Here is a 144,179-nt window from a genome sequence, read left to right on the forward strand (position 1 = left end):
ACGAAACGGAGTCGATTTTCATGCTTGAGGCAATTCGGCTCATTTTATGCCCTTTATTTTCATTTGACATTTACAATTAATTTCGAAATTATTGAATGCAGCAACTTTGACTACAGCTAGCTGTCACATAATTGATTTGTTGCTGCGTACGCATATAAGCCAATCCGATTAAAATTTTAATTAAGAATCGCATGCTCGTATAAGTAAATAAATCCAAGCTTTATGCGATGTTCATTGCAAAGCTGATTTTTACAGATACGTATTAACATTATTATAATTATTAACAATGAATGTGGCAAACAATCATCGCAAATTACAACTTGAAGGGTTAAGGGAAAGCACACTCATATATATAGTTAAACACACTTTTGTGAATCATTAGATCTATAAATTAAAATGTTTAAAAACTCCAACGACTTTTGCCCACACTCTTAGTCTACCTACTGTCTGCCTATCCATCTATATATTCATCTTGTTTTGCCTCTGAGCAACCCCAATCTCCTAGTCCCCGTGGACCATTCATAAGTTTTAGGCTTCCGGCTTACCGGTACTACTACTGATGCTGCTATTGGCAAGTCCCTTAGTTTCGGTTATGGTTGCCTCGGCCTTTGTGCTCAGGTACTTTGCTACTGGCCTTGGCCAACACTTTTCACGTTGCGCGAAATTTATCATGATTCCATTACATAATTAAATCCGTTTTAATAGAAACTTTGCACGTCTTTGTCTTGTTGTTGTCGCTCCTGCGATGTATTTGGTAAAGTTTCGCCGGGCGAAATTGAAAAACAAAACAGCGAAGCCAGCAACAGCAGCAACAGCAACAGCAGCAACAGCAACAGCAGCAACAGCAACAGCAGCAGCGTCGCCAGCAGCAGCAGCGACGGCAGCAGCACCACCAAAGTTGTCGACTGTCTGCGTCGACGTCGGCGTCGCTTTTGCTCCGTAAATGAAATTAAGAAAGTAACCAGAGAAGAGAGCTCGCCAAAGTTGCTAGCTCCAGCATCCCACTCCCTCCCCATCATTCTTCAATCTCCTCCCACCCATACCTATACGAGTGGTTGCTGAAATGCTTTGGTTTATCTGCTCCTGCCATCTCTTCACTGTCTGTATCCATGTGCACTTCATCTCTTCATCTCGCGCCGTCTCTCTGTCGGCTCTCCTCTTTCTCTCTCTCGCTCTTTCTCTGTCTCTCTCCGGTTTTTGTCTTGATAAATTACCCCGTCCTTGGCAGAGACGTTTGCGACTGGGTCGACATAGTAAAGTGATATTTTTATTTGGAAGGCGCCTTCTCTGCTCTCCTTGGCTACCCCCCGCAGCCAGCTCTAGACATTTTTAAATCTTGCCAAATTGTTAACGATGCGAAAGTTGCCACTGAAACGGTAGGCGGGTGTGTCTGGAGGATGGGGTAGCTTGGTCGACGGCAAAGTTTAGTAAATGAAAATAATTTTCACTTGGATAATTATTTAAAGTAGTTCATTAAGTGGCAGCATTTTTAGACAAGCTTAACAATTTGTCAACTATTTCGATTTTGAGTCTTTCTTCGGACTGTCTTTGCATTTTTCGCTCAATCTATGAAGTGAATGCCACAATAACAATCACTTACAAGTTGCACACTGGATGCTGCGACTTAACCCAAGAAAATAAGCTGCACAAAAGTACAAATATGTATGTTGGTTTTGTGGGCTTACGGTGATTAGGATAGGATGTAAACTAAATGAATAATATTGAGAGTCTTGGAATATGATTATTGCTGTGCAGACTGCTTCTACCCTAAAAGTGAGTTGTACTTCTCGATCCGCAGAGACCTCAGAGGTGGGCAATCATTCAGTCATCTTCACGCCAGAATCTGCACTCAACATCCTCCACAATTCTTAGCTTGAGTAGCTGTTTGAGCATCCTGTCGGAAAACCTGTTAATATCCAAAGCTAGTCTCTACTCATATTCATACAGTCAGCTGTGTGTTTCATACATTAGCTGTAGCCTAGTAATATTTTGCTATGTCTGGCTTTGTGAGTAGCTTGTCAGCACTTCTCACTCTTCAGGTGCGTTTTCTTTCGCATGCTGTTGGCGAAATGGTCCGGTTATGGTGCAGAGCACGGGTTAGGACCTCAGAAAGGTGAACTGGCTCCCCTAATGGCGAGCACGTCAGCTACTTCATTAGTGCTGGCGTGCCCTGAGACCCAGTAGACTGTTACCCTATTGGTACTGCCCAGCATTTTCAGGAATCCCGCAAATTGCCATAACATCTTTGAGACAATCTTGTAGGTTTTCAATGCCTCATTAGTAACTTGAATGTCTGAAAAGTAGGCTATGTTTTTATGAGTGTACCAATTATAATATAACAAACATTCATTACTTGCTTTATCTGGGTTTTTTTTATTGATTTGATCACGCATACACTCAGAAAAAAATCGCCCATAAGTAACTCACCTTATTATACAGCAGTATATTTTAGGTCTTTCTAAAAACCATTTTTCTTAAATTGACAAAATATACACATATATATATAAATAGCATGCATGCCCTAATAAATACATATACTAAGCATGTACTGTTTAATTAAAAGCTCTACATCCTAATCTCTTAAACTTTTTTCGTCTTTTGGCTGGCTGCACATTTGGTGTACTCATTAGCTATTAGAGACATTTTTTGTAGCTTAATTACGGTGCTGAGAGAGCAGGTTTAGTTTATGCATCTCTTGCTTATTGTGTGCTCCATTGTTCTCTAGTTGTTATAGTTACAATTGTTTTAATAATAAAAAAAAGGAGAAAAAAACACTTGTTTTGAATACTTATGCATATGCTTACTTATATGTTATCTCGACTATTTCCGGTTTCCTCGCAGCTGTATTCCTCATACACAACTGCAAAAGATATATGTTCGAATGCAAGCAAGTGCAGTTTTAGCTATTGTCATTACGGTTTGGCTTTCATTGTACTTATGTGCATATGTGCACATATCTATTGCTGGTGACTCTGGCCACCCAACTTATACCATAACTAAGTAGTTTCGAGCGTTTTTGCACAGCTCAGCTGCTTTCGCACATTGCATAATGCTGGCCGCTTAATAACATTTTAATTGTTGTTGTGGGCTTTGACCGTTGATAGAGACGAGGATGTGGAATGAGGCGGATGAGGTGGATGAGGATGAGGATGGGGATGGGGATGTGGATGACAATGAGGATGAGAGAACGAAAAATGTTCGTGCAACACTGCCCCCGCATTATTATTATCATAATGAGCGTGCGGTCGGGTTATCTGGCCAGCGCTATGGTCATGAGAGGAGGGAGGACGGGGCCAGTGGTGAATTGTGGAGACGACGTAGCGCTGTGTGTGTTGAAAGGAATGTTGCATAATTTGGCCGTGCCGGCGGTTCGCAAAGTATTCCAAATTATGCATGCTGCGGTATTTTTTCCACCATTGTTTTCGGCTCCTTGTTTTCCTTTTTTCTTGGATGTAGGTTGGTTTTTTTGCCGCATTTTTTTTTTTTTTTTTTTGTCTCATGGCAAAATAAATTCAAGTTGGCTCGGTGAGTCTATTTAGATTTAAAATAGCACCACGCCTCGGTGAGTTTATTACCGTAAGCGAGTTTAAAGCGGTTCCGGCATCTGAATTTAGAGGCTGAGCACTCAGTTTTTTCGTTTTTTTGCTTATTATTTGTTAGTATAGTACAGTTGGTCCTGCCTTGCTGCTGTTGGGCTTATCAACTTGCTATTAAATCTCTCGGCGCCCAACAAACTTTGCCTATGTTTACCTGCCACGCCTCGCTGATAAGCAGCTGAATTTCAGCGCAAATTTATTTCTTGTGTTTTATTGTGATGCTAAATTTCGCGTGGCGAACAAAATGCCACAAGCTGCCACAAACTGTGCCTAAAAACAAAAAAGAAAGAAAAATAACAATAACAGCCCCATGCCAAGGCATTGTTGTGTCATTCGGCTCGCTTAGCTCTATCAGCTGGACCGTTTATCATTTGAGAACACAGTGAGCACTTGCCTCATCAGTTTCCCAGTTCACCTGACCGACGACGACTGTCAGCGGAGATCATTAATGCCACACCCTCTAAAACTGCAAATGCAAATAATGTCTCAAAACGTAGAGGTTGTGACTATTTGAAGAAATGTCATCATTTTATGGCTCATTTACATTGGGCAATTCAAGCAGCAAAAGAATACAACAAAAGAAAGTCTTGCCAAGGACTTAATTCAAAAGTCTTACACAAGGCACTGAGCAATGCACAATTGGCTAATTTTAATTGCAAAAGTTTACCTGTAGTTAAGAGAAAGAAGAAAGTATAAATACTTTACTCGATTGAGCAGGACTACGAGAGCCTGAACTCAGCTATTAAATATAAAATTGTAGTTTTATTGCCAATTTTCGGTTTAGCAGTGTACACTCAAATGTAAGCAGATGTGGAAGGGCTCTCATTTCATGTGACTGCCGCAGGGAATGAAGAGAGAAAACAAAATAACGCAGTGTTTTTATGAAATAAACTTAATATTCTAAATTTGCAGTCAGTAGCTCTTATATTCTTTGAAATACACCTGTTCATACAGATGAAGAGACGAGTATTACTATATGGAATCGGCTGTTCATGCTGATCAAGAATAAATATGCTTCCTTCCTTCTGTTACATACCGTTGCACAACTCCATTAAACCCCTTTACCCATTTCTAATGGGTTCAATGGATAAAAACACCTGTTGGTTTCCGACTGCGATGTTAAATAATATTGTCTTTAAATGATTTTCATTCCGTTTAAAATGTGCTAAAAAGGGTATACTCTGCTCGTACATACACACTGAGCCGTAAACAAGCCATTATCGAGAGGCATACGAAACCAAAGAATGCAGCTGTCTTGGTCGGATTATCGCTTATAGCATTATTTTTATGCGATGAACGCGCGTCGATTAGAAACTAAAAATGTGTTTCGTATTTCGCCATTCACATTTCGCATTTTGTTTTTTGGCTTTCGAATTGGACTAAAAATGGCAGGAGGGGTAACGAGCTGCACAAGCAAATGGCAATCGCATTTGCCGCATTGCATTGCCAAGCAGCAGCAGCAGTAGCAACAGCCACAACAACAAGAAGGAAGGCAACATCAGCAATCGGCAGCAACTATCAGCAGTTAACAACAATATTGGCACCTTGACTGGCTTGGCTGCATGCTGCCAGGCAAACTGTGAAATTGTGGCTATAAAACGTGTGCACATTACAAGTGCAAAAAAGCGCCACATAGTATGCGGCAACAATGCTGCAACGGCAACGGCAAAGCCAAAGGCAGCGGGAACGGGAACGGGAACGGGAACGGGAATGGGAACTGCAACGGCAAAAGGCAACTGCTCGGCCATTTCTCAACAGACTAAAATCTTTGTCCGCCACATGGCGTATACGTGTTAATTTAGCGCAGCGATTAGACAGTCCCTGACAGACAGTCCAGAGAGTCCGGCACACACAGCTGACAGCACACAGCACACAGCACACTCCAGTTATCCCAGTTAGCCGACAAAACCGGACAATCCCGCAAACTGCAGCGGTCTCAAAGTAAATTGCCCGCTTGCTCGACTTCTTTGGCGGCGTACTCTATAAATTTTCGTGGCTGTCAGGCGGGCAGGCGAGTTTTGTTTCCCGCTTAGCGTTGGCTCGACTATCCATTAAGTTCATTTTCAGAGCCGTTTTCAATTTGGACTGGCTCAGAGTCTCTGTCTTTGGCTACCAGGCCCGCCAGCAGAAACACGAAAACACTATATTTTGTAGCGTATAAGTAATGATGTGACGATTTGGCAGCAAAACGAGCCAGAGACAAGCCAAACTGGCTACTAAACAGTCAGAAACTCATAGCGCTCCCCATTCAACCCCACCTCAATTGAAGCCTGCTTGCCATCAAAGTTTCTGCTTCTGTATTCAAGGTGTGGGTAAGAGAATTTTTGGGGTAAGTTTGTGTGGGCGTTGAGTACTGTGAGAAGGAGGACAGAGTTCATTGCACCAGGCGAGTGGCGGATTGTGTTGCATACACAGTTCAAGGCTCTTTTTGTTTGCTCTACCCTATACTACCGACTTTCAGGGCACATTTGCACTTGTGTTTAGTTGGAAAGTACTTTAGATGCTAATTAATTTGAACAGTATTAACAAACTCTGCATTATATCAAATTTTAAGTATTTTACTCTTATATTCCAAAAAGTTATTTAAATATGCAGAAATTCACTGCTAACTTTGTAGTTAATTGCTGATAGCTTGTCTGCTTTTCTGGGGCTTTGTCTTAATTACTAAATTCTCACAATATAATTAAGAGCAACATAATAAAATATAAATATAAAAGATGTCCAGCTTACATACAACTTTATAATAGCACAGAATAACACAGAATAAAACAGATAACACAGAAATGCCGCTTGAAAGTATATACAAGTTTCAGCAAATTGTTTGGCTGCTTTTGATTTTTGGCTTGTTTGCAGTTGCTGTTTAGCAAAATAAGCTTGGCATGCACTTAAGGCATACATTCAGATGCAGTGAGTGGGTATAAAAAGGGGGGTGTGGGTGGTGGAGGTGAAGGTGGGGGCTTGTATTTTGTAAGCTCTGCTGCTGCACTCGTAGTGGATACTTAGTTTAGTCATGTTGGCCAGCCTGATAAATTGTTTCCGCAGAGCGTTGCACGTAATTGTTGGCGGATCGATGAAAAGTGGCTTAACGGTTTCAGCCATGAGTTTAAGATGCCGTCAATTTGCTTTCTAGCTCTCCATTTGCGATTGCTGTTGTGCTTATATTGTTGCTGCGCTGCGGCAGCTGCTGCTGCTGCTGCTGCTGTTGATGTTTTTGCTGCTGTTTGTGACAAGGCCAACTAATTTGTACACTTCATTTCGGGGGTCTAGACAAAAACCCAACGACAGTTGCCAAACTAAGACAATTCAACGAATGCTAAAGCAAACTCATCCGTTAATTTTGTTTATGTGTCTCTTGTTGTTGCTCGTGTTATATCTGTTGTTGCTCTTAATGTTTTTTGTCTGCTTCTTTTGCTGACACTCGCTGTGTAAAATGTAATGCAATTTCATGTCAAAAACTAACAGAGCGACAGGCAGAGCACAAAACTTTAAAATGATATTTTTGTGTCGGTTAGTGTGGCGCACCTGTCGACTTGCTTTTGTTGTTGTTGCCTTTGCTGTCTTGGTTTTTGCTATCACTGCAGTAGCAGTACACTTCCAAAAATAGTCTGAAAATTGTAAAAAGCCAGCTTCTGAATTTGATGTTAGCTTAGTTAGGTCAGCTCTGCTGCCCGGGCGGACTTAACAACCTTCGACCCACTTAAGCCATATTGGGTCACTCTCCCCACTGAATCCCCATCAGTTTGACTACTCCTACATCCATCTCCATCCAGCCCGTAGACTGGATGAGCATTGCTAGTTACCTTGGCTTGATATCGGATAGTTCCAAAGACCAACAAATGGAATCTTAGCTAATTGTATCTGCATTATATACATTTATATTTATACGCAAATATAATATGCTGAATTTCCAAATTTAAAGTAGACCCTTGTACAAAAATTTGGTAAATAATTTTATTCTATAATTTTGAAAGTATTTTATTAGATATACAAAGTGCTACAATAAAAAATAATATATTTTATAATGCTAATATACCATTTCTCGTTATGCGATTTTCAAATTTATATAATTCAAACTCGATTTTTGAATTTATGTTTCCTGTATTTATTTATTTTTTTTGTTGAGTGTAGAGCTACCAGACACAAACGCCAGTCATGCGCCGCAGGAAAACAAACTTTTGTTGTTGGTGTTGCTGCTGCTGCCTTGCCATTTCTTGCTTTGGCTGTTTCTTCATTTTCCCAACCGCAGTAACACGACGCTTACTTCCGCTTCTAAGTGTTAAGCAACACACACACACACACACAGGCACACACACACACACACACACACACAAGAACGCACACACTCACAGTTGTTGTCGCTGTCCTTTGACATGCATGTCTCGTTCCTCGGTCCTATCTGTAGGAAAGTCCGCCACCCGCTTAGCGTTAGCCTTAACTCAGTTCTCAGTCCTGTCTCCTTTCAACTGTCTGCTGGCTGTGCAGTTTTGTCAATGCCTGCCTGCCTGCCTGCAAGGCAGCCACTGAAGTTATGACAAGACAGTATAGCACTGCCACATCCCCTGACAGTGGACGGCGGAGGATGGGGGCTCTGTGTCAGTAGCACTTGCTAACGCTTCGGCAAAAAGTGCAGAATGGAAGCATTAAAGGTGATTCACTTGTTTGTTGCTTGTTTGTTTGCAATTTGTTGTCATAATTTGTTATTGCTGCTTTTGTTGCGCTCAACTGTTTGGCTGTCTCGTATTTGGGTGTCGGATCGCTCTTGGAGTGCAAATCGTTATGGCAACAATGTGTCGCGCTCTACTCGGAAATGTTGTCCCCGGGCTAAGTTTGAGGTAGCAGGTGGTCTTCATATTTTTCAATTATTGTGGGGCGGCAAATGTACACATTGATTGACCAGTGGCTGTCATCAAGAGTGCTTTAGATTAAGCAACAGAGTGCATAAGCTGCTTAAAACTAAAGTATTCAGCACCGAATCTGTTCGACTAACAAATGACCCAATGCTCAGAGCTTTGGCATGTGCCATACTTGGAAAATTTGAAATGCTTCAATTATTTTCAATTATTATTTTATATACATTCCATACACGCATATGCATTTACAAAAACAGTATTGTGATCTCAAACTTTTTGATTTTTTTTAATAAATATGTAAATATATATTTATAATGTATATTTGTTAAATGCCTACGCTCTATAAGATATATTTAAATTGATGTCGACAGCTTTAAGACGGAAGCACAGACATGTTGTCCTTGTTTTAAGCAGTTTAACTTGAATAAAGACCCCAGCTAGTTAACCGCATTAATTGAATATCGATTCGCTTCCCAATTGTCTTGTTGCAACAGTTGTGAACTGAAGTAGGAAACAGTTGCAAACTTCATCATTATGAGCAGTTTCGTTTGTGTATGCGTATACGTGATATTTTGGTTTGTATTCAAATCCGGACAAATAGAGGAATGTAATTTGGCCATGTCCATATGTGTAGTGCGCTCGGCATTATACCCCCCGGCTCTGATGGCTGTATCAATTTTAGTTGACTCACATTATCGTTAAAATTGTATTGGATTGGGCCAACATGCTTTGCTGACTGTGGAACATTGTGGGCCCCGGTCCATCTTCAATTCCATGTATCCAATTCTCTGCAGTTTGCAGTCAGTTGTATGCACTTCAGTGTGTGTGTGTGTCGGTTTTATAGATTTTCCGTTATAGCCACACAAGCTTCTTCTTAAAATGCAATTTTCAAGATTTTTTTCTTAATTTTGTATGTTGTTGTTGACTCCTTTTGGCAAGCACCATTCGAGCCTTGAATGTAGTTTCTTTTTGCGCTGATTTTAAGTTGCCACTAGCATCGCCCTTTCCTCCATTCTCTCTGTCTCTCTCTCTCTCGCTTATTCTTCTCGCTGGTTTTTTCTCAACTGCCAGGACCACGCCTCCTGCCAGCCGCCTCTGCTTGCATGTGTCAAAAGGTATTTTTATGTTCAGTTTCGTGTTTTTCAACATTTTCTAAGCATTTTATTTTGCTTTCTTTACTCGCTTGCATGGTTCTCTGCAGAGCTATGTGGGTGGACGTGAGGTGGGTTTTTTTTTTTTTTTGAGTGTTGGGGGTCTTGAACCGAACCGCTTTGAGTTGAGTTGAGTCCCGTCTTGTGTGCAGGTAATGTGGCACTTGGCTAAAATGGTGTGTGAAATTTTATGCGAAATGGCTTAAGTTGTTGTTCTTGTTGTTACTGTTGTTATAGTTTGCGTTGTTGTTCTTGCTGTTGTCGTTGTTGCCGATGTTGTCGTTGTTATTGTTGTCGTGCTTGTTGTGCTGATATTTCTGGAACGGAACACAATCATTCTGCTATGTTGCACATAAAAAGTTACGTTGAGTGGCACTATACGACTGTACACATATATGTACATATATATATATATATATATATATGTGTGTGTATACATGTATGAGTGTGTGACCAAATTCAAAGAGCTGCAATGGATCGGTGGTTGGTGAAGGCAAAAAGCGAGGTGGGAAAGGGTTGGCATGAAAATGTTGTTGGGCAGCTTCTGGCTTATGGGCAAGCTGCTGATGATGACATTTTCGTTTTGGCCGCATGAATTGGCATTGGACAAAAAAGAGCGAAATGCGCAAAAAAGGATTAGTTAGTTTTGTGCTCGAGACTTGAGCCCAAGTCACTCAATGTTGTTAGTTCGATTTTTCTTTTCTTTTTTCATTCTATTTTTTTATTTTTGGGTGGGACCAAGGGACATTTGAACAAAATTCGATTTCGATTCGTTTTTGCTCACATGCTTTAAAGTGAAAATTGTGTGTATTTTATGCAAGGCTTAAAAAAGTATACCTTCTATAAGTCGACTTGGAAATAGAGTAATATTTTCTAGACTTAGTCGGGCACAAATTGAATCTGTTTGAAGTAGTTACTCGAAACATAAGATATCTGACTAATATAATACGATTACTCGAATGAATCCTTGAAATTTCACTAAAAGGAATTTTAAGCTAACAGAATAATATTGTCCAACAATCAATCAGTGGAAATATATACTTTATATGACAAACTGAAAGATATATATATTCTTGTTTTCTGATTCTATTACCCTTTCCATTAAAAATCTGTAGGTGGCCTAACTAACTTACTTAAGCTCAAAATAAAACACAAATGTCTTCCTTTTATTTAAATCTAGCTCAAGGCAGTTGTACTGCAATCGCAAATGGAAATGGGAATACGTTGTAGTGTCTGACAGCATTCATTGGGTAGTGGCAAGTGTGGACACATGTGTCAATATTCAATTAACAGAATAACAACAATGAGCAATGGCCAACAGCAGAAACAACAACAAATGGACAACTGCACGCTTGTCGCTCATTTAACAAAACACAGCAATTTCTCTGAATATAGAAAGCAAAAAAAACAGTCGTTGAAAATGATTTTTATTTAATTTCGCACCTGTTTTCAGGGCAAATAAGTTTCGAATTTTAGCTCTCATTTGAATTTTACATGCATTTCAATTTGTTTTGACATTTTACTCGACAACGTGTCGAGTAAAAAACTAGCTGAATTTTTTTTATATATCTATTTTTGTTTTGCTGCAATTTTCTTCGTATTTCCGTTGCTCTTTTTTCCATATTGTTCGCTTGCCACGCAGTGTTTTACATGTCAAAGGCATTTCGTGCTCCGGAAGCGTCCATCCACATTGAAAGTGCTCCGTTACAATCCAGCGGTTCTGTCCTCTGTCTGCCTATCTGTCTAACGGGACGGACTATATACACTGCCCGAAATGAACTGTAACACACTGTATGTATGTATTTATGTATGTATTTTTTGATGTTTCAATTGTGAGGTTGACAATTACAGCAACAATGCCAGAACGGCTTTCATTATCATGCTGGCTGAACATGTTATATATGTGAATTCGTATGTATATATTACGATGATGATCATGATCAACATTATTATCATGCAGCGTGTCTGACATCGTCATCGTCATCATATTTTGCAAATTGCTCGTAAAAATGGCTTTTAATTGCACGTGTAAAAAGGGTTCGCTTCAAATATGACAGAATTTTACTCAACACATCTCTCCTTCCTCTCTGCCACTAACCCGAAAGCTTTTGAATTTCCCTCTCATCTTTTTACTCCCAACTGTGAGAATTTAAACGCTGCCGAGATTAATTCAATTAACCTTCCCCAGTTGTAAAAGGTAAGAGGCAAAATCTGTCGGCAAATGAGTTTTATGAGTGAAAAACCATTTTAGAGTCGACTCCTGTTCCTGCACCCAGTCCAGGACCAGGAGTCTGGTTGCTGGGTTTTGTGCTCCTGCTTTTGACACTTTTAATTGGTAGGCGTATCAAATCATTAATTATATTTCGAGGCCAAAATGCATGTCACTCAGCAAAGAGCAACGATGAAAAGAGCTGGAGACAAAGCCAGAATAAGCGTAAGAGCTGTCTGAGCAGAGTCTCCAATTGGCTTTAAAGTCGGTTGTTGGCCAAAAATAAAATACAATACTAAAAACGTATCCACACAAAAATAGAAACATTGCCAAGCTGATAATTACTTAAGGGGAACCTAATTTGACAATTAAAATGGCCTTTGTTGAGATTGTTGAATAATATGTGAAGAACCTGTATTGACTTGCTGAATAACGCGAGATATTTATATTTATGTATATTTTTACTGGAGGGATTGGCATGTTCTTCTGCTTGAGGTAGCCCGTGTTTCAAGGGTTATAATTTTTTATCAAGCTATTCATTCATTTTTAAATATGGGTTCAAAACTCGTTTCTGTTTTTACGTACTTTCATTTACAAGATAGATTTACTGCGAGCTCTCATTAATTTAAAGCTCACTGATTTCACTTTTAAATTGGTTGGCTTCCAGTTATTCAATTAGATTTAATCTTTTAATTCATTACGTCACCCCGTCCAACAGTTTGGAGAAAGGCACTCTTGAATTAATCTGAAAATCATCGACATCTTTTACGTAGCCAGAAGCACTTTACCTTATTCCCACATTGCTTGTTTTCGCAAAGCTTTTGCCTGCAGCCACATTGATTTGGCATATGGCTGGCACAACTTTTTTTGTTCCCCTCCCAAAGCTCACTTACCCACTTCATTAACAAAACACTCGTCCCCACACCAATTTTGCTGAAAGCAGCGCAATGGGATGGAGGCAGAGATGCATTTTTGAACGAAACGAAACGAAACTCAAACGTAAGCCAAACCCAGGACAACGTTGGTCCAGGATTTACTTGACCCTGGACGCGTTCACTGTGTGATGTTGTCGTAAACCGCACATGGTAGCTTGTCTCTGATATTTGGAATGGTCCTCCTACTGTTGCTACTCTGGTACTGCTGCTGCCGCTCGTCCTGTTTCCTATTTCTATTTTGTTTGCTGCAATGCTGTCTTCAGCTTGGGCCATGAGCAGTTTGCCATTTGCTGTGTTGTGTTTTGCGGTTTTATTGGTTTGCATTTGCACATTCCATTTGCAAAATGATTGGAATTTATGCTTACAGATTAGATTCACTGCCCCTTCGCCAAGGCATCCCCTTTCCCCCCAAATTACATGCTGCGATTGCCCAGTGGCAAAATTTTTGCTTACTTTCACTGTCAGTGTGGCTCTTTCTCTCTATCCCTGCGGTTATTGCTCTTTATCCCCCTCCCTATCTCTTCATCTCTCTCATTCTATCTGTCTGTCCGTCAGTCTGGCAATGCTCAATCTGATACACATGCACATATCCACGCTGCCAGATTCCTGTTTGCTCCTGTTATTGTTTCATGTCCGTGGCCAGTTGTGCTTTGTGCGGTGTACGCTGGCATGTGTCCTTTGCATTTGCTGTTGCCGTAGCCCCTAGATTCTAGCCCCTAGCCTCTAGCCCCTAGTCCCTAGCACCTAACCCCTTCCCTTCACAACTAACTTTTGAATTTTTGATTCGACATTCGGTCAGTTTTTGCGTGACAAACAACCGCTTTAAGCCACCAGCTCTAGCTGCAGTCACATGATGAACCAAATCAGAATCAGAAATGGATTCAGTTTCGCTGGCATAGCCTTCCATCATATTGATTGCATGAACAGGGTAAACTGAAAGGCCTTCATGCTGGCATGTCAAAGTCGCATCGCCAAATGCGAGCAGTTTCCCCAGCCCAGCACCGAATTAAATAATAGCAACTAGGCAGCGAGCATTAAAATACAAAAAATAAAATACAATCCCGCCTATATGAACTTTATTTCACTTAAAGCCAAAAGCAATGCAAACACCAGCACTAACACCAACTTGGCCACAATGAAACTGTAGCCATTGCATTGGATTTGCATTGTAGTGGTGGCATCATGTATATATATATATATATGCACACACACTTACATGAGCTGACACACACACACACAAAGTTGTGCATGGCTGAAAAGCAGCACAATTTTCGAAGTTTATACGGGAGAAATGTTCTCGTTAAATGTTCAGAAATGCGATATTAATTGTGATTTAATTCGTGTATATTATATAAAAATATAATAATATAACAAATATTTTGGCTGGCTTACTATAACTTAAATCTTCAGAAAGGTTTTAGTGAGATGCTGCACTAAAATTCTCATGTAATTTGCTTCAAACTGTTTTTGAATAAAACTTTGAACGGAAAAGTCGAGTAATTTCAGGTGGTCTATAATATTTATGACTTATTTAAGCATGTCCTAAAAAGCTAACTATCTAAAGTATGCTTTTAATCAGAAATGTGTTAGTTACATAAAAGGTTAAGAGTCTACTTAATGTATCCATAAATATATTTAGTAGATTCTCAAATTGTATAGAGAAAATTGCGCATGAACAAAACAGCTAACACACACATACTGCACGAAGGGGGGAAAGGGAGGTAGAGAGAGAGAGAGAGACAGAGAGAGAAAGAAATAGAGAGAGAGAGTGAGAGAGAGAGATACTCGCATAAGGTTACATATTTTTTAAGCCAATTTTACAGGCCACTGCCTAACAAGGACATTAATTGGTAGCTGTGCTGCAGGCAGCTCCTGCTGCTGCTGCTGCTGCCGCAGCTAAGTAACGACTGCCGCCCTACGCCTGTGTGCTGACTATGGCTGTGACGCCCAGCCACGCCCAGTTCCACTCAGCGGCCAGCCATTTCGCCCATTTCACGCGACACGGCCAAAAGAGTAGTTAACTGTGTGCGTTGCCTTTCGCTTCTCATCGTAAATGTATATATGCATGTGCATGTGTGTGTGTGTGTGTGTGTGTGTGTGTGTGTCTGTGTGTGTGTGTCTGTGTGTGTGTGTGTCTGTGTGTGTATTATTTTTTTGCCAACTGGCTCCTTTTTCATGGTTTTTATTCACTTCAATATTTACTTAACCCTTTTTTTTGTTGCTCTCAGTTTTAGTAGCAAAGTTGCCCGTTGCCGTTGGCAAAGGCAGCAACAATTTTAGTGTTGTTTTTGCTCTTATGATTAAACATGGCTTTCGCTTTTGTTTAAGCTCCGGCAACTTGCCTTAAATATTTTATGAATGTATACGAGAGCAATGAGTACATGTATGTGTGTGTTTGACCTGAAGAATGAAGGGGAGGTGGGAGGGTCACTTTGTACCTGCGGCCTGTTAATTAGTTGGGGCTGCTGACTTTTGACGCTCGTTCAACATATTTCGTTTTAGGGTTCAAGTGTTTTGGTTCTGTGCCCCAGACGATTGTTTGGACACACTCAAAGTTCGAGTCCAGTAGACGGTGGAGTTGGTTTTCTCTACGACTGCTGCTGTTTCTGTTGCTGCTGCTGCTGCGGCTGGCATGTAAAAGTGCGATTATAGTCGCATAATTATCACGCTGACATGCCCACACACACACACACACACACAGAAAGAGCTTGGGAATGGTAAAATGTAATTACCCAGCAAACAAACCACAATTTCTCGGTATACACTCATACACACACACAAACACACAAACACACACAATTTCAGTGTGGAAGTGAAAGTGAACACGCAACAAGCAAAACTCGGAACATTGCCAAATGCCATCACCTGGCCAACAGTTACCATCCAACTGCCTCAAGCTGCCTTCCACCTGCTGCTGCTGCTGTTGGTGGTTTTTTGTCATTGAAAGGTTTGCGTGTTTGACATGCGGCTTGGTTAAAGTTGGGTCCTTATCGGGTTAGGTCGGCACTTTGAAGGCGATATCGTTAATGTTGCCGTTGATTGTGAGCTCCATCCCCCCCAACTACAGCATTCCCTCTGCTGGCTTTTAAGTTTAAGGCTGTAAACTTCGTTATTTATTTGGCAATTGGTAGGTGTTTTGGGACCTCCAAGCTCTCCACCATATAAATGCAACTTTTACTCGCCAGCTAAGCGTTTATTGGGATTTTGAACAACAACATGGCTAACAACATAATTCGAGCACTAACAACAAATAATAGACAGCAGACAGCCGCCGACAGCAAAAACAACAACACCAAAATCAACAGAATCAGCTAAATGGTCCAAAGGATGCAGCTGCAGGCATGAAATTTTGGGTGTTATAACTACCTGATGCGACCTGCAACGTACATACCATTTATATAGAATGGCCTCATAATTAAGGCAAGCACTTCATTATAATTATGCTAGACTTGGCAGGAGGTTAAACTTAGTAAGAGGACATTTTTGAATATTGCAGCTTGCAATTTTATCGATTGTTTGTTTACTCAGCTATGAGTGTTATTAGCATATTCGGTGTATATATGAAGTTAATTAAGCTTTGTCTATGCTCAAGGATGTTTATTATTTTATTGTTAATGAACAATCAATTTGTATCTATAGCATTACACTTGCACTTATTGCACAATTGTCAGACCATTAATTACCATAAATTATTTAAATAGCTAACTCAAAATACAAATTGATTTAATTTATTTTAATGAAGTATAAATTAATACACAATAATCAATCAATCAAGGCAATAAAATATTTTATTTCTGTGAATTGACAACATATTTGGATTCAATTTTGTACCAATATTTCAAATCGGACTCAAGTTTATTCAAACGTTCGAAAATTCAACTAATTGAAAGTTAAAATTGTAGAAATAGAAAAATAAATTGTTTGTTTTATACAACTAGTTAAAAATATATATATAGCTGCTGCATTTTTTGATACTATAGTAAAATTTCCTTTTTTAAGCTAGAGTATTTTCCGCATTTGTATTTTCAACTGATAGTTTTACACTCTGTTGCCTGTTATGAGAAATTTTCGGGCCTGTCGCGTTGCATTGCATGCAGTTATTTGGGCTGGGTCGTTGGTTTTATTGGCTGCATCATCAGTTGCCACAGCCCCGTTGACATCGCATATGCATGCTAGCCTTGACTGTCGCGGCTGCTATTTATATAGTTCGCAGCGTCGTCAACGTCGAGAGTCCATAACCAGGACCCAGAGTCTGCCCGGAGCGACGATGTCATTACCAGCCTGCGCCGCATGAATGTCCACTTCTCTGACGCTTTGCCCCTATCCCTTTCCCCCTTCCCCTTCCCCCTATCTCTCACTCTCTTTGTTGTACGTGGCCAGAACAACAGCTTTAGCTTCATTCCGATTGTTAACAATTTTGCGGTGCATGGCCGTTGTCGTTTATGATGTGTTACTGGACGGGTCGCAGCTGTTGTTGTTTTTTCTCTCTCTTGTTGTTGTTGTTGCTGTTGTTGCTGTTGACTCGCTGACTGGGTGTAGCGTGTGCTATCATTAAGTGTCGAAAATTTCATCAAACACTTCAAAGCGGACCACGTGCTGTTGCTGCTGCTGTTTCACAGTCTACCCTGGTTTCACATCGGTTCACCCTAGCCACGCCCCGTTTCAGTTTATGATTCTATTATTTTCACAGCAAATAAAAGAGAAACTGCGTATCATGGCCAAGTGCTAAATGGGCGCCAGGGAAAATTGCAAAAATGTTCTTTCTTCTTGGGGGTTTTTCGTTTCGTTTTTTTTTGCCCAGAAAGGTGCACGGTTTGAGGAGTCGCGGGCATGGCTAGGGGCAGGCGTGGCAGCTGAGCACGTAAAAAGCGTTGAACTGGAACGTTGTGGGCAACAGCTGCAAGCAAGTGTGGGTGTGTTGATGGTGTGTGTGTGTGGAAGTGTGTGCGTAAGGCCAAGGAAAACGAATTTTCAAGCGAACGGAAACTTTGCGCCATGAATCAAAGTTTAGTGTAGCATACTTTTTAGGTGCGATTTATATATTTCAAAATAAAATAAATGAAGGGCGTTCTCGTTTGCTGCCTCTGACTCCGCTTCTGCTGCTACTGCCAGCAAGCTCAAAAGACAAAGCAGCTATGCCTTGATTGGGGGAGAAAGAGGAGCTAAATTGCTACATTAAGGACTGTGTCTGGGATGTGGCGGGAGTAGGGAAGCTGTGGGAGTGTTTGATTTAACTTTGGGTTTTTGGTGCAAATTCAAATTCTCTGTTTTATTTCAGCGCTCAGGAAATGCAAAAATTTACACTTGGTTAGCTGATTGATGAATGCATAAATGAAGCGTACACATGCGTTTTAGCTGACAAGCGGATGGGTGGGGGAGTAGGGAGTAGGGCATATAATTTCGTTCCTTGCAAGTAGAGCAATTCGAAGCAACATCAGCATCAGGTAGAAAAATAACATGTGAGTTTCGCAACTCGATTCGATTTCGATTCTCCGCTCACGTTACACGTCATTGGTTCTCTTATTGTTATATGCGAAATATGTAAATTTGATTTTTAACTTGAAATCGTCGCTCCCATTCGTTGCGGTTGCTGGTTTGCTGGTTGCGCTGCGTTTAGTCCGATTTAACAAATTAACGTTATTTATTTGACAATGATTTGGGACCGTCTAATGCGTCGTATGAGTAATGCGAGTGCTTTGCCCTTTGACGGCGGGGGGTGCGCTTAATTAGGTAAAGAGAGAGTGAGATAGAGTGAGAGATGTTAGGAAGGAAGGGAACGTCTATCTGGCATGATTTGTAAACACAATTTGGTTAGCAAGCCATGAACATAAAGTCAAATTTATGGCGACTGAGATTTCCAGTTGAATATGCGCTAGAAAAATGGCCAACAACAACAACAACAACAACAATAGCAAAAACGAAAACGAAAACGACAACGACGACGACGATTGAAATGCTGAATAATCTGCGCGGGTTATGGTCCTGTGTCCTGTGTTCTGTGCTATGTTGTGTGTCCTGCCAGACAACGAAATATGCCAAAAATGAGGCAAAATTACTTTTAATATGCGAGCAAGCCAACAAGCCGATCCAGACCACAAGGCCAGTAGCCCTTTGAGGGCTGAGGTCTCTCAGGCCACGACTGACAGTCAGAGATAAATACAATATATGGAACGACAGCAAGGGGCAGTCATGGCAACGCCTCGTTAGATACTTGTACACTCTCCAAAAATAATTCAGTCTGCAATTCAAAGTGAATTGAAATTCAACCATTTTTATTATACATAAATTCTAAGCTTACAAAGTCAATTTCTGAAAACTCAAAATGCTTGAGTTAAATAAAAATTTTCAAAACTATTTCACGTATTTCTCCATATTCGAGAAAACAAATGTGTATTTGCATTTAATGGAAACATTATTCCGAAATGGGTAAGTTCAAATGTTGCTTGAAAGCTTTAAGAAGTTTTATGTTTGCTATAAGTTTTTACATGGAGATACAAGTTTCTCAAATTCAAAGCCATAGTTTTCTTGAAGTGTACATTCATGTGTTGTTATTTTATATAGTTGGTTGGGCGGCAGACGACAACATAATTTCGTAATTAATTTGCCAAAACACGAATGTAATTTAATAAAATTGCGCATACGCCGCGTCGCACGGACGAGCAGCAGCAGCTAAACTGCTACCCGTTCATTGTGGCACAGCATCTTCATTTCCTGGGAAAAACATTTAAGTAATTTATGCAGGGCCTTAGACAATTTGCTTCGTTGCCGAGGACGCTGCCTCCTCCTGCTGCATCGTCTTTATCGTCCTCAATGCGTACTGCTTTCTATATTATTCGCCTTGCCGAGCGAAGGCAAAAGTAAGCGACGATTATTTATGGTCTATTTTTGAGCACGCCACTAATTATGTTGGCATTTGAGCCACAGCATCCTTGGCAACGCTTCCAATTACTTGACGGAAATAAATCAGAGGCGCCAAATGGTGTGAGCCACAAATCCATTCGCAAATCAGACAGCCCTAGTTTCACGAATCGGAGCCAGCTCCGCAATATCGATTGCGCTTAAGCTATATTTGCCTGTCCGGATGGGAAATTATTAACCCGGTCTTTGAAGAATGGTAAAGCTTTCGCGTAATTCAAGGCCAAAAATTAACGGTGATTAAAACTGTCTTTTAGATTTTAAATGCGATACCAATAATATTTAAAGTAATTAAAATTATAGCTATATGCATTCCTTTTTTTGCGAATGAACAGATCTCGCTTAGTTGTAGAGGTGTTTTGCTTAAACTTATCCATTGTCCTTCTCTTTGCACTATTCCACATAGCAGATAGTACAATATCATATAGATACATAGTAACAATTGGTTGAAAACTAAGTTTTAAGTAGTGGGATCGAGACAAGCCTAAGCATACATTGCACCCTCTCTAACACAACTGCAAAATTGAGGAATATTCAGTTCATAGCCATTTCATAATAATATAAAACACTAGCAACTATTTAGTTATGTTATTTTATCCCTTATCCATTGTCAACAATGCGTATAATTCATATCTGCCACGCCTTGTGGGCGTTACGATGCCCGCTGGCATTTAAATCAATTGCCTCAATTTGATAATATTTCTGCAGGGAATTATTATGAGTGGGCAACAATCCCAACTGGCCCCTCAATAGTCGACCTCCCACTACCCACTGCCTTGCCATCCAAAGCGCGGCTGCCGTTTTGTTGACATTTCCGTCGCCGCTTCCGCTAAAAGTTTGTTTTTTTTTCGGGCTATCCTCCATCATCCCTCAATCTAAGAGTTGCCCCTCCAACCACATTTTCCGTTTTTGGCCATCTATTGCCACTTCACGGCCCATATGGCGTTTCTCGTTGTGTCCTTGGCAGCCACGTAAAAAGGATTTGGGGCAACGCATTTCGCTTGCCTAAATGCCAAAAGACGTCGCATAAACGTGGCAAGCCACGCCCTTCCCTCCATCCGCCCTCCCCGTCGTCCAGCCACCCTTCCGTCCAATAACGTCTTTGAATTACATTCCAGCAACAGAGCTGCAAAAAATATATATAAGAAAAAACCACGCAGGACAGCAAAAAAATATACTTTTTTTTTGTTGTTTGCCTGTTCCTCTGCGGTTTTCTTTTTCGCTTCGGGTTGTGTGCGCATTTGGCGGTTTTTATGAAAAATTACCATGTTTTCTTCGCACTCATTCGCAGCTCCCCCGCCGACTCAGACAAAGTGATGGTCTGGCATGGCATTTCTTTTTCTTCTACTTATTTTTCCTTTCCTTTTTTTTTTTTGTTGCTGCTTTTCTGTTGCTGCCTGGCAATTTCGGCATTTGACTTTTTTACGTCAGGCACTTGAGACGCGTTGGGGGAGGGGTGTCTGTGCTGGCTTGGGTGGCAGTCAACCAGTGCGCCACACACTTCCTCTAATGATGCCACTTATGTCGTGACGAAATTATTTATATATATATACATTTTTTCCAATACCCTACAATCACGTATCGAGTTGTGTACTTGTGTAAGTTTTAAATATGTATAGTAACTAATTATTATACAGAATAGTTTCTTATCTATTCATTAGATTTCAGTGCTTGGGAATTCGTTGTAATTTTTAAATTATACAAATATTTTTGAAAATTGTAGAGAAGTCAATAAAAGTATCTGTAAATAATTATGTAATTCTAAGTGTTCAAGTGACTTTAGAGGGTATGGCAAAGCCGAGTCATTTTCATCTTGCTTGACAGATTTTTGCATGTTTTTCATTGCTTTGCTTTTGTTGCTCTGTTTTGTGTGAGTTGCTGTCGTTTCAGCTACCAATCCACGCCTACTCTCTGGCGCACTTATTTTTTTCTACTTCGTTTGAAGAAGGAATTGCGTGCAAAAATTGAGAACTGCTAATTGGCAACACATAATTTACGTGCTTATGCCAATTTTCGTTTCCTCTTTCAATTCTTTGGTGCTATTTCTGGTCGATTTTTGTGGCTAAGTGTGTCGGCCGACTTTAAATATGATCGGGCGGGACACAACTGGAAGGTGTCATGTGTGAGCCAGTAAATGCAATTACGTGTATGGACTGCAGCACCACTCAAATAGCCAGGAGGCACTTACAAATTTGATTTACTGCTTCCGTGCGTCATCGAGTTGGGTTTTTGCGCCCGAGGTGCCCAGTGCTCAGGTCATCTCATCTACAACGTGGGTTAGAGTTAAGGGCTGGGCACGGGTTTCGTACCCGTGCCAGCAACTGCTGCAACTACTCAATAAAACTCATTAGTAGCGTATCGTCCCTGACGCCGTCCCGACTGCTGGTGCTGCTGTTCCTGATGCTCTCCATGCGCTATCCACAGCCTGGCTGGCAATTATCACCAGCATGGTCCCTATTGACTTTGGCAATTGATTGCACCCGTTGTAGCCGCGAGCGTCGCCAGTGTCGCTAACGTCGAGTGCTGCCAGCGACAGCATCAAAAGTGCCGATAAAAATTTATAGCAAACTGATTTGAAAGTCAATTATCCTGTGCTCCCAACTAGGAAGGAGCTGGCGTCAACTATTCCGCGCAGACGACGCTCAACGGCGTGCAAATGGGTTTTTCATGCAAACTACGACGAAGCATCCTCCCCTTCCTGCGCAAACCCTGCCCCCACCAACCAATCCACTTCAGAGCGCACCTTTTTTATGTTTTAGATATTTACGTTTAGTTTTTGCTTTCAGCTGCAGGCAGGCCCAGTCGCAAGTAACCGGAGATGACGCCACGTAAAAACAGTTGCCAGTTTGTGTTCAGAGACCCTCTACTGGTAAAGGACTTTCGTCCACCTGGCGCTGCTAATGAAGACAGTTCTTCATTTGTCGATCGTTGGCTGCAGTCATTAAGGGTGCACCCTTCCATTTCTGTTCCGGCTGCTTATTGCGCCTGCCTTATGCCTTCACCCCCATATCTGTCTAACTGTTTATGTAGTTTTTCCGAGTCGGTTGCTTTTCGAGTGTTGTCGTCTGGGGATGTCCTGGGGATGTGACGACACTAATGCCGAATGAGGATTCCGTGCTCTCTTTCTCGTGCCTCTGCATTTGTGTGCAGTTAATGAGTTTAATGGCGGACATCAAATTTGAATTGCTAATGCAGGGCGCTCATGAAAACGGAAATGGAAATACGAATGTAAAAGCAATAGACAGTCTGTCTTTAGCAGGAGGCCAGTAGGGGTGTCCAAATACTCATTACTTTTGTCATGTTGTCTATGAAATGTTTTTCATTTAAAGAGGATATTACACATGAAAATTGTGTTTACTAATTACGATTAAGCCAGCTGGCAGAAAATTTAATAATCACATGTTTTTTAAAGCGTAGTCTAACAATTTTTATTAAATATAGTTATGATAACAATATGCTGGTTACTGCATTGGCTAAGTTGTCCATACTTTGAAAAAAAACTTGGCATACTTTTAGGGAGCGAGGAAAAGGCACTATAACGGCTCCATCATCCTATTATAATAAACACGAAGCTGTTAAATTATTAATAGCTTACAGAGATATAAATATGGACTTCATGTTGAAGAAAACATATAAAATACATAATGTTTACCTTCTTGAATAATTTTGGGAATAATTACATTCAGAAATGATGAAAATTTTTGGTAAGCGAATTACGCTCATAACTTATTTTAAAGGACATGGTGCGTTGGAATCGCAAACTACAATCAAGGAATATATGATCATCTAAGAATCTAATCTAACGAAGTCGCCCTGATGGAGCGTCCTTGGGATGTCCTGAACAAACCAAGCTGTCCGTGAGGAAAGGGCTTCCTTCAAGCAGCTTTATGGTTTCACCTGGACGAATCTCTACCGATTTGACAGCTGTCATAAAAGTTATCAATTTCATGCCTGCTATATTCAATGCATATAAAAAAGAGTTAAATAGTTCTCCATGCGGATGAGTCAGTCAAGCAGTCAATTGAAATAACCGTTTAGTTAAAGCTAGTAAAATCAAGATATTTATAAATCAATTTTGGCTGTGGCATTAGCTCGGATTTGGTCGACCCCAAACTGAAAACCCACAATTTCAGTTCGTTGAGCCTTGATGGGACCTGATTTGATCTAAAGCGCGAACTGCCCATTTGCTCCCCTTTGCATGAGCTTCATGATAGCTTTGTGGCCATTGTTGTTACAATCTCATACCCTTAAGTGACCACACATATGTTTTTGTTGCGGCTAATGGCAGGCAGTGGACAAATATTGCAGGTAATTTTTGCGATACGCATCTCACAATTGTTGTCAAATGACAACGGGGGGCACGAATTGCGGAGGATTGGATATTGTGAAGGGGCAATGGAGAGAACTGTCTGCTGAGCGGGCAAATAATTTAAATTAAATTTGAAGTAATGTTATTGTTAGCATTACTGGCAATGTTATTGTTATTGTTATCTTTTTTTGCTTGCAAGCAACAACAAAGGCCAAGCAGGAACTTTGCGTTATTGTTTTTCCATTTTCTGTCATTGCCATCGCTATATTTGGGTCCTTGCTGTCCATTGCTGCGACTGTTGCCCAGCAGACCATGGCCAGCTTCTTGCTACAAATACGGTTTAAGTGCTCTATCTCACTCTCGTTCTTTTCCTTATCTTTCTTTCCGGCGCTGTCGCTATTGATGGTAATTTATGCGCTTGATTTATGATCTGTTGCATAGTTTTAGGCGCATTCATCAAGCGCAAGAGGCGAGTTTTAAACGTTCGCCGCGAATGTGTCATTGTTGTTGCTGATGTCTTTGGGGCATCATAAAATTAAATTAAATACACAAATTATTTTCATTTTAATTTTCATTAAATGTTTATGGCCCCCGCACATTTTTGTTGCTCTTGCTGTTGCTGTTGGGTCTCGGTTGTTGTTATCTCTCTGGGCTTGTGTTGTCGTTTTTTTCGTGTCGCCGCAATTACGACAAACAAATAACAAGCAACAACAACAACAACAACAACAGCAACGACATCAGCAGCAGCAGCACCAGCAACAGCAGCAGTGGCAGCAATAATAATGTCACAGGTAAAATGGCTGCGCGACAACAAAATTTATGGTTCCATTTTGCTTGGGTCACTGAGCAGAATAAAAAAAACTGCGCAAATATTTAACGATTTGTGTAATTTTCTTGTTGCTACAAATAGCCGACATATGTTTTAAATACAGCAACAATAACAACAGCAACAAATATACACATAACAATAACAATTTAATGGGCTTTAACGAGTTAATCCTCAGCACGGCAAATGATGTGGTCCCAAATCTCGAGCTGCATTCCAAGCTGCAATTCAACGTTTTATATTTATATACACATATACACTACAGTATATAAGTATGTGTAGTTATATATATATATATGTAACTGATTCAGCTTAATTAAGCCACTAGCATTCGCCAGGCATCATTTCCATGTCCATGTCCATTTGGTATGAACATGTGTTGGCCATAATCGGCTCATCCATGGCTGCCTCATGCTGTGGCACTGTTTCGCACGGCCCTTCGATTCGGTGCTCTGTTTCATGGCCATGTGCCATGTTAAGTATTATTGCATTTTGTTTATGTTTGCTGCGTCTGCTACTGCTGCTGCTGTTGGTGCTGCTGCCACTCGTGGTTTTGGTTGTTGTTGCACTTAACTGCCTGGCTAATTGAGCACCCAATTGCAATTGCATTCCATCCGCTCTCTCTCTATCTCTCTCTTTCTATCTTTCTCTAGAGCAACTTGTCTGTTTCCTAGGGTGAAATATGCCAGTTGATATGTGTCATTATACAAATAACATGTTATCGATTATTTTATGATTTGTTTTCATTATACCACATTAATATTAATCTATGCTAACAAAACCGATATTATTTATTATAAAATAGCAATTTGAGGTGATGAAGTTTTAGTGGATGCTGCTTGTTTAATTCTAATAATTATTATGTCCGTTGCCGGGAAATTTACCCAACTGCAACTATGAAGCTCGCCAAAAGCAATTAAGACTTAATTATACTATCATCATTTTCAAAGTAAGAAAAACCAAAGACACTGTGGAATACAGAAATGCCCGAAAATTTCTACCGGCCTCCACTTGAATGCAGCGCCAAATTACAAATGCCTTTTCAGAGCGGATGCTCACATACAAAAATGCCAAAAATACGCAAGTGGCAACAAAAACTGAACACTCACATAAACATGCATGGCTATATATATATATATAGACAGACATACGTACAGAAGTAGAATTGCATTCTGGCCATGAAGTGGCAGAAAATTTGCACTAGCACTTAAGTTATACAACATTCAAAGATGTTCTTTGTCCGCGACAGACAACGGCCATAAATTTTGCGACCTAAAGCCAACTATAGAAATGCCATAGGCCTTCTGGGCATTGAGGAGGGGGTGTGAATTGAGGCAGATATTTGCCCTGCTTCACTTAGTTGGCGGATGGCAACGTCTTCAGCAATGTTTTTGGCACATGCTCAACTAATAATTTGCCGTGTGCTAGAAGCTAGAAGGAGCAGAGCCAAACCAGGACACATTCAGCAGCCGAGTCTCCGGCAATTCAACTATAACAAGCGCATTCTTATGCCATCTTGGCCATGTGAAATGGGTGAAATGAGCATATTAACTTGCCATAAATCTGTGACTCGCTAAATGCGAGAATGACAGACACAAAAAGGCGAATTGTGTGGGCTGCCCTTTCAGAAATTATAAAGTGAATATTGAGGATGCAATTGAAATGTAGATTTTAGAGTCATATAATCGAATGTCACCAATTTGTGTGGAAATAAGTTCGAGAGTAGGTATTAGGAGGTCAGAAGCAGTCAATATTTTTTGAATATTTTACCAAGGCTATACCTATGTTGAAACAGAACCAATATTCAAAAGCAATGTACGTTTGATCATGCTTTCATGTCTGCAAGATTAAAGTTGCATTTAACCCTAGTTTTTCTTTGAAACATGTTGAAATATTTGCCGTGCTTACAGCAAATACGTGAGTTGCGTATATCACATGAAAGCTTATGCAATATTGATGAATATTCAGATGGTCTTTAATACAGCAGCAAGTTATTTTCACCTTTTTTTTTTGGGGGTATTATTTTACTGCCAAATAAAGGCAGCTCCATTTATTGTGATACATTGGTGGGCTTGTGTAGCACGTTCGTGCTACACTTTTTGTTGGCCTTGGCTTGTCGTGCCCCGCTTTATTTTTTTGTGGGTGTTGCGTGGCATCTGTTTGGCATCGCGACTAGCGAAAACAACAATTGCATATTGGTTAGAAGCGAAAAGTGCTGCCCTCAATGGGCATTTGGCTGACAGGCCGCAAAACATTTCACTTGTAAATGTAAAACGGTTGCTAGTTGCCAAGATCCAACTTGGGTTGCAGTTGTTGTGTGTGTGGTTCAAATTCATTGAAAAAATAGGCAAAAAATAAAAAAACATGTTGTAAAAGAAAACAGAAACGAAGCTGCCAAAAAGAAAAAAATAAGCGTAATGGCCGCCAAGATTTATGGCAAGTTTTGCACGCTCTTCATGTGTGAAAATCATTTGGCGGCAGGCGCAAAGAATGGCAGAAATATAGATCGGGTTGGGGGTTAAGTGCCAGCTGCCTAAGGCAGCCACAGAGTCGAGTTTATTTGAAAATAATACTGCATTATTTATGGTTGAGGCGGCTCAGCCTCGACTCCAGGACCACCACACAAAGGGAATCTCTGGGCGGACGACGCGACAGACAAACCACACCAAGATGCAGGCAGCGTCCTGGTGGTCCCGGCCAGCATTGTCTGTGGCGGTCGCGGCAACGTCGGCAGCTGGATATATTCAATTTTTGTTTCGTGCATTTTCTCATTTTCACTGTTTGTGGTACGGCAGCCGCACGAAAACAATCAACTGCAACAAACTGAGCCCAACACGGCAGAGAAGACCAGAGAGTACACCAACCGTGGATAGGACAGACCTCCATGAGCAGCACGATGCAATAAATGGAGAGACAATACCATCAATGGAAGAGTTTGCTCTGCTATCGTCTCGATGGTTGCATGTAAATGCGGCATGTGTCGCTCTTGACGCCAGCAACATTGTGGCAACAAGTCAGCTGAGTAAGCAATGCTTTACACGCAATCGCCATTGTCCGCACTAATACACTGAGCGAAATGCTCATTAATAAACGAAATACTGCACAACATAAATGTTATTATCATTGTTGAAATTACGAAAGTGTTTCATTCAAAGAATATAAGTCTTGCATATCAGGCCGAGCTTATAATTGGGCTCTAGAAGTCCAGTTAACCAAGAACAAATTATTGCATTTCTTTATTTAAAATACAATACAGTAATACAACATACCAGATTTCATTTTTTGGAATCAATGAATTGGTATTCTAAAAGTCGAGTATTTAAATGAAGTAGTTGGGCTTATAAATATTTTTTAAAATTCATTTTCTACATGAGTTTGATATCTCTTAACAACATTAATTGATCAATCAATCTTGTAATGAATTTTATATTTTACTACTTTTATCTTACAACCTTTTCTATTGACTTAATAATCAGAATCTGTTCCAAAAAAAAAAAAAATATATATATATATATAAGTAAACCATTTATTGAAAAACTCGATTTTTCTCAAATTAATCAACACTTATACCTTGAATATGTTAAAAAAAAAATTGGGTTGAAATGAATTTGGTGTTGCTAAATTTTTGCTAGAATTCACAAACAAGTATTCTTTTGCAATTAATTGATGTCGGGATATATCGCAGTGTATGCAATTTTCATTGCAATTTAATGAGTTGACAATGAGCAAATGTGCAAAGACTGGTCTCGCTGGATAAATTGTGCAGTTAAATCGATACGGGAAACAAAGAAACCAAACACACGCGGCGTATAAGCAATAGCAAGCGAGCCAAAGGCCAACAGCTGACGCTCCTTCTTCTCGCCAATCTTATTAATGCGTGCCACGAAACCGACAACAACAACAACAACAATAATAACAATAACAACAACCGACAGACAAAGGACACAAGCAGCTGGCACTGTGTTTCAATGGTGGAAACAGTAGCTGGGAGTTATAATCGTAGCCACTGCAAATTCATTTCCGCCTATTGTTTTATTTGTATGCGTATGTGTGTAAGCGGAGCTAGAGCTTAACAGAACAGCAGGTGTTTATGTTTGTGCTTTTAATTAAAAGCAATTTACAATTTTCCTTCATTTGCCTCATGCCCATGGAAATCACTGCAACACACAAAGCACTAACACTCTGGAGTGGAGCTATAGATGTTGCCAAGTCTTGGCTCGTAGCCCGAAGCCTGCTTCGGAATGCGAGGCCAGACCGGGCCAGAGCAGGCCAGGCCAGCAGCTGTCGTGGTCTATCTATCGTCCTATTATCTGGCTGCCTGGGTGCGTACCTGATGAATGCGCTGCAATTAGTGGCCTCAGATTGCACATTTAGCATGCGAGTTCATTCGTGCGTTTGTTTGTGTCTCTAACTATGCCCAGATATTGGTGGGCAGATGAGCTACCATTTGCAATAATGACTAACGTAATGGTGTAAGAAAGTGAAGGAGCTCTGAACATCAATAAGTAACCTGGGCAACGAAAGCAGTAGGCAGACGACCTAAATAAATGGCATAGATAATGCGAGCTGAGTTATGCTTTGTTCACTTAAAATAAGTATATTTTCAATAAAAGGAAAATAAGTAAGTTCTTAGAATGGAAGTGCTAACGTATTTGTATGAAATGATTGCCAAAAAAATAAACATATCGGATATTTTTCAAAACTTCTCACATCAATACAAACTACTTATTATTGATTATAAAAATTTATATTTTATGTGTGGAGTTTTCTTTTAATCGACCTTTCACCTGGATTATAAAACTATTAATGTATATAAGTCGGAGCTCATAGCATGAAATTTATAAAAAAAATCTGCTAAAATCATTAACTTAAAAGAATATTTACTCAAAAATAATGCATACAAATACAACAATAGTGACCAAGCAGAAAATCGTTGAAAAGACGGTGAAGTTTGTGACTGCTACAGAAGCACATTTCCTACGTAGAGAAACCAATTATATAAGCTATACAACTAAGATAAAATAAGATGTTACAAACAAAAAAAAATCCAGATGCAATCAAAGATTTTGAATCATATGGTACAAAACATCTGAACCAAAACAAAATTTAAAAAAATACACAATAGTTTCTGTCTCTGTAGAAACCATACGAAAGAAGAACATTAATTAACTGGGCAACATATAAGCACGCCTGTAATTATTGGCTGTCAAGAAGGATTTTGCTTCGTTTCGAATGATTCGATGAGAAATTTGACCAGCTTTTTGCCTTATGAAACAAGAAGCAAGTCAAGTTTCTAATCTAAGGCAACTGCAGTTTTGAGGCAGGAAACTACGACCGCTTTTATTTAGCTTACCTGCCTCTACAGCTGGCCCAACTCCTGCCTCTGCACCTGTCTCTTTTGTTTTACGCTCATTTTCCAGCTCTCACATACCAATACCTTGGGTAAATCTCTAGCTGTGATTTTATGTGCTGTTTTCGGTTTCGGTATCCGCAAATTTATTTGCCTGCAGTGCAGAAGCGAAGCAAAAACTTTTCCTGTGGCCAGCCATTTGGCACCGAGGCAAGGTGCTTGGGTGTGTGTGTGTTTGTGTTTGTGTGCGTGTGTGTGTGTGTGTGTATGCCAATCTGACAGCCTCAAGTCCATGCTAGGCGCCTCCTGTCCTTGTGCCACCCCTTTTGCTCGTTTGGCGCGTTCGTTCGCCTTTGCCACACACATACACACTCAAACACGCAGCATTTATGCGACGTGCAACAAATTTTAATGCGTTTCTCGCCAAAATGTTAAAAAATGTGCGGCACAAGTTGGAATGCCAAGAACAAAAACAACAACAGCAACAACAGCAACAACAGCAACAACAACAACAACAGCAGCAAAACTGACTGTCATTTGCCAGGCTGCTTGTATGAATGTATGTGAGTGCCTGAGTTCTGCGCGGAATCCAGGCGCTGGTTATGATGCCCCAGCATTGGCAACTGTTGCCCAGAATTCACAGCCAACAAAAGCGTCACGTAGCTGGTAAATCGCACGTTTTACTTGTGTGTGTGGCGCTATGTGTGTTATGCGGTATGTGTGTATGTGTCTAGTGTGGATATTTTGCAATGTGTGGCAGCGTCAAGATTTTAGACTCTAACAACAGCCGGCATCATTCGATTTGTCTCACACAGTACAGTTCCGAATCGTTTAGCCTAAGTTTGATTGAACTAATCTTCAAAACAGAACAATTTGATACTAAGTAAATCCAAATGTGTCAAATGCTCAAATTTATAAACCAAAATATTAAAAACAAAAATTTAATGAAACTATTGAATTAAAACGTCCAATTCTGAAGCATACAGCCTCATTTTCACTTTGATTAGACATGTGAACTGTGTTGCAGGACGTTGGCAGCCAATTGGCGACTGCTAAGCGTCGCTTAAGCTTTCTTTAGTTCTGGTGAGCAATTGTTTACTGTTGTGTGCTCCTTGATTGCAGTTTCGATTCGTGACGCAAGACGCGCGCAGTTAGATTATGTAATATGAATAAGCTGCCGCTGCAAACATGCATAAAACAACAAGCAAACAGATACGGTGATGACTACAACTCAACTGACTGCAATTGCATAACAAACAGTTGGCTGTTGTTACGACAAATATGCAACGCATGGAAATGACTGACTTACGGTCAGAAAGAGATAGCAACTGTTGTAGAGCAAGACGACGGATACAAATAGGGCTGCGACTGGTGCTTCTCGTTGCAAAAAATCGCAGTGCACACTGGTCTTCAAATAGTCGATCCCATATTTGTATAGTTTAAATAAAATATAGATCATTTGTCAGTCATAAAATCATGAAAATATTACATATTTGCGCTTTTTGTAATCTTCTGTTGTAGTAAAACTTGGATACAAAAATATTAGATAATCGAATGCCAATGAAATAATAAAAATCGACTACGAAATAGGCTGCGTGCTTTGGTAATATATCCGTCCATGTTTTTTAATCGAGCTTTATAAAATTGACTGTTAATCAAGCGTATATTATTAATCGGAAGAAATTAAGGTCCAAGAAAATATGTGTATATTAACTGAATTATTTATTAATTTTTTTTCGGAATTTTATATGGAAAGTTTTGATTTAAAGTAAAAATTTGGAATTGTCACAACTTGAATCAATGTGCAGTGGCTGCTGCAGGTTTCAGCAGCGTCGTCGCCACATTCCGATAAAATGCAAATCCGGGATTACTTTGTCGTTTTGCTTCGAGAGCTGCCCTAGTCGCAGCACAACTGCCCTGACTCTGCCCCTGCCCCTGCCCCTGCCCCATCACCATGCCCTCGATCTCTTCCGTCTCTGCTGCACATACACGGCAGCGCATTCGTATGCAATTCGTTTTGCCACAATTGATCCTTTTCATGTCGCTAGGATATAAGTACATATGCGAAATTGCATATCTTTGTCGCTGCTGCTTCTGCTGCTGCTGCTGCTGCTGCTACTGCTGCTACTGCTGCTGTTGCTCCTTTAGTCAAGTCCGCGCCCTTGGTCCCCTGTGGAGGGGGGCAGCAGCACGCTAGGGGAATCGCGTGCATTGTGGAGCAAAGCAAACGATGCGACGTAGTTGGCGTTTCTCTTCTTTTTTTTTTGCAGGTTGGCGGCAGCTTCGTTTGCATTGTTTGGCCCAAATATTAAAATGCTTGACTTACAAATTTAATGGTGCAATAATGGCGCGCACGCCGCATATCCGGCGCTGGCTCTCCATGGCCACGCCCGCTACCTACGACCCAGGGGCACGTATAAGAGCGGCATGTAAAAACATGCACATGGAAAACGATTGGAAAATGTGTGGGAGAGCAGAGCAGGGTATCACAGTTGATTTAAAATTTAATAATATGTTTTCTGGCTCGCCGGCGATTTAATTTCTTAGATGCCCAAACTAGACTCGACATTATTGCTTTATGGGCACAATAACTTAACATATTTTTCATAAAAGCGTTCACGACTCTCATTTATAAATCGAATGTCCTGCTGTGCTCAAGCAGGCTTAACCAGCCGCTTGACTGGCCTCTGTTGTTGCCAACACGCCCCACATTTGCAGCTGCCAATGCCCTTGGCCATAAATTTCCTAACTGCTTAGGCGATCCTATATGTGTGTGTGAGTGTGTGTGTGTGTGTGTGTGTGTGTGTGAGTGAATGTGTGTGCGTGTGTGTGTGAGTGTTGTGTGCGTTGGGTATGTCGCCTGGCAAATAGCGAGGCGATTATTGTCATTAGTCTGCCATTATGTGCTGGCCATCAACTTCAGATGCTGTCAATGAGAACGACAACGACAGCGACGTGAATGAGGCTCCAGGATGCGCCGTTGGCTAAATAGAGCTACGGTCCAGAGATTGTATAGACATTGATTGTGCTCTGCCAGAGTCAAATTATTGTTGGAATTTGGGGCAACACACACACGTACCCACAACGCACTAAGAGCACCAAATGCGACAATGGCAAGTGGCTTGTCGTAGTGCCACTGAAAGTGAGCTGCATCATCCCACAATTGGACTACAGTAATTGTAAAAGCTACCACACGGCGCAGAAATGCGACAAATTCAACCACTCCTCGACACGGCCTTTAAGTGAATCGGTTGTGCTACTCGAGAGGTGTAGGTATTGCTATGGGTTATATATTGAAGTTTCATAGTCGGGTCGGATTTGCATTCGTAATGTGTATGCAGATAACCGATAGTTGCTCAGCGACAAGATTAAATATGAACAGAAACACGGGTTAAAATAATATAGACATGAATTAAGCAGAAGACGCAAGAGCTGCAAAAGGACGAGGAAGACGTTCTCTGACACACGCACTAATGACCTACAATGAACTTGCTTATTTGACTGTTATTATGTTTTAATTTGTAATTTTAGGATAAATAAACAAATAAAATACATAAATTGTCCTCACGAATGTTGTGATAATCTCAAAATAGTCGTAGACTTTTTCAATTGCATACTTTTGGGAGTGTTTCTCTTGCGCAATTTTTCTGCAAACACAGCAAGGCACCCTCCTTCTCTCAGTCTCTCTCTCTCTCTCTCTCTCTCTCTCTCTCTCTCTCTCTCCTCTCTCTCTGAAATGTTTCAACCTAATAGAAAACAAATATAATTTACGGAATTTCTGTTAATAATGGATCGATTATTTATATAACTGTGCAATTTTGGATTAAACAAAATCCCATTGACAAGCAACCAATGCCGTTTCCATTGAGAACAAGCAGCCGTAATGAGAAATATGATTAATGCGCATCACACACACACACGCACGCACACACACGCACACGCACACAAATAGATTGTATGTGTACAATATGTATGGTATATGAAGTTAACCACCACTAAATCCTGGTTAAGTGCTATGCTAACTGACATCGCTTAATGCCAGCTGCAAGTAATTGCGCTTTAATTCGGCTCATTGCCATTTTTACAATCAATTATGCCACGCGAAGAGTCAGGCTGGTCTCGTCTTAGACGACGCTGCCTGACAAACATTTATATAAATTAGCATATGTCAATATTTGTGAAATTGAATTAACGCCACGTATGTGAGCGTGTGTCTGTGTGTGTGTGTGTGTGTGTGTGTGTGTTTGTGGGTGTGTGTGTGTATACCATTACTGCATACGTTGTATTTGTAACTGAAACGACATACAGAAGAGGCGCTGCTTTGGTTTTGGCTCCACCACATTTGTTATCATTAATTAAACGACAAGGCATTGAAATTTATTACACGCGTAGTTGAATATGGTACACACCTACCCATATTTGTGCGTGTGTGTGTGTGTGTTTGTGTGTGTGTGAGTGCGCGTATAGACAATGCCAGCAGAAGTTGTGCCTTAAAACTTTGAGACATAAATTGAGGCAATTGTTAAAACTAAATCCCGCAACGAATGAAAATTTGCGTCCTTTTGCCTCATGGCGAGTAGAGCACAAGTTGAACTGAGTTGAGTTGAGTTGTGAATTGTTGTAGGAAAAACTCTGGGAAAGTAGTCGTGTGTGTGCGTGTGTGTGTGTTAGTTTGCGTATGCTGGTGTGCGTACTCATGCGTGATTCCCACAATCAAAAACTTAACTGTCTTACCATAATTGCGTGCACTTGTCTGTGAGTATGTTGCTGTATTTAATGAAATTTTATTCAAGCATTTCAACTATGCCCAGCCACTTGCTCCTGAGCGTCCTCTAGCCTTTGGCAACGGTCCCTGCCAGTTTCTGCTTTCATTTGCTGTGGTTTGGCCCCGCTCCTTCCCCTTTCCAACTCGTTCTCCCCTCTTTTTTCCATTTACACTCAGACAGAAATTTGCCATCAAGAAAAATACATTTCTTAAAAGTATAAACACTTGAGCTTAGTAGTCATTGCCCTGAAAAACTATTGTATTTCTACTTTAGAATTACTTTTTTCACATAAGTGTAAATGAGAACCATTAAATGATATTCGAGTAACTTTTTTAAATGATTTTTGCAATGGAAAAATATCCTTGAATCAGAAATGTTAGAAATTCACTTTCTAAGAAATTGGACAAGCTGGATTTGGGGACTTTCTAAATTTGAGGGAATATGTATATTTTTCTGAGTGTAACCACTTGCACCGTTTTGTGGAGGAACTTTTGTGTACACGCCACACACATTTCCATACGTCGCTCCTGAATCCGACCTGCGGCGTGTGCCTGCCTCTTTTCCAACTGGCCGAGGTGTGGGTGTGAGTGTGAGTGTGAGTGTGCCCAGGTCGAGTTTTGTGTCTAGGTTAGGGGTAAGGGTTGCGCTTACGTTTACGGTTATGTGGCGCGTTCGGGCGCAACTTTTGCAGCTCAATTAATAAAGCAAGTCGAGAGGAAGCTGCTAATTGTGTGTGCCAACCAACTTCAGAAAAACTTGCCAGCCAAAATCTCGACGCTGTCAACAGGCGACAATTCTCCAGATTTGTTGTATTTGTTGTTGTTTTTGTCGTTGTTTTTGTTGTTGTTAGGAGCGTTACTGCGGAGGCAGCTGTTTATTTTTGCGACCGCTCCGTCGATTGCGGGTCACGTTGCCTCGATTTTCGGTACAGTTTATCGCGTTTACTGTCAAATAATGAAATTGTCTGCTGATTTATTTGTTGACAGCGCAGATGTTGCTTTTATTTTCAATTTTGATGCCCCACGCCACTGTCCAGATCCCTTCTGCAGCACCAATCTCCCCAAATCCGAACACTGAGCTATTCATTCATCTGCCCACAACAATGCGATAACAACAAATCAATTCAACGCAAGCTGCCTCAACTAATAAAAGGGCCAGACATTGGCCAAAATAGTAGCCATCTAGTTTGCTCATGTATCTGTGCCTGAAAGTCTATGTGTCCTCTATCTGTATTTGTATCTGTGTGTGTATCTGTGTGCGACTGCTCGTGCCGCATAAAAACAGAGAGCTCTGCAAAAATATTGCCATTGAAAACAAATAAAGCTGTTGACGATTTCATAAAAACATTTCGCAGCAGTGTTTGGCCAAATAAATGGGATAAAGCCATGGCGAAAAAAATAAGAAGTTCTTCAAACATTTTATAGTCAGCGTTTGATTAGATTTCAATTTACAGCCGGCTGTCAGTTGATGTGAGTGCATTGTGTATATGCAATAAATGTGATCGGATCGATAATAAAGTGAATACCTTGAAGCTGCTGCTTTGTTGTGAGTTATTTTAATTATGCCCAGTTAATGAAGTTCATCAACTGCTGCCGCTTAACTGTTTCTTTCTGCAGCCCTTTGTGCTCGGATATACAGAGAATTTTCAGCCAACTGCACGGCACAGCCTTTATGAAGAAAAAAAATCAATAAATTTGTTTGCAAGATTTGCAATTAATTAATTCCTCAATATCTGCTATGTACATTCATTTTCTGAATCTCATTGACTACATTTTTTTTATGTTTAAATATTTGTTTAACTATTTGTTAATTTCTGAATGTTATGCACAGACTTGTATATTGTTTTTGTTTCAAGGGTTTGCCGCACAAAATGGATAAATACCGAAAATAAATATTCAAATATGAGTTGATGCCAGAGAAAAACAGATTTGCAAGCAAGTTTGTTGTATTTAAGCAATAACGCAACGAATAAATTTTATTAAAACCTAGAGATTTCTTCACGTAGATAATTTCGTATGCAAATTTGAATTTAAATGGGTATTAAATCGCACAGAAAATGCAATAAGAGGAACACGCACACAAACTTCGTTTGCAGCGCGAGAGAGTGAGACAGAGAGAGAGAGAGAGAGGGAGAGAGAGAGAGAGACAGTCTTATTTGCAGAAGAGAGACAGAAAGAGACTCTGAACTCTGCCATATGCATGAATATGTATGTATATTTATGCATTTACTTGTGCATGTGTGCGTGTTTAAAAGTATATATAATATATATACATATATATATATATAAATATATATATATTTAATGCATGTGTGTGTGGGGCAGAGGATTAAACGCATGCTTTGCTGTGCATAATTGTTGCATAATGAAGTGAAGGATATGAAAGATATGCTGCCATGCACATACGCCTCACTGGATATTTATATGCTTTTTGAGTCTGACCGAGGTCCGCAACAACAATAGCAGCAGTACCAGCAGCAGCAACAACAGCAGCAATAGCAACAGTCGACGAAGGTGACTGGGTGTGGTGCATGGGTGGGGCTGGCGCTGTAAACAAAAAACCCCAGTGACGTTAATTAAATTGCATTGCATATGCAAGTTGGTTGCATTTTAATTGAATCGGATTTAAGAATAATGCCCAAAGTCAGCAGAGTAGCATTCGCAGCAGGATAATGTTGAGCTCCTTGTTTGTTGTTGTTGTAGTTGTTGCTGTTATTGCTTATGTGGCAGAGTGTTTGTCCCGTGGGCAGCTGCTACCATCCTCAACTTCGGCAGCGAACTCACGCATAATGCAGCTGAGCTGATTCAGAGCACTCTGCCTGGCATTAAGTTCATGAGCAAAGTTTTCTCGGATCGAGACCTAAGGAGACAATGGGCCAAGGCTGATTCTGCTTCTGCTTCTGCTTTTGCCGTTGCCTTGGCTAAAGTTGAGTCCAGCCAAAGTTTTTGGCTTGCTTCATCATTGCGCCGCTGAGAGTTTACCGTTGGGATCTTTGGCTAGCATCTCGACAAAACCAATAATAATTTCCGCATTTTTTTCGATATTTTTTTTTTTTTTTTAACAAGCAGCAGCAAATGCAACTGGGGAATAGTCAAAGATTTAGTTAAACCAAGCAAAGCAACCAAGGGCTGATAGTGAGACAAACAAATTGAATTGGCCACGCTGCTTTGGCTCTTGGGTTTGTTGACTATTGGCTTTGGCCCAGCACTTGGGCTAATGTGGTTATGTAAGCAGCCGCAAGGCAGTGGTCCTCGCACGAGACTTGATTGCAAATGTAAATACGATTGTGGCCAAAGGATATCGCTGAATGTTAATGCCACTTATGTGTATGGAAGAGCATTTGATAGCGCATCGACTGCTTTAATGCAATTCAATGTGCACTTTAAAAGTATTCAACAACGTTATTTATTTACCATAGTCTGCACGCACACACAATGGACCCAACTTATTTGTACAGTGTATTAACTGTGGAGGGGGCCTTAAATCGCAGTCAATTGTGTGGCCCATGGCCTATGCGAAATTTGCATTTTCAACTTTGTAAACAAATCGAAAAGCAATTAAATTATTTAAATATAAACAACATACAGGTAGCCATTCGCACAATCAGCGTGAGGCTCAACATAATGAGAATTCTGAATTAATAATTGCGATTGCTCCACGCTGCTTCAACAATAATTGCCAGTCCAAACTAGAGATGGACCTGCGCTTCGGTATTTCGCAATTAATTTTAATCGCAGATTTTGCGAAAAGCCTAAAAAAAATGCCAGTTTTACTTTTATAAATAATAATATATATATCAATAAATTATAAGAAATGTATTATCATTTCACATATAATAAAATAATATATCTCTAAGTCGAATGAGATTTGATTTTTTTCTTATCGAATTCTTGATTTATATTTAATATAACAACATTGTTAAGCAATTGATGTATATACATATAGTTAACATTATCCAACGTCTGTCACCCTGTTTGTGGAATTCATTCGCGTAATTTTAGCTTTTCATTTATATAAGAGTTTAAAGCTAAACATGAAACTATGCCACATAAAACTAAATAGTAAACTAAACGTCACTTCGTCGTTTTTAATGTGTATACAAGTCAAATACTTAACTATTACACTTTACAACCGTAAATGCTTTGAGAACATAAATTTTCCTGTGTGCAATTAGCTCACAGTGAGTCCATATCTAAAGTGAATGCAGCACGCTGTTGGGGGAGAGGGAAATGCCCCATGTCATTGCATTTTGTTTGCTAATGTGGGCAGATGTGGTGTGTGCAACCATTCCATTCCACTTGTCAATTATACATCGCCTTAAGCAGACCTCAATTTCACTCATACGCCCAGTTGGACAATCAATGTCGCTGGATTGGCCAACAAGCAGCTCACCCACACACAAAGACATATATATATATATATATATATAGGCGATATACACATACGTAGTGGAGACATACATAATCCTTATCAATTGTATTACTTCCGGTCAATACTAAACACTGACATATCCTATTAATTTCATAAGCAATTGAGTGCAAAACTGTAAAGCGTAGAATGGAGCGTGCTGAATGCCAGGACGCATGAGGCATGAGGCATGAGGCAAGACACGGCTTGTGGCAGGCTGAGCTCAGTTGGCTGCTGGCTGCCACGTACGTGACTCTTTTAGCTACGTTTGAGCGCATTCACAGGACATTGGCTGCTGCCAACGCCGGACGGCCAAGGACACTGCTTGAAATAGAAAGCTAAGCACTGCCACTGAAATACTTGCAACAAAAAAAACAGAAGAAACCAATCCAGCAAAATCGAAAATGGCACATTGTTCACGAGCCAGGCAATTTGGACACCTCCCATCCTCACCTGCCCTCCCTCGCCGTGTCCTTCTTCGTCTGATTGTACATTTCGCGAGATTACTGCAAACTCTCATTATTACAAACGGAAGCCCGGAAATGAAGTGGCTTACAGGATGGCAAGGATTTTGGTGTGTGTCCGCCGCCCCCTGCAACAGCTCTCCGCCAGCAGACACTCACCCACCCATTCTCATATCAATAACTAAACAAATTGTTTGGCCAACGCGCGTACAGACACATACTTTAAATTCCGCTGCTCGTTTTGCCCGGTTCGCTGCTAATGTTGTTTTAGGAGAACTTTTTTAATCTGCCCGGGCGACGCTGCTGCGACTGCTGCTGCTTCTGCTACTGCTACTGCTTCTGCTTCTGCTTCTGCTGCTGACAGAACCAATTAAGCGCAACCAAATACACCCAACAACAAGGTTGAAATTCCAACAATTTCGTTTCACATCGCTTGGCCAAGCATTTCATTTTGCTTTCCAATGCTCCCCAGCATTGGGGGTATCTCTCTTGCGCGCTCCGGTTTCCCAGTTTTCGGGTTGCTCCGCAATCAGCGTTGCCCATGGAATCTAACTGGGCTGTCCCCACCTCATATCCCTTCCGCAATATTGGTCGAGGTGTGTGTGTGTATGTCTGTGTATGTGTGGATGTGTATTTGTGCTGGTCAGGCCATGTTGTAAAACGTCAAAAGCGTTAAACGTAATTGAGCTGCGCGCTCAAATACAAATAAATAAATACCGTCATCGTCATCATCGATGTTGTTGCTGCTTTTGCTGTTGTTGTAGCTGCTGCCATATTGTCTGCTTTATTGAGAGTTGAAATGTTATTTGAAATGTTGCAACGCCAGCAACTGCCACTACAGTAGCAACAGCAGCTGTGTACCGAAAAACAATATATAGCAGACGCGGCAGCTGGCAGCCAAAAATTTGTATTTAATTTTCAACCCAACTCGCTGTCCACTGGGAAACGAATCAACAGCACAACGCAACGAAACATTTGCCATTTTCAGGGAAGCTGATTCTCTAGCTCCGATTGCTACTAGTGCTTGCCAGCAATTGCCATGTTCCACGAACTACTACATATATTTTATTCATTAATACACACATATAGTTAGCCTTGGCCAAGGCCAATAATGCACAGTACAACAGTTTTTTTTTTCATTTTGGATAGAAAATTATATTTCAATACAAATCTGGCCAATTTGTAATTTTCTTTAAGAAATTCTTAATATGTTAATTTTCTTTAAATTTTGATTCAACTCCATTTTTCAATTATAATTCCAATCTCTCCTGCTTATATTAGAGTTACAAATTGGTTTCGAAGCCGAACCAGGTTCAAGAAACACTCTTCTCAAGAGTTTTCAATTTTCACTCTGTTAAATATAAAATAAAATGTGCTTTGTAGAACCAATAGATTCTTTAAACCGAAAATTTTCATATTTTGCACTATGATTATTTTTATTTCTAATTCTAGTTGCAATTTCACAGACTTGTTATAAAAAAAAAAAAACATAATATTTCAATTTTTACAGTGTAAGCGAACAGTACGATGAAAGCAAAATATGATGATTGGAGCGCGTACTTGCGTTCTCTGTGTCAGTAGTCATTGCGAGGTGTTGGCAAATTTCCACAGCACACATTATAATTCGAATTGTCTATTTGGATTCAACTTGTGTTTCATTTAATTTGCCGATGTTTTGGTTTTGCTCTTTGGATGCGTATGAACAACGAGCTGTTCGTGTATTTGTCCCGATCCCTGCACTAATCAACTATGCAAATAACTCATACATTTTCGATTAGACAGCACTTATTAAAGCTTCGAAAATATGTTAGCTAGGTCTTGGCCTTCACATCCACTCAATGGCAAATGCAATTTTGCAGCTTCGCCTGAATTTTGTGGCTAGCAATAACAATAAAGTAAGCCACAGCAGCAACAGCAATAGAACCAGTTACAACATTGCATATCTGAGAACATCTCTATTTGCTGGGCGTATTTAAGTGAAAATAATGCATAAATTACGCCACAAGGCACTTGAACGTTTGCAGTCTCTGAGTTTAGCATAACTTATCGCATATCCTATTTATATAACAACACATTTAAGCACACCAATGCACACACGCACACACATCACATCGACGCACACATGAATATAGACGCTTATTTAATTAAATATAAATCGCTGAGCTGCTGAACATAAATTTAAACTCAACTGCGCATTGAAAAATACTCAAGTCAAACATATGATACACTAAGAAATCACTTAAATTAAATGCGATTATAGTTCCGAATTAAAGAATAGTTCTGTTTGAGCATTTCTTGTGCATATTCGTGAATAAAATGAATTAATTTCTAAATGAAAGCATTTCGCTTTTAGCCATTGATTATACAAATCAGTTGTTAGCAAATAATTACAAATTATTGGCTTTTATACCTAATTAAATTTTATTTACATTTGCGAAAATTGGTTTATAGCTGATAAAAATTAGTTTTAAATTAATATTAGCACAAAGTACAGAGAACTTGCATACAATGTTGATAATTATGCTCTAAACCATATTAGCATTTTAAACTTTATTTAACCAAATTGTTGAACATACTTGAACTTACAACATTCCATTTATTGTGATAAAACTGTTATCTGTATCATAATGAATACCAAAGTCAGTGTAGCCTGCTGGAAGATCAAACAGAAGCTCCAACGATGCCTTTTGTTGTGAGGCATTCGAATTCATTGCGCTGCAAATAAATAAAAGACGAGCCCAACCACTTTACCATTCGGCTTACTCCAATGCTATATACACACATACACGTACACACACACACGTACACACACACACACACACACACACAAAGAAGCACACACGCACACTCGCAATGCAGCAATTAATCATTGCGTTAAGGCAGCTGGAAATCAGATTGTTCGCTTGCATTACGCTCGCATGGCGTATGCGTAATGTCAAATAAATTACAATTTAGAGGCTGGTGAGTGGCGCTTTAAGAGAACCAAGCTAAAGTTGTGATGCTGCTTTAAAAACACCTGTAGCCCCAGCCAGAGCTCGTTCTGTAATCCTTTGTTAACTCCCTCTTGTTTAATTCCAAAGTTGCGAGCAATATATATATATATATATATATATATTATATATATTATATATATATAAATACAATATACTTATATAAATTCATTATTTATGCTGCATAATCAATCAATATGCTGCTTGATTTTATTATTTCTTTATTTTCATTTGTTCACCATGATTGCTGACGTTTCGTTCGCATTTTTGGGCTCCCTTCAATGGCGCATCGTCGCAGGTCCTTTGGACGTTCCCTCCAACACACCCAATCGCACGTCCCCCCGCCCACAATTTTGTCCTTCTGAGCTGCTCGCGCTGTAATTCGCGTTAGTCGCTCCAGCAATTTATATCAATACAGATCCAATCGCGTGTCCTTCGTGTTGCCCCCCTTGCATGCCCCCACTATTCTCTAAGTGTACGTGAGTGTGTAGGGGGGCTGTATCCAACTGTGTGTGTGTGTGTGTGTGTGCTGATTTGATGCTTCTTTTTTCCTTTTTGTCTTTGATTGAGCTTGTTATGTAGCCACCCGCACCACCACCACCACCACCTACACCACCACCATTACAATCCAGCAACAAATTTACCAGCCCCATTGTATTTGTCTATCTAACTGCAGTGATGCCGTCGCTGTCACCATTAGTCATGGTCGCACCACGCCCTCCATCTCAACTACCTCTCCTCTCCTCTCCTCTCTCTCTCTCTCTCTCTCTCCCTCCCTTTCTGTTTCTCTTAGATACATTTACTTTCTCTCCATCATACTTTCTCTCCATCATCTTTATTGAAGTCGTTCAAATGATTCTCTATATAGATTCGGTTTGGCGGAATTTGTATTTTTTTTTTTTTTTGGTTGCCTTTGATTCGTTGACTCTAACTGGTGCGGCGATATACATTTAAATGTCGCACGTTTCCTGCCCCTAGGTGGCGCTTTAAAGACCTAACAACATTGTGACAACTGAAGCTTCAGTTCGCTTTGACAGTCAATATTTGTTATTGATTTTGTCATAACAACATTCCCAGTGCGTCGATAAATTTGAAATAACGCATTTACCTTCCGGCCAGCTAGCACAAGCGGTGGAGGGTTTGCATCTGGGGGCGCGTTAGGATTACGGCTTTATAAATCTTGTCCAAAAAGTTTGTGCCTGCGGGAGTCGTGAGATGTCACAAGTCAACAATAGTAAGTAGTACGTAAGTGCACATTAGTTGTATAATAATTACAGTTATTCTAATGCCCGTTGTCGAGTGGTCGGAGCAAGATAAGTGACGGGGGTCCCTTAGCGTGTGTAGCTATATTTTCAATGTGGGTGTGTGTGTGCTGTGTACATATGTGTCAGCTTTCAGCAGGGTTGTCAACTCGCCACAAAACTGAACCAACTCAACAGCAGAATTCACTGGGCAACATCGTTTGAACTTGATCTACTCATTGAATAGTAATCATTCGGGTTAATTCGACTGCATTCTCCTCTCATCAGCCAAGGACTGTTAGGCTAATGACTCGAAAGCTCGACTTGTTCGATCTTTGCTGAAGATCATAAATAGTCTGGAAATCATTTTGATTGACTTGACTAAAAACTGTAGGCTTTTCTTAATCTTTTATTTAGCTCTACTTAAAGTACAAGCTGAATCTTACATTTTTGCACCCATAAATCTGAATTAAGTTGGAGGAAATCCAATAAAATAATACCCACAAACGGAAAATATGAGATATCCTATATACTTGAGGAAGCCTGTGTACTTAAATGCATTGTTAAATTATGCATCAGCTAAAATGATTTAATTTCAAAACTAGTTCGCCTAGCATTGCCCTTCTTCCATCACCACATGAGTATGGAAAGCTAAAAGTGTTTCCGGATCTCTGTGAAAGTGTGTGTGTGTGTGTGCGGAGGCGTATGTGTTGCCATGTGATGTGATGCGATGTGATGTGATGTCCTGGGGTGGGATGGGATGTTGTCGTGGTAACTTTTAATCGGCTCTGCGTCACACAGTTACTCATGAGAGTCAGATTTGGAGGCTGACAGTGGAGCAGTAGAGTGTTTTAGAGGCATTTCGCGAGAATGCTTGCACAGTCTTCGTTTTCGCCTGTCGTCAGACTATGTCAAACAGAACTTTACATTTGCATACGCCCATCAGTCAGGAGTTGCCTGCACATGTGCCCTGCACTTATCAGAGGCTTCCTCCTGTTCCAGTTGCTGATGTTGCCTCAAACTGCTGCTGCTCATTCGTCTTGTAAACATGAAGTTAAGAGCCATTAATTTAGCCGCCCAGAGCCACCCACGCACATTTGCATTGCGTTAAAATCACTTTGGTCGTAGGTATTAGTGACTCGCACGTGAGAAAGCAGCTGCCTCATCTGCCGCACCTGCCTGCCCTAGCTGCCTCAGATATCGTTCTTCCTACCGACACGTTCGTTGCAAATTTTTTAGCTACCTTGAATGCGCAAGGGAAAAGTTTCCTTCCCTTTGATTTCTGTGCCTAGGCGAAAAATGCTTAAGTGAATTTCATCATGTGCCGCTTACGAACAAGATCTTTCACACCCCTCATCTTAGCTCCCCTACCCGACCACCCCGCCACACCACCACACCAATGGCAGCCCTCGTTGTATGGTCGTGATTTACGCAAGGCTGCGAAACTTTTAATTTAATTTACTTTGATGCGATTATTTCTCGCTTACCCAATAATTGCTAGACACGGCGTATACGCAATATATCCAATTGAACCTGCCATAATATCAATGCTTATTAGGGCGCTGCCCCAAGGACTCGACTGGGGCCAGTTGTTTACAAGAACTAAAGGACACTCACCTGCCAGTTTGCCAATCGTCTGTCATTTTGTGCTGTGCTGTGCTGTACTGTGCTGTGCTGTGCTGTGTGTGTGTGTCGTTGTGTCTATGTTTTCTTTTTGTTGCCGTCTCAAGAGGCTGCCCAATGTTGATCCCTATTAGTAGCACAAACAAGTTGCCTCGGCTATCCTGGCCCCAATCCTTGGCGCAATCCAAGGATATGTGCCGATGTTATCTGCCTAGCCTGTAAGTCCTGTGGCTCAGTCCGGGGAATCGAGGGTGAGCGGTATGCAACCAGTGCGAGACAGTGTGTGCTTCCAATTGTCCATTCGGCTTAACCGCAAATCCTTTTTAACATATAAAAAGTAACGTTTTGTGGCCATTCCAGCGTTCCGCCTGCCTCTCCTATGTGTAAGTGTGTATCTGTCGGCATACATATGTATGTGGTGTATATCTGATTGTGTGTGTGTGTATGTGTGTGTTTGTTTGTGTATATTCCCATTGTTGTTGTCAACACCATTTTATACTTGCCATTGCGTAGGATGTCGTCGTCGCCGACCACATTGCCTTGGCTTAACTGCAATGTCCTCCGTCCCTGTGTCCTTGTGCGTTACGTTCAATTGAATTTGCGATATGTGAATATTTAAGCACTGTGCAGGGACAGCAGCTACCCAGAAGCAGACTCCTGTTTTTCATTGTTACAGTTGCTGCTGCTGCTTCTGCTCCTTCGACTGCGTCTGCTCTGCTGCTGCTGCTCGTAGCTTGTTGTATCCACACAACTATCATTGCTTTTGTGGCGCAACATGAGGCAGAGGGGCAGCGTGTGCGATTGAATTTTTATTGCATGATAACAGCAAACGCCAGGTAAGCTAAGCAGCGACAGGACACAGTAAAGAAGGAAGGACACATGAGCCACAGCTGACTGTAGCAAACATTGTAAATATTGCAAAATATTTGCCTCTAGAAGATTTGTGCTAACCACCGAGCAAGTTTATTGATTCGTCGCCTCGCTTTACATATTACTCAATGCCGGACGCCTAAACTGACAGCATTTGCAAAGTGACTCACGTAACGAGGAGTCTGAGGAAATAGTCATGATTGACCCAGAGACAATGACAGAGATGAGCATGAGCCAAAGCAGCAAAGATTTACGGTTATTTGTGCAGAAAATCCGCAATGCTCAAAGTACATAAATTTCTTTTGGGACATAGTAAATGTATTTAACATTTGCTGCTGTTCTCACCAGCTTAGCATTTACTATGAAAAATTAATATAATTTACAAAACACTTTATAAAATATAAATGAATTTCCTATAATTACAAATGTGTTGGGGTTTGGCTTAGATTAGATAAGCGTCATTAAAAGCAATATCTCACATATACTTTTATTGAGATTCAATTCCAATGAGCTTTAAGCCAAGATAACTCTAAATCAAAGTTGCTTTTTATTTAACTCAGCAAACCAAAGTAATCTATACTAATTATAAAAGTTAGCTTTACAGTATTATTTTGCAAGCTTTAAGATCAGAATTAATTTGAAACTTGCGTTTTATTATGCTGCACGAAGCGCTTTTTTTTCTGTGGAACCAAAAAGACGACGGCGCAGCCAGATCAATTTCGGGAAAAACTTTTTAGAAAATTGAACCGAATTTACGGCGTATTGACTAAAACTGTGGACTTAGAACAGGGGGAAGGGAAGTGATAGGCGAGACCACCCGCATGTCCAAAAGGACATTTGCCGAGATGCCTTGCGCTGCGCCTGTTTATGTTTACGTTTATGTTTATGTTTATGCGCGTATGCTGACGGAGTACGTGTGTCTGGGTGTGTTTGGGGTTTTACTGTCTGTGATTTGATGTTTACAAAAGCAAAGGATGCGGCACTGGCAGTCGCAAGGCGATGGCTTTTAGAGTGCAAAGGATGAAGGACGACGACGCAGACGACGACGACGCGTTGAGGCAGCATCAGCAGCGGCAACAGCAGGAGCAGCAGCAAGTGATTTCAATAAATTTGATGGCTTTCCATTTGCAACCCAAACTCAATCGTCTATTCGCAGTAAAAAATTTCGAATTACGCTCTGAGAAAAGAGAGGGCGCGTATGAGAGTGACACAGAGAGAGAGAGAGTGAGAGAGAGAGAGAGAGAGCAAACTGTTTTGTGGAGCACCAGAAGATGCGAGCGGGAATCCTGCCTTACTCATGACTAATACAAGCAAAGTTATTGACATGGCAGTGGGTTTAGATTTCGCCCACAACAAGGGTAACATAGCGTGCAAGTATATATACATATGTACATAGTTCCCTCATACACGCACACACCCACACACATTTAGACATACATATATATACAAGAAGTATGTCCCAATTCGAGGCTGCGTATAACTTCAAAATGACTGCTTTATGTAAATCCCACGGATAACGTTTTGCAAATTGAATTTTTAGCATTCTATTTTATTTATTTTTCACTTCTTTTTTTCGATGGTTGTGATGGTGGTTCTGCTGTCATCCTCGCTTCCACTAATATAACCCAGCAGAGAAGCTCTCAGGCCCCACCGCCATCTCCCCTGCCCCTTCCTTAGTTCCAACAGCATCCGCATTCGCATTTACTTCTATCGCTTGTGCCCTCTATCGCTCAACATTTAACAGCCCAGCTCATAGATACTTGCCCCTCCCCCTTAACTTTAGTTGCATGACAGTTAAGCCGGGCCCGGATAAGCAGCGGCAGTGGCAGTGGCAGTGGTAGTGGCAGCGACAGCAGCGCCGACATCAACGACAGCCCCGATAGCGCAATACGAACTGAACTGAAAGCCAACTGTCAGACATTGATATTAGCATTTAGGCATAGATATGTATATATGTATGTATGTTGCGTTCTGCAAACAACACACCCCTTCATCCTAACCGATGCCTAAGAGTGGCAACGAATGGACATACTAAGGATAGAGGCAAGTGATGTAGGATACTAAATTGATTAACATCATGCTCTACGCAAATCTGTTGGACACGGGACACTGTTTTTGCTTCCAAAATAAACTAATCTAAATTAAATTAATGTTAAGGACAACTGTTAATAATATATGGAGTTCACAAATACCAAAATGGAAATATTTTGAATATTCATGACACACAAGCACATTAAAAAATAAAATATATATATATATATATTTAAATACTTAAACAACTCATTTTTCTTCGTATATATTTTTGTTTTCAATTTTCGATTCATATATTCGAAATCATGCTTATAGTCAGAGTTTTTGCTGTTTAAAAACGAATGGCAATTCTGTTTACTTAATTAATTATTATATTTTGCCATTTTTTATCACGCGAACTATTTATTATCAGTTAAAGTTTTTTTTCGCTATTGGGTAAAAAAATAGTTGTAAGAAAGCGCAAATCGACAGTGGTCGACTAGAATACAAATAATTCAGTGGAATAACATTTTTACCATTTCATTTTTCATCAGTCAAATAAAAAGCTTGCTACGAGAACATACTTTATATATATATATTTTTTTAGCATCGATGGTTTCTTCTGTTATCTGAAATAATTTTGCTATTCTGCTGGGTACGTTCCATGCAACAATGCATTCAACTAAATTGAATAAACGCTGACCGTTTTTCATTTAGTATTGAAATCATCTCAATAAATGCCATAGTTAATTATATGAAAACATAATTTATATCAATTAAAGCTTCTGCAGTGACACTGTGAATTGCATTGTGTGAGATCGAAATTTATATTTATGACTTCATTATTTTGTATAATGACAAATAAGAAAATACTAGTTAAGATGCGTTTAAATAGTATTTTGTAATAGTTTTTTTGATATATTGAACAGTATGCAATCCTTTCATTTTCCAATACCTTTTTCTTGTTATGAAATAAAAAATGTCTAACAATAACTATGAATTAAGTCGGATACCCATAACGCTATCATTATTATTGTTGCTCTTATTGCGGGTCATTTGATTTCGTTACTCATTATTATTGTTATTGTCGGTGCTTCAATTGTTGTAGTTGTTGATTTTATTGCTGCCTTGTCATTTCGCATTCGACTAATGAGTTTTGTGATTTCTCATTTATTCATTGAATTTTTTAATTAGTCTCGCATTGCTTTTTATGTCCACCAAACTGATGTAGCTCTGTTGTTCTTGCTTTTATTGTTGTTATTGTCGGCACTGCTGTCAGTATCGATGTGTTTTTTTGTTTTTTTTTTTTCGTTTTTTGTTGTAGTTGTTTTAATGTTTTACTGTTGCTGTTGGTGCTGACGGGATAAATGTTGTAATTGAAAAATAAATGAGGCAATCAACTTTCCGACCTGTCATGTAGCGAATATTTTAGCTATTGACCTCGGCACACTGCTGAAACTGTCCACATTCCCCTCCTTTTCCCCCGTTCGTCCCCTGTATCACGTCTGTGGCCAACACATCAAAATTACAATGTTGTGGCAGCCGCTATCGCCGGGCCCCCGAAAGGTAATTATGGGTCTGGGCCTGGGCCGATTGGTCGGGTAGTCGGCGGCTCGACTGGTTGACTGGGCTGGCCTGACCGGGTTGGTCTGGTCTGGTCTGGCATGGTCGAGGGGACCTCGTTGTCCGTGCAGTGCCTTCATTTTGCATATTGTTGCGCTGAGCTTTTTTGATTGTAATTGTTGTCGATTGTCATTACAGTTGCCGCCTGCTCGCTTCTCCGCCTGATTGTTGTGGTGGATTTTTGCTGTTCTCCGCTCTCCCTACTTTATCCGCCCTGTCGCTGTCGCCATCCCACTGTCAATCGCAGTCGCCATTGTTCCGCCTGTTTTGTTGCGGCCTTGTTGCGCGGTTTGTTTGTTGGTTGCAACGCATTCCCGCTGCTGTCAACACAATCGTTGTTAGCAAATACACCCTGCAACCCCCCTCAGGCTTCACTGTCGACCGCAGCCAGTGTCCAGCATCAAAACTTTTGCTGCCAGATTTTGTAAAATTCACGTAAAATCTGTTGTAAACTTAGTTCAAATTCCGATTTATTTTTTAAAATGATAAATAGATAATTAGATAAAATTAGTGAATTACACGAATTTGTAATATTTGTTGAATTTAGCATTTTTCCCACGAAGATTTGGTTTTCCTGATTTTTCCTGATTTATGCTGCGTTTCACTATACGGTTTTAATGTATATTTAGTTATAGCATCTATCTAAACTGTCCTCTTCTCAGAATTGTTTTAATGAAATGAGGTGGTGAGGTGGTCAAGGAGTAAGAGAGGTGTCACACCTTGCTGCTCCAGCTGTTTCAGCTGGTCTTTTCTAATGGGCTCGCTTATGGCTCTTGCCCGCATTGAAATGCAAAAATAAATGCTCTGCGATAAAATGCAAAAACAATAAGAAACACTCGCTGGCGGTGGGGTTGGGGTGTGTTGTAATTGGGAAAGCCGGGGAGACTTGCAAACGGCAAGTGGCAAGTAAAGTAACACAAGTAAGTGCGCCACACAGCGACAACTTCATTACGCGTGATTTAAGGACAATTGTAGCCGACACCTAACAGAGGCAACATTTTGGCCAGAGTTAAGGTTGGCTTGTTTTGGTGGTGGGTGGGTGGAGGTGGGGGAGGAGGGGGTAAGGTGTCGCCCGGATGTTTGCCGCTGACAAAATGTGCGTCAGAAGCCGCACGCAAAAGAGACACGCCCCCACTTCCCAGCTTGTCGCTTTCTGGTGCGTTTTATTTATTTAAACGCATTTGTGTAAATTATCATTTTAAATTGCTGCCAGAGAGCAATGCGGCCGACTCTGTCTGCAAGTGAGGTGTAGTTAGGAAAAGTAAAGAGAGAGAGAGGGAGAGTAGGTGGCAGTCAAAGTAATATATAAATAAATGGATGTTGCTTATACGAACAGAAAAGAGCACAGCAGCACAGCAGAGCAGAGCAGAGCAGAACCTGTCCGACATCCTGCCAGCCAAGCCTCCAGACTCATTTTACTTACTTTACAATGACATTTGCAATGTAATTTAATGAGTCACAATCTTGTTCTCAAACTGCCTGACACTTCCTACAGACTTGTGTAGGGGAAGGTTGCTGCCAAAGATTGATGTTTGGGTTTGCGAACTTTAAATGGAATTCAAAAAAAGGTTACAAATAACTCGGTCATAATGATAATACGAACACCCAGGGGCTCACTGCGTCAGTTTCTCTGTCCACTCTCTCTCTCTCTCTCTTTTTCTGGCAATCTCTCTTTATACTTGGCCTGTTCATTTTTTCTGCTGACCATGTCTTTATTATGATTTCTTCTGCTTTTTTTTTTTTTGTATGCAAGTTAATTTGTGGGCGCACGCCACTTGGCTACACTGGGAGCTGCTTTTTCATTTCACATGTGCTGCGAAAAGTGCTGTGCAAATTTTTGCGCACGAGCGAAACTCAAACTGTAGCTAAAAACAGCGCAGCAATTTCACTTCGTCCCACAAAGTGATGGAGCAAAAGTTAAAGTGCCCAACGGTAGGGAGGGTGGATGGGCGGAGTGAGTAGTTTGGGATGGTGTGGGGACTGTTCGTCGCTGTCACTGCCTTAGCTCGTGGTCCTGAATGCCAAGTAAGGCAAGGCGGCTGAAGGAGTCGTCGGCAAGTAAATCACTTGAACAGCAGCAGCAGTCAAAGGACGAGAGCGGGTAGGGGGTGGTGGGGAGGCGCACGTTGCGCTGCCATTTTGATTTAGCAACGACTCAAAAGGTAACTAACAAAGGCAGCTCAAGCCCAGCCAAGACATGGCCTCATCCAGACGCAGCAGCAAGTGAAAAATATTTTCTGTTTTCTTTTTTTCTTTTTGCTTGGACCGCACAATTTTTCTTACTTTACCTACGGTATGGAAGCATTTTTTGAAAAATTGGCTGCTACTTTTCGGGTTGCTGTCACGTCAGGGCGCCAAGGTGAGCCCTTCACGAAAGTTTTGCCCCAGCGCCATAATGATGATGTCACCACACAGACTGCCCCAACTTAACCTGCCCCTTACATAATTGTAATGGAATGGATTTATTTAAGTATCTGCGCTCCCAGAGATTGACGCATCGTCAGCGCAGAACGCAGAACGCATAACGCATAACGCAAAAGGCAACTGCAGAGATTTAGCCTGGCATAAGCTGAGGCTATAAGCATATATTAACAATCTCTGTGATAAGCGGGCGAAACTTTGACGCTGGCCTAATGAGCTTTAATAAAAGTCAAGCTGCAACTTGGACAGCATCCTTACACACAAACGCAACGGAAGCGAGTCCAAGAAAAGAAAAGTGGCCACGCACGCTTTCAAAGCAAACCAGAGAGGGATGCGGCGCAAGCGAGGGAAAAGGGGGAAAAACGGCAACGCAGGCTGCTGTGCATTTGAGCGCAAAACTTATTTCTGTCACGGAAATTAAATTTGCTCGCTCCGGGGCCAAAATGAGTGAAGGCCTCGACGCTCAGGCAGTGAAGCTCTTTGCCTAAATCATGCCCGACAGCCTCATGGAGAGGGCCGTGGCCAAAATACAAAAACGCCCATTGCACACCACCCGCCCCTCCCCTCGGAAAACTTCGCACAGCTTCACAATGTTTCCTTCGCCCTTGGTCTTCACTGCTAAGGCGACAATTATACGCTTTTAATCTCTTTTGAACGTCGCAAACGTGCTCAAAATTCTCAAAATCTTTTCGCCCACCGTCTGAAAAACAAGTGAGAACTTTGCTACTGATTGCTTGTATTTTTTTTTCGTTTTGTGAGGGTGGTGCTGGTTTGTACATAGATGAAACACGCCTAAAATCTATTGGGAAAATCTGTTAAAAGCTACGTTGAACACGGTTGACGTTTGTTCAATTACTTATAAGCAAAACACAACTGAGGATTGTAGAAATCCTACATTTTCTAAAGCCATCCTGAACATCATTCAATTGCTGAAGTTTGAAATTGAATACTATTCGGAGAGGTTCACTATTCAAACATAACTTTTAATCTTTAATGCCTTAAGTCAAATTTGTTGAGAGATTAAGTTAGAAAAAATACTGTCTGTTTTTTTTTTCTACTCAAATCAGTTATAAAACATTAGCATATTTCAATTTCCCACACAGTCAGCTTGCTCACGTGGTCGACCCTGGTGTGAATTTCCCTACTCCCGCTTTCGGATAGCCGCCATTAGGTGTCATATAAACGAATGTCCAAGTGCTCCTGTTTAGGTGACCATATCCATATCCAACACACACACACATACACTCGAACCTACACATATACACATGCGTGCATTATGTGCCGCAACAAACGCCAGCAGCAGCAGCAGCAGCAGCACTGACAGCAGCAGCATTTTATGCCACAAGCCCCCAGTCATTCTCCCTGCTCCAGCTCTTAACCACGCTTTTGTGCAGCTGTTGAAAATTATATGTTTACGGGGAGCAAAGCCAAATGTAAACGTAAACACACATTAACTTTGGTCGCATACAATATTTTTCACTCAAGGTTGTACGCGAAGGGGCGGGGGAAAGCAGCGAGGAGGCGTAACCATGTCCATATGAAACGGCCGCCAGTAGCTGTGTCTCGACCTAAGCCGCCTGAGTATGACATGCCACATTTGACAGCAAGCGCAAGCGAGCCCCTTGCATATATTAAAAAGGCAAATTGGTCTACTTTTATTTTGGCTCACAACAAGCACGTGTTTTGTTTTGGCAGCTGGCAAACTAAACAATATGACAACCACCAATAGTTTTGTTGGTTGCAACGGTATTTATAACAATATTTCTTTTTTTTCTCTGGGTAAAAAAAGGCACACAGATAATTAGTAAAATTTTGCGATTGCAGAAAATGAACAGCAGAAACATAAAACTATTAAATTTACTTACACATTTTAAATATAGTTTAGAAAACCATTCTAATGATTTGTATAAGCATAGATAATTTAGCTAAATGTATAGAAAAGCCTTTTCAGCGCATTTTTAAAAGCTCAAATTAATGTATTTATTCTTATAATGATCGTTCGAAATGTAGAACAGCATTTTATTGTGCAGATTGCAAGGAGGGTTGCACAAGCTATAGATTTTCGCAGAGCATCAGTTACATCTTCGCTAAATATGAAAGATGTCGATAGTTCGCCAGCGCTGTTGTCATTGTTGACATATTTGAACAACTATCTGAAGGTGAGAGAGCCAAACATTGATTTCGTATTCGAGGAACCACCTACCAACAAAAACAACAACAAGTGTAGATGGCTTAAGTGTCCTGGCTGGTATTTTATCCAGCACTCTCAGATAGGGTCTGGCATCTCGCCTCGCTTCGATTGCTTTTTCTACGCCTGTCGCATATTTTAAATCCCCAGTTGAGTGGCAATCAAACAAGCAGCCAGCCAGTCAGCCAGCCAACCCACCCGGGCATTGCCAGCTTGGCCACCCCTTGACATCTACTCAGTTGTACGCCTCAGAATTTGCCACCCTAAGGCCAGGCAGCAGACTAGCTTAATTAAACAAGCGCAGCGGCACCTTAACGACCAACAGGAGGTAAAACAGCCGGGGCTGCTTAGCTAAGATGAGGTTGAAGATGCGGATGAGGATGGGGATGAGACTGAGCTCTGGACAACTTTTAAAAATGATAATAATTTGCTCTCGGCAAGCGCTGAGCTAACGCATTTGACATGGCTATCGTCCCGTGTCCCTTTTGCGTTTGCTGCACAGTAAAAAAAGAATTAGTTTCAATTAAATTCCTTGTATTATTTCTATTTAGTTTTACATTTGTCGTGTACTAATTGAAAACTTGATTTGTTCGCTCCACTTTTTTCTTAAATTAAATTTTTATAATTGTTTACCTATAAAATTGTTAACTGTGTGCTCAGCCTAGCTCATTGCCCGACCACGCAATGGATGCCGCTAACAATGTCTCCATTTTGTTATGGCCATAATTATATTTGACTGCCGTTACCGTTACCGTTAACGTTGTCATTGCTTTTCGCAGTTGCCTTTTGCCATTCGCCTCGCCGTCAACGGCTTTGTTCTATGGGCTAATCCAGGTGGCCATAGTCCTGGCCTTTGTCGCTGTTTTATTTAATTTCTATTTTCATTTCAATTGGCAATGTCAGGGGAACATAGCCATAGCAATGTCAGCAATGGCAATGTGAATGTCAATGGGAATCGGAATTGGAATGGCAACGGGAATGGAAATGGAAATGGGGAATGTTGGTGGCAACGATGGCAGAAGGCGTCGTCCTTTCAAGTCAGCCTACAATTGCTTTATAAGTAGCTAGGAATCGTCACTTTCTCAAGTGTCAAATCATTGCGTTTTCATGGCGATTGTTGTTGTTGTCGTCGTTGTTGTTGTTGCTGCAGCACTTGTTACATGACCAATTGCACATTCAAGTGCCAGAGCCACCTGAGCCGACACAATGGCAATCCGTGGAGTGGCCTTTGCAAAGCGAAGCACTTTACGACTGTGAATCAGCTCATGCTGCAAATCAGCACGTCGACACTATTGCAATAGTTGCGCTTTTGTGCAGCAGCAACACAAGAGAAAATGTAACCGTTTCGTCGCCTGGACGACGGCTCTGCGATTCGCTTCACTTGATTTCTATGTAATTTTCAAAATGGCGCCAGGATAGTGTGTATTAGATCTGAAAGGACTTATAATCTCTCGAGTGAATCAATGAAATGTGAAGTAGGTAGATTGGCAACAAATTTGGTGTTGCTCAACAGTCAGTTGATCAATATTATATCATATATCATATCATATATTCTCAACAAATAAGAAGGTTATATCTTAAAAATTGTAGCTGTCATAGCCATTCGAAATCGATTTAAATCGATGCAAGGGAAATGGAGGGAGTTGTCAATAAACTGAATCAAACAAACTAATACGAATGGATTCGAACAGGCTGCTGCCTGTTACATTCTTTTGCACAACTTCCATAATTTAAACTATAAACTAATTGGTTTATATTTCAACTCATTAAGATTGTATCTACTTAAGAATCCTTTTCTCTGGATCATATAATAAAGCATTAGTTATGCATGTGAAAATTAAAATCCAAGTGCACGCAGCGTGAATAATTCTTTAAAAATATCAAAATTAAATATAGATGCACTCACAATCAGACAAATGTACTCAGAGCCAGACAACTGGGTAGGAGCCGTGAGTCTGCTCCAAAGGGTGGGCGCATCCCCATCATTTAGCTCGCTTTTTTGCACACAACCCAACGAATTTAATTTATTCGTGCAACTTTTTTATGCCGAATTTACGAGCACTGCACGAAAACTGGTAGCTGTTGCTGTTGTTTTTACTTATATTTTTTTTTCTCTCTAGCTGTTACTGTGGCTATGGCTGTGGATGAGGATGGGACTGAATCTGAGCTCTGCTTGTGGCGGGCATCAGCTACCAGGCAGCTAGGTTCGCATCTGATGACTGTGTCCTTGCTGCTGTTGCTGCTGCTGCTGCTGTTGCAACGTCCTGCAATGGTGCGCGCTATTCTGTGTTGCGTGTTGCCTGAGTCCCCTGCATGTAAACGTCATAGCCACACCAATTTATTTATTCCTGGATTTCAGTTTTTAGTTTGCCGTACGTTTTCCCAGTACTTGCTGCGCAACAAAGCCAAACGAAAAGCGCATAACAGTGATACATGCATGAGACTGCAGAGATAAAGATACCCTGTACAAAATAATCTTTAAGATATCAAACATATCTTATCTTATGTTATTCAGTTTAACTAAAGTATATACACTTTCTATCTGCTTGGAACTATTTAAATTTTATAAATACAAAAATGCAGTTCAAATGTAGCACAACATCAACAAATTCTAAAAGCAAGTCGTTATTTTTACTTTTTCGACTATTATTTAAATGCAACAGGAATTATTCGCCTGACAGACCGTGCTTCATGCTGTCCGCATGTGGTATAAAAATCACTTGATGCGTTGAAATGGCGTTGCCAGACTGTCGAGAGGCGAGTCGGTCGCAGTGCGCGTTAAAATTTCGTTATTATGTTGACAGCATTTTTGCTATTTTTACTTGAAAGCTTAACCAAGCACACAATCACACACTCAAACGCATACACACACACACGGAGAGAGAGAGAGAGAGAGAGATAGAGAGAGAGGGGGAGAGAGAAACACACATGACGTCCCTTGGTGTTATTTTGGTGTTTCCCCAAGCTTGTTTTTTGGTTCGCTGGCCCTGGTCCTGGTCGAGGTCTCAACCGTCGTCGCTTGTCAGTGATATATGTAAAATATTTTACCAAGTGCAGCCACCAACTGCAGGCAACTGAGCTATTTTGTGGCAATAAGCATGAAATTTAAATGAGTGTCGGCCCCCACCCGGCCCACAGACGCACCCGACCACTTATTCAATCCCCAAAACCCCAATTCCCTCCTCTCTCCCCTCTCACATATGTGGTTGCATATCCAGGCAGAAAAAGCTGCTCTTGTGAATATCGCTAGCAATTAGTGAGCTCGTCGTTCCAAAACACACGGAGATATTAAAGAACACATTCAATATACATATACAGATTTACAGGTATGCACATTTTTGTATATACAGCAACTCAATCAAATAATTGTTCAAGTGGCGAGCGCAAAAACTAAACTAGCAATATGCACAACACCAAAAATAGATCAAATTATTGTATTGCACTGCGAGGTGGCATAGTTGGCAAGGCATTGCTCTATAAATGAATAATCAAGATGTTAAAGGCCAACATATAAATATATAGGTAGTCAACACTTAAACTTGAGACTTTTAAAGTCATTAAACAAAATTATAAAACACAAATTAGGTTGCTTGAGAAATATATGATTATATTGACACTGAATTTCTTAGATATTGAAAAAAATACATTTATTCTGCATTTACATTTTAGTAATTCGATTTTTCTTAATACACATATCAAAGAAGCATTAGCTACAGAGATTTTACTTAGTTACAGTCATATTTTTGTTAATTTTGTATTTGAGTTGTGTTTATTACCACAAATTGAATATTTATTCCGGATAGACCGGATATCAATTACATAGAGTAACCTAACAAAAATTGCTTGTTAATGAATCAAATCGAACTACTAAAATTCCAACAAAAGCGCATCTATGCTTGTTGAAAAATGTATTTTGAAATTCCATTCCGCAGAGATTAAACCCACAACAAAATGTTAATGCAACTGGCAAAAGCTATAAATAATACAAATTCAGACCAATTTATATGGTGGGTCGTATCAATGTCCTACGCCTGACCAAAACTATGCAATATTTCTAAAAGCATTTTGCTACCCTAATCGATGTTCAGAAAAAGACCGAGAGAAAACGATATAAAGAGAGAGAGAGAGAGAGAGAGAGAGAGAGAGAGAGAGAGAGAGAGAGAGAGAGATTGGTCTAAGTACAGGAAGAAATTAAAGGCAACATTTGTTCAGTTACTTTATTTATTAAAAATGTTTGAAGCTAATGTTAGTTAACTGTTTATGCAGAAGGATGTGAGAGGCATGATCAGAAGCAGGATACTGAGAATCCTGCAAGGCAAAAGCTACAATGCAACACAACCTGCGAATCCTGACAGTTGTTTATGTGTGTGTATGAGTCTCTATGTGTGTGTGTGTGGGTGGGTTATGTAAGGTGCAGAGTAAATGCGCTTGGGGTTGCCCTTGCTGCATACATATTTTCTCTGAATGGGGATGCGCTTACACAAATTTCTGGTATTATGTTGCATACTATTCCTTTTCGAGTGGGACGGAGGTAATTTATGATTTCGACGCACATTTGTGTGGCCAAGAACACAGTCGAGAGTGGGAAACACAATGAAAATTTGGAATGAGGGTGAAATAGAGCGACAGGGATTCCCCCTCGAGGCCAAGCAGCAGCTACCGGTAAAACAAAACCGACAAAAAGCAAAACAAATGATGTTAAGTGACGCGCAACTTTTGTGGAAATGAAAGCCAAGCGTTCGATTCTCAAGATGCATGATAAGATAAATAGAACAAAAGTCCTGCAGACACACACCAATACACACCCAACTACGGTTTGTGGGGATGTTTTCTAAGAAATGGTACGGGCACGTGCAGTCAATCAAGGGCGCTGTCAGGAATGTATGTATATACATATATAAAAATGTACATTTATAGTGAGAGCAGCAAGCAAGGTGACTAACACATTGCAATACTGGATTTGAACTTTTCAAGTACGTTCTTAACCTGCTCATATAGCATTTCAAAAGACAACAGACAAAAACTACGCTTAAATTGTATTTATCTGTGTGCTTGTAATTTGGTAAGAGCGATCAACATAAGTTAATTTGAGTTTCCCATTACTTTTAATGCACATTTAAAATTGTATTATTTGAGTAGATATTTTTTAATGTAATATCAATTCAAATTTGATTATATTTTGTAACTTTTCAGACCTCTTATCGTTGTAAGATTAAACATCATACTGGCCTCTGTTGAAAGGCTGGTCTTTCAAGGATAGTTTGCCATCATTTTAAATAAATCGACCGGAGAATTTATCTCATCTCTGCACCAATAATATTTTAAAGATGTTGTGTCTCCCATTGCCACAAATGGAATTCCTTTTGAGCTGATGTATTCGTTTCCATTTAAGATTTATGTGGTTGTTAAAGCATTTAACTAGTCAGCGTTTAGTTGCCTTGTGCATAATGGGTAAGCTTAGACGCATTGAACTCTTAAGCCAAGTCAAAGTGTCTTGCACTCTTTGCACGACACTGCACCACAGGACAATCCTTTGGCGACGGCGAAAATCCTTACGGTTTCCATTTCAATCAGTGCTAAAGCACACAAGCGGCCTTCGAATGGCTTCCAACTGTGATGAACTTGGCGTTTTTCAAGCCCGCCCTTGCATTATTTATCGCCGTAATTTGAGAACTGAGACAGAGACAGAGACAGAGAGTTAGAATGAGAGAAGTGTGTTGAGTCAAAATACATAATGTGTTTGGGATCGTTGTGGAGGAGTAGACCAATTAATGCGACTTCTTTGGCTTCACACAGCTGACGACGACGACGAGGCTTCATTAAAAAATCTCATCAAATCCGAATAAGACTAAGTTAGTTCATCGATTTTTTTGTGCACTCTCTCTGTCTGTGTGCATATTTATGATGACTGGCAAATCAAAAATGCAAATAAATTTCAATTTTCTAACTGTAACTCGGCACTGAGGCGGCAACATGACAGTTACAATTACAGTTGCAAACAGCACAGCAGCAGTAGGAGAAGGCAGTGTCACAAATCAAGCCAACTCAGTGTGGAGAGATAGGGCGACACAGAAGAGCTGGAGGGTGCCATGGGTACACAATAAAAAATTTGAATTCCATTTGAATTCCTTGTGTTGTTTGTTTTTATTTAATATTTTTTAAGAATTAAATATTCTTTAAAGTATTAAATATTCTTGTCTTTCAGTTAAACTAATTTAATTTGCTAAATTGGGCAAGAAATATTTTTAGTTGTATTGTGATATTATTTTCAATCCAATCTGTGTGTTAAAATAAAAACAAATAAATAAAAATCGATTTGGATTCAATTATTTTAAGAGATTAATTTATTTTATGAAAGAATTTTGCACTGTGTAGTCTCCATCTCATATGCATATTTATGAAAATTGCAGTGGCATCTTGTCAAGCCTGGTTGCCTTCTAGACTGCCTGTCTGTCCATGAGTATTGTTATTAAATAATCATTTTGTTGCAATAAATTTCACTTTGTATCTATGTCAAGTGAGTGGCAGCTTAATTTGCCAAACAAGTTGAGGCTTTCGCAAACGCACTTTGAAATGTATAAATGCTGAATGCCAAAACAGTTGCAAATATGTTTTGACCATTTACATATAGGTGAATACATATATATATATATATATATATATATATATATTATGTATACATAAGTAAGCCAAAAGGCCGGAACTGTGTGTTAAAAATGTACGCTGCAAAGTGAATTAGCTTTATTTTCAGGATACCTACGAGCCTGAAACTACTTTGCAAGCTCAATGAAATTGTAATTAGGTTTGCATGCCAAATGAATCGAGTGGTTTCCACCCAAAAAAAAAAAAAGATTAGCTCAAATTTGTTTAAATATTGACGGAAATTTACCAGCTCTACGTATATATTTTTTGATGGGGCTATATATCACAGCCAAAAGGCGAAAATGGGCGCATTGAAATTGGCTAAACGGAAACAAAAACGAAAAAAATAAAAGTGCAAACGAATTTTTACCATCTACTCCTACTACAGTCAAATCGAACTAAAAGTTAAATTTTAAGCCAATTGTAGCCGTCTGTAAGGGGACCCAATAGAGAGTCGCCATGCCGCTATGGCTGCTGTCCCCCCCACTGTCCGACAGTGTCACTGTGAGCAGACCTGTGAAATGTGCATAGCATCGAGTCCAGGGACCACAGTCCAGTTGAGTTGAGGCATTCGAATTACATGCCAAAGAGGGATGCCTCTTCGATTCTGGACTTTGATAGAAATGTTTAAAAATTCTGCTTCTTGCCACATTCATATGCTGCAACAGCAACCTGGCTGCCTCACTTTTTTCCACGGACTGGGGTGGCACCTGAAATTCTGCAGCTCCTGACAAAGACAGAGACAGCCAGGCAACATGTAAAGTCGGTCCTTGGTATTTCGTTTTGGGGCAATCGCATTGATCATTCGGATTGCTCATTCTCCACAAATGCACAGATTTGTGCACAGATGCCACTTTTATGGAATGATTCCAATATGATTCATAGCGTGAGACAAAAAGAAACCCAACGAAAAATCCATTCATTCACGTCACAAAGCTGACATCTCAGCAAGGACACGATGAAAATTGATACAATTTAATTGAAGACACTCTGAATTTTTTTTCATTTAGTAACTCCATATTCATAGCTATTAACTTGGTTTGTAATTTAGACGCATGTACATTATACTTCAATAGTACCCATATAGATAATTTCAGTTTGACTTATTTGCGCTATAAAAAATATAAATTGCAAGGAAATCATTTGAAAAGGACACTTTGCTTGTGTGGCAGCTGGAGTATCTAAAGTAGCTGTGTAGCATATAAATCCATTCATCTCATTTGGGTGATTCAAATAAGCTCATGTCATCGCCCCATTGATCGCATTTGACAAAGTAAACACAATTATTTTTTAAAGACACATACATACGCTTGTGTGTGTATTTATATTTATATTTATATGTGTGTGTGTGTATGTGTCTGCATCCAAGCCACAAAGTATGCAAGCCAAAAATTTCCCTAACGCTCTTATCTCACACACACGCACACACACGCACACACACGCACACACACTCGCAGCATTATGTTTGTTTTTATGCCAAATATTTTTCAGTTTTTGTTAACGAGATACAACAAAAAAAAAAAATGAAGAAAATACAGAAAACAAGGGGGAAACCGAAGAAGATGAAGATGGGTATTCCACAGGAGATGGGGCAAGCGGCCGTTGCTGTGAAAATTATGCAAATGATTGAACAAATTATGTCCAAAAATATTCGTAGCCAGCTAACCTATGACACTTCACTCCCCCTCCTCCTTCCCATCCTATCCCATACCAGCTTATGCAAACCTCATCAACAACATCATTATTATCATAAAAGCGCTTCTCCCTCCCACTACTAGAGCATCTCAAGTTGTCGTCGTCCAAGGCAACAAATCCCGTCAATTGAAATGTTCATGAAACAAAATGTTAAAAAATAATAAATAAAAGTAATATAATTTTTGGTCGACAATTTATAAAACAATATTTTGCTTGATTTTTTTTGTCAGCTTTTATTTTTCTTTGTTTTTGAAGTCGATGAAATTTCCCCTAATTTATTTGTCCAGCAATTCGAATGCGTGTGGTATGAAACAGCAGTCAGTAAATTGCGTCGTAAGGTCAATAAACTTTCGCATAGATATTAAAATAATTCTTATTCGGATTTACAAAAATACGACAAAATAATGGCGATTTATCCATGTAAGTAATGGAATGTCTAATTATCGGCAAGGGCGGCAAACTGATCTTTGTAATCAGCTTTATAAAAGTTAAATAAATGATAATAATATCACAAGTAGACGATTACAATCTAAAAATAGTATCAATCGTTTTCTTATGTTATACTTAATATTAGATATGATTAATTATATATTATTAGTTTATTTTAATTTAGTTTAATTTTGCTACTATTATAATTTATGTATATCCGATTAAAAGTGATTTAGTATAATTTGAAATTGTGTGACAGCAATGTGATTTTTATAGTGTATATATTAATCATTTGTTGATTTTTGCTACTTTAGCATAGAATTAGTCAATAAACAAAAATAACTGCTTTAAATGTAAATAGCAATTAGTCAAAAACACGTCAATCTTTTGGCTGATTTTCGATACTACTCTAATTAAATAAACTACTGAAAAATCGATTTTTTATTCAACTGCCAATTTGTTGCGAGCATCATGCATTTTTGCATTTGAACATTTTGTCGCATGTCATTTCGGATAGTAATTAGAAAATAATATAATTTAATTAGGGCACGCTGGCAACAAGCACAGCAACCAAATGCAGATTTGGCTGTTATTCTGCATTAATCCACAAATGAAAATATATTTGATTAAAAACAGCAGTAAATATTTATATTTGGATTTTGCATTAAATTTCTTCATTATTTTCTTGTTTTCTGTTATTTGTGTTTTTCTGTTTTATTTTTATGTTTGCTTATTTATATTTGTGTAATGCGTTGCGCAACTTTTGTTGCAAATTAATTTGGCACGAAAGTTGACTTTACGAAAATTATAGCAGTAGTCGCAACGTAACAGTGGCAGCTATGTTGGCAGATCCGCAGCAGCAGTGGCAGGCCACGTTGCAGTTGCATACGCACGTGTACAATTCTGCTACCTCTATCGTAATAACCGCAACTTAGTTAACTAAACAAGCTAACAGGGTAGCGGGAGCGGAGGAAGAAGAGCTTACAACTGTTATTATTGTTGTTGTTGTTGCTGCTGCAGATGCGTCTGAGCATCATGTTCACCACCACCCCCTACCCAGTTTTGGCAAATGTGCACTGAAGGAAATTGCAAACAAAATTGCAACTTCCTGTCAGCGACAAAAACTTTTGCTGTGGCGCCAACGTTGCCACTTCCGTTTAGAGCACACACACACACAGACAGACACACACATATGTATGTATACACATTCGAATGTGTATGTGTGTGTCTGTGTGTGCTAAGTGCTGTCGGTTATTCATATGCAAACGCCAGTGCAGAAGCCACAGCCAGGCTGGCAGCAACAGCGTCATGTTTGGCAATCAAAATATTTCACTAAATTGCTGAGGCAAAGTGAACAAAAGCCAAGCAACAACAACAACAACAACAACAACAGCAATAACAACAACAACAAGTTAACTGCAACGGCCGCACCACAGGAAGAATAAAATATTAAATAAATTTTTGCAAAATTTTACAAACGTGACCAGAGCCACAGAATACCCCAGAGTGTAAGGCATAGATAGAGAGCGAGAGAGAAAGAGAGCGAGAGAAAGAGAGAGAGAGAGAGAGGGAGAGAGAGAGAGAGAGAGAGAAATGGGGGTGAGAGAGTGAGAGTGAGTGAGAAAGAGTCAGCTACACTGGGCATACAAAAATAAATATTGCATCCGAATTACAACACACATTTTTAATAGTTATTGAATATTTGAATTGTTGGCTAAAACTGCCCGAGGCTTTGAAATTAAATACAATTTAGAATATTATTTTATGAGTATTCCCAACAACCGCACAAAATTTCAAAACTGTCGCATTTTCAGTGAAATTATCAAACAAAATCAAAAAATTGTGTAGCCAACATCCATTAGACGAGAATTGCTAGCAATATTTGAATATTTTACAATAACTTGCAATACTTTTAAAATGTAACGCTTTAAAAACTAATGTGTTTGTCAGCAAACAACATATATAAATTTAAAAAAAAAGATGTCAGCAAACAGCAAATACAATTTAGCATATGGGTATATTAACCGCTTGAAAAATGTTTGTTCACAAAATCGAATAGCCAATTTCTACTACAACAAAATTTCTAAGAACAAGAAAATGTTTGTATATTTAACATTAATTCATAATCAGTGTTGAAAATGCAACTACAAGTTAATTTATATATATTAACACGTTTCACCTGCCGTTTTTAAAATGTAATTTTGCTTAGTGTACAAATCCATGTTGTACTCTCGTGGTTCAAAAGTCTCACAGCATATGTAAAGCGTTTATCGAGGCTGTATAGGCCTCTGGCTCCGACACGGTGAGTCCTTGCAGAGAGTGAGAGATAGAGAGAGCGAGAGAGTGAGAGAGACGGTATGTGCTTCGAGAGAAAGTGTAAAATTAAATAAGAAATATAAGCCAACTGACCGCAGGCAGAGTTAACCACTTCCCTTCCTGCTGCTCGCTGGCTTCCCCTAACAGCTAACAGTTTACGACTTTTTTATTTGCACTACGCAACTTGGATTGAGGGTGGATGAGGGGTGTGCGGGGGAGCAGATGCCATGCAGCGGTTCCGTTTTTTGACTCGCCGACTTGGCCGATTGAGCAGGAGATAAGGGCATAAGGAGATGTTCCTTGGGCTGAGCAAAGAATGGAAATTGAGTGGCGGCATTGCTGCCACTTCAAAGTTGCCGAGCTGCACAAATAAACTGGTCATTTCCCTCGAAAATTCAAAATAATTACATAAAAAATAAAACAGTAACCATTACAGTTACATTTACGGTTCGAGTTTCAGCTTGAGTTGGAGTTGGAGTTGGGTTCGGAGTTTTATTCTGTTTGCTGTTTGCTGTCGCTGTATTTGCTGTATTTGCTCAGCTTGTTGTTCTTTTCTAGACTCAAATAATGGAATATAAAACGTAATTTGTTTTCCACATTTCTTTGTTGCTCTTTATTTTTGTTTAGCGAGTGGCTTCTTAATAAGTATTTAATACTGTGCGTTAGCAAACAACAGAAACAAACACCATTAAAAAGGCAGATGTTAACAGCTTTCCCTCTCTCTCTCTCTCTCTATCTCTCTTTCTATTTATATATTGCTCGTTATAAAACACTCAATAAAACTTTTCTACTACTGCAATCAGTTAAAGTTTATTAACTCGATAAAATCCTGAAAAGGCTGGCTAACTTTCAGTATGTTTGTTATAAAGACATGAATTAACCAAAAACAAAAAAAAAAAAAAAAAACAATAAATATTCCAAGTGAGAATAAATTAATAAAGTATTTTTGCAACTTATACTAATAATAATGGACAAAACTTTCATTGAAAAATTATCAAATTTAATCAATCACTTCATTGAAATTATAAAAAATGCATAGCTCCATTTAATTAATTATCGCCCACACACCTGCATATTGAATAACAAAATTAAAAACAAAAAAGTAAACGAAAATCGACGGCTTGATTTAAAAAGAACAAAATTTGAACATTTTACGCACGAGACGGAAAACCACGCATTAAATTTGATGATTAAATATTTAAGAATGCGTGCGGGAAACCGCACGTAAATGAAACACCGTCAAAAAAAAAGAAAATGCCAAGGATGATGAGAACAAAAGCAAGGTGAGGACTAAGCCAGCAATGGTTTCGCCTCAGAACCAGTCACAGTATACGCATATGTGTGCGTGCCTGTGCGTGTGTGTATGTGGGTGTGTGTGCGTGTGTGAATGCGTGTGTGTGTGAGTGAGTGAGTATTAACGGCCAAATTATGATGAAGCGCACTTGACAGACGCCATCGTCTGTGGCTGTTTAATGCTAAAGATGCCAAACACCCTGTTGTGCCTCTGTCCTTTGTCCTCTGTCCTCTGTCCTCGTCCTCGTCGTCGTTTCAATTCGTTTCGTTTCTATGTATACTGAGAGAGAGAGAGAGAGAGAGAGAGAGAGAGAGAGAGAGAGACGAGAGAGAGAGCCCATAAAGCAACAGCGAGAGCCTGTTTTGCTGAATAAGCGCGTGCTCTCTCAGCGCATGTTGCAAATGCGAAACGGTTAAGCCACACTTTTGCCATGTTGCCAACTCGCGAGCAACACACGGTAAAAATAAAAAAATACAAATGCAAAAATAAAAGAAAAAACTAAGAAAATGTTATAGCTGCTACTTTGGGGCATTTGGCGCACGAATTCTCCTGCTTCATTATTTTGTTCCGAAAAACAAATCTTTGATTAATTGTGCCGCTTTTGACATGACAAACCATTTGCAACAATGGGCCACGTGCTCTTTAAATATTTATGCCACAAATACACACATATACATATATATGTACATATATATATATAAATATATATATATATATTGGATGCTGTATAAATCATTGCAACAACAACAATAATCGCAAGCAACTTGTTACAATTGGTCAGAAAGTGCGGCTACTGTCCGCACGAGGGCGCCACTTTCGCCACTTTTTTTTATTTTAGTTGAGCCTCTTTTTGGCTCTTTTTACCGCTGCTCCTTCAGCAGCTGACACACACACACACACACGCACACATTAAATTTGATTTGGTCACGTTTACAAGCTTTGTTCCACTTATGGCTCATTTTGATGGGCGTCCGTCTCCCAAACAATAAAGCTGCCAAAAACAACAACAAGCACAACAAGCACTGATTTCATTTCATTCCATTCCATTCCATTGCGTTCCAAATGCAATCACAGTCAATGACTGGCCTGGTAGCCGGCAGCGTGGTGCTGGGAGCGGGGAGCGGGGAGGGCAGGCAGAGCTCCTAATAGACGCATTCCTTTCGTTTTATTATGGCAAAATGTCATCAAATAAACGACGAGGACTCCCTCACTCTCGTCTCCCCATTCCGTTTATACCTCGATTCGTCCTTGCTATCAATCTATGAAAGTTGCTGACAGGTAAGAAAAACTACTTTGGAGCATTTTCATAGCTTTTAGTTTGAAATGTATGTTTTATTTTTATAGTGGAGATGTATTAACAAATTTGCAATTTTAATTAACCCTTTCTTATTATTTTTAGAAAGAAAGCTAGATAGCTACATATCTATATCCATATATATAAATATATATCCACATCTATATCTAAATATATATCTATATCTAAATCTATATGACAAACAATTCAAAAATTGTCAAATATTTGAAATTATGACGAGATTTCAATATTTTTTCAATTCCATTTCTAGTGTGCCGTCTCCAAATAAAGTTACACAATTAAGAAAAGAAAAGCCAAATGTGTTGATTCTGAATTATTCAAATTTGCTTTTGCGTGGATACCTACAGCAAGTAACTTGTGCCTCGCGACATGTACAACAACAACAACAACTATAATCGCCGAGGGGCAGGTGAATGTTGCAACAAACTGAATGCGGAGCAGCTGGGTGGCAAACATCAGGCAAGGACGACACAAGCGAATCACACTCAACACGTACCCAAGCAGCTGATGCAGAAATCAACGCAGACTTGCCTTCATCGCACTCAGCCAGAGCCGCCCAAGCAGCGAATACATCCTCCCAAGCAGAAGCAGCAAAATCAGCAGCACATCCCTGCGGCAGGAAGTCCTTCTGCTGCTTATATGTTATGTGGCCGGTGTCGTTGTCAGCTGAACTCCCTGGATTACGTACCAAGTGGCCACCAGATGCATCCACTGCCACCACGGTCATATGCCACAATGCCGCAGCCACAGCCCAATAGCGCTGGCGGAGATTCTATGTTGTATCTGAACTCCAACGGCAATAATGAGACCAGCGAGACGCTGATGCCATGTGGTAAGGAGACAGTTCGTAGAAAGGAATCACTATCTCCGCTGGAATCGGCACGGGAAAATTGCCAGCAGACGAGTGCCCGCTTCAGTGCCAAATATGACGAGAATAACTCTCCAAGGATAGAGCCAGAGTCGACGGGCAGTGAATCGGCAAACACGGTAAACACGGTGAAAACGGTAACCTCAATAACTGTCAAGAGTGCGGACCATTTGCGCAGCGTGGTCCGTTCCCAGATCCAGATGCAAGAGTTGCTGCGTCAGTCCATCGGCCAGGTGACAGAGATAACCGAAAAGCTGGTCATGACCACTGATCCCCTGTTGCTCGTCTCCAGCAAGGGCCGCTCAGTTTCGTCCACGACCTTTGACATGCCCCACAAAACGTATCCCCCACTGGCCGGGGAAAACAACAAACAGGCATTAATTCTAACGGCAAGGGATATAATGGACACCAAGGTAATGGCGCCAATGAAGCGTCGTGTTCAGCGCTTCTATTTGAGCAATCTCCGCGAGGAAATGAAGATCCTCGACGACATGGAACGTGCCCCGGATCTCATCGATGAAGTCTACGAATCCTTTAAGGAACTGCTGGGCCCCTCACTTTAGCAATCGTGTACATATATTTGTTGAATATTTATTTAATCGAATGTTTTATTTATATTTTTTAAGGCATTCCGCATATTAAACACTAAAACCAGCTTTATGTGAGATTTATTAATAAGAGATGAGCGATGTGTGGAAGAATTCTCTGCTCAAGCGAGCTAAACTTGAAGATACCCTGTAAAGAGATGATTTCCGATTATATATACTATATATAAATATGAAATTAGGTAAAAGTTCAGATCTGCCTTCTACTGTTTTCTTTATACACGGTAGGCAAAGACAACCTAAGTAAGTTTTACCACGAAGGACACAATTTGATAACGCTTTTCGTTATTCATAAATGCGCAGAGAGTAATCAAAGTGGAATTGTTTCTTGCTGCTGGCCTTAAGCTGTCAGCTGCCAGCTGCTGTTGGCCATAAAAACCTGGGGGCTAAATAAAACAATTTCCGACTCGTTTTGCGGTTGGACTGTGCTGTAGTGCAGCAGGCAAACCAGTTAAGGGAGCAATTTCTGTCCAGCGCATTCCTGCATATACAATTTTTACACTCGGCAGGCTGCAATGATCTCCAAGCAGGAGATAGATTGAGCCAAAGGGTGAGAGAGAAGGAGAGAGATCCCTCGAGAGGTAGAGATGACAAAAGAGTTGCCGACAGAGCTGTCTGCAAAGAGACAAAAGAATTTATAAGCAGTTCCAGTTTATCGGCGGATTGAGACAATTGTTGCCCAGCTGCCGCCAGTTATCCTCTCGACTTGACTTAATGGCTGCCTAAACTTCAACATTGACAATTTTTTGGTCTTAAATCAATGTTCAACTGCTGCTGTCAACGGCTTTTGATGCCACTTTAATGACGTTCTCCCTCCTCTCGCCCCTTCTCTCTTTGTTGAAGGCCCGGCCCCTAAACCTACTTGAATATGTAATTATTCTGCAACAAGCATATTGAATTTAACCAATGTCATTTGCAATTTTAACAAAGCTATAACAAACTTGATTTTCCTATGAAATCAAATCATTTAAATCTCTTTAGCATAGTTTTGTTCAAATGCTGTAATTCTCACGAAATACTTCCGAAAATTGTTTGCCTTTTACTTCAGGTTGTCTGTACAGCAGTTTCTTTGATTACCTTAAAAAATCTTATTTAGTTCAATTTGGCATATGACATATGTTTATCAATTTATTATGAAACAAGTATGTAATAAGTAAGGACTGTGCAATACTCTGTCTTCAATGAAAACAGATGAAAAGTGCTCAACTGACTTGGATGTTATTTTACCCTTTTATAACTGATAACCGTATATATGGAGTAATTATTAGTCTACCTTTATCTAACTGAAAGCTTTATTGACAGATGCAGATTATTATCAAGTCTCATATATATTTCATAGTTACAGAGTATTTTGTAGTCAAGTAACGTCAAGAGATTTTACTATTCCATATGTAAATGATCGAGTTGTGTAAGGGCTTTTACTAAGCATCTTTTAGTGCTGCTGAATGATGACTTTTGCCAACTTATTTTCAATTTCCGCTTTATTTCAAATGCACGTCGCAAGAAGCAGAATTGAATTTTAATTCCTCGACATTTCTATGCAAGTAAGCAAACTAAGGGCTGCCTTGCAATTGACACATGACAAGTCAGCAAACATCACATGACAGTCGGGGACGATTGAATGACAGCGAATCTTTGTCTCTCAATTGGAACGCACGAAAGTAAAATAAACTATATAGCTGCAGAAGAATACAAATTGATCAAATAACAAAAAAAAAATAATGAAACGGCAACATCATCATAAAACTGAACAGATAATAAATATGGTAGGGTGAGGAAGGAGTAGAGTGGAAAGCCCAAAAGCACTCAACTAACACAAGCGACCAAAGAACTCCCAGTTGCCAGTCTCGACTAGAAATAGTTGTGAGTTGAACGTTCGAGTTCGAATCTGTGAGCTATCATTGGGAATTCGAAAAGAGCCGTCGTGCAATTTATTTCATGTGTCGATACGTGTCGTCATATTCGTCTAGTTCCCGTTCCCGTTCCCGTTCCCTTTCCCTTTCCTATCGTTGCGTAGCGTTCCACAAACTGTGATGCAGCCCTGACAAAATCTGCAAATCAAATTACAAAAATCATAGTGCTCGATTTTCGCACGGCAAATACAATGGGGAGTTCGCACTCCGTTAATCCCCCGCTTCCCGCCTCCCCACCACTCCACCCTCTGCGACCAACCGGCCTGCAAATTGTCAGACGTCAAATGATGAAATTAAATCAAACAGAAGCTGTAACAGCACAGCCCCAAAGTATTGAATAGTTTCATACACAGTGCTAAATTCAACTAAATTGAACATTTATCGCAATTCAACTGAACTCCGAATTCTTCACTTAATTGACAAAAGAAACTGATTTAGTTGTTTCAGACATTATTTTGGATTAAAACTAAACTCGTGTAATTGAAACCAGAATTCATATTCGTCGTAATTCGAAACACTTGTGTGAGTTTAATTATTAATTCCAATTTAATTAAATTGATGGAAAAGTTATTTCCTTCTACTATGAAAGTTGTTTAAATTTTTGTTCTCTGTATGAATTTGAGCGTCTGCTCGGTTGCCCATAAAGTGGCAGTGGCAAGCAATGTATGTAAGTATGTGTGAGCCCCGGACATGTTCATGTTTGACGAGCAACTAACTAGTGGAGTAGCTCATTCAGTAACAGAACCAGACCCGAACCCAGTTCCAGTCCTAGTCCCAGTCCCAGTCGGCTGTCCGTCCGCTTGGCAGCAGTCGTCTGGGGACTACGCCAATCTGCGAAAATCTGAATTTGAAATTTTTATTTATTTACACACACGAGCAGATAGCGAATGGGAACCCGCAAAAATGTGACAGCCAGGGAAAAGTGTGTTGCCAGCGAAAGAGAGAGAGAGAGACGGGGATGGGCAGAGGAAAAAGGATCAACCTACTGTTTAAACAAATGAAGTGCGGGATTTTGGTTGGAGTCGGGCTGTCTAGTTGTCAGCAGCTCAAAATGACTGCGCAGTTCGGGAAAAGTATCTATAATTGATATTGATATTGAATATTTTTGTACATCATCAATACCCAGATATCCAAACCTTATAATTGATATTGACATTTACAACAACGGCTAATTAAAGTTATTGTAAAAAGTTCGATACACATTCTGTTGTGTAAGAAAAGTTGTCGTTATCCATTAAAATTTCTATGTCGCTTCAAGTTGAAATAGAATCAATGTAAAATGCCTCAGTCGAGTGAGCTCGACTAGAAGATACCCAAAGCTCAGCTGCTAAAAACATTTGTACAACTTCAGTATACCCTTTTTAACAACTTCCAATGGCTATAAAATGGGTGTGAGTATTAAAATAATTAGATGAAATTAAATTCATAAGTCAAAATATGAACTTTGGCTTCATTTTGCTAATTGAAAGAGGTAATCGCCTTGTCAGGCAAGTAAAGCAACTACAATTATGTTGTAAGAAGCAAGCTCGCTCTCTCTCTCTCTCTCTACTCTCTCTCTCCTTCTCTTCTCTTCCTTTGTCAAATTCTGCAATAATTAATTAATTATTTCTTTGACAAGCGCCAGAATTCGCATAATTGTAGTTTATATATGGTTTCGTGATGAAATATCAACTTAATAGACTAGACTATAGTGTCTGCCATAAGAATCACAAACACACACACACACACACCTGCATATAACCACACACACACACACACAAATTCATCAATTATAGCCGCACAAATAATTGCTGTTGGATGGACAAATGCCAGCGCAGACTACAGAACATCTGCTCTCTGCTCAGCACCTGGCCATTAACTATCGCATTGGTGACGTTGCAATTGGCCGAGTACTTTGTGTGTGTGCGTGTGTGTGTGACGTCATGCTGTGCAACTTAAACGCTAATTAAAATTCCCATTTAATTGGCATTGACTGGTGTTTGTCTTCGGGTTGATTGCAGCCGTAAATATTTTTTTATAAATTTTTTTTTTTTTTGGTACATTTTCTGAAGCATTCTCTTGCTCTTTGCCGGAATGTTGATTTAATAAAAAATACACATGATGACAGAAGAGGAAAAATGTGATCAGAGTTGGACAAATGGACAAATGGACAGATGAACAGTTGACAGTGTTCCAATTGCGAATGCTGTAGAAAGAAATACGTTCGAACTGTCGTCGTTGAATGAGCCACCAAAATCAATTTAAATGGCATCATTCAACGCCTTCAACCACAAGCTCTCTCACTCTCTCACACACACACGCACGCACGCACACGCACACGGGCAGAGGCACACACATACACTGACAGTCAATGACACCAGCACATTGACAGTTTATTAACTGACCGACCAAGCACGAAATATTCCTGACAGACCACCCACGTATCAGGTCGGAGATATCGCCCATTACATCGGCACATTAATTAGTTGGGCATTGAGTTGCTGTTGCTGTGGCAGTTGCTGTTACTGTTGATGTAGCAGATGCAGTTGCAATTGCTGACAACGACAACAGAATTCCCCTATCCTCCCAAGGGACCCCAGCAGCAGCAGCAGCAGCAGGAGCATCAGCCCGTGACGGCAACAACCTCAATTGGATCTGAAGGACTCAATAACATTACAACTGCATCCCCAAGATACAAGTAATTCAGTGTACTCGTTCTCCTTTTGTCTCTTTGCCCTCGTAATTTAAACTATGTTTAAGTTGAACACAAAGTGCTCTTCAATATGGAGTCGTGTTAATTTTTAATTTCACTCACCCAATTTTAATCACAGCAGCAATTTAATATTAAAGATATTGCTTTCCATATGCGTTTCACATGTGCACGTCTCAATTTTTGAAATTTGAACTGAAATTTAATTATTATTATGGTTTTTGAGATTACAAAGCCAGCCAAATGCATAATAAAACAATAAAAGATAGCAAATGCTAATAATAATAATAATAATATTAATGATTGTAATACATATGCTGAATTTAATGCCTACAGTAAATTAAATTTGGCAGTTTTACAAATGTTTTCAAAAAACGAAATAAGCCCCAATTACAAAGATGTACATAAATAATTGCTGCTTTTTACACATGGAAATTAAATGAGATGTCAAAAACAAATGAGTCGCACAGGCATCTACACAACGGGTTTAATTTAACCAATAATCTGCATTAAGTAGAATATGGTTGATTATGTTGTCCTTCTTATTCATTAGGCCAATATGGAGAAGGTAGTTTTGACTTTAAAAGAACGCAAATTTAATTGGAATTAAAGAATGTGAATTTCGCCATTTAAAAGCTTAAGCTGCACACTCAGTGCTTGACGTGGGTCTTATGTAAAAATATAGCGTCGCAATAGAAACCGAATTTCTTTTGGAAAATTCCCTAAGCAGCTTGACGCCTTATTTGTTTGTTCTGCGAATTTTGTGTCTGGTGCGCGCTTCGCTAAACTTTGGCGAATCGAAAACAAATCGCATTTAATTTAGTGGAAACCAAAACGAGGCTCTATTTATATGACGATGAAATTTCAACTCAGGCGCAGTGCAATAAAAAGTAACGACAACAAGCAGGCTGGCAGACGGGCGGCCGAAGGACCTGCAAGGTGTTGAGATGGAGGGGAAGAACTGGGGTCACACCTGTTGTTTAGGTGGCGTCGTCTGCTGTGATCGACAGCTAGAGACTTTTAGCAGCAAAGCCGCAAACAATGCCAGGGCACGACGTAAACACACCCATAACCAATAACATCTCTGCCCCCTGACCCCACAAGAGGAATGCGCGACGAGGCACAAAAAAAAAACCAGCAAAAAAAAAACATCAGACAGGTGCTAATCGAAATATAATGTTCCAGCAGCGGTCGCACATAAAAAATGATACGCCAATAAAATTTAATAATTTAAAAATGAAACGGCAACAACAACAAAAGCCACACAAAAGCAGAAAGCAGAAAGAGAAAGCGGCGTGCTGCAAAGCCGGAAAAACATAATAAAAAATTCATGAGCTTTACGAGAAACGCGAATGCGAGCAGAGAAGCTGAAACAAAAAGTGCAAATAATGAATGACGAACGGCCAAAATAGGGTGAGACATGAGAGAGGGGGTGTGGAGCGGAGGACGAGAGGGCGACGACAGCAGAATGACATAAAAATGAATCGTTTTGCCTACTTAAAGGCGCATAAAAAGCAATTTCCGTCTTTAAAGCCGTAAAGTATGCACAGATATTGCTCAGCTCAGGACAGCAACAGCAGCTCCAAAAACAAAGGTAACTAAGCCCAAAGCCATATCCTGCTTATTGATTCGCTTGCCTAGGCTCTGACTATGCTGGATAACTGACAGCCAGCCAGGCGGCCAAGCAAAGCACTTAAACAAACAACAAATATTTAGTGTCGCAATGATAATTACAACGCCAACACAGGCGAAGTACAGCAGGCAGCAGGTGGAGTAGGAAATCGGCACATTTCACACGTATATATACATATATAAATATATATTTATATATATAATATATATATATTATATATATATATATTTGATACATGCCTTTGTATTTACACATCCTGTATTTACCTTTGCATGACCAGTCCGCCACTTTGACAATCATAATGAGGCAGCAAAGACTGGGCCAAAAACACCAACAACAATAGCAATGACAGTAATAGCAACAATAGTAACAACAACACACAAACACACACTTAAATGGCTGACAGCAGCAACTCTGACTGTAGAACGCCACAACAATCAAAAAGCTAGAGATGGGAAATTTGGGGCAGTTGTTGCAACTGCAACTTATTTAAATACAAATTTTCTTATTATTTTATTATATTTTCAAATTCATACGTATTAATTGAATGATATAAAATTTGTTTAAATTTTACCAAACATTATGATACATTCAAGGTTTAGTCGGTAATGCTGTTACTTAATTCAATATTTGTTTGTATACTCATTTATTATAGAATATAATGCATATTAAAATATGAAATAATGATTTATATGACTTAAACAATTTTTATTATTTCTGCTTTGTTAATTGTCTAATGGACTTAAGCGTTATGATTATTCAATTATGATAAATATTATTATATGTTATGCAATTATCCACACGTAAATTTCAAATAAAATATTCAAGTTTGCAGCTCGTTAATTATGATTGAGTAGCTGCTGGCATGTGTATGTTATTAAATAATTAATTGGCAAAATAAAATTCCACCTGGCTATAGATATTGATATTGAGTGAATAACTCACGCGCCCATCTGCAGAAGCTAAAGAGGTCCTCGGTTGAGGTCCAGTTAAGGTGGCCGTGTGTCTCTTTAGGTCTGTTGTCCGTTACAACGATGATGACTTACAGGTTGTACTCATAGTGTTGACGTTGTTGTTGTTGCTGTTGTTGTTGCTGCCACTGCTTGTTGTATGTATTGTTGTTTACCTTGCCAGAAAGCGCAGGCAGGCGGGCAAATCTATGTTCCTTGTTGACTTTTGCTTTTATTTAATTTTGTGGCAAGGCGGACCCACTATAAATACACAAATGTCATGTTTACGTCGCACTGACTGACTGTCTGTCTCTCTGTCTGTCTATCTGTCTGTCGCAATAAGTGCGTGTGTTTGTTTGCCAGTGTGTGTGTGTGTGTGTGGGCGCATCAAATAAACTTTAATTGTTGCAACCATAGCGTGTCCTTGCCCACACGTGTTCTCCTTGTGCGACTCTGTGAATTGTTGGCGTTGCTGTAATGCTTAACTTAATGCGCTGTTATCCTTTAACTGCTTGGGCGAAACACACACACACACACACACACATTCACACATACACACACAGTGACAACTGCAGTGCTGTCACACCAATACATATTCATGTTAATGTCAGCACATAAATCTTGCAAAGTCTTCTAACACCTGTCAGCCATTTTACAAGGTGTTTCCACTTAATACATCGACATCACACACACGGCTAGAAAGAGACAGGAACAGACAACTTTAGACACCAAGAGAATATGTTGCTGTGTCTTTCTAAGTGAGTGTGTGTGTCTATATGTGTGTGTGTGTGTCTTTACCTTTGTACGCCATGTGTCAATGGGTCTGTCATGTGTCCAGAGCTGCGTGTGATATTGACAGTTGAGGGGCGGGGGAAGAGCTGGCGAGCACAAGGATGTCGAGGAGAAAATAGCACAGTAATCGCTGAATGAACGGCAATTGCTCGGCTCGTGCAACACTTGCCACGAAGCCTAAAAAGGGGGAAAAAAGGTAGCTGGAACTAAGACCAGAAATCGCCGCAACTGCTGAGAGAATAACTGTCGCCAAAACTGGACTCAAAATTATGGTAGGTAAATGTCAAGACAGTTTTGGCCAGGCCAGCATCGGCAAACAACAGCGAGCGAGCGAGAGAGAGAGAGAGAGAGAGGGGTAAGAGCAACAGGATCAGGCAGCAGGATGACAACTACGTTGACATTGATTGAACGTTGTCCACAGCAAACACGGCAAACACAACACACACCACACACACACGCAATGAGCGATGGCCAATTGCGTGAAATGCGGGCAGCGGAGTACGGCTTGTTGGTTGTTGGTCACACGGTGTTGATTGTTATACCCTGGGCGTAAGAGGAACATGGCCAACAACATCGATAATGCCATCCTAATTAGCTCAACAATATGGGCTCTATGTGTTGTGTCCCCATCACACGATGGGGTAGGCTGAAGATTTGAATTGAAATGAAATGGGCCTATTCTATTTATGGTAATGATACACCTCTAAAGTATATATTTATAGCACTCTTCGTTATTATTTTTATCGTTATTAAACAGTAGTTTATTTATTTGTGTGTGCATTAATCTATGCATTGTATACAAATAATTCACAGCTGCCACATCAGGCCATTTATTTGATTGATAGTGTAGCAAAACTTCGACTGCTTTAAGCACTAACCACAAAATTCATTTCCTGTTCCTTTTTAGCTTGTTGTTGTTTTGTTGTTGCTTTGTTGTTGTTGTTCTTGTTTTGCTGTTGTGTAGTTTGAGGTGCGGTGACGCTTTGGGTGTTTGGTTTATTTTAATTGCCTGGACTCTTTAATTGCTGAAATATTTAAATTAGTTTGCTGAGAGCTGTCGTCGACGATTTGAGTGAGCAGGTGATTTAGCCTCGGCCTGTGTGTGTGTGAGAGAGCTTAACTTTCTGACTTAATATATATACATATATATATATGTGCGTGTGTGTGTGTATAAATATAAATGCGTGTGTGTGTGTCCTGACCGTTGCCAGCCATTAAATTACATTGAACCGCACCCGAAAACAGGATACTTTGTAGCATACAACAAGTCAGAGGCAACAACAATGGTGAACACAACGGCAAAGGACGTCGAGCAGGTTTTCGTATTTAAGACGAAATAAATTGGATTAGAAACCGCAAAAATCCAATTGTCTATTGTGGTGCGGGCTGAAGATGCGGCAAATGCCACCTTACCTCACCTTACCTCACCTCACCTCAGCTCAGCTCAGCTCAGCTCAGTACAGCTCTCGCCATTTGCCGGGCTCAAACCTTGCCTTGCCGGCTTTAGATGTTTTGTAACCTGGGCCAAATCCGAATCGGGATCCGAATGCCGAATGTAGGTCTTAAAATATTTAGCAAGAAATGCTGCGACTTTACTCTCTGTTTGATTTGTCGCTTTCGTAGTGGTTGTTGCTGTTGGTGACTCTTTGTGTATGTTTGTATGCAAATCAAAGACTAATTGGATTTTTAAGCTCAAACTGTCAATGCCGCTACATGCTGCTCAGCTTCCGAACTCTGGTTCTCTATCCCTCGCTCCCTTTCTGTACCGATGTCTCTTTCGTGCTTCGTGCACCTGACTAAATGGCAAAAAAGCGTTGACAAAGGCAAATGAAATGTCGACGACCGTCGTCCGTCCATCCGTGTCTATGTGTATTTTGGATTTATGTTTTCGGTAAGCGATTTAAGCTGCACGGCAAACAATTCCTCGTGCAACTCACAATCACTCTTTGCGTACATTGAACTACCACTGAACTGAACTGAACCGTCACCAACGCACCACCCTTCCACCCACCCAGTGGTTCCGATCCAAATGAGCGGAGCTCGTTGCTCGCTGCTCGCCAGTAAATGCAAATGGTACACTAATTTGATTCTATTTAAATCTCGGTGCGGACATCAGGCGACTTTGGCTTAAACGCCGCCCACTGACGACTGTTTTGTTCGTGTGTGTAAAAGTAGAATGCTGCCTTCAACTGTTTTCCTGATTTGCTCTCTGTGCATGTGTGTGTGTGTATGTGTATGTGGTTTCCGTGGTTCTTCACTGGCCCGCATGACGCGGCACTCATCACGTAACAGTTTCGTGCGTGTGCTTCGTCGTCATCGTCTCGTTCAAATGAGTGCCTTGAGTATCTTTTCTATTTGCGTGAACGCAGCTGCCAGCAGCAGCTTCTGTTGCTGTTGCTGCGTACAAAGCAAAAACAACAGCGAACAGTAAAAGCGACGGATAACAAACACTTGACTAGTGGGCCTCAAAACCAGGCCATATCTCTACATCTCTCTCTCTCTCTATCCCTCTCTCTCTCTCTCTCTTACACAATCTCGCCTGTGTTTGACTAGCAGTTGTTGTGTCCATAATCGGATCGGGGTATGATGGGTATGCGATGAGGCAAACAGCTGCGAACTATCTGCTACGTTTGTTGGGTGCTAGCTATGCGGATTCGTTGGCGCCAGATTAGCCAGATCCGTGTACATGTGATGCAGACCGACCCCAAGCAAAGTTTGGCAAACTATTCAAACACTCGTGTAGTTGTTGAAATGCACTTGCAACTTATAGAGCACAACATTTGTAACTCGATGTGTGTAACTACTTGTCTACTAAGCTCCATAATTCTGAAATGTAACTAAATACGTAAACATTGTTTGCCATCCAAATAATTTAAAATAATTATTTTGCTGTGAATGTGAATAGTTTCCGCTCTGTGCTTCTCTGAGAAAATATCTACAACTAATTTCTTAAGTAATTTTAATTGTGCATATACAAAATGCAAATAAATATATCAAAGCTGCAGAACGAAAAGAAATTTAAGCTTATTCATCAACTGAAAATCTCTCTAAAATGAAAATCACCCAGAAAATTGGAAAATTGTTCTAGTTTTAAGAAATAATTTCTAACTATACGAAAGAAAATTTGTTAATATAAGTAAGACATTTTTCTAACATTTAGAAAGTATCAATATTTTTTTCAATAATGTTTAACAATAATATAAATAACAAAAAAGTTATTTTATGAATATGATGTGTACACTGATAAAAAATCCTTCTTCTTTTTATCCAAATTTAAAGAAAATATACTTGGGAAATAAGGGAAAAAACACTATAGTTTTGTGAACGACCGAAGTTTGTGATTTAGATGTATATTTTTAAAGCACAAGGTTGGTATTTTTAGGTAATAAGGTGAGCTGTCCTTGGAGCCAAAAGTATGAGGATTTCATAAATTTCGTGGCGATTTGTTTCCCGAGTGTATAAAGGGTATACAAAGTTAACTATACAGTTCATTATTATTTTTATAGCTGGTTGGTTGTTGCTGTTGCCATTCCAAAATCGTCGAGTGTGACAGTGACACACTTGTGGAGAGAAGGGCTGAATAGAAAAGAGAGAGAACCTTGCCAGGCTATTTTTGGCTGGGGGCCAAGTCGAAAACCGCACAAGGACATGTGTCGCGCTTGGGAGCGATGCGAGGCGTGCCGAGCAGATGAGGTGTTGGAGGTGTAAGTCACCTATATTATAGTGCACGGCTCTGTACGGCTTTGAGTATTGAATGGGCGCACGAACCCTGTTAAATAATATAATAGACACCTTGGTTTCCAAAACTTTGGCGCTGCCTTACGATATCGCATTCATCATCAGCCGTGAGGCCAGGCGTCCCAAGCGGTCCAAAAATAAAATAAACTCTGTATGTATATAGATCCTGATAACATGCAGTGGTATGAGTGTCGGGCCATGGTCTCGAGTCTATTAATTACACATGTTGTGTCAATGTGAAATCGTTTTCCATTTATTTTTATGCGTTTTGCTGGACAGTTTGTCAAAGTCGTATAAGTGTTAGAAAATATCCCTAACATTTGTTAACCTTCGGCAGTTTTCGACAACAATTTTTCAAGTAAGTTATGGCCAATGCTGAGCCTATAAAAATAGCCAGTCCAAGAATTTACACTTGGCCTTACTGCCAGCCAAGTCAATGCCTTTTGTACAGTAAAATACATATAAAAAAATACAACAACAACAAAAAGACAAGCAGTCAAAGCCTCCTTAATAACGTCGTAGTGCGTCAGTTGTGCTCAAAGAGGCACAATATACACAGTTCAAAATTTCATTTCAATGTAAAATATACTTTATTTATGTTCAAACATGCTTGCAATCTATTTTCAATATGATTTATATATACAATGTGGAATTAATTAATATGTATTCAGCTTTGCCTACGCCTATGCCAAAATAAATTAGCAAAATTCGAACCGACATTTTTGCGTCTATTCGATTTTTAAGTTGTTATTGTTGTTATTAAATAGTTTGCCTCAAGCAAAAAAAAAAAGGTTTACTGTGTATAAGGCAGCCATATGTGCAGGCCAACGGACTGGCTGAGCTGTCAGAGCGTCAGCCGCTCGGTCAATTCATCGCATTAGGAGACTTCGACTTGAACCTGAGTCGAGGACAAGTGGCACAACTGGCGCCGAAAGTCACATAATCGCCTATACAAAAAAATACATATTTATATATATATATATACATTTTTTTGTTGTCAGACTTTTGATCACGTGCCGTGCGCCAGTTGTTGCCAATGGCAGATGCATTAGCAGGACCTAGCAGGGAAAAAGGCTAACAGGCTGGCTCGTTAATTGCAAGTAAATTTCATTCATAATGCCTCGCCAGACTCAAATTGAAATTCCATTGAAATGGACTCTATGGGGGAACATGAAGCACACTAACCGAGCGCTTAAGGCCACAAAATTAACTTTGGCGAACGCAACCAGGCAGATTCTGAACGCTTGAATGCCCCACACCGCAACAGCAGAACCAACAACAACAACAACAACAACATCAGCAGGAGGAATACCATCTTCGATTTTGACAGGAAATTAAATTCGATGTATTGCTACAGAGCAGTCTGCCTCGTCCAAAAGAGTCACTTTGGCTTCGCTTTTGTTTTATGTACCTTTTGGCTCAATTCTGTGCTCGCTGGGCAGGCGGCTTACAATTGGAAATTCATGCGGCTTCAGTTTTTATTTCGCTGCTGTTGGTCTCATCTTCGCTTCTGCTTTTGCTTGTGCTTTTGCTTTATTTCTGCAAGCCAGTAAATAAACCGGAGATGACTTTGCGGTTTTCATTGTGCGCTACTGCGAAATAGAAGCTACTGAGTCTGAGACAGAGGCAGAGACAGAGGCAGATGCAGAGGCAGAGACTGACACTGAGAATGAGAATGCGAGAGTGAAAAGTAAGTTTGAGATTGGGTTTTGTGTTCATTTGCCTGGTTGCTTGGTTGCTTGGTTGGTTGGTTATTATAATTACTGCTCCCTGGGACACACTTAAATGGTTGCAGCGTCATGAATACGAGACAGCAGGATGTGCATTTGCCATTGCCCACAGGAAGCTGAGGCTGCGACTCTAAATTGCCAAAAATTCTTGGGGTTGTTTTGTCTCAAGTGCCCTTCGCTTGACTTTTCGTTTGCAAACGAACCCCATCAGCTAGTTCAACTTCAGTTTAAACTCAACTTCAACATGAACGAAATAAATTGATTTACATACATCCGACAGTGGCCCACATGAATACTGGCAACAGCAACAGCAGCAACAGCAACAGCAACAGCAGCAGCAGCAGCCAGTCAGCCCACGCTACATGGGCAACAACAACAACAAGAAAAGGCTACTTTGCCAAAAGAATTGCCAATGAACTAAGATGAGCTGAATGCTGACTTGTTTGCCCTGTCCTGGCCCTGTCCTGGCCCTGCTCTGGCCCTTCTCTGGCCCTGCTCTGGCCCTGTTCTGGCCCTGCTCTGGCCCTGCTCTGGCCCTGCCCTGCCCTGTCCTGTCCTGTCTTGGCTTTCTTCTCTCTTCAGATGGCCAGGCTTGGCTCTGTTTTGCTCCAGCCTTGAAGCTGGTTTCGTCTTGTTGTCGAGCTGCGACAATAAGTCATTGTCAAGGTGCTGAAACAACGACGACGACGACGACGACGACGACGACGACTGCGACAGGCAACAACAGCCGGAGCTTGTATGTGGCTTCAAAAGGAGCTTTTGCATGTGGGCAGAACCTCAACTGGTGACAAAGAGTGCACGGGAGAGTGAGGCACTTCCAAAGATCAGGGCAGGTTGCCTGCCTGTCTGACTGGCTGCCAGTGCCTGGCAATGCAATGAAGTTAATTAAATAAAAATAAAGCGACAGCAAACTGAATTGCCACAGCACACGACGATGGCGAGTTCTATAGGTAAAAGAAAGAAATGTTTTTCTCGCCATGCCGAGGAGTAAATGCCCTTGAAAACTGCAAACATACATGTCTTTTAATATTCATTTAAATTAAGATTGATGAAGACGATAGCTTAATCGCTCTTGGAAACAATAATATGTTGAAAATCGATTTTTTAGTTATTAATATATATCAGTTTCATTCATCTTTCGCTAGATAGTTGTAATATAGGATATATGATATAGTGCTCAGATAAAGCCACAATCTCCTATCTCCCAACTGATAAGATTGCCTAGAAAGACTTTTATAAATGTTGGTTGAATATTCGCACATTTGAAGAAACCATTGCGCTTTTCGTGGCATTACTAGAATACCCTTTACAAGAGTACTACAAGGTGCGCCCAGGTAGTGACAACAGCGCAATGTGGAGTGGAGAGTGAAGGGTGAAGAGATGAGAATGGAACTCATGAAAAACGCCCACGTTGGATGGGCAGCTAGTTTAGTTGGAGCTGATGGGACGAAGTACTATATAGATGCATCTCTGGAATCCATTGCCAAGTAGATCACACAGTCGGTATGAGAGAATACCACTCCTACAGACCAGACGCCCACAGTTTCTTTGCTTGGAGTCAAGATGACGACGATGCTGCTGCTGATGATGATGAACAGAATATGGATGACGATGAGGATGAAGATGATAATGCTGTTGGAATGTGAAGGGAGAGTACAGCTGGCAAAATAATCAAATGACTAGCAACGCCCACTCATGCAGCAGACAAGAAAAGCTCATGAGTTCATATTCTCAAAGGTAGAAAACAAAATAAATCGTTACTAATATGAAGAAAACCCTCAAAAGGACTACGTACTCAGAAATGAATGTAATTACCTTAGTATACATACATATATATTTGTTTGCATTTATTAATAAGTACCCACTTGGGTCTACATGTACAAAAAATCATATGTAAATAACATCTCATTTGAGTTGTCACTTTTTAGAATTTACTGGGCTTGGCAAAGTTTTAATCGCGTTGAAATATTGGGCTTAAGCTGCAATAACTGGTAAGTGTGTTGGCAATTACTTAAACAATATACAATAAATTAAAGTAATTTATTTAGTTTAATTCACTTGCAATGCTTTTAAATGTCAAATGTTCTTCTTACTTCGATTTCAGTTATCGACCTACGCTTGCCTCCTTAGCAATGCTGCTTAATTTATGCGAAATCTTCAACAATCGATAACTAATTTTAAGACGCCCACAAACTTAAGACCACCATAACTGATTTTCAATACAAATATACATGTGCTTATGGCAACCACAAGTAAACAGAAACAACATTTGCACACCTGAACTTTTGGCATAGTACTCGTATGTGTCACCTCAGGCTAATCAACTGTGCGATACTATTAGCACATTGGACGTGCAACAAACAACATGTATGCAACACCGAGCATGATAATATCATTTATTTGCGTATTGCACTCAAGTGATTTATTGTATTTAGATTTAATGAAATTCTATTTGGGAGTGATAAAAATTAAGACGTTAATTGTTTGTTGAGAGGAATCACTTTTTTAAGATTAAATTTAACTCCATTCCTGAGAGTTGTTTGCTTTGATTGATTGGTTATCAATGGTCTTGTTTTGGCATTTGCTGCCATCGCCGACACCTTGAAATAGCTATTAATGTCATTTCAATCGTGTGTCCAATCAACAAGGGAATCCGCTTAAAAAGATGACAACATTTTTGCGTTTTCCGCAGAATATGCTATGAACCATCATCCCACAAAAGAAAAAAAAAAAATAAAAGGTTTCTCGACGGCAAACTTTTGACAACGGTGACAATGACAATGACTCCCCAATCTCTCTTCGAGCAGCAGCAGCAGCAGCAGCAGCAGCAGCAGCAGGAACCAGCGAGGCATCATACGGCAATAAGGCAATAATGGCAACCCTAATCAGCGCTTTCGGCGCACTTGTGTTCGACGTAGACGTCAATTAAGTGTCGTTCGGTACCCCTTCAAAATCCCAACAAAAACACCGAAAACCGAATAAAAAAGCGTAAGCGTGAGGAAAATTTGCATCAATAAATGACAAAACCATACGCAGATGCCAATGTAATAAGTGCCAAGCGAGTATGCTCCATCAAATTGGGGCTGTCGATCCCGAGAATTGGAGAGCCTTTTACATTTGCATGTCAACTACAGATGTTGACAATTAAAGCTGGCAATAGGTGGGTTTTGAGCGTTTTGGGTTCGTTGTTCGTTGTTCGTTGTTCGCCCCTCGGTATCGAAGTATTGAAACAACATTTTGACAAAGTGGCTGCTTAATTTTTCAATTGCACGACCTATGTTTGTTGTGCAGCTGCCGAAAGCTGAAGGACTCCACGTCTGGCATCGTATGTGAGAGTGTCTTCCAGTGGATAGAGTTGTGGCTAGGTGTAGGACGCGTCGAGTGGCAACTGCTACCGCAAAAAGCTGTCACAATGTATGTGTATGTGTATGTGTGGGTTTATTTCTGGGTATGAGCTTAAGTGCTCACTTGACTTTCACACGCTCTCCAAAAACTGCACACTCGATCTGGTGTCACAAACAGAAGGTACAGAAAACTGAAATAATCCATGTAGAGAAATATAATCAAACATATTCGCAATTTAATCACTCTGTAAACCATAAAAACATTTTGGCATACTTAGGTTAAAGTTCAATTCAGAAAACAATAATTAAAAAAATCATTTTCAATTGCATTTTATTTCATAATTAGTTACCTCCTTCCAAACTAGGCAAGAAATTCAAATTCTTTCCACTTCAAATCGCTTCTATCTTTTCTTTCTTATTAATTAACTGATCTAAAGAAAAGATAGATATATTTGCTTTCTTAAAGATAAGATAGAAGCGATTTGAATATAAATTTTGAGAGTTGTTTCAAATATTTTGGACTATTTTTGGGTACAATAAGCTATAGCTGCACCCCAAAATAATAAGAGAAACTAAGTATAAAAGTTTTTGTGGCCACAATTTAAATATCAAAGGTCTGTTCCGTTAACCAACTTCAGCATCATAAATGATTATACGGCTTTGAGTATCTGTTCATCTTGTAACCTGCCTTTTTGGTTCAGCTACTTTTCGCTAATAACCATTGCATTAGGGTATACACATAACCATTTCAAAAGCATTGTGGAGAATAAACAGAAAAACCCAATTGAAAAGCACACAAATTGTAGTCAATGGCAGTAACAACTTTATAACTGGTCGGGCCTTAGGATGGGGTATGGGTCTCTACTCTGGGTTCTAAGTCCCCTTTATCCATGTCCGAGTGTCGTTTTGCCCATCTTAAAGCTCATTATGTTAATCTGTGTGTAGACTGTGGGTGTCAGAGCCAGAGAAAGAGAAAGAGAAAGATTGTGGGCTCGATTTCGAGTTCGACAATCGCCGCACGCTGATCAAATTAAGCGCATTTTAAAGTGACTTGTATATGGGCAAAAGTTTTTCGATTAGAGTTTAAGTGTCCATTTCGTTCACGAGGTGCCGACGAGTTGGCAGTTCCGACGCGACGCCTCCATAAAAAAAAGAGAAAAAAATTAAATAACAAAACTTGTAAAAAAAAAAGTTGATTTTTGCATTTGGCCGCACAATTAACTTGAACGACGGTACCCAAAACTGAACCAAACAGCTGTCCGCTTTCCCAAAATAAAGTTGCTGCGAACCAAGACCTGAGACCAGAGAACTGAGAACTACACACTATGCGAACTGGTAACCCAAACGAAGGTTGGCCCCCTCCATCAGCGCTTGTCTTTTGGCCGTGATGTGGAAATGCTTTGTATAGCCTAGAACAGGGTTTCATACTATTTTGGTTAGCAAGCTGCTGTCGTTGCTCATAGTTTTGCTTATCTTTGCATAACTTTTGCATAATAAACCAGACTGGAACGAGGCACAGAAATGCCGAATGGGAATGGTATAGTGAAAATGGTGAAAGGTGAGGAGGACAGAGAAGTGTGGGCGGGTAGGAGTGGAGACTACACAAAATGCGTTCTTTTGTCATTGTTGTGTGCGCGCTTGTGCCATGGTTTTCGGTCTTCGTGTTGTTGCCATTGTTTATGTATGCGCCAACACATATGCACACCCATTCCACACTCATATGAGGAACGGGAGTAGCACTCCACGAAAGACCGGGATACATTCATATGCGTCGCCGAGTCAACAGCACAAAAATTGCGCAAGTGCATACACAAAAAAAAAATGGCAACAAAAAAAATATATATAAATAAAGCAAAAAATAAATAAATAAAAAACTAAAGATAACCTTAGAGTTGCAAAAGAACAAACATTTTGAATACTCTAGATTCGTGAAATCTTATACAAAAAATAATATTAAAGAGGTACACAATCTTTGGATCTCATATATATTTCCGACCATAGACTATCAGTGATATTAAAAAACAAACAAAAATATAATGATAAAACTTCTTTTTGTCTGAGTTCAGGGCATCTGCAAATCGAACGCGTTTGACTTCAATACTCATATTTGTTTTCTGTTTTTTGTTTGTTTAGTTGTGTTGTTGGCCGGGGTCGAGGGATTTGGCAGCATGGGTTTTACGGTTTTGGTGCTTGGCTTTAATTTGGCATCCCCGGTGACTTTTCGCTCTCTCCATCTTTCCTCATCGGTTCCATCCTTCTCGTTCATTTCGGGGAGCTGCAGTTTGCGGTCGCTGTTTATGTAAATTATTTTGCCTGGCGCTGATGGAGCACTGCACCAAAGGCAATGGCAAAGCCAAAGGCAAAGGCGCGGAAAAGGAGATGAGGTTGAGGTTGACACAATAGTAGAGTGGCAATGGTTGTAGTCAACAGCAGACTGATGATTTAATGCGACCCGCAGACTTTTGCCGAGCTAAGCATTTAATTGTTCCGAAGCGCACAATTAGAAGCCAGCTTAGTTGATGCCGAAAAGGGTCGAGAGTTTTAACCGAACTTGACATAATATATTTGCTAAGCCCTTTAGTCAATGCTTAGCATGGATGTACTCCATTTTTTGATGATGTGAGCGTAATATATCAATTGCAAATAGGAATAGTGAAACACAGATTAATTTTTATAATATAGAAATTGTTATATTTTTACTATATGTAAAAAAATGTATTTATTGGTAAAGTATTATTATTACTCAAATAATTAAAGAATTAAATTATCCAGTAATGATTAGATATGTTCGCCATTAATCAGATAATTATTAGATTGTAATCATTCTGACTCCCCAGAGCCCGCTTATTTTAAAGCTACACTCAGAGATTCACATAGGTCAACCAAACACACACAGAGACTCACATATACACAATCGCACACCCACTTTAGCTGATCGTAAGGATGGTCAAAGTAACATCAAACAAACTATTCATCATCACTTTTAGACGCGAGAAGCTTACGGCAAACATCACACAGTGTATGTTCATGATGAGTGAGTGAGTATATATGGTATGTGTGTGTGTGTGTCTTAGTTGATGTGCTTTTAAGTGGGTGTGAGTTTTCGGGCATCATGCATCCTGGCAAAGGAACACGCATGCTGTGGGCAAGGGACAAGTGAAACGGGAGCAGAGGCAGAAGCAGGCTAGGCTGGGGCAACACTAATGGAAAATTGGCATGAAAGACGAGCTGCTATGGAAATTTAATCACATTCACATCTCACACAATACATCATCATCATTGTGTCTAAGTGTGTGTGTGTGTGTGTCTATTTGTGTGTGTGTGTGTGTGTGTGTGTATGTGAACAGCACTTAAGACTCCTTCACGCATATTTCTATGTGTGCACGTTTTGTATGTTTGTATGCGATGTATTTCCGCAAGTTTGTTAACTGCATTAGTGTGCGCTGCTGTATTTGATTATGCCTTCAGGGGGGTCGCACACACACACACACATACATCCATATACTTATGTGTGTGAATATATAGTGCATATGTCTGGGGTTCCATGACGTTTACTGTTTGGTCTCACACGTAAATAAATGGGGATAAAGTTTTTAGATTTTGATTGCTTGATTGTGTGTGTCAACACAGCACAGCATACTCCATACTCCATTCGCTATGGCTTAGACTCCTTCCCACTTTATGTAGTACATATTTTGGCATTTATGTACAAAGATTTTGGTTACATAAGCATAGATTTAAAACTTGCTTTGTCATTGCCTGCAATTCGACTGACTTTACGGGCCCTGATTTGAAGGCCATTGGCAGACCCCTTACGTAGTATGGGGGTAAGTTTCTCCAACCAATCGTAAATGGACCCAAACTTTATTTGTTTGCTTGACATAAAATTGAGTCATATTTCCCGCCTGCCTGACTGCCTGCCTGACTGCCAACTGGCTTTTGTTTGGAGACCAGGCCTCATTTGCGTTAGGGGTCCAGGTCATAATTATGTTGTATCATTTTCAGCAATCAGAGCGACTTTTATGTAAACTAATTCCAAAACTCAAAGGCAGCGATTTGGCAACGAAGCGAAACAGAGCGCAAAAAAGAAGAAAGCATGCGACAATCGAGTTAGGTATCGGTATGGATGAATTAATATAACAGCTACACTCATAAAAACTAAATACACAACAATATTAAATGTCAAAGTATTTTGAGAAAATTATTACCAATTGCTGATAACCGAATTAGTCATTAAGAACTGTAAAAGTTTCGTTTTTCTCCATGCTGTGACATAGTTTTTCTTCTTCTTTTAGAGTGTACCATGTACTATGTAATCACAGTCGTAGACGATGTCGTTCCGCTTCCATGCACTGTGGCAAACATTTTACGCTAAATTTGCCATGCATTGCAAGATTGTAAAAGAGCCACGCAAACTAGACAGAGAGAAGGAGAGAGAGACAGAGAGAGAGTGAGAGAGAGTGAGAGAGAGAAAGAGAGAGAAAGAGAGAGAAAGAGAGAGAAAGAGAGATCCAGTAGCATGACAATTTATCAACGGTACAATGACGCCTCGTAATGGTTGACCTGTGGGTTGTCTTGCAGCGACTCTTTAATTTCAGCAGACGCGCCTTGAATTAAACATGTTAGATAACAACGGAAAACTGCTACAACAGCAAAAAAAAAAAAAAAAAATGAAAAAAAGAAGAAGAATAAGAATAACAAAACTGCAGCAAACGAAGCTAAAGCTAAAAAATAATAAAAAAAACTGAATTAAAAACGCCGTTGGCCTTCAAAAAGAGTACGAGCCGCGGCTGAAGAGCGTCTGCATCGTTTGCCCGGGCTAAATGACTATGTAAAGCGGCAACAACAACGGCAACATGTATAACAACAACAATAAGAACAGCATCCGCCACAAGAGCAATCACAAGAACAACAAGCGGCAAGCATAAAAACGTCGCCTTTATTCTAATGCCAGTTCATGCTCTGACTCAGCCGTAATGAAAAAAATAAAAACCGGAAAGGATGAAGAAAACAACAACAACAAAAAAAAAGCACAACCAACAATGAAAACTATCTTTGCAAATTGCTGTGAGTCCGCTCACACCCTCTATTCGAGTCAAGCTTCCCAAATAAATAATTAGCCAAGCCACGAAAAATTGCATGATATAAGAAACGAATCGTTGTGCTTTGTTTTAATTAAATATTTCACATACAGCAACTTGTTATATATGAATATTTGTTACCAATAGTTGATTATTGTAATACTTTCTTTTAATTTGCTTTTTTTGCCAAGCTATGTTTGTTGAGTAATTTTATTCGATAGAGCATAGAGTTGCGTACTTAATGATCGACATGATATACCCTGATATACGTTGTTGGACTCTATAAACATGTTGAGCAAAAACCGCTAAAAACAGTCATCCAGTGTCCCTTGCCGGCTGCAGCTTCAGTGTCCTGTTTTCCACTTCCACTTACCACCCAGAGTGCCACAAAGTGCGCAACATAGGGACAGCAACAACAACAATAGGAAAAGCATGAACAACAGCGACAACAGTGAAAGTCTAGCCTGCTCTAGTTGTAGGCGAACCGAGCCAAGTCCAGTGCGACTTTTGCAATTTTTAGTGCAACTAATTCTTTCTGAAGTATCTCATTGTTGCACTGCAAAGCCGCAATTCTGTGTGGCGTGTGGATATCGCAGTCTCCCAAATCCCATAGCTTTGCTATCCTGTTGATCCCCCGCAGCGCAGCCTATGTGTGTGTGTGTGTGTGTGTTTGTGTGTAGAAAGTCAGAAGTATCCCGGCAGCTTAAGCACAGAACATAGCCTGGTCAGACACTCAAATAAGAAGTGTGTGGGTATAGTCGGTGTGGGCTTTCGACGGTGCGGGGGTTTGTGGTTGCTGCCCAGCGGAGTGTATTTCCCAGTTGATTGTCACACTTTGCCGGCCAAGAGCGTGGCAGTAACTGTAACAGTTGTTGCACTTTTTTGTCCAACTGAAAACAAATGGTCATAATAAGTTTGTTATGCAGTTTCAAGTTGCACAAAATAGCGCCAACTTACAGCCCTTTATGACTAAGCTAGTTACTCACAGCCTTTGAAGCACATGAGGTTCGCTATAAGTTTTCAAAAATAAGTACTTGATTGGCATCATTTTTGTATTTATTTCTTTTTAAAGAAGATATTATCAAAAAAAAAGGCGATCATTTAAGTGGAATTCAGGTTGAGTGCAATAAATAAATTCTTAAGTAAGGAAATAAAATGAATCGCAGTGGAAAATGTTGTGACGGATATAAAATGCATGTTTGTTGCACAACAAATGTGTCAATTTCACAAGCTGTTGCACTTACTTATCGTGATCAGTCAAGGGAACTTGCCCAATAAGGGGTATTACATAAGGCATTCACCGAGCACATAGTTGACGTAAATTTTGATCACATAATGTTCTGTAAATATTGCATTAACACACATAAATAACGATTTACTAGAATCAAAGCATTAAACAGTTCCAGATGTTTGTGTTCATCTTTAAATGTATTTAAAGCATTCCACTAATACGCCCACAGGCTGAATATGGCCATAATCATTTGATGACTGTTGTATTGTATGTCAAACTAATTGGCCTTTCACTATTTCATCTATGCACTTTGAGCATTCCATACTAATAGTAAACTCTCCGAAAGCGTTTCACGCTTGACTTGCATTTGGCAGTTCGTTGGAATCGAATTTTCTTACAATTCCAAAAATAGCAAGCGGAAATGAGCAATTGGAGCGTTAAAATACATAATTACAACTAATTTCAAAGGCAGACGTCAAGCAGACTTAACTTAAGCATATGAATATTGTTGTTCTTGTTTCTGGTGTTGTTGTTGTTGTTGTTATTGTTGTTATTGTTGTGGTTGGCAATGGTTCTAATGAGCGGAGCAGTTTAATTAAAAGTTCTCGCAATTGTTTCTAATGTGAGTCGTTAAAGCGTTCAACTGCGGCGTGTAAATCACGGGGCAACGCCTCATAGGTGATACATACGCACAGATACATAAACAGAAGATGGATACTTAGATGCTTAAGTATATGTATCAGTAGCTCCATCTGTAGCTGAATCTGTATCTGCAGCAATGTGGCCACTTCCGTTTGCCAAACACGTAGCCATAAAGGCTACCGCACACACACACACACACACACATACACACACACACACACACGTGGCCAACTTATGTGTTGAGCAGTTAGCAGATTGGGGGCCCTGAATGTTATCGGTCTCTAACCCGCAAAGATTTAGCAGTCCGACACGTGAAAACGTGGCAAGCTTATGGCCACATCTTGGTGTTCTTGTTGTTTCTATTTCTGGTTTGGTATTTTTTGTATTTTATTTTATTTATTTTGTTGTGGTTCTCGTTGTTGTTGTTGTTGTTCTTATTCCTCCGGTAGCTACTTTGCTGCCTATTGCCTCTTAATGCTAATGAAAAATATTTCCAACTGTGCGCGGATTAGGACGCTGCGTTTATTACCAGACAAGTGTTGAAGTCAAAGCCTTGCAACACGCCCCACCAAAACAATAAGTGGCATAAAACTGAAGCCCGACGCTTTTATTATGTCGATGGGACAGAGAGAGTGAGAGTGAGGCGACGTTTAATATTTAGTTGAAGATTTAACGGCCCCAAGCTACAACAACACGAGCAAAACCAGCAAAAACAACTACATGGAGAACAACAACAGCAACTATGATAAGCCTCATCGCTGCCTGAATTACGTAATGAGTTCCCAGCAGTCGGCTTGGAGTTTTACGTTGCGGCTCTTGAGAAATTATGGCCAGCGTTTTAGGGGCACGTTGTGTGCCTGGACTGCTGTTGTACATTTTAATTAACAGCGAACTGAAGTTGAGGTCCACAACACCCACACCCACACACCCACACACACACACACACACACGTGCAGATATTTCAATAAATTCTATAAATATATAAAAAAAAATTATGTTTGAATGCGTTACAAATTAAATTCTTATGCTTTGCCCAACTCCCTGGGGCAAGGTGGTAAGCAAAAAAGGAAGAAAAAAAAGCAAGCAAGAGAGAGATTTATATTTGGCAATTGAAATTTAAATGAAACTACGTGCGCCAGTAAACATCAAATGCTCAAATGGGCCAAAAGGTAAAAACCAGAACGAAAACCAAAACGAAAACGCGAGCAACGAACATCATCTACTGTGCTCAGACGAACGGGGGAATGGGGTGCGGTGGTAGGGTTCTGAAAACCTCGACTATGCCCCTGAGGAGTCACACAACTCATTCATGCAGAAATCCATTGACATTTAATAGCCCCAGCCACTTGGACAGAGCCCTCTAAATACTTTTGGGCGCTACTTCAGCATGCCCTGCTGCAAAATTCAGCGCTTGCTTCTCAGGTGTTTCCCTAGCGACTCAGACCCTCAGAGTCACTCCCCGACAATCTTCTCCCCTCCCCCATGTTCAACCGCTGCCATCACTGTCCAATGACCGCACTTCGCTGCCACACTCAAGTCTGTGTGGCAAGCTAAAGTCTAGTTAAACCTGAATTTTGGTATCTGTATCTTTTGCGCAAAGCTCGAGCGAGTCTCTGTGTGTGTGTTGATTTTTTTTAGTTTTTTTTTTTTGCTTAATTCCTTTTAAGTTGCACATTTTGCACAGGATGTGCTGGGTACAGGTGTACATGTCCAGTTCACAAGCTGGACAGGTAGCATTGGAAGTTACTTAAGCGAACTGTTGCCTGCAAGCATAAATCATAGAAAATTAAAGGCCTGGCATGAAGAGCGGCTGGAATGCAACTTCCGCTTGAAATAAACTCATTTAACGGCTGCCAACTGCATCATGTTAATATATATTTTATTTATTGTGAACATATATACACACTCATCGATTTACCAAATGACCAAAGGGCAAATGAAAATTGTTTTGCATCATTAAAAGTGCACAAATCGTTTTAGTGTATTCTATGCACAAATATATCAAAAATCAATACATCATTTAACTTACATAAATCTAGTACTAATTTGACTATGCTATTTAATTGTTATGGTATTTGTTTAGTATTCATTTGCTGAACTCTGTTTATATGTTTATATGTTAAGCATATTTAGTGGCTGCTGAGAAAAATGTATATATTATTTATATGTGGAGTAAGTTTGGTCTACAAAGGAATGTTATTTTTTTATTTATCCATAAAAATACATTTATATATTTATTTAGTTAACTGTATTATTGCCTTTAATTTTTCTCACAATTGTGCACTAATTAAATCAGGCATTGTACTTGGGCCATATACTAAAGCGCTGCTGTTTGACCTAATGCCCTATTAACTTACTCTTGAACTATATGCCGCCGCTTGTTGCGGTCAGCTGCCAACTGTCGGTCTCTGTCGCCGTTTGCGTCGTGACGTTGCTGCATGCAATGATCTGATTAGACAAACAATTAATTTCGCCAAGTTGCGAATGACGCCCAAGGGCTGAAAACTGAAAACCACTTAAACTCGATTTGATTGAAAAGCTTAAGAGCGGCTCACACGCGTCCCCCCTCCCAAGCGTCCCCCCTCCCAAGCGTCCCCCGCGCATTCCCGCAGACCCTCGCTGCAAACTACGGTCCGACAATTTGACATAAATCTAAACAAAACAAGTCAAGTCAAAAAGGAGGCTGGTGGGGTTGGTGGAGCGAGCGGGAGGGAGTAGTTTGGCGAGAGTCGCCCTCGTAGTCGAGGCACGCCTGTTGACTCATATTGTTATTGTTGTTGTTCTGTTTTGGTGGTCGAGGAGGCGGCCGCAGGATGACTTCATTAATCAAGGCCGCAAACAAGCGGACACAGCCCGAGTTCAGAACCTGGGCCCTGGGACAGCGATGGCAACGCAGCCGAAATGCAATGAAAAGCAACTATAAATGAGGAAAGGGTGTGTGGAATGGTTGAGTGGCAGACAGGCAGGGAGCCCAATCGCAATTCGCTCGCACACATAAACATAAATAATTAGCATGATTCTTTAAAGGGCAATTACCTAATTTAGACGCTTTGAATAATTGCCCCGAACTGGGAGGCAAACGGCCAAAGACAAACGTTGGCAACGTTGTTGGCAACAGCGACCAAATCAGTTTAAATGCAAACAGAGCGAGTAAGCAGCGGCGAGACGAGAAGTCTATCTGAGCGCTTGTAGACCAACAAAAACAAAAACACACACACACACACAAAACACGCACCGAACACTACCCAGACAACAACAACAACAACAATAACAACAACAATAACTACAACAAAACTGCACTAAGCGGCTTAATGTCCAAACGAAGATAAAGCGCTTTCAGTAGCTGATTCCACGGCTTCTACGGTTTCTGCTGCTGCTGTTGCTGGTGCCACTGCTGCTGCTGTTGCTGTTGCTGCTGTTGCTGTTGCTGCTTCTATTCAAACTGTAGCTGCATCGTCTGGGAGAGACATTTAAATCTCAACAGTTGGAAAATAATTAGAGCGTTTAGTGAACTGCAGCTCAAGACCTGAGTCCGAGTTAAGATTATTTTATTCCCTTTGCTGCAAATAATTTAATTCGTCCGTATAAATTGTAAATGAAAAACCAGCTTTACCAAATATTAAAAATATAAAAGTATCTAACTATATTAACTATAATTACTATATTAACTATATGAAAAGTATTCCAGCGAACTACTTATTTTATTGATCGTACTTTAACTATTTCAGCACCGAATTAAATTAGGTTGTGCTGAATAGTGTTTGAGCTGATATTACTCTTAATATGACTACAAGCAATAATAAAAGTAATAATAAAATGATTAAATAATGTAATATTATGCTTAATATGACTACAAATAAATAATTCAAACAAGTAATATTCTTAAGATGGCTACAAAGAAACAAGACAAGTAAATATAAAAAATGTAAAACATTTCAAGTAATATTATTATTATAACAATTACCAAATTCAATTACATAATAAAATAAACATAAAACAATACAATTGGTGTTATGGGCGACAAAGGTCAACTAAAAACCAGCCACTAATTTAATAAAATATGTTCCCGCAAATTTCAACTTACATGCGATAATTTCCATTTAAAATTTATGGCCATTTGTATCCAATTGTATGCATTCCAAGTACACATATTGGCGGTCAGTTTTGTTTACATTTATTGCTTTCTATGTTTCTAGTTGGGCCAACGACACAAATTATAATGCTTGAGGAGGGGGCAAGCGCATAACAACTAGGGTGGTCCAACTGTCTCTTTTGGTTTTACACGCTGCCGACTGTCACCAGACAGTCGTTAAAATCGGAATAGCTATAGAATGTAGATAGAGGCGGAGAAGCCAGCCACGTTTCAATGACAGACCCAAAGGGCACGCGGAGACGGAGACGACTCCAAAGCGAACCCTTGACACTGTGCGTGGCCGGCTACTGGAGGAGTGGACTGGTCGGGGTCAGGGGATGGACTGAGATGGACTGGGATGGGCTCATCGGCTCGCCGGCGCACAGCTTGAAGTTAAATAAATTAGGGGCAATTAGGCGCAGCATTACAAGCACAAAGGTCACTGGCAACAGCGGCATCCTGCTGCTGCCCAATTGCTCCCCAGCGCTATTCCCCAGCGTCTGCAGGTGATTTTTGCCTATCTAAAATTTATGATGGTAAATATTTGTTTCGAGCATTTCGCATAGACGAAGCGTGCAGCGATGCTTGTGATTTTTAGATGTTGTTGTTTTTGTTGTTTTTTGTTCAATTACAAGATGTACCACTGTAAATTTTACTGTTACTTCCTCTGTGCGGAAGCTGTTGAAAGTTGGAAATCGCCAAGATTAGTAGCGGTAAGTTGATTCAGCTGCCAGCCAGAGTGCAGAAAGCGTGGCGCAACAGCACTTTGGCCAATTAGCTGCGGCTAATTGTTGCGTACAAAGAAATATAAAAATACTATAACGATATGTACCGGAGTAGTACAGGTAAAATGTGAAAGTCAACAAATGCTACAAGTGGCAAGCAGCGGCAACGCTATCTAAATCTCTTGCCTCATGTGTGACCGCCTGCGAGTGCGAGTGGGAGGCACAGTGTGTGTGTGTGTGTAAAGCGTACTGGGAATGCTGAGTGAAGTAAAGCAAAAAAAAAATAAAAATAAAATAAAAATGAAGCGATCATAAAGCACTCACAGCGATTTCTCGCCAACTTCCGCTGCGAATAGATTTGCAAGCTGTCGAGTTCTACTTTCGCCAAGGCAAGCGAAAATATATATTTAAATATTGCCTTAACTCAGCTCAAACCAAAATTGTGTGTGATTTCCGACTGCTGATGCTGAAAAAAATGGACTGGAAAAATGTTGTTAGCTGTTCAAGTCTTCCAAGTATGCAATATACATGCAAACATATTTATATTGATTGTTATGGCAAGCTTGGTTTAATTTTTACCGAAATTATTTTCGTAGTACTGGATTTCAGTTCACATTTGAGTCTTGCTCTCTGCGTACTTTTATTATTTTATGTATATCTTAAATTTGCTTAACAACATAACTGTAAGTATGATCTTTAAACCTAGTTGAAAATGCACACATCAGAAGAACATGAGGGAATTGAAGAAAAAGTTCATACAAAAATGAAACAAGGCAACTCGTCTACAAAGATATATACATATGTGTGTATGTAGATACTTTATACATATTATTTTCTGCTTGGCTGGCTCGAAATCTACAAGACGTAGACCAAAAACTGTGAAGAGTAACACGCAAGAGAAGATTTCACTTTTCGGCAAATAATAACTGACCTTAATCAATGCCCATGATGTTGAGTGGGTGGAAATTGTACTGTGTCTTAAAGCTAGGCACGCAAAGCACATTTATGTATATATGGGTGGCTTTGTGTATGTATGTGTGTAGTGTGTCTATAGCATATGCATATGCAATCAAAAGCGACTTCAACAAACAAAAAAAAAAAAACTGTGTAAAGCTGAATAAGTTTTTGAGCAAACAAGTTTGCTTGTGAAAACTTCTCAAGCTGTATCTGTATCTGAATCTGACTAAAGGCGACGGCAGCTGGAAGACGCGGCTCTGCTTGCAAACGATGCAATTTCATTCATATGCAATAATCACAAAAGAGAGCAGAGGGAATGGTGAAGGGGGCAACATACTATGGCAGCTACACAGTCGCGTTTCCTGTCTGGCCAACATCATGAGATATCATGTGCTGCTGTGTGTCCGTCCACCCATTCCCAAAGCAGCTGCTGCTGTTGCAACAACAACAACAACAAAAACAACATCAACAATAGCAACAACAACCACTACACGTTCAACTACCTGCCCCGAAGTGGCTCGCAGGTGAAGTAACTTATACACCGATGATGCCTCGAGGTAATTAGTTTAGCGCTCACATTGCCACACTGAAGAAAATTTTAAAGTAACGTCAAAAATTACAAATCAAATTTCTTTATATTAAACAAAAACAAGTTTCTTTTAAATTGACTGCTACTTGATTTTCTCGAATTTTTTAATTTAAATATAAAAAGCTTCAACTTATATTTAACAGAAACTAAAAAATATATTTTTGGAAATCTCAAACACATTATTAAACAAAATACAAAACACCAAACTATATATCAATATTTGACAAACATTTTAAATGATATTTTTTAAATCCATTGACAAAACTACATGAAAATAGTTGTAGGTAAATCTAAGACTAAATTCATTACCCTGTTTTTTTCTGTCTGTGTAACAAGTCAGTGGATCTGCCTCAGTTCCAATCTGCGTCTTAGTCTCATGGTCTGCGTATGCTTTCCCGCTAGTCGGCGGCAATCATAGAGTGGAGAAGTGTGTGGGTCTCTTCTCAGTCACCGTCTTGCTGCGTCTTGTTGTCATCATCATTAAAAGCCGTGTATGCGTGTCTTTCTGTATCTGTATCTTTATTTCTTTGCTGCCTCGTTTACTTTGCTACTCTTTGCCAGCGATCAGCAGCGCTGTACATCTAACAACTTTTTTCTTTGTTTTTTTTTTTTTTGTCTTTATTCAACAGAACTTGCCAAGGCGATCTCTATTCCAGATAGAAGTGTCCCATGCGCAAGTACAATGTACAAGTACAATATATATACAGATATATATATATATATATATATATATATATATAGTTTGAAAGCTGATCTTGAACGTTGCCTCTTGCCTCCGTCTGTATTGTATTAAATTGCGAAATTCTGCACACGTTGCACACAATGCATCAATTCATTCACATTTCGATTCGTTTCGACTCTGCAATCTGGCGGATGTGACTCATTGTCAGTCGTCGTCGCATTCTGTTAAAAGGCGAATTACGTCTTCTCCAGAGGCCTCAACGTTTTCGTCTTCGTCGCCCCGAAAGAGCGGACTTCAAAGAACTTTTCGTGTTTGTTTATTTGTCTGTTTTCATGCCTGAGTAGGTCGGTCGGTTGGGTTTGGTCTGTGTCTGGGTCTGGCAATGAGCGACTGTCGACGGAACGAATGGAGAGAGAGAGAGAGAGAGAGAGAGAGACTGACTTGCCGAAACAACAAATGTTGATTACTTTGTTGCTTGTACACATTCATATTTCACAAGATCATTCAATTCCTTATATGAATGGATGGGTATGTGTATATTTATGCCACAAGCTAAACCACTTAATAGACCAGCGAAAAAACACTCTTAACTGAATTTATAAACCCCTTCAGTAAATAATTAATGCAACTAATGATCGTACTTAGAATACTGAAAATATATAAAATAAAATTCTTAAGTGTGAACAGTTTTTAAAAATTGAATTCTTTGCTGAAACTGTGAAACTTACAATTTAGACAGCTTTCTTAGAATCTAATTGATAAGATTCTCATAGATATACAAATATGCTTCTTCTTTTGTTAAATTATAATTTATAATTTAACTTCCAACAAATAGAAGAAAAAATGTATGTTTAAAGAAAATACAAATTCAATTTAATATATGATAAATGATGTTTTACAATTTTAATTCAAATTCGTTTGTGGTTAATGAAAAGTGTATTCACTGGGGACATGTTGAGTGCCACATGTTGCCCAGCACGCATGTTGCAAACGGTTAAGGCAACATAGCTGCAACAGAGCAGTTCGTTGTCCAAAAAGGAACGCGAGAGAGACAAACTTAGCCACCGCTCTCTTCAGCACACAACACCCCCTGGTCGACCCATGTTCGTGTTGGCAGCGCAGACACGACACGAGCGTAACATAAATCCAAGCAGACACGAACACGAACGCTGACCGTAGCCGAGGAGCGCGCACACATCGAGTGCCGAATGAAACAAGTAGTTGAGTTTCTGCTCTGGGCTTTGTTTGGCTTTCGCTTTTGGTAGTGGAGCTCTTCGACTCGCAGCTCAGTTCAAGTCGATGATTGCTGCCGAACGGTTGGGTTCTCTACGCGACCTACGTGCCGTGATTTCGTTCGCCTCAAAATCCAGTTACAAGTGTGAAACCAAATGTTCAAATGCAATGCAATGCACTGATCAAGTTTCGATTGAAGATGATGATGGTGTGTGTGAAATACATATAGTGAAACTGTTGCATATCAGTTGCATATGAAATTCTGAATGAATTTGCTGAATAAAACTCTTCGCGCGCACCTCGCATAAGCCGACAACAACAACAACAACAGCAACAGCAACAACAACAACAACAACCCATACGCATACGCACACACAACCACCCCCAACCCCCCGATTTTTACAACCACCAGAGTCGAATTTAACATCGTTCTACTTTATTTTTTTTTTGGACTCGTGACTCGGTTGCGAGTCTATGCCTCTGTGTGTGTGCGTATGTGTGTGTGTGTGCGCGCGCGTGTGTGTGTGAGTGCGTAACATTGACTTGGAAGCAGGCAGGCAGGTTCGTCCATCGCTGCTGCTGTCGGCTCTAACGGTGTGTTGTGATTGCAGGCCAGGACGAGGCCGAAAAGCGGCGCAGAAGACGTAACGACGAAAAGCGAAAACGAAAACGCGATGAAAATTAAAGCTTTGCGTGGCAAAAATCGCTAACCAAAAAAATACAAAACAAAAAAAGAAAAGAAACGAAATAAAAGAAAAATAAGAAATACATATATATTTAATACACATATATATACATATATACATATATATATATATGTACACATATATATAACAACCCAAACAAGTGTATGAAAAATAAAGAAAAACGAGAAATTGTAGTTGCGTAAAGGAAAACACACACACAATTTTAGGCTATTCGGACTAGTCGGGCGCAAAGGAAAAACGATTATCATCTAAGGTCTAGAGTTCTAGAGTCGCAGCTATAAATAACGTCGCGCCCGCTAATTTCGCCAAAACATGAGAATATTCACAACAATAATACCAACAACAAAAACAGCAACAACAGCAACAGCAACAACAACAAGAGCAACAACGTCGGTGCGAAAAACTCGGCAATTAATCAATTTTCCGCTTGACCAATCCATAATAAATTCATGCGACTTGAAACCCCACATGGAAAGTTTGCACTATTATCATAATTAAAAAAAAAGAAAAGATAAAAGAAAAGAAGAGAAGAGAAAAAGGAACTTGGGCACATATCAGAGCAAACATATGAATCGCCTAATTGGCATGGCCTAAACTAGTTGACAAACACTTGAACACATATCACACAGACACACACACACACACACACACATACACACACATATCCACAAGATGCATATCAGGCTGCTGTGTGTGCTGTTCCTGCTACCAGGATCTCTGCTTGCCACGCGATACAACTCGGGCAAGCAACAACTGTATGCAAATGCGGGCAGTACCAGCTCCAGCTCCAGCTCCAGTTCCAGTTCTAGCTCCAGTTCGAGTTCGATCTACAAGCACTCGCAACAGAATGAGGTATACTCGGTGGCAGACAGCCAACCCATGACAGACGATGGCTATGTGGCACCCTCGCCACCACCCTATTATCCGCCAAGCGATCTGGACAATCCCGTTCAACAGCTTAGCAGCTGCCAGACAGTGTGCGCCTGCAAATGGAAGGGTGGCAAACAGACAGTGGAGTGCATCGATCGACTGCTCATCCAGATACCCGAGCATATTGATCCCAGTACCCAAGTGCTCGACATGTCCGGCAATAAGTTACAAACGCTCGCCAACGAGCAGTTCGTGCGTGCGAATCTCCTCAATCTGCAGAAGCTCTATTTGCGCAACTGCAAGATCGGTGAAATTGAGCGTGAAACCTTTAAGGGATTGACGAACCTCGTCGAATTGGATCTGTCGCATAATCTGCTCGTGACCGTACCGAGTCTGGCCTTGAGCTATATTTCATCGCTGCGCGAACTGACGCTCGCCTCGAATCACATCCACAAGATCGAGGCGCAGGCCTTTGGAAGTACGCCATCGTTGCATAAATTGGATTTATCCCATTGCGATATCCAGACGATATCGGCCCAGGCGTTTAGTGGACTGCAGGGTCTCACCCTGCTCCGTCTGAATGGCAACAAGCTGAGCGAACTGCTGCCCAAGACCATCGAGACGTTGAGTCGCCTCCATGGCATTGAGTTGCACGATAATCCTTGGCTCTGCGATTGTCGGATGCGCGAGGCCAAGCTGTGGCTGATGCAACGCAATATACCGTATCCGGTGGCGCCGATTTGTGCTGGTGGACCGGAACGCATAATCGATCGCAGCTTTGCCGAGCTGCATGTGGATGACTTTGCCTGTCGGCCAGAAATGTTGCCCATTTCGCATTACGTTGAGACGGCCATGGGCGAGAATGCATCGATTACGTGTCGCGCTCGTGCCGTGCCAGCTGCAATAATCCACTGGTACTGGAACGGGCGACAGCTGGCCAACAATAGCGCCTTCAGCGCCTATCAGCGGGTGCACATGTTCGAGCAGCTCGAGGCCGGTTTCGAGAAGCGCTCGCGGCTGCTGCTGACCAATGCCCAGGAGACGGACTCCAGTGAATTCTATTGCGTGGCGGAGAATCGTGCGGGCAGCGCCGAGGCAAACTTTACACTCCATGTTAGCATGCGTGCTGCGGGCATGGCCTCCCTGGGCAGTGGACAGATTGTGGGTCTGAGTGCCGCACTCGTTGCGCTGATTGTGTTTGCCCTGGCGGCCATTATGTGCCTGCTGTTGCGGGTGAAGCGACAGCCGTATGTGGACAGCAAGACGCCCAATCACATGGAGGTCATCACATCGGTCAATCATCAGAATTCCATTACAAACAAAACCCAGCCGGCCACGGGTAACGGCAGCATTGGTGGCGTCGTCATAGCCAACGGCGCTGTGGCCAATTGTATTGATGGTGGGCTCGCTGGCCCTGGTGGCACTCTCGAGCGCAAAACCAGCGGTGGCGGAGGCGGCGTTGGGGGCGGCGGTGTCTGCGGAGTAGGTGGTGGCAGACGGTCGAGTTGCTCGCCACACGAAAGAGAGCGCAGTGCGAATCCGGTGCAGAAACCACCTCGACTCACAGATCTGCCGTACTCGACGCAGGGCTACGACAATGCTGGCAGCGTCTTGTCCACGGCAACGTGCTTTATCTCACCGAGTGCTTCGACGGGTCATGGCAACAATCCGGATCTGATCAACGATACGAAACGCTTTGGCAGCGATGAGTTTGGCGAACTGAAACTGCCGGGAGCAGAGCTGACAGCCGGCAGTGGCGAGTACAGTCGAGCCAATGGCTGTGATTCACTCTACCCATCTGGGCTGTGGGAGCACACGACGGCGGCGACTTCGGCGGATGATCTGTTTATGAAACGCTACACGGACAAGACGCCTATCATGGACACCAGTCAATTGTACGATCTGCACGAGCGCAGCGACTACTTCAGCAAGACCTTTCCACGCAGTCATTGCAATGCAGCGCTGCAACAGAGCAACACAGGCTCAGCAGGTGCGGGGGCAGGTGCAGCTGCAGTAGCAGCATCGACAACTTCAACGGCGACGACAAATCTGTCGATGTGTGGCTCCTCGGGCTATCCGCAGGATTATGGCTTGCCTCTGGTGCCCGGCGCCGAGCATCAGCATAATCATCAGTTGCAGATGCATCCGTTGCAGCAGCTGCAGCAACAGTTGACCTCCACGCTCAATCACAGCACCAGTCACAGCTCGACGCACAGTGGCAGTCCGCATTTTAGCAGTCGCACCCTGCCACGCCTACACGATGGAGGCGGCGGAGGAGGTGGGGGTGGCAGCAGCACGGCCTCAGCCAGCTCCTCACCAACGCCAGCGGCCAGCTCCAGTTCCTGCTCGATTCTGCCAAATGGGCAGCCCGTAAACGCCAAGACGATACGGGTGTGGCAAAAGGGGGGCGTGCCCGTGCTGCCGCCCGTAACGGCACTGAAGCGTGCGCTCATCAGCAGCAGTCGCAATTCACCGGACGAGGGCTATCAGGAGGGATGTGGCACAGATGTCTAAGCTTGAGCCACCAGCCACAAAACACACACACAATCCCCAGCAGAACTGACTAAACTTAAACTTTAACTCAACAAAAAATATATTTAAAAATATATATATATACACATATATATATATATGTATAACATACACATATTTTATATGGCTCATCGACTAGCGAAAAAGAAAAAAAAAAAGAAAAAAACGGGGGGACAATATAAAAAACAAAAACCGTGGCGTAAAATTTGTGCAAGCAAACTGTTTGTGATAGTGTCTGATTAAAAAAGATATTTGCGAATGAAGATAATAAGAAGTTGCAAGAGCTAAAACAAGAGAACGAGCAGCAAGAAATGCAAACAAATAAAGTAAATGTATACTCTTAGGCATAAAATAAAGCAAAACTAACAAGTAAATACAACTAACATATACCACTAACTATACAAAAATACAACTAACTAGCGATCCCTAAGATGAAGAAGGAGTAAGAAACCTGTATATAACATTGTATCAACTCTCGCAAATCCCCGCATTACAAATAATAATAAGTATCAACAATACTAATTGCAATGAAATAAAAAAAATAAAAATAAAACAAAAAAATATGAAACTACAATCACACACACAGACACACACACACACACACGTAAAATATTTAAAAGACACACACAACTATATCCATGTAAATGTTATTAAATTGTAACTGTAATTGTAACACTAACTGTAACTTCTAACTGTAACTCTTCTTCTGTGTGTGTGTGTGTGTGTGCGAGTGTGTGTGTGTGTGTGTGTGTGTGTGTGGTGTGTGAGAGAGTAAAGCATACCCACTGTGTAAGGCTAATGCAAGTGGTAGGCAGTCACTAATTAAAACAAAACATTTATCTCATTCTCGTGCTCAGCCCAAAACAACTCTTAAAATGTCTGATAAAACAGAGACAAACCAAGAGAGAGGAAGAGAAACAAATTAGTGAGCGAGACTACATTTGAGAAAAGGTTAAGCAACAAAAAAAACAAAAAGAAAGAAGAATAATAGATAAACTAAAAATAACTAAGTGTGTGTCTTTTTGTATATATACATTTATGATATAGACTATAGCATATTGAAACATTGTTAAAATTCAAATTATTTGAGGGCATGGCCAGCAACTTATAGATGTAAACCACAATACAAGACAGCGATCAACAAAGATCTGAACACACTTATATATCGAGTAGGTTCTACCAATAAACAAAAAAAAAAAATAAAAGAAAAATAAAAAGAAACTGAGGCAGACTTAACTCAAAATCAAAATTGGACAGTAACTAGCTTGTACATAAAGCATTATATAATTAAATTAATTATTTTCAATAAATCGAAAGTAAAATTAGCAGTGAAACCAATTACCGTAATTTTCAAATCAATTTTCAATTCGCTTTCGATTTTGCATTGTAATTTTCATAGCAATCAAATTTTGAACGAGCCCATTGTGGGCACAGTGAAGTCTAATTCAAGATATTGATACCCCAGATACCGAATCATTTATTTTCGAGCACGAACAAAGAGAGAAAGATATAGAGAGAAAGAGAGAGAGAGAGAGAGATTGAGTGCGATATTAGAGTGTCAGTTGAGTTAAGGCTGTCGCCAGTATTATTAACTGAAAAAAAAAGAAGAAAATCCAAAAAATATTAACTGTGAACCCGACTGCGCTTTGGCATTAAACATAGGTATCTCGTATCTACAGTCAAAAGTTTAAAATGTATAAAGAGAATCAGATATGAAATGAAATAAAAACCCACATATTGTTCATCAATTCATACGTAAATAAACATACAAGCCTGACACTGTGCTCCAAGTACCCATATATACACACTCACTCACACACCCACACACACAGAAGCATCACTCAGCCCAGGACAATTTAAGAATATATTCACACAGATATTAGTTGCCTGTATGTACTAAGCCTAAGCATTCAAGCAGCAAACAAAAGAGAACAAAAAAAAAAAACAAAAAAAAAAAACAAATTAAACGGAAAACCGACAAAAATAATATTTTTAAGGTAAACCAAAGACTTTTTTCTTTGCATCTAGTAAGATGGGGGCAACAACACTAAACGTTACTTGAATGAAAAGAGCCCGCATGAAAAACACCATGAGCATGAATATGAAATTGGAAAAGAAATAAAAATAACCTTAACATTTAAGTAATACTTATGTATTGTATTATATAACTAAATACATATAAATCTAAATAATAGTATATAGATATATGAAGTACTTAACACTGTATGAGACAGAGATGGAGAGAAAGATCGCAAAGAAGGCCAACAAAGGCAAGCATTGAATGCATGATAGCAAACTGAATGAAGAACAAAGCAATGGAAATATATATAATATATATATATATATCTATATATATAAACATGAAAAGCACATTGCGTTGTCATTATTTTTGCAGCCTGCAAGGTAGGTACAAAAATGGATTCAAAAGGGGCGTGACCCAATTAAGTCGCCTGCTCACAAATTGCAACAGCAAAAAAAAAAAAAAAAAAAACCAAAAAAAAAAAGAGCAACAAAAGACTCTGCAGAGCCAGAGACAATCGAATCGAAAATTCCAAATGCTTTTACTGCGGTTGTGTTAGCCGTTGCAGCGTGTGGCACAGTGGCATATTAGGGCCAATCGTCTAATCGCCAATTATGCATTTAAGCTCTCCCGCCCCATAACCTCAAATTTGGTTTTATACATTAATCGATATGCGTAATCAAGAGAGAAAAGCTAATTATCCGATTATGCGAAGTTAGCATACCCTTTTACGTACATTCAATTAGTTGGCTAATGGGTTGTTGGCATGTTGAATAATCGGCTTTAAATTGATTAAGGCTTAACTTTTTAAACATGCCGACTTGACTTAACTTATATGCAGATATTTGCAATCCAAAATGTGCATCGCTTTATCAAAACTTTTATTTTTACTACTTGTTTGATTGTTTTTAAAGTATGCAGATATATTTTGATCGAAACACTCTTTTTGAGTATTAACTATAGCTTTTATAATCTCTTAATGTTTACTAAAAATAAATAAAAACCAAATTTGATAAATGAATATTATTAAACATGTATCTATTTATGAATAGATAAATCATTTTTTTTTTTCCTTTTTAATATATTAATACTTTTATTGTTTAAATTACTTATGCTTCTTTTAATATTTTTGAATTTATAAGCCTATTTTGATAAAGAAACCTCTTCAAACTTCAATCATTCATATATGAATATATATTTATTTTATTTATTTAATGCTTTTCAGTTTTTTTAAACTAAAAGCTGTGAAGTGAAAAATGAAATATTAAGCGTTCAAATTAAGTGGACTCCTTTTGTTTATGTGTATTACAATTCGCATATTTTTCTGCATAAAAGTTGAACTTGTATTTTCAACGCAGCAGTGCTGCCCTAAATGATGCAACAAACTGTAACATCATTGTATACACATTCACATATTAGTGTTAATTTGCTTATCCACTGAGTTGAACCAGGTTAACGTCAACGTATTTGATACCCTCTCGAAACGTTGGGTAGACCTCGTCGCGTCTAGCTCACAATTTGCAGCTACACATGTTTTGGCATGCGTGTGTATTTGAACTGGGTTGCGTTGGACTGCGATTCGAGGGGGGTGGTGGGGAGTTGTGGGCGGCGCGTAATAAATACGGCGTCCGGGGCCCAGCACGAGATTATATCATGGCGTGCATAGGTCTAACTGTCTGGCTTGTTGCGGCAGATAGCACCCCCTGTCACAGTTGCGCCGTCCATATCCCTCGCCTTATTGACGACGCGCAAAGTTTGCCAACTAAACAAGTTTTGTGCCTCAAATGAAATTTAGGTTGCAACTGAAGCCCAACAAAAGCCAAACAAAACAAAGAAGCAGCAAGCAGCAACAAACGGCAGAGAAAAAAAATTAGAACTTTTGTGCTGAAGGAAAGTGAATTTTATTTGTTCAACTTTATTACGTATACGTGCCGTTGTTCCGCCTGTGTAAATAACCAAAATGCAAAACGTGCCCCGGCCCCCGCGCACTTCTCGCACCTTCCCCTCCCCGCTCCCCGCACCCCGTAACCCGCAACCCGCATCCAACCATCCAACCAACAGCTTGACTCAGATCTGTGCGCGTCTAATGAAGACAGCGCCGCCAGGTGCCTCCTCGCACTTTTATGTCCATATACATTGCGGCCTGTTTAACGACTTGGGCAATGCCTAGCATGAGAAATTTATAAAAAGAAGAGAGCAAAGCTGTGCGAGACGAGGCCACACAAAGCTCTCATATATGCCTAAGCTAACAAACCGTAAATATTGTTGAAAACGGCAGTTTATTTTTGGGCCCACCGCATGCACATCATTCAATAGCAGCAGGACAACAATAACAACAGCAACAAAACGAACCTCTGATGGATGTAAATAGCAGCAGCAGCAGCAACAACAACAACAACAACAAACACCGTAACAAGAACAAGAGCAACAACAACTGTGATACAGCTGATTCAAGGTGCGCAAGCCGAGAATATTGTAAAAGGCATTTGGCTGTTGGCCAAAGTGGTCACAACTTAAATAAGAACAAAACAAGCGAAAATTCTTAGGTCGCATTACAGCGACTAACAGATACTCTGTAAATAACTGCGCAATCAACCAATTCAATTGTCTTTATTAACTGAATTTGCTTATGAATTTAAACGAAGACTTTATGCATTCTTGGCTTTCTTTTGAGTAAAACAATTTGACCAGCGACAAGAACTCGAGCAAAATATATTTGAAAGTTTATTTTAAATGAACAAATGTATTTGTTGTTGTTAATATTAAAACATATGTGTAATAAAATGAAATTCGAATGAATATGTTTGTGTCGTTATCCAGCTCTTTTTTTACATGGATCTATAGAAAACTGATGTGCCCTTTTGTCATTCTTATTTTGCCATTTCTTCTCATGTCATCTCATATATTATAATGATACATACACATGCATAACAGCCGGTACACACGCACACACACACACACACACGCAGCACAGTCATAAACAGAGGCTCAACAAAGAGTTGTCACATACATGCATACATGTGTGTGTCTGTTTGTGTGTGTGTGTCTGTGCTTGCGTGTGTTGTCCCTTTAGCGTCTTCAGCATTTAATGGCCTCATTAATTTTCTATGCTTGGCCTTAAATTATTTTACTAGTCTGAGGAGCTGGCAAGCAAGCTTCTCTCAATGCTTACTTACTGCCTGCTGTTTGCTGCACGCTGCTCAGCAATTCCATTAACTTGACTGGCACTCAGGCAGTTACACCCCACTCTCCACTCCCCTGCCAGCCCCTTACCGTTACAAGAGGCACTTGTCGAGCACGGCAATGCCAATGCTAAATGTCTCAGTGCTCGTCCCGCATTAATTTACATAAACTTAATTGTTTTATTTAATCAATAAAAATAATTAAATGCCATGTGCGTAAGTAATTAAAACAAATCGCTTTTACTGCACAGCAAATTGAAATTGCATAAACATAAATGAGATTTGCATGCAACAAGCGCCGGCAGTATAAACACAAACTGCTCCCTATAACTAAGCGCATGTATGTGTGTGTGTGTGTGTGTGTGTGTGTGTGTGTGTTTGACTGTGTCTATATACCTATATAATTATGGCCCATCAAACATTAATCAGCAGGCAAATGCGATTGCAAAATGCAAAATAGACATATGCATAAAATAAGCGGCCAAATGATAATTTCGTTGCCAGCTTGCGAAGGCAAAAAGGCAAAGGGACAAGGGCAACAACAAAAACCTAACCGAAATGTGATGCCCACAAAATCCATAAACTAAATTACTTTATATGCCCAGAAAAATTTTCAATTTTTCAGCATAATTTATGGCGCACAAAGCGTAAAAACCAAAAACCCAACAAATCAGTACGAGAAATTATGCAAAAATATTTTTCGACCGCGGTCAACCAAAAATCTATCTGCGTATCTGTTTATCTCTCCTTTTCACCCACCCATCCCCCACTTTCTTTCTATCTGATTTGTATTTGTGTGTGTGTGCTTATAAACATATAACAGACACACATAAACAGCAATCGCAATTCTGGGGAGCAGTCACAATTTGCAATAGGTAAAACGATTTAGTAGGGCGCAAACACACACAAAAACATTTGCAGATACAAATTAAACTAATGATATAGATAGATACATTTATATTGATCAGCAATTTAATGTAAATTATATTGTCTATTGCGTGGGCTCCTCCTTATTTAGCTTGCGTTTGTTTTTGTGTCTGTTTCTATTTCTGTGCCTGGATCTGTGCTGTTGCGCACATTATGCAAATCAGTATCTGTAAAACTGTATCTGTTGCTTTTTATAGGCCTTTGCTACATTTCCATTTCATATGAACAACAAAGCAGCAGCAGTATCAGCAGCATTCATCAGTCAAATACTTGCTTTTGTAAGAAACAAAATATTATGGGCCCCAAAAAGTATGCTACAAACATAGTTTGAAGAATCAATTTGGCAATGAACTCTTAAATCGCATCAAAATGATTTAGATACACAGCCCTTGAAATGACTCGAAAGATCGAAATAATCATTTAAACACTTAATTTATATACTTTCATCTATATCACTAAATTGAAACAATTAAAATATATACGAAAATGCACATTTGACTTGAAATTAATAATAGCTCAAATATTGTTTGATATCTGTTAACAAAATAAATTGAAAATAAGAAAAATATGTATGCGATGCGCGCGCATAAATTAAATTTATTTTATATTAAAACGCCACATCGGCATTAGGAGTATTGGGTTTGGCCTTAGCCGCGATAGGGCAATGTTTGGCATGCCCCAAAAAGTATGCTACGGCAGCGGCATTTGAAAGCGGCAAACAAACAAGTATACGCACCATGAGACCCAGCACAGGCACTACAAGATCCCAGTCTGCCCAATGTGAGCTGAGCTCATTAAAAATTCAATACAAAATACATTGCCAATGCGATGCTGTTGTTATTGTTGTTATTCTCCTTCTTAGCCTACCCGATTGGGCACGCCCCCGCGACGATTACATTTCCATGCAAATCAAATTGGAAACCAGCACAAAAAAAAACATTGTGCGATACGAGCGGAGCCAACGAGACGAAGTAGCAAAGGGAGAAGCCTTAACAGATAAGCCCAGATAAAGATACACAAAATTATAAAAACAATTTGCAGTCATTTTTGAAACGGAGCAACATAATAAAGATATACACAAAAAGATATCGACACACACAGCCATGTTGGCATGTTGTTTCAATATGGATAATTAGACGCGTGCTTCTAATCGCCTGTCGCCTGTCGAAACGATACGATTCGATTCGATACGATACGATTTGTTGCTTGGTTTTGCTTTTTATTTATTCATCAAGTTCAACGCCCAACTTGTCAATGCTATTAAATAATAACAACGGAGCGCTGTTCTTTTTTTTTTACGATGCCCTATAACAATACAACAATAGAAAATTAGTCAATGTTTGTGCGTGTCTGATTTGAAGCCACGTGCATAAATTTATGACGTATCGATTGCTATTAATTTCAACGCCAGCCTCAAATATTTAGTCAATTTGTCAAAAAGCTCGGCACTTATATACCACACTTACCTATAGCTAACTGCCGTGACATTAAGGGGTTAATAATTAATTTGTACTAGGCGCTTCGGTCCTGAAACCAAGAACAACTTCAACCACTTTCAATTAAGGCTATCATCTGTCGCACTTCATCAACACACACCATGCGTGAGCCTTTGATTGCATTTGATAATTTGTCGCCGACAGACACATCTTTTATGAAATTACTCTTTGTGGCAATATTTTCCATAATTACCTTCATATTTCACGATTAAAAAATTGTACACAAATGTGTGTCAGTGGTTCAAATATATGTTTACCTGGGTGTTTATCGTCATGTTTATGTGTGTGTGTGTGTGTGTGTGTGTGTGTATATTGAGTGTGTTATTTGAGATGCGTAAGAGATGAGGGAGTCAGAATATATACACTAATGAGTTGGGTTATATTTAGAGTTGAGAGAAATTGATTGCGAGAGAAACTATTGTTTAAACTGCACATTTCACAGCAGGATCTAAAATAATGCTTAAGGTGTATATAAAACAAAAACGAAACCTGAGGAAATAGTTTACTTTTTGTAATTTTTAATTTGAACTAAAATCAGTGCATATTTTTACTAAATTGAAATTTAAAATTAATTTATACAAAATTTAAAGTGAGAAATGAAACTTTAAATTCATCACTTATTGCAAGCTGTGTGGAAAAGCCAGAAAAAATCCCAATCAGACTCAAAACTTTCAAGCATTTTTAGCTTAAAAATAAATGAATAAAAACGTTAAAAGAATAAAGAGTGAGAGAGAAAATAAAGAAAAGTTGTTCAAATATCTGAAAATGTGTTTTCTGCATCTTTTTGCAATTTCGTTTGAAATTCTATTGCATTCTAAACATACAAAAATTTAAGTTTTTAACTCTGTCCTACCCTTAGCTCTCGAATCCTATAAGCTGGTCAAATGTATTTAGTAACGCAGCTCATCAATAAAGCAGTACTTTATTAAGATTTCCATGTTTACTACTTAATTGAGTAGGTATTGATTATTGAGACTAGGAAACACAAACACAAATGAGCTCTCTTATGCTAACTCAAGCTAAATCAAAAAATACAATTAAAGTTAGGCAAACTTACCAAATACAAGACAATTAAATACATGGCTCGTAGGCAGTTACCTAACCACATACTGTAAGTAAATAAAACAAAATATATCATTATTACAATAAGTACTAAAGTTTTTATTTCAATACATCAATAATACAGCTTTTATGGCATACATTACTTAATAACTGGCAGCTACTATATAATTGCATATGCGTCTTAAATAACTATTACACACAGGTGGCATTTAGCAGTGTAGCATGAATGTATGTCATTAATATAGAGTATGGAAGAATGAGTGGATTCTATCGAGCAAAATATGTAACAGCACATCATTGATTAACCTGAAATGGCATAGATCAAGCCATGTCTCTGCCAGGGAAAGCCGCAATGTTAGAGCCCTTAAGAAACTACGGCTCGGGCCATGAGACCCACCACCAGCTACCCCCAACCAACCACCATTCATCATTATTAAGGCCTTTAATTTATGGGGCCAACAGTCTGCAGTCGTTGTCGTTTTTTATGGTGTGTGTTTTACATTGACTATAACAACGAGCAATATACTCGCATGTTGGACTCCCGTATGTTGTAAGTGTAGCAGCTGCTCCTGCTGCTGCTGCCACTGTCGAGTTCAAAGTACTGCCAGGTAACTGTCCGTAGTGGAAGTTTGGTGGCTGCCATGTGCACATAAAATCGATAAATCTTAAAAATTCAATAACAACCAACGCACGCGAGTCCAGGACCCAGACTGGAGGCGAACCACCCGACTCAGGCAGCGGATTTGGCATATACACATGTATATGTATGTCAAAATCAAAGGCGAGGGTCAATGGCAAATTGGATTGCGTAGACTTTACGTTGTATATATACTTGTGCTTTGTATGAATTAATGATTTATCTGTACATAATCAGGTGCACGGGCCGTGGTAATCTATTTCGTCAGCTCGTTGTGTAAACTTTCAGTTGTCGGCTTTAAGGCATTATATTATATTGAGAAATTAAATACACCACCCACAAACAGCAGCACCCACACTTTGGGCGTTAAGCCTTCATCAATGCAGGGCAGAGCGTCTCAGCGAGCCGACTTCAACTATGTAGAACAGTAGAAAAGTTTTGCTTTCATGTCGAGCCAAGTTGAAAATTAAAGTGAATTTCGCTATCGGCCTCCTGCTATTACTTTAAAAGTTAAGCCAAGGCAAAAGCAACAACAGCAAAAAGCAAACAAGAACCACAGCAATAACATCAAGAAATGTCAGGTAGGCAACAACAATTAATTATACACCAAATAAAGCAGCTGACCAGCTGCTAGCATATAGAAGCGAACAACGACTGGCATAGCAACAGGCAACAAATGACAAGGATAGCCGCATTTTTTGTATGATTTTCCACAAGGCTCTCGGTGTTATTATATATGCTTGTGTGTACACTGATAGAACACAAAGTGAAACGCCAAAATACTCGGAATCTGAAATACAAAGGATTCTCGTGTTCGCTCCCAGCTCTAATATCCTTATCATAAGTTTACCAACAGCCAAAATATGAATTTTAAAGCATTATTTTTCAATGAATTTCGAGCGAAAAGCGCATTTCCAAACATAAATAATTATAATAATAAAAATAATAAAAAATAAAAAAATAATAATAATAATAATGGACGCCCCACATTTCGCTTTATTCATGGCACATTCATATATGCCCATAATTCTACATGTACAGATTCATATGCATAGGTGACAAGGTACGCAAATGCATACACAATATTTGTTTATTCTGACGCCAGAAAGCGTCATGTTTTGGCCTCATTTACGTTGCCGGAAACGGTAGTCGGCTGCCATCGTTGAGTTTCTGCATTCCGCCATTTTTTTGTTTTGAAGCGACTCAACTTTTTTTTTTTTTGCGTGACCAAAAAGACGCAAATAGCAGATCCAAGTGAGTACATTTACAGCGATAAGATACTTTGTAACTCAATTAAGTTAACTGAAGCGAGACTTGATGGTCTACAAATAAAATTGGTTTGGTAAGTGCCATTTAATTATAATTGATGAATCTAGAAATTTCAACGATCTAATAAGAAGGAACTCAGGTTAAGATTCACATTTTCCAGCACGGTTATGGTTTCAAAGTTCTTGAGAAGTAAGTTCGATGCCTATGGAATGATTTAATACTATTGAAATATTTTATACAAATAGTATATGCAAGAATGTTTTCGAAGTTGTGTATATTGTTAAAGACGTGTTAGATACTAGAGAGACTAACCTTCTCATCCTATCTATCGATGAATACACATCAATAGAAAATATAACTTTTGACTGTAATTAAATAAACATATATGAAAAATATATATAGCAACCACTATTATTATTGACAGAGCTGCAGTTTTTAGCTCTACTGCTTTTTCTTGTTACTCTTACTTAGAGTTAATATAAATAAATGATTTTTTTTCAATTTTGTTAAGCTTTCTATTTTTTGACAGTCTGTTGCGGCCCAAGAATTGTTAATTTCTCAGTTTTCACTTAAGCCCCGTTTTTCGCTAATCGTTTCTGAAATATGAATTAAGAATTAAATACTATAGGTGCCAAACAGCATTTGAGTCTGTCTTATACTGAAAATAACAAGCGTTTTATCTATTGAGTGTATGGCGAGCAAATATTTTTTATGGCCAATGCGTTTTGTTGTTGTTGCCTATGCCCAACAATTAAACCATTTGCAGTTTATAACCATGGCATACCATTAAACAGAATTAAGTCAGTCCAGCCAGCAGCTACCAGCTACCAGTTACCATTTATGTGCCACGCCCCTTCGTTTTCTGCCCACAATCCCTCAATAAGCAAGCAAACAGTCAGTCAAGCGAGACGCCCAAAACTGGAGTACCGATTCAAGAGAGCTTCGCCATAAATCGCTTATCACGCGACATTAAAACAACAGCAACAACAACAACAAGTACTACAATGTTGTATTTGTTGTTGCTGCTGTTGCTATTGTTGTTGCTGTTGTTGTTGTTGCTGGTGTTATGCCCGCAGCAAATGCCAAAAATTGCCGCACACAAAAACAATACAAAACACAACCAGAATATGTAACGGCCACGGAGTTTTAATGTACTGCCGGTCGACTACCCCCAGCCGAGTGATAGGGGTTCGATGGGGAGGGGAATGGGCTTTGAAGGTGGGGCAAGCAGTGCAGAGAAACCTTGAAAAATGGCAACAGCAGATTAAGCGCATAAAATTCTACCCAAGCTGGAGTCTGAGCGGGACGTGAGGGTGGCGGGGCAAACTGTAGTGAAATTGGATTTTGGGGCAGAAAAATAAAAATTAAGACGTCATCAAAATGCAATTAAAAGAGTAGGTAAAAATGAGAATAGCCGCAGATTTATTTAAGCGCAGAGACCAAAAAGCCCAGGCCCATTAAAAGACCTTCAGCTGCGGCAGTGTGCCGGGTGGGGGCGCCCCCCTACAGCTGCTGTACATTGTCTAAGAGCAACAATAACACGAAGCCCAACAAATAGATTTATTGTTGATGGCATTATTAAATTTCTTTTTCTTCTTATTTTTTTTTTTTGTTTTCACCCTGTCATAATAAAAACGGCAAGCAAAAAGTGTGATGATAGGAAAAAAGAAAGTGGTGAGGTGGGGCCAGAAAGGACCGACCGCTCTGGGTGCCAGAGCGTTAAGCAGCGGCGAAAGCATATTGCGAGTGCCATCCTAACGATGACGCTAGGACTGAACAAAAAGATAGGACTGGGCTGGTGTCAACCTGATGCACAGCAGCAGCAGCAGCCGCGATGTCAACGCACGACAGCATCACGCCCCGGGGGCAATGGCAGCAAAACAAAATAATAAGTAAAGAATGCTGTAAATGATTGAGCTCTGGAAAACAAAATACCCTGTACAATTTCTTATATTGAATAAACGTTGAACAAAGTAATCGATACAGGTTACCTCTCTCAGCTAAAATATACATTTTGAAAGTTACACTAAACTATCCCTTGAAGCTGAAGAAGATAGGAATCTAGCTGGAAAGTTATTATTTTTTTCTGGGCCACTTGCGTTCAGATTATGCATGCTTACCTTCTACGAACGCCATTGATATTGGATAAATGTTGCTGCTACACTTCATTACGATAATAATTATTAATATAATGACCTTAATATATTAATTATAATTGACACAAATAATGTTCGAATAGGGAATTGCAATAGGACAATCGAAATATATGATAACAAAAAAAATAAAATTGCATAAGTAAGTATAAATAAGCAGATAATCAAATTTGGTAATAAAAACTGTCAAAGTATTTCATTGATAATCAGGTTATTTAGGAAAATTTATAATTCGTTGCTGCAAAAAAGTATTTCGTAAAAGGTGGCTGCTAAAGCGGCTGTAATTCTTAAACATAATAACAAGAAGGCTAACAGAAAAATGCTCTTTGATTATCCAAAAGCCATAACCACACAGACAGCAGCGACAACAACAGCGCAACCAACACTGACGACAATAACAAGCTCGATAAGAATACACACACACACATACACACAAGTACAACGCCATAAACCGTAGTTAATTCCAAATGTTGGACAAGGGAATCTGTTGCAATCTCTGGACTAAACAGGCTGCCTGCGTAAGTAATCTGTATTGCGAGATTGCATTAAAGCCAAACAATATTTAAAAACGATTTACTCATTTGCCATGCTCCCTTGGCGCCCCCTTTTCGCAGCGAAATCACTTGCTATGCCCCAGAGACATAACTATAATTACAAGAGTACACGACTGACGCGCTTTATCCAGCAAGGATTCCGACATCCTTGGCGTCGTCTGCTGCGGAAATGCCTCGAGCGTCAAAATCGAAAATACAAGAAAGAAAAAAAGAAAAATATGTAAAAAAAAAATAAATTAAAAAAACGAACCATGAAATAAGGAAATTTATCAGCAGCAGCAGAAGCAGGAAAAGCGAAGGCAAAACCGAAGACAGACGCAGCAGAAATGCAGCTAAGAGGATGGAGGAGAGTTGCGGTACTAGGCAGGAGAAGCCAAGCTGCCAGGTGAGCACAATTTAATTTCTCAAGTTGGGTCTCTAATCAAAAGGATTTTTATCGCCTTGGCAACGTCGGCAATGGCGATGGCAAGGACGACGTTGCTCGCCTTTGACAGCATTTTTATACAGTCTGCAAAAAAAGTTGACAGGCTCCTATTCCGACTCTGACTCTGACTTAGACTCCATCTCAGGCTGCCAACATCGACTGCGACGCTAACTCGAGCTCGCTGTGACAGGCACACGACAGCGTGAGCGGCAGGAGAAGTAGAAAGATGTGGATGAAGAGCGGAGGGAGGAGCTGGTTGCATGCAGCACGCGGTGTACGTAGTGGAATGCTGAACAGCCAGGACTGAAGTGTGTGTCACAAACATGACAGGCGACGTCAACCGCCGCCAGCTCAGAAAAAAACTGAGTAAATCATTTGGCCAAGCGAAGCGAAAAGTCGAGGTTTTCTTTTTTGCGCTCTGATATTCCATTTTCAAGGCCTGGAAACGGAGGCGACAACTAATTAAATTAGGCAATGCTTGTGCAATCCTTTTTTTTGTTTGTTGGCGGCTGTGGCTTGAAAACATAAATAAACTGAGCTGAATGGAAAGAAGAAGGCGATGCCGTTACGGTCTTGCCTGTTGCCGTCATTCACTTCCGCTTCCGCTGCCGGGAACCATTTTGGCGTGAACACAGTCGAGTTCTCGGAAATTTTCTCATTTGGAGGCGCATTTCGACTGAATTTTGCATTAGCCAAGCCGAACAGAGAAGAGAGAGATGCCGCTAAGTGCAGGCTCGTTTGAAATAAATATGCCGCAAAGCAAACAAACAATCAGCAGCCAGAGGCGGACTCTTGCCGCAAACAGCAAAGGCCACAAAGCATACGACGCGTCAGGCAACAACAGTAAACCAACACAGGAGCCAACAGCGAACAGCCGTCAACAGAACGTAGGTGGCCACAAGCCATCTGAAGCCAGAGGGCACACTGTGAAGCCATTGAATGGAATGGCAGTCGCTGGAGCTGCCTCTGATGGCCTCACTTCCGTCGCCATCACAGTTGGCAAACGACGTCAACGGCCGCCATTTGCAATTCAATTGCGAAAAAGCGCCACCTTTTGACGAGCTCCGGAAATCGCTTACTATGCTGCTGCTAAGCGGCCAAAAGTAAAGCAAAAGGTTTAGCATTACTTAGAGCGAGTGCCTGCCCCAAAATCGCGCCCTCCAAGTTGCACAATAGAATGGCAACGTTGAGCCACGACGACAAGAACTAATATCATACATAAATATACAATATATGTATGTAAGAGTCGAGTTGAGACGTTTCCAGTTAACACTTCTGATGAATTACGCCAGCGTAGAAGAGCTCTCGAAGAGACAATCTCAACAATCATTTGTATTTAGCGAGAGAGAGACTGCTATATATATATATACAGCTGTTATTATCCGTCTTTGTTCTCGTAAGGTATTTGTCTTTAAATGATAGCAATCCATCTTGTACTCAATTTCCAACTATAAGGTTAGTTACATTCAATAAATTCAGTAAAATATCGCTTAGATTTTAATTCAGAAATGTTTGTTTAATTTGATCAGATAATAAAGATATCGTCACATTACATATTAGTTTTTTGCCAACCATTTTCACATAAAAATCTGGAGTTCTTTAAAACAGATCTTTGGAAATACTTTTAAATATTTTCAAGCAAAAATAAAGCAACCAAAAATATTCTATTTACGCCATAAAATGCATGAGCTGTGAGCTAAATGCAGCTCTTTTAATCATACTGCTTTCTAATCACAACAAAATCTAATTAAGGCAGCACTCTGCGAAACTTCTAGTAAGAAAGCTTTTGACTAATATTTGTTAGAGAATCTGGAAACAACTTTAGACATAAAATTTGCATTCTTATTAAGATTTTGCTTTTGTCAGGACTCACACGCACATTTCTAGGACGAAAAGATGAGCGGTGTGTTATGACAACCAGTTAGGCAGAAAGGCAAGTCAATTAAGTAGCAAATGGTTTGATGGCAACAGAGCAAACAATCGCAGCGTGGTGCATTTTAAGAATCTACTGCATAAATCGACTGCAAATTGAGCCAATTTCTGCATAAATAGGACGCACTAACGAGCTGGAAGATGAGCCGAGACGAGATGAGATGAGATGAGATGAGCAAGCAACTGAATCAAGCGATGCAACTGTGGATGGCACAGTTTTGAGTAGCTGCAGCGTTGGGAGGTGGCGCATTACCAGCAAAAGTGTCATAAAAATGTATATTAAAATGAGTAAAAACATTTATTTGCATAAAGTCGGCCACGAGTGAAAGGCATAGCAATTGAGAAACGTGCAGTGCGAGCATCGGAGAGAGAGAGAGAGAGAGAGAGAGAGAGCGACAGAGAGTAATGGAGGAGGTAGAGAGTTGTGAGCGAGGAATAAAAACTATTTCAAGTGGCAAAAGTTTTAGCTGCGTACACTTTTAGACCCGTCTCGAGCTCTCGAGTATGCACTCAAGTCACGCATAAGTTGCAAGCAAGCAGGTCGAAGGAAACACCAACAAATGACAACAGCAGCGTGGAGCGAGGACCGAGCAGCAGCCAGATACACCAAAGAGCCCGACTAAATTGCAAGTTAAGCCAAAAGGCCACGCACACACACACACACACACACACATACAGACACGCACACATACAAATACAAACACAGTGCATTTCAGCAATTCTCAGGGTTGGTGCAAAAGAGCTTCTTGAAAGTCACATCACATGTTAACCAGCCACCAAATTACAGCCTTCAAAAGTAACTGCTTCAGTTTTGGCAACAGCTGAGCTTCTCTTTATACCATTTCATTTATCCAGCAGCTACACATAATCCCTTGGCTTATTGAGCAATAGTCATATGGCTCAAATTATGTTGCCCATTTCGATGTTGTGTCTAAGCAATCGAACTCATAAATATTTAAAAGTATTCATTTAAAAGTTACTCATTTTGCATTTTGCAATGTGAACCAAAATTCTCCTCCAGTTCAAATATTTGCGTTTTGATAACTTATAATTATATTTGAAGTAAATAGTTACTAATTAGGTCATTAACTTGAAAGTAATAAATTTGCTGACGCATAACCAATTAACAACTGCTTTTAAGCGCTGGTATTAAGTAGAAATGATCAGAGCTGACATTTAAAAAATGCTTAAAATATTTTATCAAATTTATCATTTTACTCATTTATTCATTAAATATTTAATGGAATTTGAAAAATCGTAATAATGCTATATTTACCAAGCTATTTTGATATCAGATACTTCAAGATATTTCAAGCAAGGCGACCATTCCAATATGAACCTAAAAGGCAAGTGTGCCTAAATTCGTCATCAATGCAAAAATAAAATTGCTTTGATTAAATGCACAGCTAAATAGTATTTGGTTCACTTGAAGAGGAGAAGTAGAACTGCTGTTGCTATTTGGCATCTCGGCTTCTACTAGTTGCCAGCCCTGTTGCGTGTTTGGTTGCACATACCTCGAATGTTTCATATCATAGCCAAGCACCATGCAAGGTGGTAGGCAAGCGGACAAGCGGGCAGATAGACTGGCTGGCAGGCAGAAAGCAGAAACAACTCTCGAAATGGCAAGCTGAAAATGAAATAGCATTGCGGCAATGCCCCCAAAATGAAAACATACGCAATCAATTCTGTTTACCCCCGCAGCTGTGTGCGTGAGTGATTCGTATGTGCGTTTTTGGGTTGGGCTTGTCGAAGGGGTGACTTAGTGGCGATCGCAATGACCTAAGTCAAAGTCTCGTCAAAGTCATGAATGCCAACGGCGATTAGCTTGAGTCAAACATTGAGTGATTGTTTTGCAGTTTGACCAAACTGACAAACACGCACCAAACTGGTCAGTCTGTTGCTGATTAAGGCGCTGCATTTGTTATCACACGGCCAAAGCACGATAGGAGTGGATAGCTAGCTGCTAGCCAAGTTGCTTGAAGCCGCAGGCAGTCCGGTTGCAATGTGATTTGCCAAAGAGTTGGCGACTGAAGCACGCAAAACGCGAAACCAGCATCGACACAAGGATACAGCAAAAGTAGCAGCAGGGGCAAAATAAGAAGCAGAAGGAGTAACCTCAGCAGCAGCAGTAGCAACGGCAGTGACAGGATTTCCGCGGCATCCGTACGGATAAAAATAAATTCAGAAATTGCTACCGTTTCTGCTCGATTCACACCCAGGCACGAAGTAGCAGCAGCAGTTGGTAACGACAACTGGCAACTTTTGCAGAAGTGTTTGTCGCTGACATGTTGCTGTTGTTGTTGCTGTTGTTGTTGCTGTTGCTGTTGTTGTTGTTGTTGCCGCGTATTTTTCTCATTTCAATCCCTTTTTTTTATATGTTGCGTACGCTTTAAGATGGAGAAGTGGCATTCTAAATCCCAAGTTGCTATTCGATTTGCGTCGCTTTAAGATTGCTGTCGATTGAACTTTGCATTTTATTCTGAATACAACGCGCAAATGAAGTTTGAGCTTAAGCTTAATTCAATTTTATACATAAATCTCCCAAAAAAATTTAGATAAATGCAGACTTAATTTCAAATTAAACAACCCGTATAGCTTTTGAAACAGATTTATTTGAAACCGATTCCGTTTCAAGTTTATTATTTAACAAAAATGTTTTATGTCCTCATTTGGCGATGTAGAGCTTAAATAATAGCTAGCTAATGCAATAATTATAGATTAATATTAATTAGACCAAAATAACAATTATTGTGTGAAACCATTTAAAATTGCGAATTGTATACGATAATTTGACTAAATATACCTAAAATGATTGGAAGTTAATATTATGAACTCAGTGAATATGTAATATAATACATATTAAAATAATATCAAAAATTATTTGCAGTGTAGATAGACACACAGCATCCCGTGGCGATGGGAAGCAATTTGTTAGTAATGTGTGTCGACTGCCCAACTTGTGGCAATCCATCAAAGTTTTGCATTTTGCGCTGGATAAACAAACGGGACGAACGAGCGTAAATTAACATCAATTAGTTGGCATACAAAATTTATGTCAATCAGGCTAGAGCAAAAACAAATCCAGTGTCAGACGTAACGACTTAATTTGCTCGAATGTCCGAAAAGCCAAAAGCAAATGAACATTTTGCGGGGCCATTTATTAGTTTTGCCATCTCTTGTAATTATGGCGTGTGTCTCAATGCAGTAAAAGCGTCTTCAGCTTGAGCACAACTCGATCCGATATACAGTTTGCCAAAGAGCTAAAGTTGAACGCTACTTTCCTAAGCATTCCCATACCCATTCCATCCCCTACCCATTTGGAGCACTGTCTCATTGCGCTGATGATAAATGGACATTGGGATTGGCGATGCGATAATGAGAGGGCGCTTCTTTACTTTCCTTTCCCTGTAGTCTAAGCTCGTGTGGATGCGAATCGCCTTTACATTAATCATAGCATACTTATGAGCGTCAAGTGTAATTGAAAGACATTACAAAACTTGTTTTAATGGCGCCAAGTTTGTGTTATGGATTTAGCACAATACTTACAGTGTTTTTCACATTGCATTCATTATTGATTATCCAGCTCGATGGCAGATGAGTGCTCTGTCAAGCAGCAAACCCATTAAAAAACACACACTTCAAATGAACACATGACCAGTTTCAATAGACTCATGTAAACTCTTACATACTTTTGCTTGAGAGCATCGAAAACGTGATCAGTTTTCAATGGCCAGCCAGCCATTGTTATCACATCATCAATTTTGCCTAGGTTGCCCTATTTTCCAAAATAAAATGAAATGGTGGACAAAATGTATGCCGAAGTTATTAAAAGTTGTGATAAATTAAAATCAACAGATAAAATAAGTGATGCAAACATAAAATAAGTGATATGCAGACATAGTTATATATGATGTTTCCATGCCAATTATTTACAAATGAGTTGAATTAGTTCAGAGACATATTTGTTGAAAACAGCCGATTGACTAAAAAGTATCGACTTACTTACGTAGAACGATTCGTGCAATTAGCTAGCGTAAACAGCAATATGTACAAGGATTAGGATAGACCCCATACCACATTTTGTCGCATGTGTAAACAACACACAACATATTGACATGTGTTCGCCGCAAACGTGTAAAAATCGTGAGAAATCAGCGACAGATATTAGTGTATTTGGGTTTCAGGCCTTGCCTTTGATCAGCTCTTGTCTAAATTAGAATAAAAACCGCATTTCCATTACATTTTACTTGCACAAGTCTGCCGGCGTTCACACACACACACACACCACGTATTTCTGGGTGTGAGTGTGTGTGTGTGTGTGTGGGCTGTTGTGTGTTTACTAAGCGTGGCTGCTCGTTGGTTTGTGGATGGTGCGGCTTTTGTGGGCTTGAACCTTTGATTGATAGAAACAAGCAGCAGAGACAGAATATTCACGCAAGCACATTCCATTTTTATATGAGCTCTTTAAGCCAATTTTCAAAGTTCTGCGCGTACTTTTATTTATTTCAATGCTGCTGACTTCTCATTTGGCTTCAACAAAAAATATGAAGAAAACTTGAGAAAATTGCAAAATACGAGCGCACAGTTAATAAAAGTTTATGCGTAGAATCAGCAATAAAGCTGCCCTCTCAACTTTAGATATAATTAAATTTTCCAACAATGTGCTGCCCCTCTATACAGTATATACATACATACTTGGTATATTATTCCTGCTTTGCATAAAGTACAAAGGCAACAAACAGAGCGACAGCGGCCACAGTGAACAGGGCTAATATCTTTTTAAATCATAACTTGGCTTATATGTATATATATATATATATATATATATATATATATGTGTATATATATACGGCTGGGTGAACTGCAAAACAGGTACCCCCGAGGCCAGAATCATCGCCCCTTCTCGTCAGCTTTGTCCTTTGCATAAATTCGAGAGTTACAGTTCCGTTGGCGTTTGAATAATTGTTTGACATTTTGAATAATTTAATTTAGCGACTGTTTTTAAGTGTTGCTCAAGTGAAAATGAAATTGAAAACCAGATTTAACCTCGCTTTTCTAACCAGTCTCTTCACCCATCCCCCCTCAACGCACCCCGCTCTGCTCGTGGCAAACCAAAACCAAATTCAACTCTCAACTGAAGTTCAAGATTATGGCTTGGGGATTTGGTGACGCCGTGAACGTTGCTGCTTCTCATTGTGCAACACAAAACGCCTTCAGGCAAAACAGGGTCAGGCTACTCTTAAGGCAAGGGCGCGCCCACACCGCCCAACAAACTGTGCGCTAATCGAGCAATTAAACACGTCTCTCAATCGTACTAGCCACCGGACCAGACCAAATTCAACTAAGCAACTAAACAACGGGCCACTGGCAACTGGCAACTGGCAACTGGCAACTCGCTTAACTATTCCCCATATACATACCCTAACGATCAGCTGTGGCCAATTTACAGTTAGACCACACTCGTCTACAAAAGCGACCAAAAGCTGCCAAAGTCTACTGAATAATTGATACATCCCTTGCTCAACACATTTATATTCCTTGCTTTAAGATTTATGCAACTAGTAATTGTACAATATTACAATGTAGACATGACTTAATTTAAAGCACAGCTGAAGATATTTTGATATCCGTGTTCAACTAAGATGATTCCTTAAGATAAAAAAATAATTATTTTTCTCATGAAAACGCTTTTTATTCAATATATATTGGCATACATTGTGTGAACATTCACCATTGTTTTTTGATACAAAAAAGAAAGGTTTATATAAGTGCGTTAAAGTTCAAGTTCTTACAAGTTCAAGTTTTATTATATCCGTTTAAAATTCATTAAATTTTACTGTTACCCACAGATTTGTTTAGCATATCTTGTTGTGCGGTGTACATCCTAGATGAGGGTAAGCAATTTGCTTGCTGCCACCTGCAACTTCAAAGCGACACACAAAAAAAAAAAACACACACACACAAAACATAAAAAACTAAAACAGTTTAAGTGGCACTTTTATGGCATTGCCGAGAGGCCGACGTTGTCGACGCCGACGCCTTTGCCCTGATAATTACCAATGAGAAGGGCATGGTGGTGGTAACAAAGACATTTGCAGTGGCTTATGGGAGCATATTAATATAAGCAAAGCTGTTAAGGGACTTAAGACGCACAAGCCAAAAAAAAAATAAAAATAAAGCCTTCGCGCGCAACCAATTAAAGGCCTAGAAGGAAATGGATAAAGTGCTTATTAATTCGGCGCTTTAATTTCTTCATTCACCTACCTGCCAAAAGGAAAGGCAAAAAACTACAAAAGGGCTGACAACATATTTAGCTCGTTGGCTTAGCGCCCTCCCCATTTGGCATGCAAAGCCAATTGTGTGACTAAATGTGCTCCATTTCCATGCCCATTTCCCTAAGTCCATTCCCCTCTGCCTTGCCCTTTCTTCATTCATTTCGTTTCGTTTCGTCTCGTTTCCCGGCTGCTGGCGTCTCCATTTTCCAACTGTCGCACATTTGACTAATGCACAACAAAAATGGAGTGTTACAGGATATGCATAATACATCGGGTACACTTGTAAGTGAGACAATAATAGAAAAGAAAAGGCGCTCCAGCGCACACAGATAGAGACAGAAACATGGAAGGCTCAGACACACTCACAGGCACAGTCACAGTCACAGGCACAGGCACAGGCTCATGTCGAGTGCAAAAAAAAAAAAAAAAGAGAAGAGGAAGAGAAATGGCAAAGCCGAGCGAAGACAAAAAGCGACGGGCAAAAAGATGACAATACAAACTGGCGCCACTTGCTTCGCACGCAGAGTCGCTAGGCCAACATTTTAGTTTTTTTTTTCGCCCTCTGCGTCTCTCTCTCTCTGACTGTGTTTCTCTAGGATGAGTGCGACTCGACGTCAACGCCGACGTCGACAGTATGCCGTACATTGCCTGCCACACATAGACACATCGTAGCAACAGCAACAGCTACTGCAACAAAGCCAAAGTAACAAGTAGCATGTTGCTATGGCATTTATCCGACTGCGTAATACACTGATGATGGTGTTACCCTAAATGTCTAGGGAAAAGCGAAATTGGTGCTCCTGGATGTGGGGAAGAAGTCGCTCAATAATCATAGTAACCCCTCCCCCTATCACGGTAATCTCTCTCTACCTCCCTCACTCACTCCTCTTATCTCAGTAATCTCCCTATCTCTCTCTCTCTATCTCATTTGTCAGAAATCTCTCTATTTCTGTTTATCTCAGTATAATCTCTTCTTATATATCTATCTTTCACTCTCTAGCCCTCGCTATCTCAATAATACCCCTCTCTTTCCATCTACCTCTCTGTTTCTCTCTCTAACGCAGTAAACTCTCTCTCCCTCTTCGTTACTTCGGAAATCGTATAAAAAGACACTTGCAATTATCTAGAAAGACAAAACCAATATTCGCTTTCCCGCAGGAGTCAGAGTATTCCCATAATAGAGAAAGTAAGACCCCAACTCAACAATGGTGCAAAAGGCAGCTAAAAAAAAGCTGACCTGGTCCCACTGTGTGCCTGGCTAGCACATTAGCATCGTGCTCTGGTTCAACTGGCACGCACACATCATTTTTTATCCAACAAATAGAACGCAAAGCTGCGAACCAACCCCAAGCTGCTTGACCCATATAGATATATGTACACATCCTGCTCATGCATTGCACACCTAATAAGCATGCACCTCGACCTTAGAGCAGAAAAAAAATGAATACAAATATATATACACAGGCGGATGTGTGTATGCATAAATCCGTAAGAGTGTAAAGCTAATTAAAATCATCCCATATGGCGTATGAGCAATATAACTTAATAATGTAAATAATGAATATTGCAATGCTTACATTTCTACAGTGCATATTATAAAATGTAAACCGTATGACAATTTTTAATATATGTACATATTCTTTCATTGCCGAGCTTCTTTCACAGCGAAAGCAAATATTTGACTGGGACTTATGAACATCTGCTGCCAACAAAACCAATTTCTTCGATTTTCTATCTGATTTTTGCATTAGTTTAAGTGGTTTTAATGATCCTTATGTCGTTTGTTTACTTTATTTATAAGTTTATTTTTCAAGTCAGTTTAATTGACGTTTAAAAAGTCGGTTGTCGAATTTAAAAACTGAGATATCGGTATGAAAGGAGTTATACAATTGCAAGACAGCTTTTATTGTGGACATTTAAAGCAAACTTTGCGAAATTAAAAAAAAAATTGTTAATGTTGCCATCGCATAAAAATTGTTAATTAAAAAAAATAAATAAAAAATTCCAGTTGATATCTCATTTCATTATTTTTGATTACTCTAGCGCAAATTGACTTGTTAATGCTATAAATAATAATTTGCTGGTGGCATTTTTAAACCAATCTTTACCAATATTGACAATAAAATCAAATAAAAGAATTTTTGTATTTAAGCTCTTCTCTGACGAAGACAAGCCTAACCAGCTGGCTGCAAATTTAATTAAATCTGAGAGGAAACTATCCCAATGCTCACAATTGAAATTAAACGTTGCTGAGAGCAGGCAATCAATACAATAATTGCAATGAGTCATGTGAAATTTGAAAATTTAATAGTCAAGTTGTGTAAACACTCTACTTATATTAATGATAATAAAATGAAGAATTTACATATTTATAAATAGAATGATACATTCATTTTTAATGGTCTCAGACATGTCATTTGTACCTTTTCAATATTCATAAGGTATTTTATTAGCATATTGTAAGTGAAGTGACATGTCTTACTTTAACGTAAGTAATATGAAAATAATAACGAAAGTCAAATTACAATTAATCAATATTTTATTTAGCACTCGATCAAACATCTCTCTTGACACCTTAGAACGAAGAGCAGTCGAACGAACTGTACGGAAATGAAGAGCATTTGAAACAACATGGAGAAGCTGCTGTCGAAAGATCATATTTCAGATGAGCACAGAAAGGATTACGAATGAAGCATAATTCATATGAAATGAAATCGTATAGATTTCAGATATTGGTGGAGTGAGTGCGACTAATGAGCAGACTATCACTTTGGCTATTCACAAGGCAAAGTATCTACGAAAAGTGGGACTAAATCATATCATATTTTCCCTTGAAGAGTCTATTTTTGGCCTAAGTTATACAAGGGGATTTAGGCCAAAAATAGACTCTATTTGGCATGCCTCTTAAATGTTATACCATTCATTTAGTTAATCCAATATTCGATGTAGGTGTGTCTTAAAATATTTCGTACTTCAAATACACATTGTTAGTCGGATCTGCTTGCCCTACAGCGACCAGCTATGAAATAAATAAAATTTGAAAAAATACACAAAGCTAGCAAAAACAGAAAAACCGATAAAAATTATGAAATTAATATTATGTGCATCAGCTGAGTCTTATTCACATATTTAACTTCATGAGCATCTTAGTACTTATATTTTGTAGTAATTTAATTTATAGCTATTATAAGTATGCCAAATCTGCCTTACTATTCAATATAATATAATTTGTGATCAAGAAATCAGTGCAGAATGCACACAATATCTATGTGAATATTTATAATATACATATATAAATAATAATACCTCAACATTTATGCAAATATATATCTACTGTTTCCGATCACATTAAAGAGCGTGTAAAGGGCACGTAATTCGATCATAGTACGCACTTACACAGATATATATGTAAATAGCAATGTTAGTGAGTGTATAACAAAGCGCAAACCTTTGCAGGCGACACAACAAATCCTTTGCACACACACACACACACACGCACACACACACACGCACACACGTATACGCATTCAATCCCTTTATGTGCAGTTGAGGCTTTTCAGGCCTAACCCGTACACGAACCAGAAGAAGAAGAAAAAGACCAACAACAATAACATCAAGAACACCAAGTACGACGCAAATGTGTCTTAAAAGAAGCAATGCAAAAGGTACGCCAAAGTTATGTGCTTCGTACACCGTAGTTCGTAGTCCTTGTGGCCCATGCTCATGATGCTCATGTATGTGTTACTTTTCCGGCGTTTGGCTCACTTGACAGGCAGCGAGGCAAAAATGCAAATATTTGTAAAATATATGCGTGTAAAAATTGTTGTGCTCCATTATCCTTTTAACTGGATATGGCGAACACATGCGGGACCTGAGCCAAGCCAAATGCCAGGGAGCCATCGCCTAAGCAGCCAGATAACACCACACTCAGAGAAAAACGTTAGCTTTAAATTCAATTACAGCCGGTAAGGAATTTCTTTAGTTGTTTTTTGTAAATGGGATACAAATCGTAAATCTACTAAAAACTGAATACCTTAATCATTTTCGTCACTAAAAACTAATAACTTATACTCCTGCCACAAGCTGAATGATTTATATTTTAGTATCATGATTCAGACCTGATTTAATTTTTGAGTTTTCTTGATTTATGAAGTATCTGGCCAAGTTTCAAAATTCGGACAATCTTGGTTAACTTAACCCGAAACAACTCTACATTTAGCAATTCCGGTATACCAAATAAGCATTTTGTTTTCTGGTCTACGCTTCTTTCTTATTTCTCAGAGTTTTGACTAGGTATGGTTTTGATTTGAATCAATTTTATATATATTTGCTTTCCAAGTGTAGCTACAGCAGCCACGCAGTGTAAGATTGTGGGCCAAGCTAACTTGAAGGGGTTTACTCAGAGCCCTGTCGATGCGTGCGATTTGGTTGCAGGGAAGCCAGGACAACAGCAAGACAGGTGCCCCATCTATGCCAAGTAAGTGGGTTGTCAAAGCAAACAGCAACAGTAACAAAAGCAACAACAACAGCAGCAGCAAATAATAATAAAGTAAAAATGGCAGTCAAGTGCGGAGCAACGAGGCAGCAAAAGCGACAGAGGCCGCAACATGACACTTTAAACGTTTTACTGTCCTCGAATGAAGGATCTAGTGGCCCAGGAGGGCGCCACTGATTGCCGATATATATATATATATAAAATATATATGTGTGTGCATAAGTACAGACATACTTAAGCGCTGCATACATATGTAGAAGCATGTATTGGGCCAATACCACTAAATTACTCACGCGCTCGTAATCAATTGAAGTTATTGCATAATTTCGACATTGATAGAGTACGAAAGTCATTTCGATTTGATTTAATACACACAACCACACACACACACACACACTCGCACACACATTGCAGTCACACAGATACAGAGAGACAGTTATACGCCTCGTCGCATAATGTGTCACATTTCATTTGTTACGCTCTGCTGGCTTCGCAGTCAACAGCAACGCCGACGACGACTGCGACGGCGGCGGCGACTGCGACTACGGCTGCGACTGTGCATATGAATTCTACAGCATTTCCATTGAGTCCTCCGACATCAGCTCTCGATTGCTTTCTCTTTCTGGATACGTCTCTTTCATTCACAATAAATGCACGTGGAAGTGGAAACACTCGCATATACACTTGTAAAATAACAAATATTTTTATGTTACGAGCATCAAATGAGAGCTGCTTATATTCAATTAAATTCAATGACAAATTTGGGCAGTTATCCTACATTCAGAATATTATTTGGTTTAATTCCAAATTTCTTCTGAAACAACAATAAAAAAATGATTATTTTTGCCATTCGGGCGATTGCTCTAGGCTCTGGGGTATTAGCATTTTTTCGAGTGTACATTTGTCATATCCAATATAGCATATATGGTCTATGCTTACAGCATCAAAGCTTGTTTGTTTGAATGTCGTGCGCCTGTACGTTTATATGTAGGTTTGCCCGTCTGACAGTAGTCAATCAGATGCCTCGATTGCCAGTCGTCATCATACTCGACATCGACATCGACATCGCGAATGATTTATGAGTTGTCGCTGGCTTTTTATTGTTGTTGTTATTATTGTTGATATTGTTGTTTTGGATGTTGCTGTTTGTGCAGTTTGCCGTTTGCCATTTGGCATTTGGCCTGCGCTGTCGCTTAAAGAAATTGAACTGTCAGACGGCTTAGCGAGTAATCGGTTAATTCTAAAATGAAATCGAACGTATCCAACTGAGATCAGCACAATTTTCAAATTGCACTGAATTCATAAAATATTCACTGTATGCGATACAGTAAGACAAACGATGCAACAAATACTAAACACTATTTGGAATTGTTGATATCAAAATAATAAATATAAGCACGAAGAAAGATCAAAAGATTTTGCCACTTATCCAACTGCTCATCTATATATACGATGAATTATTTATACGAAAATCAAAACGGTGCTTGTGCCTTAAATTCAATTTCTTAATAAACATTGTGCTTGCTTTTATGTTGCCACATTTCATATTTAGTTGAAATATTCAATCTCAGGCTGTCTAAATTTGTTACTCACCTTGTGGCTCATTTAAAGCTTTTGCGAGCTAAATCGGATTTGCGGCACATATGTTGAGCCGTATCAATGCGGCAATGTAGTTGCTGCCACGTACAGACCTTTTTTGTTGACCTCAGAAAAGCACACAGCATCCAAACACATACAGACACACACACACACACACACACTCACTGTGTATACCCCACACTAGAGCAAGGAACCGGAGCGCGTGCAGTCGGCATATTAGCCATTCATTGAGCGCGCTTATAGCGCGCTTTTGTGCGCCTCAGCCACAGAGAAACATACACACGCACACACACACACACTATAAAATACACACACGCGCGGAGACGTAACCTTTGCATTCAAAGCAAAAGGTCCTTCGGCGGATTTACTGATTGATGGCTATTAATTTATTTGTTGAGTGGTCCGCTGACGATGCGCCTCTTCCAAGCAGATCCGAATCGTAGCTGTGGAGTTCTTCTGCTGTTCCTGTGAATCTGGCGGCGACGGCAAGCAGCTCCTCAAAATAGTCGAATTAATAAAGATTTAGACATTGTTCGTGCCATTCATTGTTGTGCCTGCCTGCCTGCCTGGATGCCTGCCTGCCTGCCTGCCTGATTCGCTCCTGCCAGCCTCCCTGCCTTACAGGGAAGCCACAATGCGCCTCCTTGTCAGTGCCATTGACATCGCTTACAAAGAACACAGAGTAGACAAACTCATTGAGAGTGCCAGTCCTTACATACTCTCAGCAGTCCATACAGACTGCATTGCATTGATGTGCCACTAATCAATAAAGTGATGGGCAGCGCTAGTTTGTTGTGTTTGGGCACAATGTATTCGAATGTATTTGGTACAGCTCAACAGCTTGGAAATATATATTCACCCAAGAAACATATATTTTTTTAGAATTTAGCTTATTACTTGATTGGGAGAGTACGGATTGAACTCCAACTATGATATTTTTGTAAGATAATTATATATTCATTATATTGTTCGTTGATACTTTGACAAGATTTTAACAGCTCTTGTTTTAGTTTTCTTTGACAAGGCTGAGGATTGAGATTGAGCAGAATTGCAATCACAAACCCTCAGATTTGAAGATATTTTGAAGAAACTCAGTATTTATGCGCCTTTATGCTTCGGTTACTTGTGGAATGACAAGAAATTAGGGAGAATGTAAAGGTATGAACATGCCCAAGAGAGCGCCTCTTACTTTTTTCATTTAATAATAAACTACCTAATGTTGCTTGAATCTATTCTTTATAACCGCCAGAGTATTACATCGTAAATCTAGTCTTTCTCGTTATTAATAGCTTGGACAATATTTGTTTCAGAAAGTCGGTGGATCCTTGAACTAGTTCTGACACCGGCCCAACCAAAAAAGCTGCGCCTTTAAAGGTCAACCATTGAGAGAGTTTTCACTAATTACCGCTTGGCATGTTACTTATGACATAAAAATCTGTCGATGGATACACGCAAAAGCTTTGGGTGCGCCACTGCTCACAAACAAAAAAGAAACTCTTTGCCTCAAACTCAATTTTAAAACCAAAGTTTAAATCGCTTTGGCATAAATAATCAAAAATGAGAATTTTAGGTGTATATTCGCCCGCTCTCCTTTTCGATTTATATATCTATTTTGGTTTAAGGTGCTCACGTGAAAAATTAAAAAATCCATAAATATTTGAATTGATTAAGGTAATCAATTTTATAGGGGCGTTATGAAAACCGATAGACAGTGACAACAACAGCAACAGGAGCAGCTATATGAGCAACTCCCTACAACAACAACTGTCAGCAGTTTTAGGCGTGTTTCTGTATGGGTTGTGTATGTGCAAGTCTGTGTGTATGTGTGTGAGTGTGTGTGTACGTGTATTTGTGTGTGCATAACTGTGAGTGAGTGTGGCCATAGATAATCAAATTTGGCACTAATTCACAGCAGACACGCAAAGCATAAATAAACTTGCCATAGTCTTTCCACTTTTTTATTTTTGCTGTCGATAATTTTGAAAACGAGTTTGCAACCGCAGCGTGCAAGCTAAATAAAAATATTTTTTTCCATCAGTGAATCTACCACAAGCCGAACTTTTAATACTTTTATACTTGTATATTGCGAGCAATCTAGATTCGAATATTTTGACCGGAATATTTTGAAAGTAAATACACCCCACAAAGCAACTGATCTAATCTAATCTAATCTCTAATAATACACACTCCTTCTAACACAATAGGTTTACAATTAGCTGACAAAATGAAAGCTGTTGATGAATGGAGCACCGAGTGTTGAGAAAGATTTGCTTATATTTCACCTGTTAACAAAATGGTTGCCATAAGCTATTCAGGTTGTCAATGGAAAGTGCCAACCAAAGAATGAAAATCTTCTGTTCAAAGTGGCACTTGTGTAGCAAGCAAAAAAAAATGAAAGCAAGAAAATAATCTTAGTAATACGTGCTTGAAACTAAGAAGCTTAGCTGCGTTATACATCAAACTTGTTAGGCACCATATTGCAGGGTATATACCAGTCAATTCAAAGTACATTTTGCATTCAGCAAAATCCACGTCAACAATGTCGACGACGCTGATAACGAGGACAGCTGCAGTTCTGGCTGTCCTCAGCTGGCCGTGGCAAATGCCTGGCCAAAAACAAATTGAAAATGGTGAACAATGCATGCGAGAAAAAAAACAAGAGCCAAAAAGAAAACAGGTAAATACGTTGTAGTTGCACTATGCAGACGACTGTGCAATACTCTCTTGCCAGATTGAATAACTTTTAAAACAGTTGAAAAAATACCAAAGAATAATAATTACTGACTCTACAACTGTGGCTGAGAACTTAGAATGAGTATCGGCTACCCGACTTCCATTAAATCTGGCTCTAAAACGGTTAAAGAAATATATTTCGACAATTATTGAGAAGGTTTGCAATAATCTGTCTACGTAGAGTGTTTGTTGTCCTTGAGCAAATAATGATTTAAAGATCGTGTGTTTTCAATTATTAGGTGACGAATAATCCACAATTTTATCCTAACCGAAAAAGAGTATACAGAAATGGGCAAAATGCCATTTGTAATGTGTTGGTGCCATGTCTCAGGCTATGGCTCATTTAAAATTGCATACAAATTTGCATGCTAGATCAGGGCTTTTGTGGCGTATGAGTAACATACTCCAAATAGCGCTCACAACATGCAAAAAAAAATAACATGAACAACAAGAAACACAACGGAAAACTACAGAATTATGCGCAAAATCCAAAAGCATAACAATAATTTGCTGCTAGCGAAACAATATATGAAACAACAACTGCCACGGATTGGTTAGTTAAAGTGCGGTGAGGTGGTGCGGTGCGGGTTGTTGGGTGTAGGGTGTGGTTGTTGTGGCCATTGAGGGGGTGTCTCCATTTTGTCGCCCTTTCGCCCCAGTTTGTTCGCCTGTCATTTTTGTTTATTGACTTTGGCAAATAGTTGGCAGTACAGGTAATAACATCAATGCAGTTGCCATTTTTTGCACTCGCCTCAGTTGGTTGTATTTGCCTCTTCTTCTTCTTTTATGTTGCGTTGCGCAGAATTTATCACCGCACCGACCCCCGATCATGCCCCCTTCCCGGATGGGCATTGCATTTTATTAGCAACTATTACACGTCCTCAGAGACCGCAGGCCGCAGCCCCTATATAGACCAGAGGCCATAAAGCCAAGAATTATTATAATGTGATTATTATTATGATTATGCGATCGTTATCGTAAATAATTTTCAATGCGCCGCGTGTGCTTAGACTTCGATGTGAGCCGATGGGGCAGGGGTGAAAAAGCCACAAGAACATTATGGAAATTCTTTCATTTTTTTTTTTTTTTTTTTTTTTGAATCGCTTTGAGCAATTGCAGCTTTTGTCGCAGCCGCTTGAAAATGGTCGCTTGTACATCCAGTACCCTGTTATGATTACGACAAAAACATGCAAAGAAACTATCGGCCAGCAAAATTATCACATACTAAGTCAGCTTGTTAGCCAGAACGAAATGTATGCAACAGTTCATAAACCATGATGGTGCCTTACGGAAAAACTCATCATATTTTTGAGTTGGCCACAAAGAACGAGAAAAGCGGACCAGCGGACCAGCGGCAACGGAGAAAGCAAACTATGCAAATGCAAATTAGATGAGCATAAAAATGAGAATGGGAACGAAACAATGAAATGCGATGAGTTGCGCAAAGGGGGAAGTTACAAAAAGTACTCATTTACGGGCAAAAGTAAAGTGGAAATTGTAAAGAAAAAATTGCACAAAGAAAACGCTCGACGAACATAACTCAAATGAATGGCAAAAAAGAAAATGACACAATTTAAATGTCACATGACAGATATTATGTTAAATATTTGTACTAAACATGATAATAAATTAAGACTAGATTAAGCTTTCAACTTTAATTGAACGCAATGATTTATGTGAAGTGTTATTTAAAGCAAAAAATTGCCTCAATGAGCGACATAAATAAAAATTAAATTACAACTCTTTGAGGTGTGAAATTTATTTTATGTCTGCAACACTTTCAAAACATGAGAATATTAAATTCTCTAACATTTACTTTGATCATTTATTGGCTCGAAAAGCAAAAGCTTTGCATTTATTTATAATTCAAGAGATAAAAAATAAAAAGATGGCATGCCTGAGTTATAATCTGCAGTAAAAGCTCAATTTGTTGTGCTCTGTAAGGATAATAAACTAATTAAAAGTTGTGCACTGTTTGTAATATTCATATATATATAGGTCATATAATGATATACATATATAGGGCATACCATAATCAAACTATTTTACCAATACCTATGAGTACCATTTTCTAAGATAGAGGGTTTAAGTCGGAGCTGCTCACAGGTTATCTGACCAATGAGCTCTCTCTTCTTGAGCTTTCTCACTAGATTGTTGCACGCATAGAAAAAAGAAGAAAAAAAAAAACGTTTTGCTACGTAACAGAACACAAAACTGTCCACAATTAAATAACTATAGAGAGTTAACGTTAGTGGTGGTTGGCACAGCTCAAGGAAGGCGCTGCAGCAACAGCAGCAGCAGCAGCAACAGCGAGCGTCAACTAATCGCCTAATGGTCACTTTGCAGATAATTACCAAGGCTTATAGTTGCTTGTAGGATTACGAAGCGCGCCGTAAAGAAAGCCAGTAATGGGATAAGCGTGAAGCGAGGCAGAGCGAACGCAGTAAGTAACACAGCAACAAGGAAAGTGGACAAAGCAGCAGCGCAACAAGCTGCTCGGCTGATGAACGCCCACAAGCACATATCAAAAGGGTCATATCTGAAGGAAACCCGAAAGAAGGACATAAAGCCGACCCAGACTGAATAGTGAAAATGACAGGCGGCTGTTAACGATGTGTCTTCAGTCTCTCCGCTTTTTATAGGAACCGACCCGAAGCCAGCTGCCAACGGAATCCAATTAGGTCACATTAGGATTTGCGTGGTTTAATTAACTAAAATTGGCAACAGACCCTTCACAAAACCGGCCCCAAATGCTCAAATAGTATATTCTACATTTAGTAAATAATACATGTGCTCATTTATAACATATGTATTTTGTTGATAAACATATTTCAACAATAGTTAGATAGCTGACTAATTAAGCTGATGAACACTTTATAAGTAATGCAATAAATTATCGATTGATAGGAAAACTTTCCTTATACACTTTCTATCTTTCTCTCACTTTTCTCATCTTTTCAATTTAGTAAAATTAATTTTTGTCCTCGATTATTATTTACAACAAACACACGGTATTTTCTAGTCGATCTAGAGCAAAGAGTTGCTATTTTGTTATATGTGAACTTTGATTGTCACTTGAGCACTCTTCTTGTTAAATATCAGATTGTTTTTATCCAGTTGCTCGAGTATTTTTAGCCAAGAAACAATAAGCTAGCTGATTCGAATTGAGAATATTGAGCGGATAGTCTATGTTACGTTCTTGGAAGTCCTGACAAAACGCAATAAAGCATTCAGCAAATGGTGGAGCAAAAATACTTTTTCAACTTTGAATTGTGAGCATTGATTTCGGCATTCGTTATGCCACAATGGGATTCATGCTGGATAGCAGATGAGTGGTATGTTGAATGTGGATTGGACCACCTGGGCTAGTACAATAACACCGAACAACGAACAACAATAACATCTAAGAAGAAACAACAAAAAACCCAAAACGCTGTGGCACAAGAGCACGCCGAGAAAACAGCAACGGCAACGCCAGCGTAAAACTACTCCAAAACAACTGTGCAAAGTGGACTTGAAAAAGTTCGAGCACTTGAGCAGCAGCATGTGTAATAAAGGTTATTTATGTATATTTTATCGCTCTGCCAAGCAGCATTTTGAGCAGCTCCCCCCCAGCTTTTGGGTAAGCCCTTTGTCCTGCTCTCAAGCTGAAATTGGCTGGGCAGCGCAACTTTTTTGAAGTACTTTCATTCTTCTCATCGTCGTCGTGGCTTAAGATTTATTTTGGCAGCTGCAAACAGCAATTAGACGAATGAAAAGTTACCCATATAAATGCTAATCGCTGCTGCACGCCACACGCCCCAAAAGTATGCAATTCGGATAGCCAAAGAGTGACACTCTTCAAATTGCATTTCTCATTTCAGTTGGGAAAAGGCCGAAAATCTCATTAAATGCCAGCAGAAGCGAATTAAAATGCAAAAGGTGATAGAAATTAAGCGTCTGCTGTTGCATGCTCGAGTTGAAAGTGTCGCAACGGAAGTAATAAGTGATAAAACGGAAGACAAAGCGAAGTACCTTCACCACACTTGAAAACCGGATGCGGATACGGATGCGCATGCAGAGAAGGAGCGAGATAACTATTGCCAAGCTAATCGCAACATGACGTGATGAACCCCCACGCCCACCCCACAGCACCCTCCCACAAAAAAAAAAAGTTCTGCCTGCTGCTGCTGGGGCAACATTCCAATTGACATGCAGCAATCGACCTTTATTAAAAAGTTTTCCACACAGCCCCCCCCCCAACCCCCGTTGTTTGTGTTTTTGTTGGCCCTTGGCTCGCAAAAAGATGCCTCGCTCAAGACGCAATATATATATATGGCCATCCCCTACCTGACACCCTGCTACCCGGAGGGCAACTGACATCATCCAATAGAACAATGTTTGTTTGTGGCAAGAGCAACCGATGCTGTCTCCCACTCGCACCCATTTTCCTGATCCTGCTCCAACACTCATTCGTGGCGCTGTTACACTACTTTGGATTGGTAGCCAAAGCGATGACAAAAGCTTATTGACAGATTATTCAACCGTTGGCACATATTGCCGCCATAGTTTGCCACCATCGAACAGCAATAACAAAGGCAACAGCAATAACAACAATAGCACAAGCAATAGCAACAGCAACAGCAGCAGCCGTAACAGCAACACCAACAAAATAGCAATGTGACCGACAACAACGGGGGCTACAAATCAATGGCAGAATCGAACAAATCGACAAACGTTCCAAGCAAATAATTAAAAAAGTTCCCAATATTAAAACTGAACGACCAAACGTTGCCAAATGCGCTCGCAATAGAGTATATGGCGGGCATAATTGTGTTGGTAAGGCGCTGAAGTATTTTCTTCCAATAACTCAACACAATAATTTGAATTTTTATGGCAATTTATAAATATATTCTCAAATGTAAAATAAACAATTTAAAAACATTTTGAAGCTGTACATTTTTCAAATTTTATTTACAAATCAGTAAGTTAACATAATATGGCTAGTAAAAATAGAGCAAATGATCGAGATACTATGTTTTGCAAAGGGTATAGTGGCAGCGACCTCAATTCATTCATATTGCTATAGCACTTGCTGCGGCTTGTGTTATAATCGGTCAATTGCTGCGGCCAGAAGCGTCAACTGTCTGCAGTATGCCAGGCTGCTGCCTTATCCTTCACTGATCCTTCTTGTCCCAGGGGTGTCTATGACACTGGATGTTTTATATGATGGCCAACCAACAAGGACGTTCAACCGAAAAAAAAAAAATAAATAACAAAATAACTGAATTCAGGCAACGCCCACGTTTTATTGCCACTGTGCGCCCCAAGTTTCTACTTATTTATTCTCAAGCAAATAAAAACATATACGAGAGCATATATATTCGCATATATGGAACAATATATATGATATTTCAGTGACGAAGTGTTTGTTTTGTACTTATCTCATACACGGGCATGTGCCGATATATATCGTGACTTGGTTGCCATATTGCGCAATATTCCCCAACAGCAATAGATGCAACTGTGAGTAAATTGCCAACGTCTCCCCAGTCTCTTATTCAGTTTTTACACTTGGCATCTGCTTCTTGTGCAACTGCCAACACAACTAGACTAGAGGAGGGGCATTCAAGATGCATATCGTGGGCGGGTGCACACTCAGAGAAAAATTTACCATATATTTTTTGTTGGAAAAAACCACGAAAAACAAATATAATTTTGCTTTACAAAATAGACATTAAATTCTTGCATAGTTTACCGTAATATTCGAATTATTTTCAAATTATTTTTTGCAAAATTGGCATATTTTATATTTAGTTCTCACAAATTAATTAATTCGAAAAAAAATTCTATAAGAATAAGTAATATAATATTTTCTGTTCAGAAATTCCGTTACATCAAAAGTTGAATATCTAAATGCTAGAAAAATTCACATTTTAATTGAAAAACGTTGTATGTATTCTAAACTTTAATTTCAAAGTATAAGGCGCAGAAAGCAGGCGGGAGGGGTAGGCTGTCAGGTTACACAGACAGTTTGGCAACTGTTTTTTGATCCTTGAGCCAAATCTAATAAGCATTAGGCGCAGCAGAACGTGGAACGTTGCAGGACATCACTAAAAAGCCATAGATCCATGGACCAACACCACAAAAACCAAAGCAAACCAATGCAAACCAAAAGCCGGCAAAAAAATATTTTTTTTTTTTAAAAGGGAAGGAATATGAACCTAACCAAAGCAGTTGCTGAGCGTGCTGCCACTTCTGCTTTCTGACCAAGCCCTAACCATGCAACCAGCCAACCAACCAAACAACCAACCAACCAGTCAGCCAGCCAGCCAGTGAAAAACAAATCAAGTTGAAGTTTTCTCATTTCCATAACTAATGCAAAAATCCAATTTCTTATGCAAACATAAAATTTTCCACTCGCAATGCTCAGGCGACAACGACATGGGGGGAGGTGGGTCGTTTGGCAAGATGATAAGGGTGGAGAGGAGCCGTTAAAGGAAAGGGGGGAGGCATGCATGCATACTATAAAATTCAGGTCAAGCAAACCATAAAATCATTCATCATTTTCGTGTAAGTGTTGCTACACATACACACACGCAACTGCTTGCCTTGCCTTCCATAATGTCTACGTATGTGTGTATGAGTGTGTGTGTGTATGTGTGTGTGTGTGTGTGTGTGTGTAAGTGTAAGAGTGTCTGTGGTCTGGGTGAGGCTCTGTGGTGGCTTTAAAAACGGCCGACGTTCGCATTCCTGCAATAAAAATCAAGAAAGCAGCCAGCAAAATACTCAACACCAACAACAACAACAAGAGCAGCAGGCAACACACACATATATAAAACAAAATAATAATAATAATAATAATAATAATAATAATGAAGCACAAACCGAATGAAATGGCTGCGTGCGAGCGAGACAGGTGACAAAGAACCGGCCTAGACATGAGCTCCATTTGCATATTAAGTTCTCCTTTTTTGGTTGGACTGGAGGAAGTAGGAGCAACATTAAGTAAGGTCCTCCGTTTGTTTTTGGAGGTGGGGGGGAGAAAGGGACTGGGTTTTTGGGTATTTGGGATGCGCCGGCAAGGGATAAGTGTCAAAAGAATTTGACAATGCGCTCCGTTTCGTTTTGTTGTTCTATTTATTATTGTTGCTGTAGTACGACTACGTTCGGTTCATTCCTTCTCGTTACTTGCCCCCAATTTTTTATGCATCGAAAAATGTTTTGTGTGCGTGTGTTTGTTTTAATGGTCTATTTGGCAGGGACTGGGAACCGGCAACTGACAACTTGGAACTCCGAACAGGGTACTTGGGTATATATAAATATATATATATATATATTTTTTTTTAAGGCTGCTTGTTGGT

General features: G+C 39.8%; 2 protein-coding genes across 4 annotated transcripts; both read left to right on the forward strand.

Moving 5' to 3' along the window:
- Window positions 1-19,042: 19,042 nt before the first annotated feature.
- Window positions 19,043-57,204, forward strand: LOC116805320. Of its 3 annotated transcripts, none has more exons than XR_006246597.1 (2): window positions 19,043-19,167; window positions 23,394-23,428. XR_006246597.1 is itself a non-coding variant. In XM_043214519.1 (2 exons), the coding sequence occupies exons 1-2, from the start codon at window positions 19,164-19,166 to the stop codon at window positions 57,197-57,199; spliced, it is 339 nt and encodes a 112-aa protein (XP_043070454.1). In that variant the 5' UTR covers window positions 19,046-19,163; the 3' UTR covers window positions 57,200-57,204. The 3 variants fall into 3 exon arrangements, 2 of the variants coding, with proteins under 2 accessions (XP_043070454.1, XP_032592419.1); XM_043214519.1 differs by lacking the exon at window positions 23,394-23,428 and adding an exon at window positions 56,865-57,204 and having other exon boundaries at window positions 19,046-19,167; XM_032736528.2 differs by lacking the exons at window positions 19,043-19,167; window positions 23,394-23,428 and adding exons at window positions 43,873-44,002; window positions 56,865-57,204.
- Window positions 57,205-102,030: 44,826 nt separating this feature from the next.
- Window positions 102,031-106,157, forward strand: LOC6562793. Its single transcript, XM_043214630.1, has one exon. The coding sequence runs from the start codon at window positions 103,349-103,351 to the stop codon at window positions 106,058-106,060; it is 2,712 nt and encodes a 903-aa protein (XP_043070565.1). The 5' UTR covers window positions 102,031-103,348; the 3' UTR covers window positions 106,061-106,157.
- The last annotated feature ends 38,022 nt before the right edge of the window (window positions 106,158-144,179 follow it).

Source organism: Drosophila grimshawi, unplaced genomic scaffold, assembly GCF_018153295.1.
Source record: "Drosophila grimshawi isolate 15287-2541.00 unplaced genomic scaffold, ASM1815329v1 contig_1377, whole genome shotgun sequence".
Classification (NCBI taxonomy): domain Eukaryota; kingdom Metazoa; phylum Arthropoda; class Insecta; order Diptera; family Drosophilidae; genus Drosophila; species Drosophila grimshawi.

Coding starts and splice junctions, on each gene's coding strand:
- LOC6562793 (XM_043214630.1), top strand. CDS start 103,349: ATGCATATCAGGCTGCTGTGTGTGCTGTTCCTGCTACCAGGATCTCTG.